We start from the raw sequence: 104,276 nt of genomic DNA, 5'->3' as shown, positions 1-104,276 counted from the left end.
CTGGTTTGAATCCTGGTCACAGCAGCAACATGAATACTGACTAGTATTTGTTGTTCAACTGGACAGTTTGTCTGGTGAAGCTCTCTCAGACACTCCTTTCTTCATCCTCCCTTCAGGCTCAGCAGCATCACAGTCAATGTGTCTGACTAGGATCAGAACCCTCAACCTGGAGGGCTGTGGTGCAATGAGAACACATCTGACAACGGATCAGAGGAGCGTTTGTTTGACTCCTGAAAACTCCATTTAAAGCTGAGAGGAACTTGTTCTTCATCACCAAACTCCCTCCCTGCACGTTGTCTCTCCAAAAAGCATTCAAATCCAAGTGTGAACCTTTGACTAAAAGCTCCAGTAGGTGATGCAGGCTCCACCTCTCTCTTGGTTCTGGAACCTCACCAGTTGAAGCTTTCTCAGCACCTGGATCTCATGTTCCTGACATCTCTGAGCTTGTTTCCTATCCACCTGTCTCATGTTGATGAGGTCATCCAGCCTGATGATCTCTATGGTTCTCCTTTGAGTGGTTCCCTCTGGGAGAGTTCTCTCTCTTTAACTTGTGTGTGTGTTTGCTCGTATCATGTTTCTCCTTGACAGCACTTTAGTGTTCTTACCACTGGTGTCTTATCTGTGATTCACCATTGATGTTATGTTTTTGTCCAAGATGAAGGTGTGTTTGTTGTCATTTCTCAATCATGTGATCGCTCATGTGACTGTGGTCACTTGTGTTTAAGATGGCGCTGTTCTTTTCTTTCTCAGTCTGATGAAGCCTATCATTGTGAAACATTCAAAATTCAGCTTCCTGTTCTTTTCACAATCCTGCTCTCCTAAATCAAGGACTGTTCAGTCAATGGTAGAGCAGAGTGGTGCAGTGGTCAGCACTGTCGCCTCACAGCAAGAAGGTTCCAGGTTTGAGCCCCGCCTGCAGCACGGGATCTTTCTGTGTGAGTCTCCATGTTCTCCCTGTTCCTGTGTGGGTTCTCTCTGGTACTCCAGCTTCCTCCCACAGTCCAAAGACATCAAGAGGGGACGAGGCTGATTGATACTCTAAATTGACTGTAGGTGTGAGTGTGAATGGTTGTTTGTCTCTATGTGTTGGTCCTGAGATGGACTGGTGACCTGTCCAGGATGAACCCCGCCCCTCGACCAATGTCAGCTGGGATAGGCTCCACCCCCCACAAACCTTATCAGATAATCAGTATAGAAATGGAAATTTAGCTTCTATGTTGAATCAGAAAAACCTTTTGAAGTCTACTTTTGCTTCAGTCAGAAAGTGGACTGTTGTTAACTCTCACAATGGTTGGTGATTGTGGAGGAAGAAAAACATCCTCATGAACCTCTTTTTAACAGACACACATTTCTAAAGAAGCAGGTTCATTTTTTTCTTTTAGCAGAGGAGGGTTTTGATCCATCAACCTCTGGGTTCTGGGCCCAGCACACTTCCTCTGCTCCACTCTGCTCTACCATTGACTGAACAGTCCTTGATTTAGGAGAGCAGGATTGTGAAAAGAACAGGAAGCTGAATTTCAAATGTTTCACAATGATAGGCTCCAAACACACACACACACACACACACAACCCTAAACAGGATAAGTGGAAGAAAATGGATGGATGTTTCCCAGTGTGGCTCTGAAGCAGGAGGTCTTGTAGAAACAGGGAGTGACCTGACACCAGCTACCTCATGGAACAATGGTTCATTCATTCATCGGTGCCAGGAGGCCTAAAAACACACAAAACACCAATTCAATCCAGGACCTTGGAGCCTAAACTGAAACTCCATAACACACAGTGGCTCTGCTGTAGCTCCCACAGCTGAGTGTGACGCTGAGCGCTCCAGTCTGCTCTGAGGAGGCAGCAGACATCTGCACCACTCAGAGGTTTGATTGACGGCTTTGACAAAATCCCAACAAACTCAAATCCTGTTGAATCAGGAAATGCTAGTTGAACTCTCATCCACGTCACATGACAAAGAAAATCTCCTCATTCATTCAGACCAGAACAGACAAACATAGAAACATTGTTTCAGCTTCTGATCAAACAATAACATGTTCTTGATTGTTTGCCATGTTCTATTAATCAGACTGAATCATCTCTGGATGTTCTAGGAGGTGTGTCTGTGTCTGATGAAGCCTCTTTGGTCTGGGAGGGTTAAGATGGTGGGGGCTGTTTCAGTTCTAGTGCTGAAGGCTTTCACCATGACAACCAGACTCTCCTGTCCTTCTTCCTCCCTCATGTGTGCAGTGTGGACCTCACACACTGAATTTAGCCTGAAAACTCCTCATGAAAAGCAGGTGACTCAGAGTCTCTGTGGCGCTCGTCTGTTAACAGAGAGGCTGGTGGTTGGAGCCACCCAGGGACGATGAACAGGCTTTACTGGTGCTTAGGACTCTGTTGATCAGCTGCTGAGTTGCTACTTGATCTCAACATTGGTCTGTTTCATCCTGAGTAGTTTGATCATAGCAGAGTCGTTGCTTCAATGATCTGAATGTGGATGGACAGTTAGACCCTCCACAGCAGACGCATGTGTCAGATCTCTGGATGAGACGCTTCTCAGTCTTCAATTTTAGTAGCAGTGTGGCGGAGGCCGGTTGGCTGTGGTTAAAGTGGTGGGGGCTCTGGAATGAAGGGGGTCACTGTTTTGTTCTTGGATGCTCCAGCTCAGGTTAGCGAGGTGGTGGAGAAACGAGTGAGAGCTCTGCCAGTTGGAGCCTCTTGGGTCACAGGAGGCTTCACTCCTGGAGGTGGAAATGATGAGGAGTTTGTATCAGCCCCTCCCCTCTGTAGGGCTGGTGGCGCAATGGACAACGTGTCTGACTTCGGATCAGAAGATTCCAGGTTCAACTCCTGGCCAGCTCAGTTCAAACTTCATAAATAAAAGCTTTCACACCTGAAGTGTGAACCATTGATGAAAGTCACTGAAATCCTCCCAGGTTTCCTCCTTGTCTGCTGTAAACATGAACACATGGATGATCCTGCTACCTCTCACATGTTAAGCTGGCACTTGACAGTGACAGCAGGAACACCAAAAATCCCAGTGTCATCAACATTTCCTGTCAAATAAAAGATAGAAGCTGTTGAATTTCTGTATCAGAACAAGGAGAAAGGAGCCCCAATGAAAGAGTGATGATTCTTCATTCTGATGTTCTTCACTCCTACACAAGAGAGTGAAAGTGTGGGCTGGCTTGGAGCAACTGCCTGCTTCAGAATGGGACGAGACTCAGGACTTTCCAGTGAGTGCTGCAAACTTGCACCAGCGCCCACTGCCAGCACGTCTTCATGACGGAGCTGAGAAGAACACAAGAGCACTGGAGAATTACTGTGTTCTCTTTTGGTGTCCCAGTGTTAATTTGAGGATCTAAACCTGATATTTAGAAAATCAGACGGCACAAAAAAGAAAATGCCACCAAATCATTTCAATTTTCTTTTATACAAATGAATGTGTTGACTCTTTTTGTATAAGCCCTGCCACTGAGGTCACCAACGTGAGCTGGATTTGGGAATCTTGAACTGAACCTGGTATCACAGCGACCCCTACTGCTGCAAAATGGAACAGCAACATTGAACCCAAGTACAGGATTTGAGGGAGACTGATGGTCGCTGTTTGGGTTTTTGAAAAACAAGGAGGGCGTTGGTTCAAGCTGGATTCTCAGAGACGATTTCCCCAACCTCTACATTGGCATCTACACTGTCATCCAGTCACATGATTGGATGACGCAGCCAGTGATGTCACTTGGCAGGACTGTCATTGCCGTCACATTCTAGAAAAGAATCCAGACTCCACATACAAGACTACAAGATAGTTGATGTTTTCTTGACTTGATGCTCTGACTGTCAGGGTGGATGACAGCTTCTTCCTGCTGCTGCATCTGAGTGGCTATGATTTGAGGTTTTACCTCCCGAGGTTGTTTGGTTCCAGGTGAAACTTTAAAATTCCAGTCCCCAACCTTGACTGTTCTGAAACTCTTCTCCTGAATCACTCCTGAGTTCTTGTTAAGAGCTGGAAATGAGCTGCAGCAAGAAAAAAATACCAGTGCCCAACCAGATCAACTTAATGGCTGTTTTTGTAGTGATTTGGTTCTAAACAAATAAAAATGACTTGACTTGATTTGGTGCCTCATGAGGAGAAAATCTGGGCACAAATGTTGGACAAGAGTGTTTGTGGAGGGGTGATTTTGTTGTTGTTGCAGTGTTGTAAGTCACTGTGACTGCAGCTGAATGATTGAACTTTCTCAAAATGTCACAAGAGGAAGTCTGCATGTAAACACACTCAGGTGTGCCCAGCTATTCTTAGTAGATCATTCCATGGACTTCTATTCTATGTACAGCCTAACCTTAATCTTAACCAACTCAATCTTAATATTTATTTGAAACTAAACTCAATCCAGACCTTTGTTAAAAAAGCACTGTGGGAAAATGATCCTGCTTTCAGGGAGGTCTTTGGTGAGTTTGCTAACAATGCAGAGAACCATGATGGTACCAAGCACAAGGCTGCTGCCCTCTGCATCACAGCTACACTTTGGAGTCTGTTTGAACTGAATGTGAAGGCTTTGACATCACTGTACCAGTACGACAACAAGTGACCATGAAACAAAGAAAACCTTCACTGATGAGTCCATGGATCTCATTGATCTGTGCCATTTCCTGATCTTCAGGTTCTGTCTTTGATTTCTTTCTTTGATCTCTAAATTCTGTGCTTTGGTTTCCTTGGTCAGTCTTCGAATTCTGGTTAATAATAAAAATGAACTCCCAGCATATTTCTGCAGACCATAGATAGGGATTTCACCAACTGCATCATAGCAACCCTCGTTGCTGTCTGCTGTTGTGCCATTGAAAAGTAAAACAGCCTGGCAGTCAACAAACTGGGCTCAACAGGAAAATGTCAACTAAAGATGTATTAAAGACCAGGAGGAAATGTAACCGACTTACAAAGATGGTGTAACGTTCTGCTCTGGAGACAAAAGCCAGGACCCGGTAGGTAGAGACAGGAGTAACAAAGTTTATTCAGAAAGTGCAAAACAAATAGTCACGTGGGACAAGTATCAAAACAAGACCGGAGGACTTCGCCTGGAAAAAAGGTTAACATAAAGCGCCTCACAAAAATGTGAAGGAAAAAGACAAAACCGAAAATACCTCTGAGGGATAACAAGGTTAAGCAAAGAACTAAAGCAAAACTACTACCGGCAAGCACACAGCGAGTGGTAGGCACTGGTAGGAGGACTGGAGCCGAAAGCACAAGGAGATACGTGTAGTCAGGAGAAGGAATCATCCAGCACTGAGCCACTGGCAGCGCCAATAGATATAGGCTGGCCGAATGAGCCAAATGCAATCAGGTGTGAACTCTGTGTCACCTGGCCCCGCCTCCTACCAGCCTCAGGACTGCAAGAAAACAAACACAAGATCAATAAACATACGACTAAGAAAACGAAAACCTGGAACACAACAGTTGGAGGGGAATTGAGACCCACATGTTTGCCATCCTTGATGAACTGTCCACTGGTGCAGGGGATGAGGTCATGGCGATGATCTGGGAGCCAGTCCTGGATGTTAAATGCCCTGATGATGGACAGTGGAGTGGCAAAATGTTCGGTCCACTGACTGAACTCTGTGCCACAAATGAGGAACAACAGTCAGCAAGGAGTAGAAACGAAGAGGAGAAATGGAGAGAACAGAAAGAATGAGAGATCATGGAGGAAAGAGGCTGATATTTGCAAGTGCTCTGACTACAACACAGCAATCTAGAGAAACCATGACCTGGATTACTGAGGACCTCCACTGGCAGTTCATTTCTGTTGATCATAGGGCCATGCTGGGTGAAGCAGGAATGAATCCTGGGACTGAGGTTGTGGAGCAATGGTCACCTTTCCTGCTGAAACTGTCAATTCTTCTGCTTGGTTCTCTCCACAAAACCATTCCCTTAACGTAGCTCAAACCCCAGTTTCAGCTGTGAGAGCCCAGAATCTGTCACACACTGGACCATCAGGAACAGCTTTGTGCTTTCAAACAACAGAGACGACACACAAGGACTCAGGGAACGCAGGAATCTCTGGCCTCAGTTGACATGTTGAATTTCAGCAACATTTCATGATGCTGAGTTTAGCAAACCAATGAGAAGACGAAGGAGGCCGTCAACTCCTTCAAGCTCAACATCTACACTGCTTTACCCAGGAGGTCAGGAGGTCAAAGCAGAACCTGCACCCTCCACCTCTGATGTTTACTCCACAGAGATGAGGGGTCGGTTTGTGGAGGGTGATTTTTTTTTGTTGCAGTGTTGTAAGTCACTGTAACTGCAGCTGAATGATTGAACTTTCTCCAAATCTCCTCAAGATGGTTTCCAAATGATAAAACTGACTTGACTCAAATATGAATGTGCGATGACCAGTTTCTTTGCTGATTCTAGGCAGATACAGAAACAAATGATCTCTACACTCTAGGTTGGATTGTGAGCTGAAAGGAATTCAAAGTTGTTTCAAGTATGAAGGGAAATTAAAGTGGACACATTTGAAAATAAATCCTGACCAATGGAGTTCCTTTGGGACTCCTCCATTCAATAATGATGGGTTCTGTCCAAACACCTGAGCACAAATCTACAAAGACGGTTATATCAGACATTAAGAGGACAAAGATTGATGTCTGAATGTGTTACGAGCGGCTCAGACGTGCAGCAAAACCTAGTAGCAGCAAATCACCATTTATTAAAGTCAATCATCAACCATGTGAGGTGTGGAAGTCAGTGTCAGCAGTGGAGGTGAGTGTGTGGATGTGCTGGTCAATGTGTGCTGCATGTTGTTAGTGTGAAACAAGGACAAACTAAAGGACAACAACAGCACGCTGGCTGAGCGCAAAAGGGAGACAGATGTCTGGGAAAGTGGGGTTAAACAGGCCTAACTGGGAACACTGGCCTGGTGCTCCCAGTCAGCCTCATGACCAGGCTGCTTCAGACCTGCAAAGACACAAACACACCCACCAACAGGACCCTGCACACAGAACTCTGCATAGGACCCAGGCTGGGGCCTTCACCAGTGTTGCCATAGAAACGACCAGCGTAGTCCAATATTGGGAATATGAACTGTGTTCCAATACTTTTCCAGACTTCTTGTGGAAAAAGTTAACGGAATGACAAACGTGATTTAGATGGAGTTCCATCTTCTTCTATCATCATCAAGGAGTTCTGGCTCCAATCCAGGTGGAGGTTCTCCTCCATGTCTTCTGGAGGTCAATGATTGAAGGTCAGAACCTGTGTTTTTGAATGTAGAATTTATATCCAGCAGAGCTTCCCAGTGTTTCAAAGAGTTTCATTCATTCAGGTCCTGTGTTAGGGGCTCACTTCAATATGTTAAAACATCATCAGCGTCCAGCGCCACCTTGTGTTCGTCTCCATTTATGTGGACACCTTTGATATTTGTGGTCTCTGAACCACTGTAGGAGGGGCTCCATATAAAGAGCTGGAAGCAGCAGGGAGGGGTGTCATATCTCATAGTTGGTCTTTTATTTTGATATCACATTTGTGTCCTGCGCTTCCTATTTTAGTTTGATGTTGAACCTCTCCTCTCATTTTCAGGTTACTTCACTTCCCCTTGTCTTCTGTCGGCCTGAGTCTCTCTGTGTGTCTGACATGCCGTACTAAACAGTCCACACTCAAAAAGCACACTTAAGTTCAGCACAATTATGAGTAAATCTCAATAGGTTGCATGAATTTCTATGTACTACTCAGACTGCACATGGCACTTCCTGCTTCTTCCTGCTGATTTGTTACCATGGAGTCCATTCCTGTCACAGCAGCAGCAGCAGCAGCACCGCTCCACACCCACTGGTCAAGAAAATGGCATTTCTGCTGCCTGTATCGTTTTCTTGTAGCTGTTCAACTTCTCACAATAACGAGAAACAGAAGAAGACTTAATAGACGTCAGGACTCTGACAGGGAACGACCTCAGCAGAGACTCCTCTACTGAGAGGAAAGGAGAGCTGAGAGGACACTTTTTGACATCATTCAACATCCTGAGGGACGATCGTTTACAAAGTTCTATTTATATACAACACATAAAATCACAGTGTGAAGCAGGCTAATGAACAATAAATCAAATATAAAAATGCTTTATGTTAGGTTCTAGAATATCTTGTGAATATCTGGAGCTTCATTCCAGCAGCAGACCTCCTCAGGTGATGGAATTTATATTTGACATGTTTCCCATTAAATGAGACTCATTGTCAGTCCATTGAAATCTACTTGTGTTCCTGGTGAGTTTCTTTAACAACATGAGCTGACAGAATCTACGTTCAGGGAGGAACCACCATATCCAGGTGTCTGGACCTTTGAGCAGGCAGAGCCGTCCACAGTAGCAGACGAAGCATTAGCATTGAGAAGAAACTGATCCCTGAGCCTACTTTTGGTCTGGTCAAGTGGGAACAAAATAATATGACATCATGGTCAGACTGACGCCTGCTCAACACTGACCAAACACCGCCCTATTGCATTGTGGGAAATTTCTGCTCGGCTTGTGTCCATCAATACATATGAAAAATTTGTCCAGAATAAGTATGGATAGTGTAAACTATTTAGTACAAACTGTTTCTTCATACTGAGGAGGGTGGAGGTACAGAATTTCAGACACAGCCTTTGTTTGTTTTGTTTATTCATTGATGTTTCTTACATTTCACAATCAAAGCCCCACAGCTGCAGAAAAAGAGAGGACAAGCAGTGATGGTTAAGATCAACGCTCAACGTGGGGCCTGAACCCACAACCCTGAGAGCAAGAGTCTCATGCTCTACTGACTGAGCTCGTCAGGCTACAGCTGAGTAGGTTCAATAGCAGGAAGTGATCAGAGTGACAGACGTTTGGTGCACACGTGTTTCACCCTAACCCGAAGGGTCGCGGGGGCTGGAGCCTGTCCCAGCAGCTTTAGGGCGCAAGGCGGGGTTCAGGTCACCGGTCCATCACAGGGCCAAAACATATAGACAGACAACCATTAACACACACAGTCAATTTAGAGTATCAATCAGCCTCAATCCTCATTTGCATGTCTTTGGACTGTGGGAGGAAGCTGGAGAACCAGAGAGAACCCACACAGGAACAGGGAGAACATGGAGACTCCACACAGAAAAATCCCGTGCCCAAGCCGGGGCTGGAACCCAGAAACTTCTTGCTGTGAGGCCACAGTGCTGACCACTGTGCCACCACCAAATATGCGTTCATCTTTGACAAAAACATAACATCAATGGTGAATCACAGATAAGACACCAGTGGTAAAAACACTAAAGTGCTGTCAAGGAGAAACATGATACGAGCAAACACACACACAAGTTAAAGAGAGAGAACTCTCCCAGAGGGAACCACCCAAAGGAGAACCATAGAGATCATCAGTCGGGGTGGTTAATCTGTCTGATTTCCCGATGCAATTTGATTACGATTATCGGGGTCCTGATTCGATTTCCAACCGATTTTCAATTATTGGCGATTAGCGATTTTCGATTAGCGATTATTGATTTTCCATTTGACCACAGTAAGCCAAAACACACCACAAAATTATTGCATGATTAAGAAAAAAACAGTCAGTTTTTGAATTACTTAAATTCTATTTTATTGAGTGACAACTCATCATGACAACGACTGAATATCAGGCTTATTTCCTTTCGAGGTAGAACTTATTGCACCTTGCTGTAGAACACAGTGACAGAACACAACACACTAACTTGTTAGTGATCAAGTTGTACTGAACATTCATGGTTCTGGAATGACCAGATTCTTGTGAAGGAAGACCAGCTGGCCCACATGTTGTGGTGTGAGTGTGCTGCGTTGTGCTGAGACAATGTCCCCCGCTGTGGAGAACACTGTCTCCGCAGCAACACTTGTACCTGGGATACACAAGTATCGTTTGGCCAGCTTGGCTAGGAGAGGATAGGTATGATCGTTGGTGCTCCACCATTGAAGAGGGTCATCAGTGAGAGGAAGAGGAGGAGCCTCCAGTTACATGCAAACCTCTTCCTCAGCCCTGGTTTGTGCAGACTTGGGCATCACTTTAGTGACCACACTAAAGGTTTGGCCAAGCAGCGCAGTCAGAGATGATTGTTTTGAAGTGGAGGGGCTGTCCTTCTTCAGCTTCGGGGCTTTGTCCCCAAACTCCTCAGCCGTGTCATCCTCCCCCCCCAGCAACTTCAGCCTCTTGCCTCACCACCTGACACAGGGAAATGGTAAAAAGAGAAAGTATTTACATTTCAATATTATTAACATACAACAGCATCACTGTAATTCAATTGCCTACATTTTAATTTTACATTCAAAGCCAGCATTTTATACTGAAACAAAACTTTCCTAATGAAGGCATTCATTTTTTTTGGCCACTGTTTCAAAAGAAAGAATTATCATTCAGACAATTCATCAAAACAGTAGAATTAGTCATATCAAAGGAGAAACTACCTCAAAGGATGCAGCCTCTGTAGTCATTCTGCTGTATGTCTCCATTTTTTCATCTGTTGTAAGAAGTGGAAGATATGTTAGCATAGACAGAGAATATTTTCAAATATTTTTTAAATGCAGGTAAATTAAATTAGTTAGCATGCTTCTAGTACAGTGAAAATGTTGCCCCGTGTATCATGACCTTTAGTCAAACGTTTTTTTGTAATTAATGTTTAGCGTTTTGCTTACCAAGTAGTGCCTGCTTTTGCTCCAGAGCATGGCTGGCTTTGGTGCTCCGGTGAAAGAAGGTACTTATCCGCCGTACTCGACCCGACAGTCGGGCAACAGTGGGTAGTTTCAGGGCCCGTTGTGAGGCGAGGTTCAATGTATGAGCGTAACACCGCACATGTAGAAAATTGCCGAGCTCCGCAGCCAGGTTCATGGTCGAGGCATTGTCAGTGACAAGGACCAGGTCGTCTGCTTCTATCCCCCACTCCCCCGCCGCAGCTTTGAGAAACTCACACATATTTGCGCCTGAGTGGCTATCATCCACAGCTTTAGTCAAAAGCACATGCGAAGTCAGCTTCCACTCAGTGCTGACATAATGAGCGGTCACAGTCACATATGAGGCTGTGGCTCCAGATGTCCAGCTATCGCATGTGATGGCTACTCTGGTGGCAGACTTGAGGGACTCTTTCACCAACAACTTTGTCTCTTCATAAAATCTTGGGATAGACTTACTTGTGAAGAAGCTCCGCGACGGTATAACGCACCTATTGGCTCCATGCTAGGACCATGTAGCGAAAGCCCTACGTTTTCAACGACACTATATGGCCTCATATCTTTCGCTATGAAGTAAGATATTGACGTCGTTATTTTGTTAGCTCGCTCCGAGCCTGGGGGCAGTTTAGCGATCTCGTGAAGTGAACGTTGAGTCGGTGAAACTACTGGCCCCAAGCGCCCGTCCTTTGCCCACGCAGCTTTATCCGGGTGGAAGCGAGAGATGTGTGCCCTCAGATTGCTAGTATTGCCACAGTATTTCAGCTTCCTGTGGCAATGTTCCGTCCAGACTTTTGGAGCTGCTGCCATGAAATCCAAAATGACTCCGCACACTCGCTTTGAGAGCAGATGGAGCTGGGTGAATGGACATGCTACCCGCTGCTGATGTTTCTGTTTCCTTTTCCTCCTCGATCTTTGGGCCTGCTACCACCTGTACTGTCTCCACCTACCACTCGCTCTGTTGGCAGCTGCACCAAATTGCAAAAATGAGCGCGCTCGCGTGATGTTCCGTTGGACCATTTTTACATAATAAAAAATATATATTAATAATCGATTTTTTGAAATTTAATAATCGAGTCATACTTGTCCATAACATATTCGCGATTAATCGATTATAGATTTTTTCAACACCCCTACAATTGACCATCAAATCCTGCCACAGAGACTTGAACAATTCAACACTTCTTTTAGGTCATGTTATTAAAAAACATAAATTTCCATGGTTACACAGATGATACTCAGGTTATTCATCAGCTGTGTGACTTCCTACATAACAATCGTTTATTTGAGGGTTTCAGTCTGGTTTTAGAGTCCATCACAGCACAGAGACAGCACTGGTAGAAACTACTGGCTATATAAATATATATTATAGATAAATACAGGCCTCCTCATCAGTGGCTAAGAAATACATTCAGTCAGTAATGTCAGCAGCATATCAGTCCTCTGAAGCTGTAACGTGAGCCCACGACTACCGACTAGAGGAGAGGTGAAATTACGCCTCTGATCTGAGGTTTATCCCTCAAAAAGAAACGCGATATATGAAAAGTTTTGGATCCACAATGATTCTATCAACAAACACGTTTAATTTGACATTCTGGAGTTTTACTTCATAACCTGGAATGTGCTGTGGAGTGAGTAAGATGGTATTTAAATGGCAGGCTAATGGGATCCTACCCACTCGCGCTAGCACTAGCATTGCAGATAGAGTCAGCAGAAGGACCAGACAAAATGGGTTGAAAACTGCCTCCAGTTGCTGGTAGCACCCTGGGTGAGCTGGGAATAAGGCCAAATGTCCAAAAAAGTGAACCTCCCCTTTGAAGACTGCAGCTGGTCCAGAATGCCGCTGCACATGCATGGACAGGAACTATGAGGAGAGACCACATCACCAATCCAGAACAGAGTTTAAAATCCTTCTCCTCACTTTTAAAGCTCTTAAAGGAAAATTCCAGTCTAAAAGGAACCTAAGGTGTGTTCTTATATTTTTATGATTATTTTGAACGATTCCAAATGTAACCTGGTTGTGGCGCATCCTACTCATTAGCTCCCAACACAGGTTGTGGGGGCAGCAGATAAACAGACAAATCATAACAATAACATAAACTCAAAAAAGAAGAACGCCTCGTGGTGATACAAGTAGAGCCTCTGCATGTAAACAAAAGCACTGAGAACTTTACAAGTGTACAGAAAGTTTATTACATGATGCATGGATACTCTTGATAAGCTTCAGAGACAGGGCGGGACGAATGGTTTCTCCCCATTGTGTTCTCATGTGTCTGTTGAGATTTCCCTTTTCTGAATAATTTTTGCTGCAAATTGAGCAGGAGAACTATTTCTCCCCAGTGTGCGTTCTCATGTGAGATACTAGATTACCCTTTTGTGAACACCTTTTTCCACAAACTGAGCAGGAGAACCATTTCTCACCAGTGTGCAAGGTGCAAGACAAGTGTCTTTCAAGTTGTTCCTTCTCTGAGAATCCTTTACCACAAACTGAGCATGGGAGTGGTTTCTCCCCAGTGTGCTCGCTCATGTGTGTTTTCAGTTGTCCTTTGACTGAGAATGTTTTGTGACAAACTGGACAAGGGAATGGTTTCTCCCCAGTGTGCATTCTCATATGACTTTTCAGATATCCTTTAACTGAGAATGCTTTCCCACAAACTGAGCAGGGGAATGGTTTTTCCCCAGTGTGTGTTCTAATGTGTACTTGCAGATGTTCTCTAACTGAGAAACTCTTGCCACAAACTGAGCAGGGGAATGGTTTCTCTCCAGTATGTGTTCTCATGTGTCTTTTCAGTTGTCCCTTCTCTGAGAATCTTCTGCCACAAACTGAGCAAGGGAACGGTTTCTCCCCCGTGTGCGTTCTCATGTGTGTTTTCAGATGTCCCTTTACTGAGAATCTTTTGCCACAAACTGAGCAGGGGAATGGTTTTTCCCCTGTGTGAGTTCTCATGTGTAATTTCAGATGTCCCTTTACAGAGAATCTTTTGCTACAAATTGAGCAGGGGAATGGTTTCTCCCCAGTATGTGTCCTCATGTGTGTTTTCAGATGTCCCTTTACTGAGAACCTTCTGCCACAAACTGAGCAAGGGAACGGTTTCTCCCCACTGTGAGTTCTCATGTGTGTATCAAAACTACTTCTGTTACTAAAACCTGTACTGCATGTTGAGCACCTAAAGGGATGCTCATCCTCACTGACTTCTGTCTCTTCAGAAGGACCGAACGTCACATTCCTGACGATTTCTAATTCTCTTTCAGTCTTTACTTTTTGCGTTTTTGCTCTATCAGGTCTGACACAAACATCCTCACTGATTTCAGTCTCAGCTTCAGAAGAGTCTGACATCTGGTCGTCAGTCTCAGGTTGTACAAGTGTATCCGGATCTACGTTGCTGGCTGGTTCTGGTTCTGGTCCTCCACTCTCTTCTTCATCAGCTTCTGTTTTCAGATGATGAATTTGGCTGCTGGTCAGAGACTCTGCTTTCAAGTTCTCCTCAGTTTGACTCCGGTGAAGCTGTGGGAACTGAGGTTTCTCTTCTTCCTCTTCACTCTTCACAGGGACCAGAGTGAAGGGGAACGTGGTGATATCAGCCTCCTCCTGCCCTTGAAGCTGCCCTCCCTCCTCACTGGTCCAGAGCTCCTCTGACTCCTCTTTAATGTGTGGGGGCTCTTGGTCCTGCAGCTCAGTGGGAACCTCTTCTTTAATCACCAGCAGCTGCTCCACATCTGCAGGACACAAACAGCAACATCAGAAATCTCTTCATTTGACTCTGAAACAGTGGAGCAACAGACAGAAACAGAAATAAACTAAATGAAAAGAGACATCCTGCTACTGAGAACCAGTCAGCAAACTGGGAATAGAAACGCTGGCTTCAGATGCTTGCATCAACGCTGTGTCACCAAGGTCAAAGGTCATAGGTCCCCTCTGCTGAATATTTTTGTCCATTCATCATCATATCTGCTAGTTGATTAATTAGTTAATTTCTATGATCCTGCAGGAGAATTAGAGTTAAGTCACTCTAACCAGAGGTGAGTGCTGGATCACTGAGACCTGTACTGATGCTAAACATGTCAGCCCACCCAGGAAAAAACAGGAGACATCTGGAAAAGAGCCAAGTACACACACACACACACACACACACACAGCCTGTTGTGTGCTGCATGTGCATGTAACTCTTTGTTGTTAGCAGGGCTGCTGTGTCTCTATCCACTGACTCCTCTTCTCCACCTTTTTCTACCACAACAATCCTGAAAGTGGTAGTCTGGGTTTTAGCTAAGCAAAGTTATACAGGACGCCCCAGAAACCCGACGGTGCCATCGAATGTTGGTCAGGAAGCAGCCAAGATGGCGCCCAGCGTGTTCAGAGCCAGGTGAGGTGTAACGGCTCCATCAACACCGAATAGCCATCAACTGTTAAACACTTCTACGTTGTTACACTCCGGCTCAGACGGTCGGAACACAGTGACCCGGATTGTGTACACAGCTCGACCACAGACACTTGTTGGCTAGCAATACCGTGAGCGCCGCCTCCCGGTTCTCCTGATCAGTGTGCTGGACTCACCTGCTCTGTAGAGCCTGACTCGGGGATTCAGCACGGCATCGAGCAGCAACCTCTGTCGGCGGTTCTCCCGCTCGAACTCCGCCACGGTTTCCTCCAGCAGAGCCACGATCTGCTCCGCGGCCGCCGCCAGCCGCTCGGTCAGCAGCGCTCTCAGCACCGGGACTCCAGCCGCTGAGTCTCCTTCTCCCAGCTGCAGCAAGAAGTCTTCAGCGGCGGCGAGGATCCGCTCCTGGACCGACACCCGCAGCAGCTGCGCAGCGCACATGTTGAGGTTCTACTGGCGCCAGTCAGCCTTCAGGAAACAGAGACCGAGGCCAGGGGTTCACGGACTTCTCCTTCTTTCCTCGTTGTTTAGAGGCGTCCCACTGCTGCTGCTGCTGCTGCTGCTGCTTATTCTCTCAGATCCCGCCTGCATCAGCCGCATTGGCTGTTGGTCTCTTAAGCCCCTCCCACAAGCTGTTCTGCTGCCGGAATCCCTGTTGGCCTTCTCCAGCTCGAAGAGGGCAGGAGTTGCTACAGAGGACAGAAGTGTTTATAATATAATAAACAATCACATTCATTTCAATGATAGTGGTTGTTCGCTTTATTTTACAAAAGACTCAACAAAAGCTGAACTGGTCAAACAAAATATAAGAGTGAAAAGTCAGAGGGAGGCCAAGAGGCTGCATGACAAACAGGTAGAGGGACATCAGAGATCAGGAGACACAGGGACCTGAAAAAAAAACGAACTCAGAGAACCAAACTAGAACACAAACTCAACCAATGACCAACAAGAAACAGCTGGAAGAACACCGGGCCAGGAAGGAGCCGACTGGACCACAGACACTAGGGACAGGGCTGTGGTAGACCAGGACTACTGAACTGACCTGACTCAGGGCAACCACTCAAGAAAGGAGGCAGACAGACCAAGACAGGATGTGGGAGTGCTTTCAAAATAAAGCAGGAAGTGACAATAGCATGGAAAACAAGTGGAAATACAGAACAGAATACAAACACAGCAGCTCAAGAGACGGTCCAAACAGAGTCTCTAGTCTAGAGTCCAGAACTAAAAGTGGAGCTGGTTCAGACGGGACACACACTTGAATTAGTGCTCACATTAAGCTGGAGTTTGTTGTTGTGGTCGTTGGTGGATGTTGTTATGGTTCACTATCTTCTTATTCTTGCTGCTATTGGAATTATTGTTTGTTGTGCATTGAAGCCTCTCCATCTCCTGTCTTTCTCTCTTTCCTTGTTCATCTGCTTCAGTCTGTCTTTTTCTTCTTTGTCCACATCTGTCTGTCAGTCCATCTCTCTTTCTCTCTCTGAATGGAAGGAGTGAGTGTGTCTTTTTTCCTACCTATTCATGCTGTAAATAGGGTGGTGTGTGTATAGTGGTTAGTGTGTTAAAGTTTTTTGAGAGGTTTCTGTGCGTGTGTGTGTGTGTGTGTGTGTGTGTGTGTGTGTGTGTGTGTGTGTGTGTGTGTGCGCGCGCGCTGTGGTGTGACACACGCTGTTATGGAAGCATGGTTTTAGAATCTGGCCTGGTTCTCCTTGTTGTTGGAGAGGTTGTGGGTCAGCAGCATTAAATCTGCTGCCAGGATGAATGGAGCTTTTCCTTGGTGCTGTTGATTAAGTTAATAAAGTGATTGAAGCAGGCATTGTGGGTAATGACACATTTGTGTCGTCATCGCCGCTCACCACAGCAGCAAAATGAGTGATGATTTCCAACATCCCCCATTTATTAGTGATGAGTTTCTGATCAGGGAGCTGTTGGGACTTGGAAAAATAGTTTCACCCATCAGGAAACTGCCAGCTGGTGTGAAGTCGCACTGTTGAAGCACGTGGTTTCACACAGACTCAGAGCACAGTCGTATGAGTCGTTGGCCTCAGTTTTGGGTCGTTACCCCTCCCAGCCCTCTTGGGGGGTCGTTCAGGTCAATGCACCACCTGGGGAGGATCTAAGGACAGCATTGTAGGTGGTGAGAGGAGGTGGCTGAGGCCCCCTCCTCTGTTCAAAGATGGTCGTTCTAGTTTGGCATGAATGGCTTATTTCACCCCTCTTTCAAACCATCTGTCCTCCCTGGCTAGAACGCCTCCATGTGATCTTCTAAGGTGGTGGACTGCTGAGTCCTGGCCTGTGGTTGTGGCTCTCATGTGCTCCCCAGGGCAGTGCTCTGTCTGTTCGTGTGTGTGTGTGTTTGTTTGTGTGTGTGTGTGTGTGTGTGTGTGTGTGTGTGTGTGTGTGTGTGTGTGTGTGTGTGTGTGTGTGTGTTGGCGGTGGCGGCACATGTATAAACCAAGGAGGCAGGTAGAGTATCGATACTATTGGAAAGTTATTTAGTACCGTTTTTACTTTCAAAAAAGAACAGGAATGTGAGTGTTGAACGTTTCATAATTTGGCTCTGAAGCCTCAGCAGGTAAAGATCAATCACTGATGTCAGAGGATGATTTGAAGAATTCATTGTTGCTGAACTGTTTATGCTTCAATTTCTGGATGTTCACTGGTGGAATGTTTGTGGGTCAGAGGTGAAAGTAGTACCAGTGCCCCTGTTGTGTGCGATGGGGCACCAGCATGGAGGAAGTTGTCATACATTTCCAGCAAAACAGCATGAAACTTCAAGTATAGAATTAAAATTATTTAATTCAATGTTTAACTCCCAGGCCTCTGTAATAAAACACCAGGAACAACTGACTGCCTCACCACTGACTTCACCCTGATAACCAGGAGGTAACGTGGTAGTCAGAGCAGTGATGATCAGGTCTGCGGACTCAGAGGAGGACCCTTCTTTTGGTCCTGGGTTTGAAGACATCAGCAGCCTTGTTGGAGTCAACTAGGATGTTCCTCTGAATGGACAGCAGCATTAAATCAGAGAGTCTGTCTGCTCCATGTCTCCTCCTGAGCTGGTCCTGGATCAGCTTCAGTTTGGAGAGTCACCGCTACACTGAAGCAGTGTTGCATATACTGGGAGGAGCCTGTGGCTCGCGATACACTGTGCCCATATTGTTGGCTTGAAGGCAGCTCAGCGTCACTGCACATTGTTGAGTGATAAAAGCAGCCAACACCTCCAGCACATGTTGAACAGGAAGTAACATAATGCTATCAAACTTATTCTGAAGGGTGCGCTCAGCCAGCGTGCTGTTGTTGTCCTTTAGTTTGTCCTTGTTTCACACTAACAACATGCAGCACACATTGACCAGCACACCCACACACTCACCTCCACTGCTGACACTGACTTCCACACCTCACATGGTTGATGATTGACTTTAATAAATGGTGATTTGCTGCTACTAGGTTTTGCTGCACGTCTGAGCCGCTCGTAACACATTCAGACATCAATCTTTGTCCTCTTAATGTCTGATATAATCATCTTTGTAGATTTGTGCTCAGGTGTTTGGACAGAACCCATCATTATTAAATGTAGGAGTCCCAAAGGAACTCCATTGGTCAGGATTTATTTTCAAATGTGTCCACTTTAATTTCCCTTCATACTTGAAACAACTTTTAATTCCTTTCAGCTCACAATCCAACCTAGAGTGTAGAGATCATTTGTTTCTGTATCTGCCTAGAATCAGCAAAGAAACTGGTCATCGCACATTCATATTTGAGTCAAGTCAGTTTTATCATTTGGAAACCATCTTGAGGAGATTTGGAGAAAGTTCAATCATTCAGCTGCAGTTACAGTGACTTACAACACTGCAACAAAAATCACCCTCCACAAACACTCTTGTCCAACTTTTGAGACCAAATTTTCTCCTCATGAGGCACCAAATCAAGTCAAGTCATTTTTACTTGTTGAGAACCAAATCACTCCAAAAGTTCTCTCATGACTCTTTACAAGTAGAGCAGGTCCAGCACCAAACTCCTTCAATGAATCTACACCCAACAATTCTCCACCAGCAAGCACATCCTGCAACAGTGGTGATGAAAACCTTCCTTTTAACAGGCAGGAACGTCGAGCAGATCCAGGATCAGTGAGACGGCCTTCTGCTTTGTATTTAAAGCTCCATCAGATTGGAACAACCTTTCTTCCTCACTTCGGTCTCTCCCTTCCTTTCACATCTTCAAATCATCAAGCATTTTCAAACATCTGCTCTTGTTTCTGATGCACCTCACCTTTTCTCTCCAGGATTCACTCTCTACTTGCTCTTTTTTTTTCTCTGTACTGTAAATATGTGGATATTTGTGTATGAATATGCATTGTGTACTTTAATGGTGCATGTAAGCAGTATTTATTTAGCTGGGTGTTGAAATGTATGTGTATGTGAACATAGGCCCACTCCTATTTTGCAGTGGGATCTCTGATCATACTTTGTAGAATACTGGATGGTGAGTGATGGGGGGGCTTTGGGGAACATTGTTGACAGCATTCACCGCTGCAGCCCAGAGTGACTGCCAGTCAGGACAGGTGTTATTGAGGATGGAAGAGGTGTCTCCTTCACTGTGAGTGTTGTTCAAGTCCCTGGTTTCATTAGAGTTTTGAACTGAGCAGGTTTTCATTCACATATCCAGTAGCAGAATGTAACTTCGTCACACCAGTGGACAAACATCAGCATTCATCACCCAGCAGCTCCTCTGATCAACAGAACAAGTTAAAGTATTCTGGAGAACGAGGGCATCGATCCCTCTTCCTCTCACATGCTAAGCTAGCGCTCTACCATTTGAGCTAACTCCCCTGTTAATGAGCACAGCAGATAATGCAGGTTGACCTTCATGCATGGTTGAATGAGCGTCACCAGGTGAAGCTTCTCTGGTTCAACAAAACCTTGGGACCAAGACAGGAATTGGACCCTGTGCAGGTCTAGACCCGTGTTTAAGTTGGTGGAGAAAATTGTTTAAACCAGGGACTGAATGAAAAGACTTGCCCAGACTCCAGCTCGCTCTTCTGAACCGACCCCTCATCTCTGTGGAGTAAACATCAGAGGTGGAGGGTGCAGGTTCTGCTTTGACCTCCTGACCTCCTGGGTAAAGCAGTGTAGATGTTGAGCTTGAAGGAGTTGACGGCCTCCTTCATCTTCTCATTGGTTTGCTAAACTCAGCATCATGAAATGTTGCTGAAATTCAACATGTCAGCTGAGGCCAGAGATTCCTGCGTTCCCTGAGTCCTTGTGTGTCGTCTCTGTTGTTTGAAAGCACAAAGCTGTTCCTGATGGTCCAGTGTGTGACAGATTCTGGGCTCTCACAGCTGAAACTGGGGTTTGAGCTCCGTTAAGGGAATGGTTTTGTGGAGAGAACCAAGCAGAAGAATTGACAGTTTCAGCAGGAAAGGTGACCATTGCTCCACAACCTCAGTCCCAGGATTCATTCCTGCTTCACCCAGCATGGCCCTATGATCAACAGAAATGAACTGCCAGTGGAGGTCCTCAGTAATCCAGGTCATGGTTTCTCTAGATTGCTGTGTTGTAGTCAGAGCACTTGCAAATATCAGCCTCTTTCCTCCATGATCTCTCATTCTTTCTGTTCTCTCCATTTCTCCTCTTCGTTTCTACTCCTTGCTGACTGTTGTTCCTCATTTGTGGCACAGAGTTCAGTCAGTGGACCGAACATTTTGCCACTCCACTGTCCATCATCAGGGCATTTAACATCCAGGACTGGCTCCCAGATCATCGCCATGACCTCATCCCCTGCACCAGTGGACAGTTCATCAAGGATGGAAAACATGTGGGTCTCAATTCCCCTCCATCTTTGTAGGTTGGTTACATTTCCTCCTGGTCTTTAATACATCTTCAGTTGACATTTTCTGTTGAGCCCAGTTTGTTGACTGCCAGGCTGTTTTACTTTTCAATGGCACAACAGCAGACAGCAACGAGGGTTGCTATGATGCAGTTGCTAAAATCCCTATCTATGGTCTGCCGAAATATGCTGGGAGTTCATTTTTATTATTAACCAGAATTCAAAGACTGACCAAGGAAACCAAAGCACAGAATTTAGAGATCAAAGAAAGAAATCAAAGACAGAACCTGAAGATCAGGAAATGGCACAGATCAATGAGATCCATGGACTCATCAGTGAAGGTTTTCTTTGTTTCACGGTCACTTGTTGTCGTACTGGTACGATGATGTCAAAGCCTTCACATTCAGTTCAAACAGACTCCAAAGTGTAGCGTGTGATGCAGAGGGCAGCAGCCTTGTGCTTGGTACCATCATGGTTCTCTGCATTGTTAGCAAACTCACCAAAGACCTCCCTGAAAGCAGGATCATTTTTCCACAGTGCTTTTTTAACTAAGTACCAATTTGTCCTTCTTTAAAAAACAACAAAAAAAGATGAGATCAGACTGAGATGGACGAGATGATATGGATGTGATTTATGGCTTTCAAACACCAAATATTCAATTTTTCTTTTGAGGTTTTGAGAGGTTCTGGGTCATGAATGAAAATTTAAGTTGGACCAAAACGACATGCAGGGTCACTGTGTGTGTTTACACGTGTGTGTATTTCTAGTTATATGGTGTTGGAAACCATTTCCATCATCAACACTGATCAGGAGTCCTCGTCCTCATGGGGACCAAAGACCGGCCCTGATGCAGCACAATGCAGTTTGTCAGTTCTTTCAGAGTGAAGGTCTGGATTGAGTTTAGTTTCAAATAAAGATTAAGATTCAGTTGGTTAAGATTAAAATTAAGATTAAGGTTAGGCTGTACAGAGAATAGAAGTCCGTGGAATGATCTACTAAGAATAGCTGGGCACACCTGAGTGTGTTTACATGCAGACTTCCTCTTGTGACATTTTGAGAAAGTTCAATCATTCAGCTGCAGTCAGTGACTTACAACACTGCAACAACAAAAAAATCACCCCTCCACAAACACTCTTGTCCAACATTTGTGCCCAGATTTTCTCCTCATGAGGCACCAAATCAAGTCAAGTCATTTTTATTTGTTTAGAACCAAATCACTACAAAAACAGTCATTAAGTTGATCTGGTTGGGCACTGGTATTTTTTCTTGCTGCAGCTCATTTCCAGCTCTTAACAAGAACTCAGGAGTGATTCAGGAGAAGAGTTTCAGAACAGTCAAGGTTGGGGACTGGAATTTTAAAGTTTCACCTGGAACCAAACAACCTCGGGGGGTAAAACCTCAAATCATAGCCACTCAGATGCAGCAGCAGGAAGAAGCTGTCATCCACCCTGACAGTCAGAGCATCAAGTCAAGAAAACATCAACCATCTTGTAGTCTTGTATGTGGAGTCTGGATTCTCTTCTAGAATGTGACGGCAATGACAGTCCTGCCAAGTGACATCACTGGCTGCGTCATCCAATCATGTGACTGGATGACAGTGTAGATGCCAATGTAGAGGTTGGGGAAATAGTCTCTGAGAATCCAGCTTGAACCCACGCCCTCCTTGTTTTTCAAAAACCCAAACAGCGACCATTAGTCTCCCTCAAATCCTGTACTTGGGTTCAATGTTGCTGTTCCATTTTGCAGCAGTAGGGGTCGCTGTGATACCAGGTTCAGTTCAAGATTCCCAAATCCAGCTCATGTTGGTGACCTCAGTGGCAGGGCTCATACAAAAAGAGTCAACACATTCATTTGTATAAAAGAAAATTAAAATTATTTGGTGGCATTTTCTTTTTTGTGCCGTCTGATTTTCTAAATATCAGGTTTAGATCCTCAAATTAACACTGGGACACCAAAAGAGAACACAGTAATTCTCCAGTGCTCTTGTGTTGTTGTGTTCTTCTCAGCTCCGTCATGAAGACGTGCTGGCAGTGGGCACTGGTGGAAGTTTGCAGCACTCACTGGAAAGTCCTGAGTCTCGTCCCATTCTGAAGCAGGCAGTTGCTCCAAGCCAGCCCACACTTTCACTCTCTTGTGTAGGAGTGAAGAACAAAATCAGAATAAAGAATCATCACTCTTTCATTGGGGCTCCTTTCTCCTTGTTCTGATACAGAAATTCAACAGCTTCTATCTTTTATTTGACAGGAAATGTTGATGACACTGGGATTTTTGGTGTTTCTGCTGTCACTGTCAAGTGCCAGCTTAACATGTGAGAGGTAGCAGGATCATCCATGTGTTCATGTTTACAGCAGACAAGGAGGAAACCTGGGAGGATTTCAGTGACTTTCATCAACGGTTCACACTTCAGGTGTGAAAGCTTTTGTTTATGAAGTTCGAACTGAGCTGGCCAGGAGTTGAACCTAGAATCTTCTGATCCGAAGTCAGACGCGTTGTCCATTGCGCCACCAGCCCTACAGAGGGGAGGGGCTGATACAAACTCCTCATCATTTCCACCTCCAGGAGTGAAGCCTCCTGTGACCCAAGAGGCTCCAACTGGCAGAGCTCTCACTCGTTTCTCCACCACCTCGCTAACCTGAGCTGGAGCATCCAAGAACAGAACAGTGACCCCCTTCATTCCAGAGCCCCCACCACTTTAACCACAGCCAACCGGCCTCCGCCACACTGCTACTAAAATTGAAGACTGAAGCGTCTCATCCAGAGATCTGACACATGCGTCTGCTGTGGAGGGTCTAACTGTCCATCCACATTCAGATCATTGATGCAACGACTCTGCTATGATCAAACTACTCAGGATGAAACAGACCAATGTTGAGATCAAGTAGCAACTCAGCAGCTGATCAACAGAGTCCTAAGCACCAGTAAAGCCTGTTCATCGTCCCTGGGTGGCTCCAACCACCAGCCTCTCTGTTAACAGACGAGCGCCACAGAGACTCTGAGTCACCTGCTTTTCATGAGGAGTTTTCAGGCTAAATTCAGTGTGTGAGGTCCACACTGCACACATGAGGGAGGAAGAAGGACAGAGGAGAGTCTGACTGTCATGGTGAAAGCAACTACAATTAAACAAATGAACAAACACAAAGAAAATACTTTGGTCAGATATTGCGCAGTTTAGGTGTTGCTGGGCTTTCCGCACATGCCAGCTGCCTGCTGACACGTCGAGTGCTGTCAAACGTCTCTGAAGAAGGTGAATGCTCATCACCGAATTTGCACAAGGTCTGATGAAAGAAGTTAAAAACTTTGACTTAATGAGAAGACGTGATACATGTTTTTGAATAAATAACATACACTTCAATCGGACACTTAAAATTTATTTTCCCAAGCCACGCAGAGCCGCAACATAAGGATGAAAGAGCCGCATGCAGCTCCGGAGCCGCGGTTGTCGACCCCTGGGTTGGAGGATCAAAGTAGTAGAGAAGCAGTGACACAAAGGGAAACTTCCTCATTCCCTGAACGCAGCTTCATCAAACAGAGCAGTTGCTAACTGTTCACCTGCAGTAGTGAAGTCTTCAGGACAAGAAGTTGATCAAACATGGGAAGTTTGACTCAGATCAACAAGGCAGGGAGGAGTTATCAGAGAATACATTCTATACATACATTACTTGGCTTTCAACCTGCGTTTCCCACTCTTTTTTTTCTCCAAGGCTTCAGTGCGATATTTTGACAAAAGGTTTCTCCCCACTGTGCGCTCTTATGTGTCGTTTCAGATGTCCTTTTACCGAGAATCTTTTAGCACAAACTGAGCAGGGGAATGGTTTCTCCCCAGTGTGTGTTCTCATGTGATTTTTCAGATTTCCTTTGTCTGACAATCTTTTGCCACAAATTGAGCAGGGGAATGGTTTCTCCCCAGTGTGTGTTCTCATGTGATTTTTCAGATTTCCTTTGTCTGACAATCTTTTGCCACAAATTGAGCAGGGGAATGGTTTCTCCCCAGTGTGCTTTCTCATGTGTCTTTTCAGATGTCCCTGTTGTGAGAATATTTTGCCACAAACTAAGCAGGGGAATGGTTTCTCCCCAGTGTGTGTTCTCATGTGATTTTTCAGATTTCCTTTGTCTGACAATCTTTTGCCACAAACAGAGCAGGGGAATGGTTTCTCTCCAGTATGCGTTCTCATGTGTCTGTTCAGACAACCCTTTTCTGAAAATCTTGTGCCACAAACTGAGCAGGGGAATGGTTTCTCTCCAGTGTGTGATCTCATGTGTCTTTTTAGATGTCCCTTTTCTGAAAATCTTGTGCCACAAACTGAGCAGGGAAACGGTTTCTCTCCAGTATGTGTTCTCATGTGTGTTTTCAAATATCCCTTTGAGAATCTTCTACCACAAATTGAGCATGGGAATGTTTTCTCCCCAGTGTGTGTTCTCATGTGTTTATCCAAAAGCCTTCTATTACTAAAACCTTTACTGCATGTTGAGCACCTAAAGGGATGCTCATCCTCACTGACTTCTGTCTGAGATTCAGACGGACCAAAGGTCACGTTCCTGACCATTTCTGATCCACTTTCAGTCTGTACTTTTTGCTCTTTTGAGCTGCAATGAGTTGCTTCCTGTCCTAGGCTCAAATTCTGAAGCAGATTCCTCTTTGTGCCAAAGTGTTCCTTGTGCTCAGAGGTGGCCGTGTTATCAGGTGTGACCCAATCATCCTCACTGACTTCAGTATCAGGTTCAGAAGAGGCTGACATCTGGTCGTCCGTCTCAGGTTGTACAAGTGTATCTGGATCAACATTGCTGGTTGGTTCTGGTTCTGGTCCTCCACTCTCTTCTTCAACAGCTTCTGTTTTCAGATGATGAATTGGGCTGCTGGTCAGAGACTCTTCTTTCAAGTTCTCCTCAGTTAGACTATGGTGAAGCTGTGGGAACTGAGGTTTCTCTTCTTCCTCTTCACTCTTCACAGGGACCAGAGTGAAGGGGAACGTGGTGATATCAGCCTCCTCCTGCCCTTGAAGCTGCCCTCCCTCCTCACTGGTCCAGAGCTCCTCTGACTCCTCTTTAATGTGTGGGGGCTCTTGGTCCTGCAGCTCAGTGGGAACCTCTTCTTTAATCACCAGCAGCTGTTCCACATCTGCAGGACACAAACAGCAACATCAGAAATCTCTTCATTTGACTCTGAAACAGTGGAGCAACACACAGAAACAGAAAGAAACTAAATGAAAAAAGACATCCTGCTACTGAGAACCAGTCAGCAAACTGGGAATAGAAACGCTGGCTTCAGATGCTTGCATCAACGTTGTGTCACCAAGGTCAAAGGTCATAGGTCCCCTCTGCTGAATGTTTTTGTCCATTCATCATCATATCTGCTAGTTGATTAATTAGTTAATTTCTATGATCCTGCAGGAGAATGAGAGTTAAGTCACTCTAACCAGAGGTGAGTGCTGGATCACTGAGACCTGTACTGATGCTAAACATGTCAGCCCACCCAGGAAAAAACAGGAGACATCTGGGAAAGAGCCAAGTACACACACACACACACACACACACACACACACACACACACACACACACACACACACACACACACACACACACACACTGTTGTGTGCTACATGTGCACAGAACTCTAAAGTAATGTATCACCTATGAAGTGTTACCATGTTACTTAGTTTTGGTGTTTCTCTTCTGCAAAAATACCCAAAAGCAGTAGCAATCCAGTGAACAGGTTGGAGGGCCTGAGCAAGATGGTGGTGGCAGGGATGCATCCTGGAAACCTGATGGCGCCATCTAATGTTGATCAGGAAGCAGCCAAGATGGCACCCTGCATGTCCCGAGCCTGGTGAGGTTTAACGGCTTGAAAAACACCAAATCACCATCAACCATTAAACACTTCTATGTTGTTACATTCCTGCTCAGTTGGAACACAATGACCCGGATTATGGACACAACAAGACCAGAGACATTTACTGGCTAGCATGAGCATGAGTGCCTTCTCCCAGTTTCCTGGTCAGTGTGTGGGGTCCAGGGATGTCCTGGCGACTGGGAAAAGTGGGACAATTCTTGAATGGCTGGTCCAGCCAAGGCCAGCTGGGCAGCGAACAAAAATATTTTTTTAATAGGCCTGTATAATTTCCATTATAGGCAGCACGGTGGTGCAGTGGTTCACCCTGTCACCTCACAGCAACAAGGTCCTGGGTTTGAGCCCCGGCTCAGGCACAGGATCTTTCTGTGTTGAGTCTGCATGTTCTCCTGGCCCTGCTGCCTCTCCACTTCCTGGACTGAATTCGGGGCCCAGCAGGTCCCTGCGGGGACTCACCTGCTCTGTAGAGCCTGACTCGGGGCTTCAGCACGGCATCGAGCAGCAACCTCTGCCGGCGGTTCTCCCGCTCGAACTCCGCCACGGTTTCCTCCAGCAGAGCCACGATCTGCTCCGCGGCCGCCGCCAGCCGCTCGGTCAGCAGCGCTCTCAGCCCCGGGACTCCAGCCGCTGAGTCTCCTTCTCCCAGCTGCAGCAGGAAGTCTTCAGCGGCGGCGAGGATCCGCTCCTGGACCGACACCCGCAGCAGCTGCGTGGCGCACATGTTGAGGCTCTACTGGCGCCAGTCAGCCTTCAGGAAACAGAGACCGAGGCCGGAGGTTCACGGACTTCTCCTTCTTTCCTCGTTGTTTGAAAATGTCCCGCTTTCTTCTTTTTCTTCTTCTTCGCCTTCCTCTTCTTCTTCTTCGGTTACCATCCAGCTTATTGGCGCATTACCGCCACCTTCTGTTCCGGAGTGTGGACCACACAGTAACTTCCAGTCTTCCTGTCCTAACCAGATCTACTACAATATTCTACCATCATGTCTATCATTAAACTCCTTATCCCACTCCTGTGTCCCCTACTGCCACCCTGTTCTTCAACCCCCCCCCCCCCCATCAATTCAGTTCTCTCATGACCACCAGTCTCCCTCCAGAAAGCTCTCAGCACCCTAACCTGGGCTCTCCCCCAGACTCAGGAATCTTTTTGGTGTAAACTCCTGCACCCCTGAGTCCCTCAGCTTCTTCCTCCTGACTCTCTGCTTCTCATCCCTCCTCCACCTCAGAAATCCCTGCTCCACCGACTCCTCCTCCTGACATCCCTCACACAAGCCTGTCTGGTGCTTCCCTATCAGTTTCAGTGGTTTATTTTGTGCTCTGACAAGTCAAGACTAAGGAGATGTTTGTGGACACGAGGAAGGAGAGGAGACCTCAGGGGCCACTGTTCATCCAGGAGCTTGAAGTTGAGAGGGTGAGCAGCTTCAAGTACCTGGGCGTCCACATCAGCGAGGACCTCACCTGGACACTAAACTCCACACAGCAGGTGAAGAAGGCACAACAGCGGCTGGACTTCCTGAGGAGGCTGAGGAAATCTGGCATGTCGCCTAAGAGCCTCATTAACTTCTCCAGCTGCATCGTTGAGAGCATCTGAGCAGCTGCATCACAGTGTGGTACGGCAGTGCTGCTGCTATGGACCACAAACGCCTGCAGAGAGTGGTGGAGACTGCTGAGGAGACCACCAGGACTCCACTGCCCCCCCTGCAGAGAGTGGTGGAGACTGCTGAGGAGACCACCAGGACTCCACTGCCCCCCCTGCAGAGAGTGGTGGAGACTGCTGAGGAGACCACCAGGACTCCACTGCCCCCCCTGCAGAGAGTGGTGGAGACTGCTGAGGAGACCACCAGGACTCCACTGCCCCCCCTGCAGAGAGTGGTGGAGATTGCTGAGCAGACCACCAGGACTCCACTGCCCCCCCTGCAGAGAGTGGTGGAGACTGCTGAGGAGACCACCAGGACTCCACTGCCCCCCCTGCAGAGCATCGACCACCGCAGTCCACAGCAGAGCTGCCTCCATCTTGAAGGACCCCACCCACCCCAACACGTCTGTTCACACTTCTACCCTCAGGCTGGAGGGACAGAAGTGTGAAATGTAGAACCACAGGACTAAAGAACTCTTTCCCTCTGCAATCAGACTCCTGAACTCCTAACAAAACTACCTCAGGACCCTACTTGACCTTTGCCTGCATCAACAATTCTTGTTTTTGCAATACTCAAATATTTTGCACAGCACTGTTTAATTGCACTGTTTCCTCACTTCTCTACTGTCACTGTTTATTGTAAATTTAAATTTATTTTTATATTCCTGATGTTAGGAATTCTGTGGGCAGCAAAGTAAGAATTTCATTGTACAGGGAAACATGTTTCTATACTGTACACATGACAACAAACACTTTGAATCTTGAATCTTTGAATCTTGAGTTTGTGTTTGATCTTAGAATTCTTTCTTTGATCTCACCTTGATTTCTCAATGCATTTCTTTGTGGACACAAATTGTCTTTGATGTCTCAATGAGACAAAGACATAGAAGCTCAAGCTGCTGTTGAGGCTCTGATCCTCGGTCATCAAATCAGTGTCAGTTCAGGTTGCCTGCAGGGATTTTTAAAGTCCAGCAGGTGTCAGTATTCAGTATCGCAGTATCAACAGTGCGTCATTGTGTCGACACGCTTCTTGACGCCTCATCGATCATCACTGCGTCCAGGAGTGTTTACGATTCTTTTCAGTGCCGCTGGATTTCTTTTTGGGCAACTGAAAATAGCGACTCCCTCGTTTGTTGTAATTAAACGTCGCGGTGAAGCCGTGTGATTGGCGAGCGCCGGCGTCTTCTTCTGCTTTATTTTAGTTAAGCGACCTGCTGCTGCCCTCTACTGGCAAGACCCCCCGGAGGAAGAACTCAATTGGAAAAAACAATTCTGCTTCTTTTTCATCCACAACAGAGGATCATTTAAGATTAAATAAAAGAACCTGAGAAAAAGGTTCCTCTTCTCTCAGCACGATCTTCATCTGATTTAAATGCAGCATTTCTCCACATCCTGTCCGAATTCTTAGTACAAAAATTCAGTCGGTGACATTTTGTTGAGGACGTGCAGAGCGAGAGGAGAAAATAACTGGGAGACTCTCCCTCAGTGAGAGATAATTAGGATCTGTTTAAAACTCTCAACATGTGTGGTTGTTGAACGACTCTCACGACCAGAACACTCGGACCAAGAGACATGAATCTTCCCACTTTGTAATACGTGACACCACATCAGTGCACACCAACACAGTGATGCACACAATCCAGACCTGTTCTTTTCAGTCCAGGAGTTTGACAGTTTTCTATTTTCCCAGATTAAAAAAACCAAAACACAAACATTGTTTTAATTTGATTTTTTTTATTTGTAATTCAATGAACACAAAACATTTCATCAAGATCATCAATTTTCAGTGAAAAAAAAAACAATTGGAAAAAAAACATTTAGACACATTAAAACAGAGGTTACAAGAAAGAAAATTCAGAACAAAAAACAAAAGTTAACAGGAAAAAGAAGGCACATGAAAACAAAGGCTGCAATAACAAAAAAAGCAGACATTTTTAATTCTTATGTATATATTTGACACACACACACACACACACACACCTGCAGACAAGAGTCAGGACCCCCTTGACGACCCCAAAGGGCAGGGAAGCAACCCTTTCATCCACTGGGGTGAACCCCAATGTACAGGCTGAGTCTGGGGGCTATCAGAAAGCCCACCCCGACCCTCTCACCCTGAGCAAAGGAGAGTCCAACGCCTCTCAAGGACTTGGGTTCAGGAGCCGGAGCACTGTGTGGAGGTGAGGCCGACTATGTCTAGCCAGGAACGCTCCACCTCCTCCACCACCTCCAGCTCCTTACCCACCAGAGAGGTGACATTCCAGGTCCCAAAAGCCAGCTTCCATCACCAGGGATCAGACCACCAAGGCCCCCACCTTGGTCTGCTGCCTGATCCACACTGCACCAGACCCTTCTGGGTCCTCCTGCAGGTGGTGGGCCCATGGGGGGACTAGACCATGTATGCAGCTCGGGTTGGGCACAGCCCCACCCCATAGGCAAGGGCATGGCCACCAGGAGCTCGCCCATGGGCCACTACCCCAGGGCGGGGCCCTGGTAACCCCCAGGGCGGGGCCCTGGTAACCCCCAGGGCCAGGTACTCAGTCTCTTGGCCCTCTTCCTGTGGGTCTTATGAACCATTCTTTGTCAGGCCCTTCACCAAGAACCAGTCTGCCTTGGGAGACCCTTCCAGGGGCAAAATGCCCCCGACAGCACAGCTCCTAGGGTCATGAGGGCACTCAAACTCCTCCACCACGGTAAGGTGACGGTTCCAGGAGGAGTAGATATAAATCTATACATATAGATATATATCTATATGTATAGATATCCATATAGATAGAGAACTGTATCTGTATCTATATAGATAGACCAAAAATAAACACATTAAAATCTACAATCACAATTTAAAATAAATAAAAGTCTAAAGAAAAAACATTGTTAAAACAGAGGTGAACATCACAATTTTCAAATAAAAGAAACAAAACCCAAAGATAAAAAAAGCATGAAAAACAGGATACAATTAATGAAATAAAAACAAATAAAATCGATAAAAGCTCCCACCAACCATCTCCCTCCACCGCTCTGAGATTTATTCTGATTTCTCTCAGGTGTCCAGTGTCGTCTCTCTCTATTCATCAGGTAGATATCTTTGTACCCGTAGATCATCATCAGGTACACACACATCTCCATCATGTTCCTCAGGTATTTAGCTGGTGATCAGGTATTTGTCTAGAAAGATAATCAGCAGGTGAAGATCTAGAAAGAGACATTCAACAAGTTTACATCTGGATGTCGATATTTTTGGGACATTGGTCAACATGGTTTTTGTCCAAGTCAGCAGATATCCCATGATGCTTTTGACTGAGTGTCTCTGCCTGGAGGATTTGGCGTCACCTTTGAGACTTTAAATAAAGCTTTTAGATCCGTACCTGATGGTGGTCCACATTTCTATATAGATATTTCCCTGATGAACACATCAAAGTGTGGATGGATTTAAACTGATTCAGACTGATGAAAACCTATGGGACGGTTATTTAGCCCAAGAGTCTCTAAACAGACACAAACCTAACGCATGTCTGCAAATATCGACATGTGGAACATGAACATCGAAGCACATGTGGATTTATACCAGGTGAAGGGCCGAGGTTGGAAGAAAACCTGAGAGCAGCCAGACAGACAGTGGACGGGAGCTTTTTTCGAGGTATCAAAGTTATTTTCTCTCAAACAAACTCCCTTTCAAAAAAAAAAAACAAACAAACATCTGGATCCATTAAAACTGAGAATAAAGTTACAATTTTTGATTAAAAAAACAACAACAACAAAAAAAGGACAAAAACCATTTAAAACAAAATCAATTAGAATTTTTTTTTTTAAATTCGTAAAGCATTTAAAAAGATGAAAAGAGGCTCCAGTCGTTCTCATGGTTCACCTCAGTGGTTCAGCCTCTCAGGCTAAACTGTCCTCGGCTCCTTCCAGCAGCCTGTGCAGCCCCTGGGGCCCCGGTGAGGACTTGGGGGGCCATCATCTTCAACTTATCCCAGCCAGGTGAAGAAGAGACGCACGGATTCCAAGGCTCGCTGCTCTGCACCGTCACTTCCCCGCCACTTGAGGAAGACCTCGGTGTAAATGACATCTTCTTCAAAGAGGACGTCAAAGACCGTCAGGAGCAGCACTGCGGGGACGCAACAACACGGCAGCTTTTATCATGGACTGATTTAGGGGCTTTGGAGCCAAAGCACAAGACTCATCCCACCCTCCAGGGAGGTCAGGAGGTCAACGCTCACTTTTGGGGTGATGCATCTCTGCCATCAGCTGCTGGAGGGCCAAGAGGGCCTGAAGTTGTTTGGGTCCATCGGTCAGAAACCTCCTGAGAAGCCTGACTCTCTTAGTCAGCCGTCCTGCATCCAGACAGTTGCTGTGCTCGCCTGAAACAAGCAGATAAACCGGTGGAAAACTTCTATGAGAATTCAATTCCATGTCAGCAGGGTCACGACCCAGAACCGAATATGAGGACAGTCAAAAAACCAAACAAAACAGATGAGTCCCACGCACCGACGACGGCAGACCTGCACACAGTCGTCATCAAAGCTCTGAGGAACTCCACAGAAGCGGTCTGGCTTTCATCCAGGTTGGCCTGAAAGAGAGAAGAGGACAATCCAGGTTCACCATGATTGACCAACAGACCGATGTGGTCCCATCACCCCACAACCCGAAAACACACACCTGCACCCAGTCCCAGATCTGCTTGTTGCTGGCCTCGTCCCTCAGCAGCCTGTCCAGATGCTGCCTCATCTCTCTGGTGGTGAGGCTCTGAAAGACCATTAAAAATCAGTTTCAAAACGCTCTTCGGCAACTCGCCGATCCAACAAACCAAGTCACCAACAGAAGTAATCGGAGCATGAACCCCAGACAGCCTGCTGACCTGCGTCCTGACACACTTGGTCAGGTCCCTGGATGAAGCAGCAGGGGACAGGTGGCCACGTCCACGATTGACTGGAGGGAAAGAAAGACAATAAGGGGATGAAGTTCAGTTCCCATCATGTGAGATAGAGGCTTTAGCTGAAAGTTCCTACCTGTGACGTCGGCGCTACGACGCCCGTCCCTCCAGTTGGACTCTCGGCGGGAGGGTCGCCAGCGGCCCCACGTGTCCCCTCGGCTCCTTGAACGGTCCCCAGCAGCAGGCTAGCAAAACAACATGCGATTTCAAGTTCAGTCACCAAGACTTCAGCCAGGACGGGCGGTGAAAATGACTGGGACTTTACCGTTGGGATGCTGCGGGCGGCGTCCTCTCTCTTTTGGGGCTCCTGCCTCTCATCACGAGGTGGGCTGCGCCACCGATCTCCATTTTTGGAAGGGTGCCCCATGGCTCCTCCCCGTCTGCCTCCACCCTGCTGCTGCTGGATCTTGGAGCAGTCCCTCAAGGTCTCTCTCTCTGGACCAGTTCTCTTCAGCCCCTGGACCTCTTGAGGGGGAGTCAAGTTCACCTGCAGCACAGAGGAGGAGCAGGTTATGAACCATGTCATATCTGTCCCAGCAGCCATGTTTGTTTTTCCTTTAACTTGTCCCCCGTTAATAATTACTGCTAAACGGGTCAGCATCAACCTTTCTAGGGTGCACAACACCTCACTTAAATTATTAGAACAAACAAGAGCTGATCTACTGAGAGACGATCCCTTGATAATGATTCTTCTGGTTGTTTGGAGCTTCAGGAAACTAAGCCTTCATCAATCTCAACTTTTACCACCCAATTAAATTAACAGGATTCTCAAGACCCACAGCATCAATGCAGATGTTCACTTTCCTCAATGTTCTGCTGCTAATCTTCACAATTTACTCTCCAGGTCAAAGGACAGGAAAAACAAAAAGCAAAGAGATTCAAACATTCAGTGGTGTATTTTGTTATAAGCTATTTAACAGGTGGCGTTTATTCCAGAGTTAGCTTAGCGCAGGTTAGCATAATTGTTCACATAGGTTAGATTAGCGCAGGTTAACAATTGTTCACATAGGTTAGATTAGCGCAGGTTAACATAATTGTTCACATAGGTTAGATTAGCGCAGGTTAGCATAATTGTTCACATAGGGTAGATTAGCGCATTTTAGCATAATTGTTCACATAGGTTAGATTAGCGCATTTTAGCATAATTGTTCACATAGGTTAGATTAGCGCAGGTTAACATAATTGTTCACATAGGTTAGATTAGCGCAGGTTAACATAATTGTTCACATAGGTTAGATTAGCGCATTTTAGCATAATTGTTCACATAGGTTAGATTAGTGCAGGTTAACATAATTGTTCACATAGGTTAGATTAGCGCATTTTAGCATAATTGTTCACATAGGTTAGATTAGCGCATTTTAGCATAATTGTTCACATAGGTTAGATTAGCGCAGGTTAACAATTGTTCACATAGGTTAGATTAGCGCAGGTTAACAATTGTTCACATAGGTTAGATTTGCGCAGGTTAACAATTGTTCACATAGGTTAGATTAGCGCAGGTTAACACAATTGTTCACATAGGTTAGATTAGCGCAGGTTAGCATAATTGTTCACATAGGTTAGATTAGCGCAGGTTAACATAATTGTTCACATAGGTTAGATTAGCGCAGGTTAACATAATTGTTCACATAGGTTAGATTAGCGCAGGTTAACATAATTGTTCACATAGGTTAGATTAGTGCAGGTTAACATAATTGTTCACATAGGTTAGATTAGCGCAGGTTAACATAATTGTTCACATAGGTTAGATTAGCGCAGGTTAACAATTGTTCACATAGGTTAGATTAGCGCAGGTTAACAATTGTTCACATAGGTTAGATTAGCGCAGGTTAACATAATTGTTCACATAGGTTAGATTAGCGCAGGTTAACACAATTGTTCACATAGGTTAGATTAGCGCAGGTTAGCATAATTGTTCACATAGGTTAGATTAGCGCAGGTTAACATAATTGTTCACATAGGTTAGATTAGCGCAGGTTAACATAATTGTTCACATAGGTTAGATTAGCGCAGGTTAACATAATTGTTCACATAGGTTAGATTAGCGCAGGTTAACACAATTGTTCACATAGGTTAGATTAGCGCAGGTTAGCATAATTGTTCACATAGGTTAGATTAGCGCAGGTTAACATAATTGTTCACATAGGTTAGATTAGCGCAGGTTAACGTAATTGTTCACATAGGTTAGATTAGCGCAGGTTAACAATTGTTCACATAGGTTAGATTAGCGCAGGTTAACATAATTGTTCACATAGGTTAGATTAGCGCAGGTTAGCGTAATTGTTCACATAGGTTAGATTAGCGCATTTTAGCATAATTGTTCACATAGGTTAGATTAGCGCAGGTTAACATAATTGTTCACATAGGTTAGATTAGTGCAGGTTAACATAATTGTTCACATAGGTTAGATTAGTGCAGGTTAACATAATTGTTCACATAGGTTAGATTAGCGCAGGTTAACATAATTGTTCACATAGGTTAGATTAGCGCAGGTTAACAATTGTTCACATAGGTTAGATTTGCGCAGGTTAACAATTGTTCACATAGGTTAGATTAGCGCAGGTTAACAATTGTTCACATAGGTTAGATTAGCGCAGGTTAACATAATTGTTCACATAGGTTAGATTAGCGCAGGTTAACACAATTGTTCACATAGGTTAGATTAGCGCAGGTTAGCATAATTGTTCACATAGGTTAGATTAGCGCAGGTTAACATAATTGTTCACATAGGTTAGATTAGCGCAGGTTAACATAATTGTTCACATAGGTTAGATTAGCGCAGGTTAACATAATTGTTCACATAGGTTAGATTAGTGCAGGTTAACATAATTGTTCACATAGGTTAGATTAGCGCAGGTTAACATAATTGTTCACATAGGTTAGATTAGCGCAGGTTAACAATTGTTCACATAGGTTAGATTAGCGCAGGTTAACAATTGTTCACATAGGTTAGATTAGCGCAGGTTAACATAATTGTTCACATAGGTTAGATTAGCGCAGGTTAACACAATTGTTCACATAGGTTAGATTAGCGCAGGTTAGCATAATTGTTCACATAGGTTAGATTAGCGCAGGTTAACATAATTGTTCACATAGGTTAGATTAGCGCAGGTTAACACAATTGTTCACATAGGTTAGATTAGCGCAGGTTAGCATAATTGTTCACATAGGTTAGATTAGCGCAGGTTAACACAATTGTTCACATAGGTTAGATTAGCGCAGGTTAGCATAATTGTTCACATAGGTTAGATTAGCGCAGGTTAACATAATTGTTCACATAGGTTAGATTAGCGCAGGTTAACAATTGTTCACATAGGTTAGATTAGCGCAGGTTAACATAATTGTTCACATAGGTTAGATTAGTGCAGGTTAACATAATTGTTCACATAGGTTAGATTAGCGCAGGTTAACATAATTGTTCACATAGGTTAGATTAGCGCAGGTTAACAATTGTTCACATAGGTTAGATTAGCGCAGGTTAACAATTGTTCACATAGGTTAGATTAGCGCAGGTTAACATAATTGTTCACATAGGTTAGATTAGCGCAGGTTAACACAATTGTTCACATAGGTTAGATTAGCGCAGGTTAGCATAATTGTTCACATAGGTTAGATTAGCGCAGGTTAACATAATTGTTCACATAGGTTAGATTAGCGCAGGTTAACACAATTGTTCACATAGGTTAGATTAGCGCAGGTTAGCATAATTGTTCACATAGGTTAGATTAGCGCAGGTTAACACAATTGTTCACATAGGTTAGATTAGCGCAGGTTAGCATAATTGTTCACATAGGTTAGATTAGCGCAGGTTAACATAATTGTTCACATAGGTTAGATTAGCGCAGGTTAACAATTGTTCACATAGGTTAGATTAGCGCAGGTTAACATAATTGTTCACATAGGTTAGATTAGCGCAGGTTATCATAACTTTAACTGACTAATAATCGTATATTTCCCCCCGAAACAATGCAGCGTTTTCCTCCACCTTCATTTCATTGACAATTCTTGAACTAGAACTTGCTAGCAGTGCCATGGCTAAAGGTTGTTTGAATTGTTGCGTTCACCTTCAAAGGTACAAGCGCCTACATTTGCGGTCGACTCACCTGGACGCACTCTCCCGCCTTGTATCGGAACAGGGACACATTCTGGTTGGTCTTCAGACGGAAATCAGTGCAGGAAAAAGCCATTAATGATCCAAAATTCAGTGCAAAACGGTGCTGAGTACAGAGTTTGGTTGTCACTGCCGCCAGCAACGGCCGACTGAGGAACGCTGCGTCACTTCCAGGTCTTATACTCTCGATTTCGAACGCAGACGCATCAAAGGAACGATGAGAATTTAAACATTTGAATGATACCCGCGGAGTGGGCGGGGCTTAACATCAAGAGGCTCAGATTCTGAACAGCACCATCTGCTGGACGACTTTAAAAAGTGCAACTGAAAAGTCTGGACTCAACTCAATGTGTGGGAGATTTGAGGGCGTCCGCAAGTCAAATGTTTACTTTTATATCCTCGTTTTATTGTTTGATTATACTGATTCTACACACTGAATTTAATAGAAATGAATACAAATACATTTGAATAGACCGCACAGCACGACAGTCCTGTCCTTTTGATACCATCATCAGAGACCGGCTCATTCAGGGTTGATGTGGGTTTTCCACACCTTCAGGAACATTTTTTAATCACCAAACATTCACTGAAACGTCTGTTTATACAAGAGAATAAACCTAGAAACCTGTCTCTTGCTGCCCTCTACTGGCGAGATACCCCAGGAGAGGAAAACATCAGAAATATTTTCTCAGATTTTGTTTGCTTTGACATGATTGAGATTTATTGAACATCAATCAAAATTACTGGTTTCAACCGGATCGCTATTCAAAATCCACCCTTTTCTTCTCCCTCTGATGGCACTGATTTTTTCCCCCAATTTATTTCGATCTTGACATGAAATTTAGAGCCAAAAGAAAACTTGTCTGACTTAAAATAAAATCCTCTTTTGAGTCCAGAACCTGTAGCGTTGCGCCTCTGTCTGGCTGGTGAAACTTGGATTACTTTTTTGAAAACAAAGAACTTGAAGAGAACAATGACAGCAAGGACCCAAACTCACAATATCATCCTAAAAGGATCAAACAGTGGATCTTTTCACTGGAACCTCAGAGTTCACCAGATTGACACAGACACTTGAAAACAAGTTCAGATTCATCAAGTATTCCAGCACCAGTGTTTCATGTTTCTCTATGGTTGTCTGATGTTTGGCCTCTGACTCACTCTGAGAAAACATGCTGTCCTCCTCTGATGCAGCTGAACAGAGGCGCTATGACACTGTTCCATGGTCATCATGGAGGGACTCAGTTCAAGAGTTAGACAACCACTGGCCTGAAGGATAGAGAAGTGAACTGGTGACCAAAGGGTTGTTGGTTCAATCCTCAGGACTGGTTGGAGGGAGCAGCCACCCTGACTAACACCACTGAGATGCCCTTGAGCAAGGCTCTAAGAGTTGGTACTGACCAGCTTGTTTTATGATTGTGCTCAGCTGCTGAGTTGCTACTTGATCTCAACATTGGTCTGTTTCATCCTGAGTAGTTTGATCATAGCAGAGTCGTTGCATCAATGATCTGAACATGGATGGACAGTTAGACCCTCCACAGCAGGGGCATGTGACAGACGCTTCAGTCATTTAATGAAGTCATCATGTGACATGCAGCGTGGAGGAGTGGCTAATCGGGAAGGTTATTATATTTCCAAGGATGGGAAACTATTTTTATTTTTGTTTAATATACTGCAATAGCAATTGACCATCTATGACAATTATTCATCTCCAAACTAAATCCCGCTGTTTCCTGTCAGTTGACAGAGACGATCTTTCATTGTAACGGGAATGTGAAAGACTTCAGGTATTTGAAACTCTACAAATTATTTTTTTCCTGTTTTTTTTCCCCAACAGTCTCAATCCAAGTACTAACCAGGACCAATCAGGCTTTTGAGCCTATGGAAAGGCCTCATGCTGGTTCGGTAGGGCAGTAAGGGATAATTAGTTCTTTCAAATAGGATGTAGCTTTATCATTGAGAGCCTTATAAGTTAGCAGAAGGACTTTGAAGTCGATTCTAGATCCTACAGGAAGCCAGTGGTGAGAAGCTAAAGTGGGAGAGATGTGTTCTCTCTTCTTAACTCCCGTCAAAACCCTGGCTGCAGCGTTCTGGACCAGCTGGAGACTCTTTAGAGAGTATTTAGGACATCCTGACAGGAGAGAGTTGCAGTAGTCCAGCCTAGAAGTGATAAATGCATGCACCAGTTTCTCAGCATCACTCTGGGAAAGGATGTTCCTAATCTTAGCGATACTTCGCAGATGGAAGAAGGCGGTCCTGGTCACATGCTTTATGTGGGAGCTGAAGGAAAGGTCCTGGTCAAAAATGACCCCAAGGTTCCTTGCAGTTGTACTCGGGGTCAAGGTGATGCCATCTAGAGTAGTGATGTGGTTAGAGAGTGTGTCCCTGAGGTGTTTAGGTCCAAACACAATGACCTCAGTTTTATCTGAATTGAGCATTAAGAAGTTAGAAGACATCCAGGAATTAAAATTTTTCAGGTAGTGTTGCAGATTAGTAAGATGGCTTGTGTTGTCTGGCTCCATTGACAAGTAAAGTTCTGTGTCATCAGCATAACAGTGAAAGTTGATCGAGTGCTTCCGGATTATGTCACCGAATGGAAGCATGGAAAGAGTGAAAAAAATTGGTCCTAAAGCTGAACCCTGTGGAACACCTTATGTAACTCTGCTATACTCCAAGTGGTCAATATTAACAATATTATTAATATCTCTCAAGGAAGTTGACAAAACGCTCTCATTTGCTTGCGTCTTCTGCAGTTAGAAAAGAAAGCAATAAGCATCTAAACAGATGCTGCACGACAATTCCTCTGAAAATATGAATATTAATAATTCAAGAATTTCACAGGATTTTATGTGTCAAACGCAAACAAATAATGAACACACTCGCTGCATTTGCGACCATTGTCCATGAGGGCAAAGCCTTCTTTGCAGGCGCACTTGTATGATCCAGGGGAGCTGATGCATATATGCTGGCAGTCATGGTCCCCTGTGGCACACGGGTCCAAGGCTTCAGCCAGTGAGGAGCGAATGACAACGTCAGTTTGAAAATGGGAAAATCTACCATGGATTTTAATGACAAACTGCTGCAAGAATCAGCTGACCTATAAAAATGTTGTGGAGGAGGAGGGAATCAGGTGGATCTTTCAAACAAACAAGTGGAACTGTTTCGAAGCACACTTTACTTATAAAATACGAGTTATACATTTAACTGAATACGAGTTGTTCCTTGTCCCTTGCATTTTTTGTGGTACTGTGGTCATAAAATTGAGGACAATTGCTTTTCTTTCTGGGAGAAAAGATCTGCCAGAGCTTTTGAAGTTTTAGGTCAGCATAGTTAATTTAACAATTCATTATACATGATTTTTTTTTTAACTTTTTACATTTTTTTATGTTTTCACCATCTGTTTATCATTATTATTATTTTTTCATTTGTAACCAAAGCAGAAATGCTGGAACATGAGAGTTCATCCATGTATTTGGTACATGATTCAACTCACCTGATACAGTTCTTTCTGTCCCTCCCTGAAACAGAATTGCACACTCAAATCACCCACTTTTTCACCAAGATATTTTTAAAGTTTAAATCTATTAAATTTGTGAACCACATACTATGTGCATTTACATTATTTGACGCATTAATCCTCTAAAAATTGATGGCAATTGAGCCAAAAAAATGTATTACCAAACTTGGAAAGCAACTTTATATGTTTTGGTTCCTTAAAACTTGGCATCTGGTCATCATGCAGATCAGTAATGTATTACATCATAAGTGTTGCACTCATGAATCTTACCAAAGGAACAACACTCAAAGACACAAGTAGGATGAGGAGAACTGGAGCCATGATGGTGCTCTTTGTCAGTGCAGATGCCAAGTCTGAAAAGAAGAACAATGGTTAATGTCAGAACATAAAAATTATTTTAAAAAAAGGAGCTCAGTCTTATAGGAGAATGAGAGTTGTCACTCTAACCAGAAGTGAGTGCTAGAAGACTGTGACCTGTACTGATGCTAAACCTGTTAGCCCACGGAACAAAAACAAGAGACACCTGGGAAAAGAGCCAAGTACATCTCGCTCTCTCTCTCTCTCTCTCTCTCTCTCTCTCTCTCTCTCTCTCTCACACACACACACACACACACACACACGGTAAAGAGACACCCACAGACAGCCAAGGTCCAAGATAAGGGTCATTTTTTAATTTGGTGCCTTTTGTGTCCCCAGTACAAATCATGCTGTATTTTGTTTAAATTTGGACAAATACTGATTCCATTTGGTTTTCCATGTATGGCCAATTGTTTTTTATTATGAATATAATGATATGGGCATCAAAGTTGTTGTTATTTTTACATTTTAAAAGGTTTGGTTAAAGAGGTATGTTGGAATAGGCCATGTCCCCAGTGCTGTTCATTCAAATTTGATCTTTAAAAACAAATAGCAGGCATACATTTCCACATATTTCCTTATTATTTCATGTCCCTGGTCAAAATCCATTTAATCAAAAGCTGTTCTGATCAAAATTGCTAAATTCTGTATTAAAGTAAGAAGGTTTTATGTTCATCCCTTGTGGTCACTGTCCACCCTGAGAGCTGTGTTAGTGTCCCTTTAAGGAAAAACATATTTCTCAGTGACATCACTCTCATAAACTGACGTCCCATCAGTGGCAGGAAATTCAAATGTGGAAAGCTGGTTGATTTCTCTTCCTATCAGGTTTTGCTGTTTTTATTCATTGAGCTTGATGTGTTTGAACATAACATAAGTTTGCTGCCTCAGACAGACAAACAGGCTGGAATCAAAGAGAGAAACTAGAACAGGGGATAAGCTGCGTTATCACATCTGTTTCTGTTAGGCTGCTTCTTACTGTGAGCAGAGCTGATGAGGAGGAATCAACTCCAGATGTCCCCTGAAAACCTCCTCTTCCGTGCTGGTTCACCTCTAGAAACGAAGCTGGACTGGACGCGCGAAACAGAGGGAGGAAACCACGGCGTTTCACTGCTTTGGATGTTTAGAATCTCACGACAAGCCGGAGAAACAGTTCCTGAAGAAGTCACGTGGTCACTGCCGGCTCGCGAGCCTTCAACGACACAATGTACGTCATCAATACGCGGTAAAAAACAAATCCTGGGTTCCGTCCGAATTGCCAAGCAGCAACCTACGATCAATCGCTTCACGGCACAATTCAGACACTCTCGAAGATTGATCGAAGCGAAGTAAAATCTGGTCAACTGGACGTAAGTTTATCTTGAAGACGTTTCACCTCTCATCCGAGAGGCTTCTTCAGTTCTAGTGAAGAGTGTGGAAACTCCAGCTTATAAACCTATGTGGGAGTGGTCAGTGCTATTGTGGTGGAAACGACCCTCCCGAGACTCACCTGGCCTCTCCAAACGACAGTCGTTGTGAGGTGTCAGGGAGTTTCAGGGGTGGTCGTTAGGGAGTTTCACCGACCACTCAGATGCTAATGGGCTGTGCTGGCATCAGCCGTTCCACATGGGTCTTTCAGCTGAACTCTTTGGGGAAGCTTTGAAAGGACTTGGTTGTAAATAGGTGAAAGGAAATGTCGCAGTCCACCTCCTCTGTTCAAAGATGGTTTCTCTATCCTGACGTGGATGGCTTCTTTAACTCCTCTTTCAAACCATCTGTCCTCTCTGTCGAGAATTTGGACATGATCGTCCTGGAAGGAGTGGCTTTCCTCCTTGAGGTGGAGGAAAACCGCTGAGTCCTGTCCTCCAGAGTTGGCTCTTCTATGTTGGGCCATGCGCTTGTTGAGGGGCTGTTTGGTTTCCCCTATGTAGAGATCCATGCAGGCCTCACTGCATCTGACAGCGTATACCAGATTGCTTTTCTGGCTGTGAGGGGTGGGATCTTTGGGGTGAACCAGTCTTTGTCTCAGAGTGTTGTCTGGTTTAAAAGACACAGGGATGCGGTGCTTATTATAGATTCTCCTTAATTTCTCAGAAACCCCTGCCACATAGGGGATCACTATGTTTTTTCTCCTGCCTTCTTCATCTTCCCTCCTCCTGGAGCTCTCCTCCTTTCTGGACCTGGAAGAGGATTTTACAAAGGTCCAGTCTGGGAAGCCACAAGTTTTAAGTGCTCTTTTCAGATGCTGCTGTTCTTTTTTCCGGCCTTGGACGCTGGTGGGGATGGTCTCCGCTCGGTGTTGCAGCGTCCTGATGACACCTAACTTGTGCTCCAGAGGATGGTGAGAGTCAAAAAGCAAGTATTGGTCAGTGTGGGTGGGTTTCCTGTACACATCCACCCTCAGGCTCCTGTCCTCTTGAATGTAGACGTCGCAGTCCAAAAAGGGCAGATGGTTGTCTTTCACATCCTCTCTGGTGAACTTGATGTTGACGTCTACCGAGTTGATGTGTGCTGTAAACGGTTGTACCTCCTGAATCTTGATCTTCACCCAGGTGTCATCAACGTATCGGAACCAGTGGGTGGGGGAGGGTCCACTGAAGGAAGTCAGGGCCCTCTGTTCCACCTCTTCCATGTATAGGTTGGCCACGATAGGAGATACGGGAGAACCCATGGCACAGCCGTGTTTTTGCCTGAAAAACTTCCCTCTGTACTGGAAGTAGGTTGTGTTCAGGCAAAGGTCCAGAAGTTGGCAGATTTGGTCCGGATTGAGGTTGGTCCTGTTGCTGAGGGTGTTGTCCAGCTGTAGGCGTTTCTTCACTGTTTCCACAGCCTCCACGGTAGGGACGCAGGTGAACAAGGAGGTCACATCGTAGGACACCATGGTCTCATCTGGGTCCAGCTTGAGTTCTCTAACCTTGTTCACGAAGTCCATGGAATTCTGGACGTGGTGGGGGGTTTTCCCTACCAAGGGGGCTAAGATGGTGGCGACGTGTTTGGCGATGTTGTACGTCACGGAGTTTATGCTGCTGACAATGGGTCGGAGCGGGGCACCTTCCTTGTGGATTTTGGGGAGGCCGTAAATCCGTGGAACTGCGTCTCCGGGGTACAGGCGGTGATACTCCAAGCGGTTGATGATTTCCCCCTTTTGCAGCTTCTGTAGGTGTTCCACCACTTTCTTCTTATAGCTGCTGGTGGGGTCGCGTTTTAAGGTCTCATATGTGTGAATGTCACTGAGAAGAGAACTGATCTTGTTCTGGTAGTCAGTTGTGTCAAGGACCACCGTGCATCTTCCTTTGTCAGCCGGAAGGATGGTGATGTTCTCATCTTTGCTCAGTGCATTCAAGGCCTTCCTTTCCTGGACCGAGAGGTTGGCAGAGGGGACCTTCGCTTCGGAGAGGGCCGCTGTGACCTTGAGTCGTAGTTCATCTGCTTCTGTGGTGGAGAGGTTGTTCTTCTTGATGGCGGATTCTGTGGCAGTGATGAGGTCCACAGTCGGGAGATGTTTCGGGGTGACAGCAAAGTTCATTCCTTTGGCAAGGACGCGTTTCTCAGGACTGGTGAGCTCCCTGTTGGATAAGTTCCTTATCCACCTGTCCTGTGATTCCGCTGGGGTTGGGACTTCTGCTTCTCGTTCCCGGTCGAGGCGAGACTGGAGGCGAGCGAATTTCCTTTTTTTGCCTCTCCTTGCTCTTCTGATGTTGAGATAGTTGGGCAGTCCCAACGAAGGAGGTGACTTTGTCCAAGATGGCGGGTGGCAAAAAAGGCGTTAACTCTTGATTAAGGTGATCTAGCTTGCTCTTTAGTCCCTTGATGGTGAAATGGACCTGTCTCACTCTCTCGTTGAGAAGCTGATTTTGGGCCCGTTCCAAAATCTTGCTGGCCCTGTGGCCCCTCTCCCCCTCTCGAAGATTGGTGGTGAAGCACGACCTCTGCTGGCAGAGCACAGATACCGCAATTAGGTAGACAGCACCAATGAAAGCCCCACCTGCTGGCCTGACTGTCGTACTGCACTCCACCTTTCACTCACCCTCTATTACTAAGCACATTAACGCACCTTTAGTCATCAACAACGACAATAAATGTTGGTGCTGCATAAGAATGGGAGACTGTTGGTGGCGCAAACTTGGCTTGCGGGTCCACAAGTTTTTAGGGGACGAAGAAGAAGTCCGCGGTGCATTGTGGGCCATAGGTTGCTCCGCAGGATGCACCTGAACCCACCTACAATGTGGGCGTGTTTAGGCTGGAATTAAAGTTGTGAAGTTGGTCGCTACTCGCGCCAGTTGTGGTTTCGGACAGCCTACGACCTGAGACCTACGATCGGACCTACTTGGCAATTCGGACGCAGCACTGGACGACTCGACACATCTCTACTGCTGTAACCAGGTTAGCGAGTTCAGCGAACGTTCGCGAGTCTGGAGGCGCACAGAGTCAACAGCTTGGACTCAACTTGTTTTGAAGAAGAAGCAGAAGAAGAAATCTTTTCGTTCCCTGAAGGCTGACTGGCGCCAGTAAAGCCTCAACATGTGCGCCACGCAGCTGCTGCGGGTGTCGGTCCAGGAGCGGATCCTCGCCGCCGCTGAAGACTTCCTGCTGCAGCTGGGAGAAGGAGACTCAGCGGCTGGAGTCCCGGGGCTGAGAGCGCTGCTGACCGAGCGGCTGGCGGCGGCCGCGGAGCAGATCGTGGCTCTACTGGAGGAAACCGTGGCGGAGTTCGAGCGGGAGAACCGCCGACAGAGGTTGCTGCTCGATGCCGTGCTGAAGCACCGAGCCAGGCTCTACAGAGCAGGTGAGTCCAGCACACTGACCAGGAGAACCGGGAGGCAGTCCTCATGCTAATGCGAGCCAACAAGTGTCTCTGTTCTAGTCGTGTCCGTAATCCGGGTCCTGTGTTCCGACATTCTGTCTAAACAGGAGTGTAACAACGTAGTGTTTAAGAGTTGAAGGCTATTCGGTGTTGTTGGAGGCGTTAAGCCTCACCAGGCTCGGGACACGCTTGGCGCCTTCTTAGCTGCTTCCTGACCAACATGTAGATGGCGCCGTCGGGTTTCCGGAATGCGTCTCTGCCGCCATCTTGCTCAGGCCCTCCAGCCTGTTCACTGGATGTTTTCAACTTTCTTGTATTTTTATGGTAGAAAAACATCAAAACAAAGTAACATGGATTAAGATGAGCCCCTCCACGCCTGGCCCTGACCCCATTCAGGCCCCGGTTTAAAATCCTGTCAGGACAGGGTGGAGCTCAATTCTCTTGGGAGTGCAGGACACAAGAGGGGAGGAAGCCAACATAAAAGCTTAAGTAAATTTTCCCTCACCAGGCCTCTTTAAATTGTAGTTGAATACCCGTCCGACTGGCAGATGTGATTATGAATGGACAAAAACATACTGTGGTGGGGACCCATGACCTTTGACATGGGTGACACAGCGTTGATTGCGTTGAGGTTAGAGATGATAAACCTCACCATGGGTGAATGAATGGACAAAAGCATTCAGCAGAGGGGACCTATGACCTTTGACCTTGGTGACACAACGTTGATCCAAGCATCTGAAGCCAGCGTTTTTATTCCCAGTTTGCTGACTGGTTCTCAGTAGCAGGATGTCTCTTTTCATTTAGTTTATTTCTGTTTCTGTCTGTTGCTCCACTATTTCAGAGTCAAATGAAGAGATTTCTGATGTTGCTGTTTGTGTCCTGCAGATGTGGAGCAGCTTCTGGTGATTAAAGAAGAGGTTCCCACTGAGCTGCAGGACCAAGAGCCCCCACACATTAAAGAGGAGTCAGAGGAGCTCTGGACCAGTGAGGAGGGAGGGCAGCTTCAAGGGCAGGAGGAGGCTGATATCACCACGTTCCCCTTCACTCTGGTCCCTGTGAAGAGTGAAGAGGAAGAAGAGAAACCTCAGTTCCCACAGCTTCACCGGACTCAAACTGAGGAGAACTTGAAAGCAGAGTCTCTGACCAGCAGCCAAATTCATCATCTGAAAACAGAAGCTGTTGAAGAAGAGAGTGGAGGACCAGAACCAGTCAGCAACGTAGATCCAGATCCACTTCTACAACATGAGACTGATGACCAGATGTCAGACTCTTCTGAAGCTGAGACTGAAGTCAGTGAGGATGTTTGTGTCAGACCTGATAAAACGGCCACCTCTGAGTACAAGGAACGTTTTTGCTCAAGGAGGAATCTGCTTCAGAAATTGAACGCAGGAGAGGAAGCAACTCATTGTAGCTCAAAAGAGCAAAAAGTAAAGCCTAAAAATGAATCAGAGATCGCCTTGAATGTGACCTTTGGTCCTTCAGAATCTCAGACAGAAGTCAGTGAGGATGAGCATCCCTTTAGGTGCTCAACATGCAGTAAAGGTTTTAGTTACAGAAGAAGTTTAGATATACACATGAGAACGCACACAGGGGAGAAACCGTTCCCATGCTCCGTTTGTGGCACAAGATTTCCAGAAAAAAGACATCTGAAAAGACACATGAGAACACATACTGGAGAGAGACCATTCCCCTGTTCATTGTGTGGCACAAGATTTTCAGAAAAAGGATATCTTAAAAACCACATGAGAACGCACACTGGGGAGAAACCATTCCCCTGCTCCATTTGTGGCAAAAGCTTTTCAGTTAAAGGATGTTTGAAAACACACATGAGCACACACACTGGGGAGAAACCAGTCCCCTGCCCTGTTTGTGGCAAAAGATTCTCAGAAAAGGGTCAAGTGACAAGACACATGAGAACGCACACTGGAGAGAAACCATTCTCCTGCTCAGTTTGTGGCAAAACTTGGTCAGAAAAGGGAAATCTGAAAAAACACATGAGAACACACACTGGGGTGAAACCATTTGTTGCGACATAACTCTGTCTTTTAATAAACTTTCTGTACACTTTTAAAGTTCTCAGTGCTTTTGTTTACATGTAGAGGCTCTGCTTGTATCACCACTGATGTGTTTTACTGTTTGGAGTGTATGTTACTGTTATTATTTGTCTGTATATCTGATGCTGAGGGAGTGGTTAAGGCAGTGGTTGGGCTTATTTGCACTCTGAGAGAAGCCAATTGAGTCTTAACAATGAAATAAATGAGGAGCAAAGGCTTTTCTTTTCAGCATCTCCATTCCCACAACATTGAAGTCAGCTAAGATAATTCTTTTATCTCGATAACGGGCTGTTAATTGGTTGACCAAATGTGTACAAATCATTCAGCCATGTTTGGAGGCACAGTGAAAGTAAATGTGGGGGTAAAACTCAACTCCTTCACAGAGGCATTGAATCTGGGCGAGTCAGTTACAAATCTGACTCATTGATGAGAGTGTATTTAGCACTTGATGCAATGTTGGATGAAAACATAACTTTAGAACTACTGATAACTCCATATTCCTCCACCAGCTCCTCAGGGTCCTCACTGAGAGACAAAGCAGGTGCTCGGAGGCTGCGAGCTGTCCTTGTTTCCATGGAATCGCTCCACAAACACAACTTGTGTGTGTGTGTTTGCTCGTATCATGTTTCTCCTTGACAGCAGCAGGAAGAAACCCAGGCTCAAATTTAAACCACTACACGAATGACCCCCCAGTTCCTGCTGTACTGGCCCAACAAAATCTGGAAAAATGTTTCTGTAATGTCCAAATCTCAATTAATAATTTGGAATGTTAAAAGGAGAATATCACTACAAGTCATTTAATGATGTGCTTTTAGTCCTGGGTTCAAGCCTCATGAAATGAACCCTAGATTTAAGTCCTGGATTCAAAGGAGAAACAACTTTCTATTCACGTGTGGAAAATGGAAATTTAAAAGATTTGAAAGCCTGAGAAGAGAATAGGACTTTGAAAAGTCTGACTTTTTTGAATCCTCTTAGGTGAGCAATTATTTTTGAACACGACATCAGAAATGAAACAGACTTTAATGATCCAAGGCTGAAAATATTTTTGGCTTCCCATCAAGAAACCAGAAGAACCTCATATTGTCTGTTTTCCATCTGACCTGATTCTTGGTTGTCAGCTCACTGGCTCATTCGCTTTCTTGATGGAACAACAAAAGCAAAAATTGAAGACTTTAAATATCCAGGCCTCTGGCGTGATTCTCAGCTGTCATTGAAACTTCACATGAACTCAGTGTCCCAGCAAATATCTGGTTGGCTGAAATTACTTTTGTTGTTCTGTTGACTTTTTCCACAAGAAGTCTGGAAAAGTATTAGAACACAGTTCATATTCCCAATATTGGACTACGCTGGTCGTTTCTATGGCAACACTGGTGAAGGCCCCAGCCTGAGATTTGGAGAAAGTTCAATCATTCAGCTGCAGTTACAGTGACTTACAACACTGCAACAAAAATCACCCTCCACAAACACTCTTGTCCAACTTTTGTGCCCAAATTTTCTCCTCATGAGGCACCAAATCAAGTCAAGTCATTTTTATTTGTTTGAACCAAATGACGACAAAAGTTCTCTCATGACTCTTTACTAGTAGAGCAGGTCCAGCACCAAACTCCTTCAATGAATCTACACCCAACAATTCTCCACCAGCAAGCACATCCTGCAACAGTGGTGATGAAAACCTTCCTTTTAACAGGCAGGAACGTCGAGCAGATCCTGGATCAGTGCGGACGGCCCTCTGCTCTGACCGGTTGTATTTAAAGCTCCATCAGATTGGAACAACCTTTCTTCCTCACTTCGGTCTCTCCATTCCTTTCTCATCTTCAAATCATCAAGCATTTTCAAACATCTGCTCTTGTTTCTAATGCACCTTACCTTTACTCTCCAGGATTCACTGTCTTTGAGAGGGGGGGCTTTGGGGGAACATTGTTGACAGCATTCACATATCCAGTAGCAGGATATAACTTTATCACACCAGTGGACAAACATCAGCATTCATCACCCAGCAGCTCCTCTGATCAACAGAACAAGTTAAAGTATTCTGGAGAATGAGGGCATCGATCCCTCTTCCTCGCCCCCTGCTAAGCTAGCGCTCTACCATTTGAGCTAACTCCCCTGTTAATGAGCACAGCAGATAATGTAGCTTGACCTTCATGCATGGTTGAATGAGCGTCACCAGTTGAAGCTACTCTGGTTCAAAAAAAACCTTGGGACCAAGACAGGAATTGGACCCTGTGCAGGTCTAGACCCGTGTTTAAGTTGGTGGAGACAATTGTTTAAACCAGGGACTGAATGAAAAGACTTGCCCAGACTCCAGATCGCTCTTCTGAACCGACCCCTCATCTCTGTGGAGTTAACATCAGAGGTGGAGGGTGCAGGTTCTGCTTTGACCTCCTGACCTCCTGGGTAAAGCAGTGTAGATGTTGAGCTTGAAGGAGTTGACGGCCTCCTTCATCTTCTCATTGGTTTGCTAAACTCAGCATCATGAAATGTTGCTGAAATTCAACATGTCAGCTGAGGCCAGAGATTCCTGCGTTCCCTGAGTCCTTGTGTGTCATCTCTGTTGTTTGAAAGCACAAAGCTGTTCCTGATGGTCCAGTGTGTGACAGATTCTGGGCTCTCACAGCTGAAACTGGGGTTTGAGCTCCGTTAAGGGAATGGTTTTGTGGAGAGAACCAAGCAGAAGAATTGACAGTTTCAGCAGGAAAGGTGACCATTGCTCCACAATATCAATCCCAGGATTCATTCCTGCTTCACCCAGCATGGCCCTATGATCAACAGAAATGAACTGCCAGTGGAGGTTCTGTGCATTGATCTCCTGCTTCTGTCTTTGATCTCTGAATTCTGTGCATTGATCTCCTGCTTCAGTCTTTGATCTCTGAATTCTGTGCATTGATCTCCTGCTTCAGTCTTTGATCTCTGAATTCTGTGCATTGATCTCCTGCTTCAGTCTTTGATCTCTGCCTGATTCTAAACTAATCAAAGGATCACATCAGCATATTTGTCCAGTCTCCAGATGGTGATTTCACCAAGTGCACTACAGCAGTCCTTGTCGCTGTCTGCTGTTGTGTCACAGCAAAGTCAGGAAACAGCCTGACAGTCCTCAGGAGGAAATTCAACAACCTCCAAAGATGGAGGTGAATCTAGACCTGCTCCTGTTTGCTGTCCTTGATGAACTTGGGCGGTACTCTGGTGCTGGGATGAGGTCATGGAGATGATCTGGGAGCAGTCCTGATGTCAAATGGACAAAATGGGTCAACATGAAATAAAATTAGAAACCTATTATTTTGTGTATGGTGGACATTTTTTCATCACTAATGACTGTTTTAACTGAACCTACTGGATCCTGTGGTGCCTGATGAGGAGACAACTTGAGTACAAAGTTGAAGAAGAGGCTTTTTGGAGTTGTTTTTTTTTTGCAGTGTTGTAAATCAAAATAACTGCAACGAAATGATAGAATTTTCTCCAAATGTCCTGACGAAGACGGATTCAAACCAAATCAGCTGTCATAAGGAAAAGTCTGCATGTAAACACACACACACACAAACAGGTTTGCACAGCTATTTTAGTTAGGACATTGCATTAATTTATTTTATGTACAGCTTCACCTTCATCCTAATCCTCACCAAAGGATGTCTAATCCCTAATCTGAACCTAAACTGTAAAATACAAATTACTTTGTCTTTGGTCCCTGTGAGGATGAGGAGTCCTGATCACTTTCTGTAGAGAAATGGTCTCCAATAGAATAAAAACAGATAAGACAAGAAATGCATGAAACACACACACACACACACACACACACACACACACACACACACACACACACACACACACACACACAGTCACACAGACCAACTGACATTCCCAGGGTCTAAACCAAACCAATTCATTCTTAACCCTAACCTCCACCTAAATTCTAGATGAGACTGGTTGAACATGGAACCGTCCCACTTGGAACATTTCCACCTGCTTCACCACCACTGGAGTATCTGGTCAACACCAGAATGGTGGAGACAAGACAACATGCTACCTCTCTCTCTCTCCCTCATCATCAGCTGCTCCAGCCCTTGAAAGAGAGCCTTGAACACATGAACCAAAAGTGAGAGCAGGTGTTGTCTCCTCTACAACAGCAGTTTAACGTTGTTGGCAGGATTCGAACCTGCGCGGGGAGACCCCAATGGATTTCTAGTCCATCGCCTTAACCACTCGGCCACAACAACTACACACACACACACATTAGTAGAGGACTTACAGCAGAGTAAATTCTGTCCATATCAAGATTCTTATTCTGCTATGATTCTTAATCTCCATCTCATTTTTACTGTCGTATGTTTACTATTTTGTTGTCTTGGTTCATGTTTTGGTTGTCAAAGTTCATTCTGAATGTTTGTGGAAAGTTGGCCTGCCTTTACTTGTACTAATACTTTCTTTTGTAACAAATAAAAAAAGCTCAAGCTAAACTTCAGTCAGGACAACCAGTCTTTCTCATTCTTAGGCCTCTATTTTATGTCCATGACCTTCCTGTCTCTCCCCTTTTGTGATGGAGACATCAGTTGATGACATCAGCAACGGTCCTCCAACCCAACTGCCTCTGTGAGCTGTCATCTGTCTCAGGGGACCCTGCTGACTCCTGCTGGTCAGAGAGGATCTGGGCTGGATTGTAAAGCTTCTTAGAGGGAGATTTTCACTCTGGACTGGACTGAGAACGGAGCAGCGCTCAGCTTCCTGGAGCCTGACTTGCCTCTGTGATCTAAGGTTGTGTGGGCTGACATCACAGTAAGACGACTGAGATCATAGAGCCTTTGAGAGGACAGGCTGAGTTCCTTTTTTCTCTAAAATTAAGAAGAATAATTTAAAAAAAAGTTTTTTCCTGTATTTGCGTTTGATGGATCAGTTCAACATCAGCTCTAACAGAGGGGGTGTAGCTCAGTGGAAGAGTGCATGCTTTGCATGTATGAGGCCCTGGGTTCAATCCCTGGCATCTCCAGTTCCTTTGCAGCCTTCATCTTATCAGCTACATTGATCCCTAAATGTGACAACAGTTGATAACAAACTATCTGAAGAGAAACCAGCATGTTGTCTTTCACAGTATTTGTAGCTGGATCAGTGTGACTGTGAGCCTTCATAGCCAGCATGAAGGACTTGTTTTTATCTTTGGTGGGGAAATCCCACACACAGCTGCTCTCTGTTCCTAATGTGTGTGTCTTTTTGAAATTTTGAAGTTTTTCCCTGGTAAAAAAAATAAACAAAAACAAAATAAAAACATGATTTGACTTTTGATGTCTGAATTTTTTGGAAATTGAAAGTCCAACAAGCATGAGGGTGTTTTTGCTTTGAAACTGTGAAGCACATCACCAATAATTCTTGGTTAATTTACAAATGTTTCCTACAAAAAGATTAAAAAACGAAATAAATGCTAAATCCCCTCATAGTCATCATTGTTTTCATATATTTTCTGTCTGTTATGCCCTTTAGATGGTTCTTTTCCTTTGTATTCATGAGGAGAGCTGCTGACAGATAAAGGTATGGAACATGGAGTATGACAGAAATACAGCATTTGTTATGAAAGGGGGGGGCTGCACGGTGGTGCAGTGGTTCGCACTGTGGCCTCACAGCAGGAAGGTTCCAGGTTCCAGTCTCGGCTCGGGCACAGGACCTTTCTGTGTGGAGTCTCCATGTTCTCTCTGTTCCTGTGTGGGTGTCTTTGTTTTGTGTTGGAGGTTGGCCTGTGCTGGGTGGAGCAGGAGCTGCTTCATCCTGCACAGCTGCAACCAATCCACTGATCAGACATCTCCAGACTCACCTGCTTAAAACTCATTTCAGCTCTCCTGTCTTCACCTGATTGTCTGTGAACCTCAACAACTCATGGTTACCATGGTCGCAGCTCCTCGTAGTTTTTGGTCACTGCAAACCCACTCCACCCAGCTAGTCTTGTTTCACCACCCTCAGGTTTGTAGGTTGTTGAATTTCCTCTTTGTCATCAGGGACTGTTTGTTGAGACGCTTCTGTTGTGCCCAGAGTGTTGACTGTCAGGCTGTCTTGGTTTTTTTGTTTTGTTTTTAAATCTAGTTTGTCAGTAATCATGTTCAGCATGCTGATACTATTTTTCTAAGAGCTGTTGTCTCTCATAATGGATTAAAGTCCTCATCTCAAACAAGATTAGGGTCACAATTCACCTGCCTATAAAATGGTTTAACAGCACCAGAGAAAATATAAATTAGTTCTTTTGACTTGGTGTTCACAAAAATGACACATTAAAAAAAACATTGTAACTTTTGCAGTTGTATCAACAAGACCTGTGAAATCAAAGGTGAGTCAGATGACCTGTGAGGGGACGCATTAACAACTTCTGTCCAGAAAATGGCACCAGAGACAAAATACTGCCTTCAGCTCCACGCTGTCAAAGGAAGCTGCATCACGAATAACAGCGCTTGCACAATATTAAGATTACAGCTGCTTCAAAGAGAAGTTTGAATCTGGAACACTGACACTCAGGGAGCTGGCCTGCCACTGCTACTGTCGGACCAGGGGAGCCCAGGAGATTGAACTGCTGGACTCTTTCTGGGAACAGACTGAAACCACAGGCGTCCTCATTGACTGCTGTTGGATGGAGGAGATCTGGAGGATGCATCATCCCCTGGCCTGCATGCAGAGGAAGTGAGCCTTTACACCAGTGGTGGGGGGAGTGGTCAGACTCTTCATCTTCCACTCCACCAGTGCCATTTCATCCCAGGTGAGACAAGTCATTCACTGTGTTCAGCTTGTGTGCTCTTTGTCTCTGTCCATCTAACTACTTCTTTCCTCCTCCACATCCAGGCTTACCTGCTGGAGAGACTGGTGAGGTGGAATGATACTGGGCTAGGGCCTCAGTGCAGCCAGCAGGAGACACTGGGCTGCTACAGTACCAAGATGAGCACGGCTTCAACCAGCTCACTCAGGAGTTCCTGAGAAACCAGCCAGAGCACAGGGTCTCATATCCCCATGCTTGTAGTCGCTCAATCACTGAATGGGGAGCGAGAGATCTGGGAAGGTCCTCACTGTGCTGTAAGTTTCCTTCTCCATTGCCGGCACAAACATACGACTTTCATTTCACGCTACGGGAAAGGCTTTGCTCATCACATCATTTTGAATGCTTATGTGACTCAACGATTGTCACCTTTCCTCATAGCCCAGGGGAGCAAAATAATTCTGTTCACTATTGACGACTATCAGCTTAAATTGATCGACTCATTCTCCTTCATCCCCATCCTGCTCCAGGAATTCCCTGAAGCATCAGGGTGTAAAACAGAGCTTAAAAAAGGCTACTTTCCGCAGTTCAGATGTCTCAAGAAACGGATATAAAGGTCCCATCCCTCACCTGCAATAAATGGGGCAGATGAGAAACAGACAGGATTTTTTTAACTGGTATCACTCAGTAAAAGATAGTTCAACTATGACCGTGAGTTGGTAGCTTATTGTGAAAATGATGTCCAAATCTTAGCTGAGGGCACAATCAACTTCTGCAGTGAATTTGTAAAGACAACCGGCTGTGACCCGTTCGATAGCCTGACAATTGCATCGGCAGTACTAGCAGTTTTCGGAAGCCGATTCCTAAAACCCCAAACCGAGCACAAGGCTTTCTCACATGCCTCTATACAGTGGCTGGAGTTTGAAGCCTTCTCACACATGCCGACGTAGATGGACAGAAAATTGTCTTTGAATTCCTCGGCTGCTATTTCACGGGTGTCCTGTGTGTTTCAACCCCCACGAAGAATCTCCTCTGTCAGGCGTGTGTTTTAGCGAGCTGCACTCTGACACCATGAAAAGGACAGCGCGCTTAAAAACAGATTGTAAGGTGCGAACCGTAGTGGTCAAGTGGGAACATGATAGGAATTTTTTGAAAAGGGGGGGGGGGGGGAAACAAAAACGGATCCAGCCATTAAGTCTCCTTGAGGTATCAAGAACCACTCCCGTTCGACCCTAGAGCTGCCTTATAGGGTGGGCGTACATCTGCTATCCGTCTGCGTCACATCGTCGCCCCAGAGGAGCGTATTAATTATGTTTTCACCTCCTAGTATCCTTTTTGTAAATGTACTGCCAATGAGAAATGACAAAGGGACGTTGATTTTTACACTGTCATTCAAGTGCACTCATGAACAATCAGGCTACTGCTTGCACACAGTGTCGAAGAGAGGGCGCTTCAGGGGGTCTGGTAACGGTCGAGCTGATTGAAGCATTGAGAAAAGGAAATATTCTGGCTGAAGTTTATGAGGTGTGGCACTTTGAAGAGAAATCAGACGAGCTGTTTCAAGAATATATCTACACTTTCCTTAAACAGAAGCAAGAGGCGTCAGGCTACCCTTCAGGAGTCGAAGACCCTGCAAACGCGCTTACATCAAAGATTATAAAGACAAGCAGGGGGTTGAGCTTGACCCTCAGACAATCGTCTACAATCTGGCAAAAAAAACAGATGGCTAAATTCTCTCTGAGAGCTGGTTCAATCTTTGTGCTCGTTTTCCCCAACCAGTCTGACGAGCACCCCTGGAACATTTTTTGTTTTTTTATTTTCTCTTTTCAAGCATGTGTGACGTTTCACTTCATAAATGATGTTGCACTCGTTCAATGGCAGTGTAGTTCTAAGTGCGTCCTACCCCAGGCAACTCAAATATTTTTCTAGCCGCGTTCACAACGTCTTACGCACATCTCGAACTCTACAAGCAATTAGATTTGCTCCAAGAACGTGTTCTGTACTGCGATAACGATTCTGTGGTGTACAGCTCCAGCCCCAGTGATCGATATAAGCCTCCTCTCAGTAATTACCTGGGGGATCTGACATCACAATTAGACCAGTGATTATATTTGTAACTGGTCAGCTGCTGGTCCGAAATCATACGCCTCTTACACAGCAAGGTGACGTTACATGCTAAAGAAATTGCGCGGAATTTTGAGAACACGCGTGAAATGAACTTAGACCCTCTCACAGACCTGGTAGAGGGACATCTCAAAGACCCTGACAACCATCGCTAAATCCCTGCAGAATACGCGCTAGTAAATTACAGGCGCCCCTACAAATCCCCCCAATGACCCCCCTCCAGCCTGGTTCACGTAATAATTCACGCATCTTTGTGAAGTCATTTCATGTTATTTTATTGAATTCAGGTGAAAGACTATGCTGTTGTTGTAGCTATCAAGCAGATCCTGAAGTACATCTGTATCCCCGTGAGTGGTTTGTGCGGTGAAAAAATGACACATTCTTGATTTCAGCGTTCTATTAAAGCGTTCCACTACCGAAGCCTTCACTTCACTTCCTGTTGCTAACTGTTGAATGTTGTTTCTTCATCAGTCTTTGAAAGACACGTTTAAAAATATTCTTTTCCTGCATCCGTCTGAAGTTGCAACAGCTTTCAGTTTTAGAGGAGAGCGATACACCTGTTGCAACTTCAGACGCCGTCTTGTTTTTCAATGCTCGTGCATAAGCTTTCTTTGAAAATACATCTATTACTGTAAGCAGAAATTTAAACTGATCATTGTCTTTAGACAGAGCAGTCGTATCACATAGATCCGCTTGAAACTGATACAAAGGACGGGGTGTGAACACACGATTCCTAGCATGCGTTTTTCTTGCTGTTTTGTGAAGGGTCAGTGCCTCCTGGGCTGAGAGCCGTTCTCGCACTCGATCGCTGCTAACGGTCTGCTCTTCTACAGCCTGGTGAAGTCTTTCTACACCCCCATATGATCCAGCTCTTGCAGGGTCGTAATATAAACGTTTCAGTACACGTTCCGTCTCCCTTGAAAGTATGTCTGCTAGTAAACAGATAAGATCAGGGTACAATGTTTTTGAGTTTGAGTAATAAAGCATCTTTAGTGATCAGAATACATGTTAAGTGATTACGTATTTATATTAAAACAAGAAGACATCCATTTTCTCAATAATGGAAGCATACAGTTCATTTAGTAGCTGATCAACATCAATCCTATGTCCATTCTGAAGTTTAAATGCTGCTACATCAACTACATCGGTATGCAAGACCTACAAACGAGTAGAGTTTAAGCCATCGGTAGAAATGTGTTTGATAATTTCACGTAATGTTACTTCAAATTCATCCCTATCATTGAGCCGATATACACGAGATTCTTCCAATGCTCCAAAGGACTCTCATCTCTCACCACAGCCGAAACTCTTTCAAAACGGTCCAAGTCCTCTTTACTGACACCCGCGGGGACTACAACAGAAAAGGAGGAATATCCCCTTTGGCATTTTCACAAATTTAGCGTTAGTTCTGTCAGGCCGTGCTAGTCAAGCGCAATTGGCTTCCCGTCCATCAATCAAACTGATCAGCTGATCACAGCTGCTCAGCGTCAGCTGATCAAATCCCTTGCTTCTGATTGGCCCCTCTCAACTTAAATGTCACCCGGCCTCAACTCCCGCTCTGCTAGCTTCTGGCTGCTGCTCTGCCCACTGTCATCGCTGCTATCTGCTGCTGCTGCTATCTGCTGCTATCTGCTATCTGCTGCTACAGTGACTGCTCGCAACTTGCTACCCTCCACCTCCCCAGCTCCACCTTGTCATGTATACATGGCATAGTTCGTTCCATGTCATGTGCTGCTCTGTTCGCGGGGGTATGTTTGTTCTTCCAGTCTTAAACTGGGAGAACCTTCCCTCACGCTGCTGGTCCCCTGTTTCATGGTGCTCATGAAAAATGATCAGGGAACTCCTCTGAACAGAGCCATACTGCCAATTTGTACTATAATAAACAAATCAAGCTCATGATCATCTCTTGTGTTTCTTGACGTGAATGGACCTGACAGAAATAGAATAAAAGTTTCACAAATACATTAGTGTATTTCTCTAGTGCAAAGTTATTGTCTTCCCCAAAAGGTCTAAAATGTTTTCACATCAAAAAGTGTCCAAAAAAACAGACAATCAGTGCATAAACAGTCGCCCTACATGTTACTTTGATATGCCCTTAACTTTCCCCTTAAGTGCCGAATCGGAAGCTAACTTCAGCTAAACGTCCACCTCACAGCGACAATGTGTGCAATACGCATGCAAATCGTCTTTGCTACTTTAGCTAGCACGTGGGAAAAGGGGGCGGCTTGTTTACATTTTACACCAATGAGAAGTCAGATCATTGAGTGACATCATTTTTAGCCAATCATTTTTAACCACTCACACACCATTGGGCAATATGCTGCGTTGCGTTCATATGCAACTCCAAAAAAGATGACAAAGAAGCGTCCCGACTAACAAGGCATCTCAGTTCCGGACTGCCCTGCCTAAATCTGGACGTATGGCCACCTTACGCCTCCACACGCCTGTCCAGTCTCCTGCTGGCTCAACTTTACCTGGCCCTACTCTGTCGTGGAGACAGTGTAAATGGTAACATTATGAAGCGCCTCCGACAGGCCTAATGGAAACTGCATTGGACATACTCAGTAACCTCTGTGAGAAGTGAAATAGTTGTTGAAAACATCACTTTGATTTGATAAGAGTGATACAGTTCATGAGTGCCTGTCAAAATTCTATCAGTCATAGATGGGGTTCTGTGCCAGAGGGGCAACGACAGCCACCAACTGTGCAGTGGGCCCTTGTGTAGGCCAGCATGACTTCAGATGACTACCCGAGTGTAAGGTTTTCTTTATTATCATATATATATATATATATATATATATATATATATATATCCACAATTGTCAATACATTTGAATACTATTCTGTTCCATAAATACCTATTCTGTTCCTTAATCTCTTTATTATTATCCCGGGACCTGAGTTCAATTTTCGTACCACCAGCATGGAAATGTGAGTGGTACGAAAATGAAGATCCTTTAATCCTTGAATCCTTGGTGTTTGATGATGGTAACAATGTTCACCATATAGTTGTGATTTCAATAAAATCCTCATGTTCCTCCTTTTATTTCACTTCTGGGATAGCTCACTTGACACTATCAAGTTCCGTTGTTGTGGTGACATCACCAACTTGAAATTTGAGGAGTTTTGTTGAATTTTTAAATTAAAATTCCAATATGTAAAACATGAGGGCATTGAGTGTGTATCTTGTCAAGTGTTTGTTCTTTGAACATTTGTCCTTGTGTTAAAAATCTAAGTGCCTCACACTGATAAAGAACTATGGAACAATAGGGTCGGCCATGTTCTCTCTCTCTCTCTCTCTCTCTCTCTCTCCTCTCTCTCTCCTCTCTCCTCTCTCCTCTCTCTCCTCTCTCTCTCTCTCCCTCATGAGGGTATCTGAAGCCATAGAGATACATTGAGGGGAAGTGGGGGGAGGGGCAGCGAGTCGTGGCTGCCTGTCGGGAAGTGCGACAGCAGAGATTACCCATCATTCCTTGCAGCAGTCCGATTACGTTTGAAAGACTCAAAGAGAGAATTTTTAACCACTTAAAGATAAATTATAATAACCAAACACCTCAAATCTCTATGAGCTATATCTCTAATGTCTATATATTCATTTCAGTAGATTTTGCAGTTAGTGAGAACGTCACCTTGACTTAAATTGGTAGTGAAGGTGTGGCGTATATATGTGGTTGTGGGACATCGGTATAAATGTGTTACTACGGTCGCACATATATCAAAATTGGAACGATACAGAGAAGATTAGCATGGCCCCTGGCGCAAGGATGACACGCACAATCGTGAAGCGTTCCTCCTTTTGCCCTTTGTCTGAGGCGCCATCTTGTGCTTAAATGAAAGCACAATACTTCTCTGTAGAGTACAGTCGTCTTCTCTGATTTCTAAAGCTCATTTTGTTTGTATTTAATACCAGGTTGTTGTTTTTTACGATTTGTAAAAATATTGCATCTTACAAACAATACATCTTTCCTACATCAAGGCCTCATCTCATTCAGTCCAGAGTTGTTTGCTTTGCTTGAGGCGCCATCTTGTGGTAAAATAAAAGCACAACAATCCTGCAAAAAACAACAATACAAACAAAATACTCCAAATTCAATAATTATGATTTGAATCACAATGCATCAAAGCTAAATGACAAACCAGCTCTTAGAAATTTTTAACAGCATCCTGAATATAATTGCTGACTAAGACTAGATATGTAGGTCTAGGGTTTTTTGTATTGGATCTTGTACTTCTTTTAACTTTGTTCTGACGTTTTTACTTCCTGCTGTTCTAACTTTGCAAAAGCCAATCGGAGGCTTCCCTCTGACCATGAATAATTTTATTGGTCTGCAAGATTTAAAAAGGGCGGCGCGGTGGTGCAGTGGTTAGCACTGTCACCTCACAGCAAGAACGTCCCGGCCCGCACACGTGTGGAATTTGCACGTTCTCATGACATTGAGGTAAACGTTGTGCTGCCACTTGCACACAGGCGTGGACCCACCATTAAGGCAAAGTAGGTGACTGCCTTAGCCCCCCAAGTAGCAGGGGGCCCCAAACCGTTGCGACCGCACCAACAGATTCACGTTGCTGGCTCGAGGCTATGAAGCGGAGCTATCAAAGTGGGTCGGAGTAACGGAAAAAAAAGAGAAGACACAAAAAATAATACATCGCGACACCAACAAATGTGTCACAATTTTTTACGTTCTCGGTGACAAAACAGCATGAAAAAATGTCAACGAGCAGCCGCAGCCTAAGGAGCCAGAGCTTATTACAGCAGAGTGGGCAGACCCGGAGCCGAGTTCCAGCGGGCTGGCTCAACAAGTTGCCGCCGAACCAAGTGTCGTGAGCCCAGTGGTGGAGGAGCAAAGCGGTGATGCTCAAAATGAAAATTTGGTGAGTCCGCGGCCAGACAGCCCTCCATCTCACCCAAGTATGAATGAATTAGGACCGGATGATGACCCAGCACTGTGGCCAAAAAATATCAGTGACAGCGAGCGATGCGCGATAATTATGAGAGGACCTGTTCAAGTCAAAACTGAGTTCCCTAAAAATGCAGACAGTCGGAGGTGCACATGTAGTAACTAGTACATATTCATGAAGAATGGAGAGAAGATCCATAGGTCCTGGCTTGTTTACAGCAAAGGTCTTAGTTCTGTGCTTCTGTTGCCGGTTGTTTGGAGAAGGGAGCATGCCTACACAGCTGAGTTCCAGTGGTTTTAATAAATGGAAAAATCTCCAGGCTCACCTCAAGGCACATGAAAGGTCCCCTGAACACATTCAATGCATGGAAGGCTGGCACACACAGAGAAATCATCTAAAGTCTGGCACAGCAATTGACCATGCAGGACAGCATCTCATTAATGCTGGAATTGTTAGGTGGAAGGAAATTCTGCACAGATTACTTGCTATCGTCAACTACCTACCTGAACGAACCTTGCATTTCGAGGCCGCAGAGAAAAATTATAGAAGCATGGCAATGGCAATTTCTTGGGTCAAGTGGAGCTTATGGCCAAATTTGAGCCAATGATGAAGGAACGCCTGAGGAGGATTGAGGAGGAAGAGCTGGCTGAGACATACCTAAGTAGGACTATACAGAACAAATGAATTGGCCTTGTGGAAAAGTGCACCACTAAAGACATGGTGGACAGAGTGAGGAGGGCCAAGCACTACGCAGTCATTAGGACTGCACTCCTGATGTCAGCCACAATGAGCAGCTGTCAGTAGTTCTAAGAATTGTCAACTGTGAGCTGACAAAGGAAGTGTCCATTCATGAGCACTTTGTGGGATTCCTTGTTGCTGAGGACACCACTGGCAGAATTAAGACTTTTTGGAGAGTGGTTGTAAATGTACTCCCCCAAACAATATTGCAATGTGAAAGGTGAGGATAGATTAGACTAGAAAAAAGAGTAACTAGACACTGCTTAGTAACAAGGTGCCTAACTTTCCTTATTATACCAGTAGATTTGTATGTTTTCTTACTCACACAAAAAATCTGTTCTCTCCAAGTCAAACTCTCTTCAATAATTATTCCTAGGAGTCTTGTGGATGATACTTGGGGCATCTCTGTAGACTCAATTGTAATTTTAGATAAACCGTTATTGTATGATTTTTTTCCCACTGAAAATAATAAAGTTAGATTTTTTTACATTCAGAGATAATTTTTTCATTTTGAACCATGTGACAAAGGCAATTAAGCCATCATTCACATCCCTTATTAAAGAATTCAAGTTTGAGTTTGAGAAAACCAGTGTTGTGTCATCTGCAAACATGATTGGGGAAAAGATGTTTGAGATGTTACACAAATCATTTATAGAGATAAGGAATAATAGAGGACCAAGGATGGATCCTTGTGGAACTCTGAGGTTTGGAGCCAGACACAAGCTGGTTAAAGACTCTTTGAAACGTTTCAGGAACAAATCACTCACAAACAGCATCAGATGGTTGCTGATCACTGGGAAACCTGAGTGAGCGACCATGACCTCATCCACTCTGAGCTGATAAGCTGATGGTATCCAGACACGTTGATCTCAAAGCATTTCAGAGACGGGTGGATTTTGTTAAATCAATCTGGACTCATTGGACTGCTGATTATCACTGAGGTGAATGAACCTTCATCCCAGCTGGAATCTCTTGCTTCATTTTCTCAGCTATCATGTGGAAACAGGACTCGTGGGTCCAGTTGTCCTGAAGGAATGGGAAGTTGAGAACACCCACATGAGCAGGACCGTAGGACATCTGCAGTCTCATTAGAGCTCGTCTTGATTGGTGCCCCAACTCCTGGTAGAGTACAGATGAATGTGAACAATATGGCAGTCATCACCAATAACCTGGAGTATTACTACTAATAACACCTACATATTATATTCTGAATAAGGAGCTGTAGTTTTGAGTATCTCTCCCAACAAATTTATACTTTCAAAATCTTTTAAAGGCGTATTCTGCCCAAGTAGAACACATTATTTGTTTATCTGGCTGAAATAAAAATGGATGAAAATGTGAAGAATTTCCCTCCTAAATCTGATTTCTTCAACTGAAATAACTCTGTAACATTTGATAGATTCATTCCCTCCCAGTAATGTCTTATTTCCAGCTCTGCTCTCCCTCAACTACTGTTTGGTGTCATATTTATTTTGCTGACTACTTCATTGACAGGTGGTAAAAATGTCTTGTCTTTCCTGAAATTAACTGAGTGCTGCTCAGTAAAGTTGACATGACTTGAGATTCTATTCCTGCTTGGTCCATTTCAACATTCTTATCCTTCCTATCATTGGAGATAAAGTATCAGTCAGGGCTGTACTTGATTAGTACTGCATATAGTACACATCAGTCACTGACACTACACAGTGGAATGAATAGACACAGAAGCTCAAGCTGCTGTTGAGGAGGCCCTGATCCTATAGTGGTCAGTCCTCTGTGTTGTGGCTGCAGCAGCCCTGGTTTGAATCCTGGTCACAGCAGCAACATGAATACTGACTAGTATTTGTTGTTCAACTGGACAGTTTGTCTGGTGAAGCTCTCTACGTTGATCTGGTTGGGCACTGGTATTTTTTCTTGCTGCAGCTCATTTCCAGCTCTTAACAAGAACTCAGGAGTGATTCAGGAGAAGAGTTTCAGAACAGCCAAGGTTGGGGACTGGAATTTTAAAGTTTCACCTGGAACCAAACAACCTCGGGAGGTAAAACCTCAAATCATAGCCACTCAGATGCAGCAGCAGGAAGAAGCTGTCATCCACCCTGACAGTCAGAGCATCAAGTCAAGAAAACATCAACTATCTTGTAGTCTTGTATGTGGAGTCTGGATTCTTTTCTAGAATGTGACGGCAATGACAGTCCTGCCAAGTGACATCACTGGCTGCGTCATCCAATCATGTGACTGGATGACAGTGTAGATGCCAATGTAGAGGTTGGGGAAATAGTCTCTGAGAATCCAGCTTGAACCAACGCCCTCCTTGTTTTTCAAAAACCCAAACAGCGACCATCAGTCGCCCTCAAATCCTGTACTTGGGTTCAATGTTGCTGTTCCATTTTGCAGCAGTAGGGGTCGCTGTGATACCAGGTTCAGTTCAAGATTCCCAAATCCAGCTCATGTTGGTGACCTCAGTGGCAGGGCTTATACAAAAAGAGTCAACACGTTCATTTGTATAAAAGAAAAATGAAATGATTTGGTGGCATTTTCTTTTTTGTGCCGTCTGATTTTCTAAATATCAGGTTTAGATCCTCAAATTAACACTGGGACACCAAAAGAGAACACAGTAATTCTCCAGTGCTCTTGTGTTGTTGTGTTCTTCTCAGCTCCGTCATGAAGACGTGCTGGCAGTGGGCGCTGGTGCAAGTTTGCAGCACTCACTGGAAAGCCCTGAGGCTCGTCCCATTCTGAAGCAGGCAGTTGCTCCAAGCCAGCCCACACTTTCACTCTATTGTGTAGGAGTGAAGAACAAAATCAGAATAAAGAATCATCACTCTTTCATTGGGGCTCCTTTCTCCTTGTTCTGATACAGAAATCAGCGCCCTTCTTCCTTCTTCTTCCACCAGCGCCCACTGCCAGCACGTCTTCATGACGGAGCTGAGAAGAACACAACAACACAAGAGCACTGGAGAGGAGCACAACACTTCTTTGCTTCCTTGCCACTCTCATATCTGTCTGTCCATCTGGAGCTGCGGGGAGGAGCTTTACATGTTTTTTCTTTTTTTTAAAAGGGAATGACGTGACTTACTCTGTATATTAGTATATGAACTACTAAAAATGTTCATCCCCAGTTTAAAGCTAGAATTGAATTGTAAACACAAAAATCTTGCCCTCTTCAATCCTGTCACTAAGTGTTGTAAACTGTTTCAAACAAATTCTCCTGTTCAACAGTTCAAGTGTTTCTAATGAAGCTGAATGTTCTCCTCTACTTTCCTCAATTGTGTTTCTTTCATGTCCTCCTGAGATCAAAGACAGAATTCTAGGTACAAATAAAGACACGATCAAAGCCCCCTGATGACATCATCATCAATTCTGACTTTGATCGGAGGCTCTCGCTTTAATCTTGGCTTTGATCTGACGAATGTTTTCTGACAGGTTGCTGTTTCCACTCCAGAGCAACTTCACAAGTAGAACAGGTCCAGTACTAAACTCCTGAAATGAATTTACACCCAACAATTCTTCATGAGTAAGCACATCCTAGCTTAGGCCCAACTTTTCTTGGCGCTCTCCCAGATGCTTCGGAGCTGCTGGGGGAGTGCTAGTTGGGCCTAAGCTAGGAGCTAAGCTAAGGTGGTCTGCACCAGCTAATGAGGGCTGGCTAGCTCTCGCAGCTTTTGGTGCAGAGCCGCTGCAGATCCAATTCAACATCACTAAGCCTCACCTCCAAGGCTACAAAAAAACTACTTTGAACACACTTATCAGTATCACTAAAGGAGGCAGAGGAGGAACAAAACATGTGGCACCCTGAGCAGGACAGAGGAGAACAAGAGGGAGAAGCCATCGTTAGCTTAGAGTGGAGAATTTACAAGGCAGAAAGACTGTTGCTACAAGAATGATGGTCTTTTAAACTTTGGCCAAATAAAGCAATTAGGTATTTATTTTTGGTGGTTAATTAGTCAACGAAATAAGGAATTAGCAGGGAGGATCACACTTTAGCTAGCACAATGAAGCAAGGCTCTACGTTCAGCAACACACAGAAAAAGGAGTTGAGGTCACAGGCTTCCTGCAACCAAGGTCAAAAATCCAGGACGGACGAAGGGGAGGACAACAAAGACAATGACACAAGAAACAGAGATAATAACCATAAACTCCATAACAACCATAACAAATATAACCATACAGAACATATCTAACAAATATAACAAGAAAAGCATTAAAAAAACGTCACCTCTGGTCAAATACCCTGATTTGCATTTGTGTCTCTCAGCATTTTCATTTTCATGTTAAAGCCTCCAGAATGAGGGGAGGGGTCATGGGCAGTTTTCTGTGTTGTCTGCAAACTGCCGTGAATTACAGGAAACCTGAACTTCCACTGTCAATGTAACCAACTGATGAATTTATTTGATTTATACATAGATAACTCGTAGTTATTGCCCACACACACACATTCTCACATTTTGTGAAACAACTCAGGAGTCATCAGGTGTTTTACTCAGAGGGATTCATTCATGATAAATGAGCATGGAGGAGACCCAGTAATCATCAACACAAGCGTCACATGAGCAGGTCACCACCCACTTTTATTGATTGGTTCTTGTAAGAATCACTCCTAACGCCATCAGGATGTCATGTTTTGTCCTGCCCTGTCTCAACTGTTGGAGCACAACTACAGCCTGAACTCTGCCACTACCTTATCCCTCCCTAACAACCTCATACAGACCCACTACCTGGACTAGCCTGACCCCCCTGACCCTCATCAGTCACTCCTAGTGCCTCACACTGGAGGGAATAGGAGCATCTGTGAGCTCTGACTGTTGGGATGCACATCCATGTGATGGAAGAGCTGTTTTAAACAGGGAATCATTTGACCTCTTGACCTGTGTGGGCAGGTACAGAGGGACGACTCCATCATGAACACTAATATTACTCAACAAATGGGTCTTTAGCTTCTTTCTAAAGGTGTCCACAGCGTCCTCATGTCCAGTGGGAGAGCGTTCCAGAGTCTAGGAGCTGCAACCTGGAAGGTTCACTCTCCTTCACTGAGGCTGAATACCTGTGGTCAGTGAGGATAAGGGACCCACAGGTGTCACTAAAGTGCTTTAAACTGCAAAGCACACAGCTGATCAAGCTGGGATCAACTGCTTTGGTGATCAAGGTATCATCATATATAACAAACAAAGAAAACAAAGTTGAGGAAAAGCACACAAAGAAAAAACTATGAACATAAAGAGAGCATCTTCTACACCAGATGTCACACGGCTCAGTAGACCTCTGGTTTGACCCGTAGCAGGTCCAGTCTCCAGGGTGCCCCCATCATTCTGCTTTTTAGTTGCAGGACATGCAGCAGAACCCCGTCGCTCCTCTGCAGAAGGAGATATGAGAGTGTCTGCTTGCTCTTCTCTGGCTGGACGTAGGGGAGAGTCTGTTTGCTCTTCAGAAGTTTGCTGGACCTTCACTTGAAGGTCATGATTTTCCTCTTTCAAACAGCTTTTTAAATCATGAAGATTTCCCAGGATTTCCCTCTGAGCACTGTTCCTTTTCTTCTTTTGTGTTCTCACTGCACATAGAAGACTCTGGACTTCACCGTTCAGACTGTCAGTCTTTGTGGGGTCCTGGTCCTTCCTTGATTCTAGGTGGGCCAACTCAGCAGTGAAGGTCTCTGTCTCCTGAGATGCAGTAGAAACTGGTCTCCTCAAACATCCATTTCCTGCCTCTGTCTCCTCACTCTGGGATCTCAGCTGTTCAAGAGTCGTCTTCTTCTCAGTGAGTTCCTCTCTCATTTTGTTCATCTCTGCCTGGATGGAGTTGAGCTCACACTTGAGGTCACACTTCTCCTTGCAAACAATCTTCACCTCAAGCTGAAGATTGTGGACTTGTGTGTTCAGGTCTCTGATCTGAGTCTGGTTCTCCTCCTTCTCTTGTCCAAGAGTAGAAACCTGTCCCCACAAATTCTGATTTTCTGTCCATGTCTTGTCACACAGAGACTGAAGCTGATCAAGTGCACTTTTCTTCTCTGTCAGGTCTTCCTCAAGACATTTCATCTCCACCTGTTCACTCTCCCTCAGAGACTGAACCTGGGTCAGCTCTTTTCTGAGCTCATTGTTCTCTCCATCAACCTTCCTCCCCTCACGCTGAAGACTGTGGACTGTTGTGTTCAGATCTTCTATCTGAGTCTGGTTCTTGTCCTGGACCGTTTTGAGGTTGGCCACCACAGCAGTGAGGTTCTGTAGCTCCTGGATTGCTCTTTTATTCTCACATTCAAGAGTAGAAACTTGTTCCCTCAAATTCTGGTTTTCTGCCTGTGTTTTGTCACACAGAGACTGAAGCTGCTCAAGTGCAGCTTTCTTCTCAGTCAGGTCCTCCTGCTCTGTCAGCCTAAGAGATGGAGGAGCAGGATCACATTGACCAGGATCATTCAGTGGATAAATACAGCTCCTACTGAGATCCACCAGATCTCTGAATGCTCCAACGATACAATCCAATGGAGTCATAGCCTTCTGTCCTGTGTTGATCTGAAGATCTTGAGCCAGACTAAATCTCCTGGAACTGTCAAGTGTTTAAAGACCAAAACTGTCCCATAAATGTGGAGTCTGGGTTCTTTTCTAGAATTTGATGGCAATGACAGTCCTGCAGTGACATCACTGACATGACTGGATAACTTCAGTCATGTGACTGGATGACTTCAGCCACATGACTGGGTCATCCAATCATGTGACTGGATGACAGTGTAGATGCCAATGTAGAGGTTGGGGAAATAGTCTCTGAGAATCCAACCTGAACCCACGCCCTCCTTGTTTTTCAAAAACCCAAACATGGACCATCAGTCTCCCTAAAATCCTGTACTTGGGTTCAATGTTACTGTTCCATTTTTCAGCCGTAGGGGTCGCTGTGATATCAGGTTCAGCTAAGGATTCCCAACTCCAGCTCAGGTTGGTGACCTCAGTGGCAGGGTGAAATTGCGCTTCAGTGGATCTTGTGGATCAACTCATGTCTGTCCTCACTGCTCCACAGGTCTGTCAAATGTTCTGTAAAATAGTTTGACCCACAGCAGAGATGCTAGATTAGGAGTTGATGGGAGTTGTTGCAGATACCAGGGTCCAAAGTCAAGGCTTGAACCTGGTTTGTGCAGTTCTTTGTCAAGCTAGCAGAGATTCCTTTCACTGCCAAGCTAAAGTGACTTCTGTCAACAAAAGGTAAACATACAAAAGGATATTTCTACTGTCAGTTCAAGATTTTGATCAAACTCCTTTTTCATAGCTTCAACCTTCCTCTTGTGTTAGCTTTCTGTTCCCATCTCTGATGTTAACAGGTTGGTTTGGACCCACGTCTTCAATCAGCTGGAAAATAAACTAAAAACAATTTTCTATCATCCAAGTTGTTTCCCATCTCTTGGTTTCCTTGTTAGGCTTCCTTATCCATGAAAATATTGGTTTGAATATTTTTATTGTGGGCCTCTGGACCTTTTTTTTGGTCAGTAAACCCTCGATTTCAATTAAAAAAATGGTAAAATGAACCTCAAGAAAATCCTATAAATAAACAAAAGGTTGTTGTGTTTCCTGACCGTTACTGAGGGTGTTAGAACACATCTCTGACATGTATTGGTTTATTTATTGTTTCATTTTAATATTATTAACTATTGTAACATCTATGGTGTTGTGGGTCAGTTTTGACCCTCATAAATTTACTTCAGGAAAAAGGAAGATTTTGATCAAACTCCTTTTTCATAGCTTCAACCTTCCTCTTGTGTCAGCTTTCTGTTCCCATCTCTGATGTCATCTATGGTGTTATGGGTCAGTTTTGACTCTCATAAATTTACTTCAAGAAAAAGGCAAAAAAGTATTTTTTCAGCAGTAGAACTTTAATAAAGACACAAAATGAAAAGCAGAACAAGCCAGAACCCAAAATATAGATTTGCAAGGTCAAACAAACAACAACCAGTCAAGCAAATCAAACCAACAGAAACCAGTTACTGGTTCCAAACCAGTAAAAACAAAAACAGAGTAAAAGTCTCTGTGTGCAAGAACATGCATGTGTGTGTGTTTGTTTCTGTGTATGTTTAGAAGCATGTGTGACACTTCTGTGTTCTTTGCAGAGATGTTCCTGCAGTTGAAGCACAATCCATTTGTCCTGACTGCTTGGGCAGACGTGACACCTCTTTCTTCTGGAATCAGGTGGCCTGAGTGGGGTTGTGGCTGTGGCTGTTCTGGTAGGTGTTGAGGCAGGGCTGCTAAGGAGGATGCTGGCGTGGATGCTCTCTGTGTTGCTGATGGCATGGATGGAGTGCTGGGTGAGCTCTGCAGCTGTCTGAGCAAGGCTGCAGCGTCTGGGTCTCGGGGCATCCGTTCCCTTCCCTCAATGTGTGGCTTGACCAGGGAATTTCCCAGCTCCTCCAGAAACATTCTCCTCTTGCTCTTCTTGGTTGAGCTCCACTCTTGGTGGATGTGGGTCCACAACACAAATGCATTCTATGCAGACTCATCAAGGATGCTGCAAAACACAGCCATTGGCCATCTCCTGGTCATCTGCTGGCAAGTGAAGGTGGCAGTCAGCTTGTCCAGGTTGTCCACTCCTCCTTTGTTTTTGTTATAGTCGAGGATAATTGTAGGCTTTTTGTCACTTCCTGATGACACAGTTGCATCTTTATGAAGAGTAGACATAAGTATCACACTCGTTTATTTATTTATTTTTGACAACATGAGCCAACAGTGGTGGTGTCTGTAAAGAGGTGGAGCTCTGTCCTTCACCTGCAAGATTTCAGCAGGCAGCTCAGATTTATTTTTCTTCTCTGTGCCACCATGATAAGTTTCCTCCTGAGAAGTTCTTGTCCAAGGTCATAGCTGATAAAATCATTGTCACAAGTGATATTGTGACCCTGCAGTCCAGTCCTCATATCCAGGACCACTGGACCTGCCGTCTTTGTTTGTTGTGTTGTTGTGCAGGTCGATGGGAAAACAAGGCAAAATGAGAATCCCTGAAGCTCCCATGACTGGGAGAGGAGCTGCTGTCAGGGTGTTGCTGACAGTGCTCTTAGGACTTCAGGTTTGGCTCTAATTGTTGCTTTATCATCTTATTTTGAGAACTGGGATGAAACTGACCCTTACTATTTTATAATTTACTGAAATTTTTTTTTTTAATTTTATTTTGTTGAACTCGAGGTGGGCTGCACGGTGGTGCAGTGGTCAGCACTGTGGCCTCACAGCAAGAAGGTTCCGGGTTTCGAGTCCCGGCTCGGGCACGGGATCTTTCTGTGTGGAGTTTGCATGTTCTCCCCGTGCCTGCGTGGGTTCTCTCAGGGTTCTCCGGCTTCCTCCCACAGTCCAAAAACATGCAATTGGGGACGAGGCTGATTGATACTCTAAATTGACCGTAGGTGTGACTGTGAGTGTGAATGGTTGTTCGTCTCTCTATGTTGGCCCTGCGATGGACTGGCGACCTGTCCAGGGTGAACCCCGCCTCTCGCCCGTTGACGCTGGGATAGGCTCCAGCCCCCCCACGACCCTTAATGTGTAGGAATAAGTGGAAGATGACGATGGATGGATGGATGGATGAACTCGAGGTTCCTGACAAAGTCAAAAAGCCTTGATGCAGTCAACAAATTCATGTGGTTCTTTGATGCATTTAAAACCTAAAAACAGGTCACACAGGAGGAAGGTTAAATCATGTGAACATCATTATCACAGCTGTTGACCTTGTTTGAACTATGTGATGGTGCTAAATATTGCCAGCTTGCTAACATTAACTAGCTAACATTGCCAGCTAACTAATATTGCTCTCTAACTTCAGGCCTAAATTTGGGATTTATTGTTAAAATTGTTCACCTCATCTTTGTAAGCACAAGGTTTTGTCTTGATGATGTCATCGTTATTGCCTTTTTGATTTTAAAATCTAAATGCATCCAAGAATAAAAATGTAAAACTTCCCCTCCATGGAAATATCATATTTAACATATTGCAGTATATTTTTCCAGTATACTCCACTATATTTAGTTTCCTAAGAGAGACTTTCATGTCTGTCTTTGCTCTCTAAACTCTGACTCTCCTGTTCTTGGTGCTGACTGAATTCTACCACCTGACAGACTGAAGGCTCATATTGGTGATGGATCCATAAATGTAGGAAGGTCTTGTTTCAATGGCAGGAACCAATCAGACCAGCCTCCTCCTGGTAAAACAGCTCTACTCATCAAGCCCCTGACCCCAGACTCTTCTTGGTGAACTGATCAGAGATCAGATTAGTAGAGAAGCAGTGACACAAAGGGAAACGTCCTCATTCCCTGAACGCAGCTTCATCAAACAGAGCAGTTGCTAACTGTTCACCTGCAGTAGTGAAGTCTTCAGGACAGGAAGTTGATCAAACATGGGAAGTTTGACTCTGATCAACCAGGCAGGGAGGAGTTATCAGAGTGATTGTTGTGATGAATCATCAAACTCTCCATCACGCCGTGGTCTCAGCGTTTGACCTGAAGTCCCAGGCTTCAAGGGTTCTCACCAAACTCAGGGTGGGTCTGACCACATCTTAAGGAAGTAATTCCACCAGTATTAAACTCAACGCCATGTCTCACTACTACAGAGACCCCTTATTCTGAGGTGAGTCATTTGGAGGTTGATCTCATAGTAGATAAAACTGCAGGTTCACTACCACCAACTCCAGACTCCACTGCTCCTTTAAAAAGATAGTTCAACAACAGAGAACAGCTTTGTGGTGTGATTCCATCACCAGGCAACTAAAGCAAGAGGCAGAATCGTCTTCAAATGGATAAGAAGGTCCTCAGTAAAGACAGAGACGCCTATTATTCATCACTAACAGAGGAAAATAAAAAGAGTCCAGGTTTCTTTTCAGCACCGAGCTAAACTGACAGAGTCCTGACTCTGTAGACCCTGGATTCCTTCAGCTCTCAGTAGAGACGACTTTAGGAGTTTCTTTGATGACAAAATATGAACTATTAGGATCAAATTAATCAGCTCCTGCCCTCAACAGATGCTAATTTACCTGTAAACTCAGTAAACATAGAAACTGCTGTAAAACCGGATATTTATTTGAACCTCTTTCATCAATATGAAAATACTGAATTCAATTCAATGATTACCTCATCAAAACCTTCAACGTGTCTGTTAGATTCAAGACCTTGTAGGCTGCTGAATGAAGTCTTTCCCTCAGTGAGCAGCTCTCTATTAAATCTGATTAATCTGTCTTTATTAACAGGATATGAACCACAGTCCTTCCTTTACAGAGACTTGAACTCTCAATTGGCATTAAGCAAACAACATTAAACTGGTTTAAATCTTATTCGTCAGATCAATTACAGTTTGTACTCATCAATGATAAATCTTTGACGCAAACAAAAGTTAAACACGGTGTTCCCCAAGGTTCAGTGCTGCTTGGGCCAATACTCTTCACTTTATTTAAGCTTCCTTTAGGTCATGTTATTCAAAACCACTCCATAAATTTCCATGTTTACAGAGATGATACCCAATTTATTCATCAATAAAGCTGGATGAAGGCCAACAATTAACCAAACTACAAGCATGCATTCCAGACATAAAGGCCTGGATGACTTATAACTTGTTACTGTTCAACTCTGATAAGACAGAAGTTCCTGTGCTTGGCCCTAAACCCATAAAGACACATTATCTAGTGATATCACTGCTCTATTGTAACTCTTTATTATCAGGCTGTACTAACAAGTGGTTTAAGACTCTGCAGCTGGTCCACAATGCCGCTGCGCGTGTATTGAGAGGAACTAAGAAGCAAGACCATATCACCCAAGTCTTAGCTTCACTGCACTGGCCTCCAGTAAAATTCACAGTAGTGTTTAAAATCCTCCTCCCTTTAAAGCTCTTAAAGGACAATTCCAATGCAAAAAAACCAAATGTGTGTTCTTGTTTTATTAACTGTTTTGAAGAATTGCAGGGATATATTATAACAGCACCCAAAAGTAACCCAGTTTGGAAATTAGCACCCAACACAGGTTAAACTGAAAAGTCACGCGGAATCTTGTGTCTTTCATGATGTTTTTTCTTGTGTTGCAGCAGGTATCTGGAGGATGGGGAGCTGTGAATTCCCCCTCGTTGGAAGCACCTGGGCCCTTTTTTGATTTATTGTTTTTTTTTTTAGTTAAATACATTCATTATTTGGCTTTCAACCTGCGTTTCCCACTCTTTTGTCTCAGCTTCAGTGTCATGTTTGAACAAATTCTTTCTCCCCAGTGTGAGTTTTCATGTGTCTTTTCAGACGTCCCTGTTCTGAGAATATTTTGCCACAAACTGAGCAGGGAAACAGTTTCTCTCCAGTGTGAGTTTTCATGTGTTTTTTCAGATGTCCCTGTTCTGAGAATATTTTGCCACAAACTGAGCAGGTGAACGGTTTCTCGCCAGTGTGCGTTCTCATGTGTTTTTTTAGATTTCCCTTGTCGGACCATCTTTTGCCACAAATTGAACAGGGGAATGGTTTCTCCCCAGTGTGAGTTCTCGTGTGTCTTTTCAGATGTCCCTGTTCTAAGAATCTTTTGCCACAAACTGAGCAGGGGAAATGTTTCACTCCAGTGTGTGTTCTCATGTGTTTATCCAAACTCCTTCTGTTACTAAAACCTTTATTGCATGTTGAGCACATAAAGGGATGCCCCTCCTCACTGCCTTTTGTCTGAAATTCAGAAGGACCAAAGGTCACGTTCCTGACCATTTCTGATCCCCTTTCAGTCTTTATTTTTTGCTCTTTTGAGCTGCAATGAGTCACTTCCTGTCCTGGGCTTGATTTCTGAAGCAAATTCTTACCTGAGCAAAAGTGTTCCTTGTGCCCAGAGGTGGCCGTGTTATCAGGTGTGACACAATCATCCTCACTGACTTCAGTCTCATCTTCAGAAGAGTCTGACATCTGGTCGTCAGTCTCAGGTTGTACAAGTGGATCTGGATCAATGTTGCAGGCTGGTTCTGGTTCTGGTCCTCCACTCTCTTCTTCAACAGCTTCTGTTTTCAGATGATGAATTGGGCTGCTGGTCAGAGACTCTTCTTTCAAGTTCTCCTCAGTTAGACTCCGGTGAAGCTGTGGGAACTGAGGTTTCTCTTCTTCCTCTTCACTCTTCACAGGGACCAGAGTGAAGGGGAACGTGGTGATAGCAGCCTCCTCCTGCCCTTGAAGCTGCCCTCCCTCCTCACTGGTCCAGAGCTCCTCTGACTCCTCTTTAATGTGTGGGGGCTCTGGCTCCTGCAGCTCAGTGGGAACCTCTTCTTTCATCACCAGCAGCTGTTCCACATCTGCAGGACACAAACAGCAACATCAGAAATCTCTTCATTTGACTCTGAAACAGTGGAGCAACAGACAGAAACAGAAATAAACTAAATGAAAAGAGACATCCTGCTACTGAGAACCAGTCAGCAAACTGGGAATAGAAACGCTGGCTTCAGATGCTTGCATCAACGCTGTGTCACCAAGGTCAAAGGTCATTGTTCTCCTACGCTGAATATTTTTGTCCATTCATCATCATATCTGCTAGTTGATTAATTAGTTAATTTCTATGATCCTGCAGGAGAATGAGAGTTAAGTCACTCTAACCAGAGTTGAGTGCTGGATCACTGAGACCTGTACTGATGCTAAACATGTCAGCCCACCCAGGAAAAAACAGGAGACATCTGGGAAAAGAGCACAGACAGACAGACAGACAGAGAGACAGACAGACACACACACACCCTGTTGTGTGTGCTTGGTTTAACAGCTCTAACAACACCAAATCACCATCAACCATTAAACACTTCTATGTTGTTACATTCCTGCTCAGGTGGAACACAATGACCCGAATTATGGACACAACAAGACCTGAGACATTCACTGGCTAGCATTAGCATGAGTGCCGCCTCGCAGTTTCCTGGTCAGTGTGTGGGGTCCAGGGACGTCCTGGCCACTGGGAAAGTGGGACAATTCTCAAATGGCTGGTCCAGCCCAGGCCAGCCAGGCAGCGAACAAAAATATTTTTTTAATAGGCCTGCATAATTTACATTATAGGCAGCACGGTGGTGCAGTGGTTCACCCTGTCACCTCACAGCAACAAGGTTCTGGGTTTGAGCCCTGGCTCAGGTACAGGATCTTTCTGTGTTGAGTCTGCATGTTCTCACTGTGCCTGCGTGGGTTCCCTCCAGGTTTTCTGGCTTTGCATTTGTATTCTACATGTAGCTGAGTCAATGCCTATGATATCATTTCTTACTCTTAATTTGGTAAACTTTTTAAAACCTATAACACTGTAATATTGTAATAGTAACAGTGTGATAGCCTTTAGTTTGGAAGTGGAAACTCTTCTGCATTGTTCTATACTGTTGATGAATGGTTGATGGTCCTCAAGGTTCCTGTTCCTGGTTGTAGCACTGGGGGTCTGAACCAGTGAGACACTCAAAGAACTGCATGAGTGACGTCAGTTCAAGCCAGCAAAACGACTCCAGCTACGGTCCTGCTGAGTGTTGTGATGCTCCGTGTTTAGCTGTCAAGCTAGCAGCTCAAGACTCACTGATCTGGACTGAAACTGCATTGAAATGAAACAACAAAGCTTCATTTGTGTCTGCAGGAGGTTTGCCTTTGTATTTTGTCCCCTAAAGCGACTGAAACATTGGTTAATTCTGATGGGACTCATTTGCATATCATGTGACTTGCTGCAGGAGACAGAGAGACTGCTGACACGTGTGTGTGTCTGTGTGTGTGTGTGTGTGTGTGTATCTTCTCAGGATGTGCAGCACACACGCGTGCACACACACCCCTCCAACACCACAGCCCTCCATCAACATCCAATCACTGATTGGATGCAAACGACCCAGGACGTAGCCTGTCAGGTTCCAGCAGGGACACAGACTTTTGCAGCGTTCGGTTGCACTCAGATTTTGACGTTTCTCTTTCTCTCCCTTAAGAAAATAACAGATGACCCACAAACTGAATATGGACAAGATTCACTGCAGGAGCTGAAAAATCCACTGGAAAAGGCACCAAGGAGATGATAGGTTCCACCTCTCCTCCTCTCTTTCCCTCCTGAGTCTGTGCCCTGTAATTGATGCGTCTCAGCATCTTGTGAGAGTTCCTTCTCTACTTTGTCATGGATCCCAACCCCCTATCATCACACCATGATCCATAAAGGAAAGAGGAATTTGGTGATCTTGGCCCATGAGAAGTCCAGAACAAAAGACTTGGATATGGAGGTTTGTTAGAGTTTTGCAAAGGGAAACAGGAGGCTGTTGTTGAGGAGTGGATTGATGAGAAAGGAGAGTGGAGCTGTTCAGGTGCAAACACAGAGTTCAGGGGCTCCCAAACAAACGAGCTTGAAACGAGACGCAAAGACAAAAAAGAGATTTAATACAATAACGACCCTTTTTAGTTTGTAAATATCGGCTATATTGAGAGGTCTTATTTGATTCTTACTTTACTTTGAAAATGTATCTAAGAATTAGACCATCCACTTAAGATCAGTTTTATGTTGTTGGTTGTCAAGATCTGGATGGGTGTTCTGTTTTATGTATTTATTTATTTTCTATTGATCAGTTTTGTTTTTCAAGACTTGGTGAAGGGATTTTTCTTTAATTACTTGGCCGACCCTTTTAGTTTTGTTAATATTGGCAACAGTGACAAGCGTTCTTGTTGGGTTTGAATATATTTGATTCAGGCCATCCACTGAAGGTAAATGTCAAGATTTAGTTGTTGACATCTGATGAGAAATGGTTTTTCTTTTCTTTTTTCATTTTGCCCCGAGGGACTGCCACCTCCTCCTGGTCAGGGGTTTGCAGGCCTCAGGGACCCTCAGAGTTCCACCACCAGAAGCTTAAGCCCTGTTCAAACTACGCTACTTTTTTGTTCGCGACACGCCCTGCTGTTCACACCATCCAACGCTCGATTGGGCAGCTATTCACACGACAAGATTTGTTGGCAGACGGGAGTGTTCAGAGGACACGATTTTCCCCGTCAGGAGGCGTGGCCAACTGTGCAGCTGGCCAGGAAACTCTTGGACGCAGCGAACGCCGCTTTCATTGTAAACATGGATGCGGAGCAGAACGCAGCCCTCAGGTCGTTTGAGCGCTGCTGTGTCATGAAAAATCCTGTGTCCAAGGATATGGTGAACCCTTCATAGAATCCATGCCCCTCATCATTTTTTTGTTGTTGTTCGTTATGCGTCACTCCCCCACTGCCAGAGGTCCCATGTCTGCTTTCATTGGCTGCAGCTCCGTTTACGTCACTGCAACAACTCCTGGATATCTAGCAGTGCTGGGTGTCCTTTTTTTGGCCCATTATCGCATGCGACCTCCCAGTCTGTTGTCTTGGATCTGTTCACACTTCATTACTTTTGTCGCAGTGGTCGTCAGTGCCTCAGCTCGATTTGGGGGAGGGAAGTCGCGGACACTTAAAATCTTGGAGTGTGAACTGGGCTCTAGCCTTCATGTGGGACCAAGTTGGACCGAGTAAAGGTCTGAAAAAGTGTAATCCAATAACATGACAAAAACAATTATCCAGAGAAACCCCCCCCCCCCCAACACCATCACACCCTTTCCCACCTCCGTCCCCCCTTCACATTTCAGTCTGCCCCCTTATCAATGCCTGTCGAGAACCGGCCCTGCTGCCTCTCCACTTCCTGGACTGAATTCGGGGCCCAGCAGGTCCCTGCGGGGACTCACCTGCTCTGTAGAGCCTGACTCGGGGCTTCAGCACGGCATCGAGCAGCAACCTCTGCCGGCGGTTCTCCCGCTCGAACTCCGCCACGGTTTCCTCCAGCAGAGCCACGATCTGCTCCGCGGCCGCCGCCAGCCGCTCGGTGAGCAGCGCTCTCAGCCCCGGGACTCCAGCCGCTGAGTCTCCTTCTCCCAGCTGCAGCAGGAAGTCTTCAGCGGCGGCGAGGATCCGCTCCTGGACCGACACCCGCAGCAGCTGCGTGGCGCACATGTTGAGGCTCTACTGGCGCAAATCAACCTTCAGGAAACAAAGACGGAGGCCGGGGGTTCACGGACTTCTCCTTCTTTCCTCGTTGTTTGAAAATGTCCCGCTTTCTTCTTTTTCTTCTTCTTCTTCTCCTTCTTCTTCTTCTTCTTCTTCTTCTTCGGTTACCATCCAGCTTATTGGCGCATTACCGCCACCTTCTGTTCCGGAGTGTGGACCACACAGTAACTTCCAGTCTTCCTGTCCTAACCAGATCTACTACAATATTCTACCATCATGTCTATCATTAAACTCCTTATCCCACTCCTGTGTCCCCTACTGCCACCCTGTTCTTCAACCCCCCCCCCCCCCCCCATCAATTCAGTTCTCTCATGACCACCAGTCTCCCTCCAGAAAGCTCTCAGCACCCTAACCTGGGCTCTCCCCCAGACTCAGGAATCTTTTTGGTGTAAACTCCTGCACCCCTGAGTCCTTCAGCTTCTTCCTCCTGACTCTCTGCTTCTCATCCCTCCTCCACCTCAGAAATTCCATCTCCACCGACTCCTCCTCCTGACATCCCTCACACAAGCCTGTCTGGTGCTTCCCTATCAGTTTCAGTGGTTTATTTTGTGCTCTGACAAGTCAAGACTAAGGAGATGTTTGTGGACACGAGGAAGGAGAGGAGACCTCAGGGGCCACTGTTCATCCAGGAGCTTGAAGTTGAGAGGGTGAGCAGCTTCAAGTACCTGGGCGTCCACATCAGCGAGGACCTCACCTGGACACTAAACTCCACACAGCAGGTGAAGAAGGCACAACAGCGGCTGGACTTCCTGAGGAGGCTGAGGAAATCTGGCATGTCGCCTAAGAGCCTCATTAACTTCTCCAGCTGCATCGTTGAGAGCATCTGAGCAGCTGCATCACAGTGTGGTACGGCAGTGCTGCTGCTATGGACCACAAACGCCTGCAGAGAGTGGTGGAGACTGCTGAGGAGACCACCAGGACTCCACTGCCCCCCCTGCAGAGAGTGGTGGAGACTGCTGAGGAGACCACCAGGACTCCACTGCCCCCCCTGCAGAGAGTGGTGGAGACTGCTGAGGAGACCACCAGGACTCCACTGCCCCCCCTGCAGAGCATTGACCACCGCAGTCCACAGCAGAGCTGCCTGTTAACATTTCCATGTTTCCCACATTTTGTGTTATAAACTGTTTTCTTGTCTGTAACAACATCTACTGCACGTCTGTCCCTCCTGGTGAGGGATCCCTCCTCTGTTGCTCACCCTGAGGTTTCTCAGATTTTTCCCTGTTAAAAGGGTTTTCTTTGGAGTTTCTCCTCAGTCGATGTGAGGGTCTAAGGACAGAGGATGTTGTTATGATGCCATGTGAAGCCCTTTGAGACAAACTGGTGGTGAAAACGGGCTCTACAAACAAAATTGCCTTGCCTTGCCTCCATCTTGAAGGACCCCACCCACCCCAACACGTCTGTTCACACTTCTACCCTCAGGCTGGAGGGACAGAAGTGTGAAATGTAGAACCACAGGACTAAAGAACTCTTTCCCTCTGCAATCAGACTCCTGAACTCCTAACAAAACTACCTCAGGACCCTACTTGACCTCTGCCTGCATCAACAATTCTTGTTTTTGCAATACTCAAATATTTTGCACAGCACTGTTTAATTGCACTGTTTCCTCACTTCTCTACTGTCACTGTTTATTGTAAATTTAAATTTATTTTTATATTCCTGATGTTAGGCATTCTGTGCGCAGCAAAGTAAGAATTTCATTGTACAGGGAAACATGTTTCTATACTGTACACATGACAACAAACACTTTGAATCTTGAATCTTTGAATCTTGAGTTTGGTGTTTGATCTTAGAATTCTTTCTTTGATCTCACCTTGATTTCTCAATGCATTTCTTTGTGGACACAAATTGTCTTTGATGTCTCAATGAGACAAAGACACAGAAGCTCAAGCTGCTGTTGAGGAGGCCCTGATCCTATAGTGGTCAGTCCTCTGTGTTGTGGCTGCAGCAGCCCTGGTTTGAATCCTGGTCACAGCAGCAACATGAATACTGACTAGTATTTGTTGTTCAACTGGACAGTTTGTCTGGTGAAGCTCTCTCAGACACTCCTTTCTTCATCCTCCCTTCAGGCTCAGCAGCATCACAGTCAATGTGTCTGACTAGGATCAGAACCCTCAACCTGGAGGGCTGTGGTGCAATGAGAACACATCTGACAACGGATCAGAGGAGCGTTTGTTTGACTCCTGAAAACTCCATTTAAAGCTGAGAGGAACTTGTTCTTCATCACCAAACTCCCTCCCTGCACGTTGTCTCTCCAAAAAGCATTCAAATCCAAGTGTGAACCTTTGACTAAAAGCTCCAGTAGGTGATGCAGGCTCCACCTCTCTCTTGGTTCTGGAACCTCACCAGTTGAAGCTTTCTCAGCACCTGGATCTCATGTTCCTGACATCTCTGAGCTTGTTTCCTATCCACCTGTCTCATGTTGATGAGGTCATCCAGCCTGATGATCTCTATGGTTCTCCTTTGAGTGGTTCCCTCTGGGAGAGTTCTCTCTCTTGAACTTGTGTGTGTGTTTGCTCGTATCATGTTTCTCCTTGACAGCACTTTAGTGTTTTTACCACTGGTGTCTTATCTGTGATTCACCATTGATGTTATGTTTTTGTCAAAGGTGAAGGTGTGTTTGTTGTCATTTCTCAATCATGTGATCGCTCATGTGACTGTGGTCACTTGTGTTTAAGATGGCGCTGTTCTTTTCTTTCTCAGTCTGATGAAGAGCTCGTGTGCAGCAAACGTCTCTCCCTCTGATCACTTCATGCTGTAGAACATGGAGGACCCACAATTCCTCCATTCATGAATATTGCAGTGTATCACTGACACTGAAATCTAACAAAGAACCAACCTCCCCTCTCACTGCTGTCCAGTTTCCTTCATCAACACTGATTTGAAAATGATCACCAAAGCCTTCAGCACTAGAACTGAAACAGCCCCCACCATCTTAACCCTCCCAGACCAAAGAGGCTTCATCAGACACAGACACACCTCCTAGAACATCCAGAGATGATTCAGTCTGATTAATAGAACATGGCAAACAATCAAGAACATGTTATTGTTTGATCAGAAGCTGAAACAATGTTTCTATGTTTGTCTGTTCTGGTCTGAATGAATGAGGAGATTTTCTTTGTCATGTGACGTGGATGAGAGTTCAACTAGAATTTCCTGATTCAACAGGATTTGAGTTTGTTGGGATTTTGTCAAAGCCATCAATCAAACCTCTGAGTGGTGCAGATGTCTGCTGCCTCCTCAGAGCAGACTGGAGCGCTCAGCGTCACACTCAGCTGTGGGAGCTACAGCAGAGCCACTGTGTGTTATGGAGTTTCAGTTTAGGCTCCAAGGTCCTGGATTGAATTGGTGTTTTGTGGATTTTTAGGCCTCCTGGCACCGATGAATGAATGAACCATTGTTCCATGAGGTAGCTGGTGTCAGGTCACTCCCTGTTTCTACAAGACCTCCTGCTTCAGAGCCACACTGGGAAACATCCATCCATTTTCTTCCACTTATCCTGTTTAGGGTTGTTTGTGTGTGTGTGTGTGTGTGTGTGTGTGTGTGTGTGTGTGTGTGTGTGTGTGTGTGTGTGTGTGTGTGTGTGTCAAGTCAAGTCAATTTTATTTATATAGTGCCAAATCACTCCAAAAGTTCTCTCATGACTCTTTACGAGTAGAGCAGGTCCAGCACCAAACTCCTTCAATGAATCTACACCCAACAATTCTCCACCAACAAGCACATCCTGCAACAGTGGTGATGAAAACCTTCCTTTGAACAGGCAGGAACATCGAGCAGATCCAGGATCAGTGCGGACGGCCTTCTGCGTTGGGGGGAAAGAGAGCAGGAGAGCAGGGCAGAGACAAAGACGGATAATGCTCTCCTAAATCAAGGACTGTTCAGTCAATGGTAGAGCAGAGTGGCGCAGCGGAAGCGTGCTGGGCCCAGAACCCAGAGGTCGATAGATCAAAACCCTCCTCTGCTAAAAGAAAAAAATGAGCCTGCTTCTTTAGAAATGTGTGTCTGTTAAAAAGAGGTTCATGAGGATGTTTTTCTTCCTCCACAATCACCAACCATTGTGAGAGTTAACAACAGTCGACTTTCTGACTGAAGCAAAAGTAGACTTCAAAAGGTTTTTCTGATTCAACATAGAAGCTAAATTTCCATTTCTATACTGATTATCTGATAAGGTTTGTGGGGGGTGGAGCCTATCCCAGCTGACATTGGTCGAGGGGCGGGGTTCATCCTGGACAGGTCACCAGTCCATCACAGGGCCAACACATAGAGACAGACAACCATTCACACTCACAGTCACACCTACAGTCAATTTAGAGTATCAATCAGCCTCGTCCCCTCTTGATGTCTTTGGACTGTGGGAGGAAGCTGGAGTACCAGAGAGAACCCACCCAGGAACAGGGAGAACATGCAGACTCACACAGAAAGATCCCGTGCTGGAGCCGAGGCTGGAACCCCGGAACCTTCTTGCTGTGAGGCAACAGTGTGAACCACTGCACCACTGTGCTGGATTTTCTGTAAAATCAAGTACATCTGAACTGGCACTTGACAGTGACAGCAGGAACACCAAAAATCCCAGTGTGTCATCAACATTTCCTGTCAAATCAATGATAGAAGCTGTTGAATTTCTGTATCAGAACAAGGAGAAAGGAGCCCCAATGAAAGAGTGGTGATTCTTTATTCTGATGTTGTTCTTCACTCCTACACAAGAGAGTGAAAGTGTGGGCTGGCTTGGAGCAACTGCCTGCTTCAGAATGGGACGAGACTCAGGACTTTCCAGTGAGTGCTGCAAACTTGCACCAGCGCCCACTGCCAGCACGTCTTCATGACGGAGCTGAGAAGAACACAACAACACAAGAGCACTGGAGAGGAGCACAACACTTCTTTGCTTCCTTGCCACTCTCATATCTGTCTGTCCATCTGGAGCTGGGGGGAGGAGCTTCACATGTTTTTTCTTTTTTTTAAAAAAGGGAATGACATGACTTACTCTGTATATTAGTATATGAACTACTAAAAATGTTCATCCCCAGTTTAAAGCTAGAATTGAATTGTAAACACAAAAATCTTCCCTCTTCAATCCTGTCACTAAGAGTTGTAAACTGTTTCAAACAAATTCTCCTGTTAAACAGTTCAAGTGTTTCTAATGAAGCTGAATGTTCTCCTCTACTTTCCTCAATTGTGTTTCTTTCATGTCCTCCTGAGATCAAAGACAGAATTCTAGGTACAAATAAAGACACTATCAAAGCCTCCTGATGACATCATCATCAATACTGACTTTGATCTGGAGGGTCTTGCTTTAATCTTGGCTTTGATCTGACTCATGTTTTCTGACAGGTTGCTGTTTCCACTCAAGAGCAACCAGCGGTTGATCCTGTCAGACCAGTCTGATGAAGGAAGCTTTTCACTGTCAGTGGAATCACTGGGAAAAGAAACTCCTCCTGTCAGACGTCCTCTAATATTTTACAAATCAACTGCTGCTCACCCTGGGAGGTAAAGATGTTCTTGCACTTCCTTACCTGATGTGTGTTGCTGTGTTGTTGTGTAACAAAGTGTACCACTCTCTGCTCCCTTAATTGCACCCCACAGGAAGAAATAGTTTTCTGAATATGAAGATTTTTCGTCTTCTTTTTTGGTTTCCAACTCAAATCAGTTGTCACAAGGGAAAGTCTACACGTAAACACACACACACACACACACACACACACACACACACACACACACACACACACACACACACTCCCAGTGACTAACCCATATTTGTCATTACTTAAACCACCACTGGAGTATTGAAAGAGATTCCACATGTTGGTCAACCAGAGAAGCTTCAAGTGGTGACGCTCATTCAACCATGCATGAAGGTCAAGATTCATTATCTGCTGTGCTCATTAGCAGGGGAATTAGCTCAAAATGGTAGCGCGCTAGCTTAGCATGTGAGAGGTACAGGGATCCATGCCCTCAGTCTCCAGAATACTTTAACTTGTTCTGTTGATCAGAGGAGCTGCTGGGTGATGAATGCTGATGTTTGTCCACTGGTGTGATAAAGTGTCACCCTGTTACTGACATGTGAATGAACACCTGCTCTGTTCAAAGCTGGAATGAAACCAGGGACTTAAACAACACTCACAGTGAAGGAGACACCTCTTCCATCCTCAATAACACCTGTCCTGACTGGCAATCACTCTGGGCTGCAGCGGTGAATGCTGTCAAAAATGTTCCCCAAAGCCCCCCCATCACTCACCATCCAGTATTCTACAAAGTATGATCAGAGATCCCACTGCAAAATAGGAGTGGGCCTGTGTTCACATACACATACATTTCAACACCCAGCTAAATAAATACTGCTTACATGCACCATTAAAGTACACAATGCATATTCATACACAAATATCCACATATTTACAGTACAGAGAAAAAAAAGAGCAAGTAGAGAGTGAATCCTGGAGAGAAAAGGTGAGGTGCATCAGAAACAAGAGCAGATGTTTGAAAATGCTTGATGATTTGAAGATGTGAAAGGAAGGGAGAGACCGAAGTGAGGAAGAAAGGTTGTTCCAATCTGATGGAGCTTTAAATACAACCGGTCAGAGCAGAGGGCCGTCCGCACTGATCCTGGATCTGCTCGACGTTCCTGCCTGTTCAAAGGAAGGTTTTCATCACCACTGTTGCAGGATGTGCTTGCTGGTGGAGAATTGTTGGGTGTAGATTCATTGAAGGAGTTTGGTGCTGGACCTGCTCTACTTGTAAAGAGTCATGAGAGAACTTTTGGAGTGATTTGGTTCTCAACAAGTAAAAATGACTTGACTTGATTTGGTGCCTCATGAGGAGAAAATTTGGACACAAAAGTTGGACAAGAGTGTTTGTGGAGGGTGATTTTTTTTTGTTGCAGTGTTGTAAGTCACTGTAACTGCAGCTGAATGATTGAACTTTCTCCAAATCTCCTCAAGATGGTTTCCAAATGATAAAACTGACTTGACTCAAATATGAATGTGCGATGACCAGTTTCTTTGCTGATTCTAGGCAGATACAGAAACAAATGATCTCTACACTCTAGGTTGGATTGTGAGCTGAAAGGAATTAAAAGTTGTTTCAAGTATGAAGGGAAATTAAAGTGGACACATTTGAAAATAAATCCTGACCAATGGAGTTCCTTTGGGACTCCTACATTCAATAATGATGGGCTCTGTCCAAACACCTGAGCACAAATCTACAAAGACAATTATATCAGACATTAAGAGGACAAAGATTGATGTCTGAATGTGTTACGAGCGGCTCAGACGTGCAGCAAAACCTAGTAGCAGCAAATCACCATTTATTAAAGTCAATCATCAACCATGTGAGGTGTGGAAGTCAGTGTCAGCAGTGGAGGTGAGTGTGTGGATGTGCTGGTCAATGTGTGCTGCATGTTGTTAGTGTGAAACAAGGACAAACTAAAGGACAACAACAGCACGCTGGCTGAGCGCAAAAGGGAGACAGATGTCTGGGAAGGTGGGGTTAAACAGGCCTAACTGGGAACACTGGCCTGGTGCTCCCAGTCAGCCTCATGACCAGGCTTCTTCAGACCTGCAAAGACACAAACACACCCACCAACAGGACCCTGCACACAGAACTCTGCATAGGACCCAGGCTGGGGCCTTCACCAGTGTTCCCATAGAAACGACCAGCGTAGTCCAATATTGGGAATATGAACTGTGTTCCAATACTTTTCCAGACTTCTTGTGGAAAAAGTCAACAGAACAACAAAAGTAATTTCAGCCAACCAGATATTTGCTGGGACACTGAGTTCATGTGAAGTTTCAATGACAGCTGAGAATCACGCCAGAGGCCTGGATATTTAAAGTCTTCAACTTTTGCTTTTGTTGTTCCATCAAGAAAGCGAATGAGCCAGTGAGCTGACAACCAAGAATCAGGTCAGATGGAAAACAACAGACAATATGAGGTTCTTCTGGTTTCTTGATGGGAAGCCAAAAATATTTTCAGCCTTGGATCATTAAAGTCTGTTTCATTTCTGATGTCGTGTTCAAAAATAATTGCTCACCTAAGAGGATTCTAAAAAGTCAGACTTTTCAAAGTCCTATTCTCTTCTCAGGCTTTCAAATCTTTTAAATTTCCATTTTCCACAAGTGAATAGAAAGTTGTTTCTCCTTTGAATCCAGGACTTAAATCTAGGGTTCATTTCATGAGGCTTGAACCCAGGACTAAAAGCACATCATTAAATGACTTGTAGTGATATTCTCCTGTTAACATTCCAAATTATTCATTGAGATTTGGACATTACAGAAACATTTTTCCAGATTTTGTTGGGCCAGTACAGCAGGAACTGGGGGGTCATTCATGTAGTGGTTTAAATTTGAGCCTGGGTTTCTTCCCCTGCAAGATAAATCTGGAAAGCATTTTGTTCAATTCAGAAAAGGTTTGAAGGGAATTTCTCCAGTTGGTCCTGAAAATAGAAAGAGATCTTGTGGTAGGACATTTAGTTTTCCTCCATCAATCCTGTGACTCAGACTCAGACAGGAAATGGAGTTCCATCTTCTTCTATCATCTTCAAGGAGTTCTGGCTCCAATCCAGGTGGAGGTTCTCCTCCATGTCTTCTGGAGGTCAATGATTGAAGGTCAGAACCTGTGTTTTTGAATGTAGAATTTATATCCAGCAGAGCTTCCCAGTGTTTCAAAGAGTTTCATTCATTCAGGTCCTGTGTTAGGGGCTCACTTCAATATGTTAAAACATCATCAGCGTCCAGCGCCACCTTGTGTTCGTCTCCATTTATGTGGACACCTTTGATATTTGTGGTCTCTGAACCACTGTAGGAGGGGCTAAAGGGCTGTATAAAGAGCTGGAAGCAGCAGGGAGGGGTGTCATGTCTCATAGTTGGTCTTTTATTTTGATATCACATTTGTGTCCTGCGCTTCCTGTTTTAGTTTGATGTTGAACCTCTCCTCTCATTTTCAGGTTACTTCACTTCCCCTCATCTTCTGTCTGCTTGAGTCTCTGTGTGTGTCTGAAATGCCGAAATTAACTGCATTAATTCAGATGCACAACTCAGACTACACACAGCAGTTCCTGCTTCCTGCTGCTGAGTTGTTGCCATGGTGACCATTCCTGTCACCACAGCAGCAGCACCGCTCTGTGTGCCCGTCCAAAAAAAAAGCCTTTCTCCTGAACTGTATCGTTTTCTTGTAGCTGTTCAACTTCTCACAATAACGAGAAACAGAAGAAGACTTCATAGACGTCAGGACTCTGACAGGGAACGACCTCAGCAGAGACTCCTCTACTGAGAGGAAAGGAGAGCTGAGAGGACACTTTTTGACATCATTCAACATCCTGAGGGACGATCGTTTACAAAGTTCTATTTATATACAACACATAAAATCACAGTGTGAAGCAGGCTAATGAACAATAAATCAAATATAAAAATGCTTTATGTTAAGATCTAGAATATCTTGTGAATATCTGGAGCTTCATTCCAGCAGCAGACCTCCTCAGGTGATGGAATTTATATTTGACATGTTTCCCATTAAATGAGACTCATTGTCAGTCCATTGAAATCTACTTGTGTTCCTGGTGAGTTTCTTTAACAACATGAGCTGACAGAATCTACGTTCAGGGAGGAACCACCATATCCAGGTGTCAGGACCTTTGAGCAGGCAGAGCCGTCCACAGTAGCAGACAAAGCATTAGCATTGAGAAGAAACTGATCCCTGAGCCTACTTTTGGTCTGGTCAAGTGGGAACAAAATAATATGACATCATGGTCAGACTGACGCCTGCTCAGCACTCACCAAACACCGCCCTATTGTATTGTGGGAAATTTCTGCATGGCTTGTGTCCATCAATACACACAAGAAATTTGTCTCATGCTGCCGTGACCAGGATTCAAACCAGGGTTGCTGCAGCCACAACACAGAGGACTGACCACTATAGGATCAGGGCCTCCTCAACAGCAGCTTGAGATTCTATGTCTTTGTCTCAGGTGACATTAAAGAAAGGATTCTAAGATCAAACACAAAACTCTGAGATCAAAGGTTGAAGTTCCCCAAGGTTCAGTTTTAGCTCAGACCCTCTTCAAGGTGGAACCAGTAGAGGAGCTCAGTAGAGACAACTGGACAGCAGCAGGACAGAACAGAGGTTCTCCACAATGGCAGGAGACAGGAAACAGGTTTGGACCATCTGGGCTTCTGTCCACTTTGATGTTTTTTCAAACATTGAAGGAAATTGTAAAACTCAACATTGTGGGAAACGTTGGTTTGCCAGTGTGTTTACATCATGATTTATATTTGAGTGTGTTTGCTCATCTGTTCCAGAAGCTTCTTCTAGAGTTGAGCCTGGATGAGTGGAGGGACCTTTTTGACCGTCAGGACTGGTTTTTGATGGCCTGATGATGCATCGGGGTCATCATGGTCCTCCACCATCTGCAGGGGTTCCAGGACTGTTGTGGTGTTTGTGGGAACTGCAGGGAGAAGCCCTCAGACCTGGAGAGGAAGTCCTGGACACCAGCAGACCTCTCAACACCTGCAGCATTTTTCCAGCTCCACCAAACCCACCATTCACTGCCTCCTCATCATCTGGGCATCAAAAGCAGCTCAGACCTGCTGCAGCTCAGAGACCTCAGCTATTTTTAGAATGTCTCAATTATTCTCCTTCACAGGATTTTCATTCACAAACAATAGAATTGTCAAATCCCACAACAGTCCAAAACCTGCTCACCTCTCTGGGGGTCAAGTGTGTCTGCACCGTCTGACCAAACTGCATCGGTGGCGCTCCCTCCATGACAGTCAAATGTGTGAGTGTGATTTCCTCAAATCGACTCTGGGCAGTGTTGATTAAAAGAAGAAAAAAAAAGTGGACAAAAAAATGGAGTCTTTGCCAGAAGTTCCTTCTGGCTCAGGCCCTAAAAAGTGCTGTCAAGTAACGTTAGAACCAGGCTCTGACCAAAGTCTGGTGCTTTTCAAGTTTCAGTCAGTGAGTAATGTTCTATTCATTTATGTAACTCCATCTCACATTGATACAGAGAGTTGTTTTTAATCTTTTAAATCATGTGACCATCATTATAACAGCTGCTGACCCTGTTTGAACTGTTTGATGGAGCTAAATATTGCAAGCTTGCTAACATTAACTAGCTAACGTTAACTAGCTAGCTAATATTTTCTAACATCAGGCCTTAAATTTGGGATTGATTGTTAAAATTGTTCACCTCACCTTTGTAAGCTCAAGGTTTTGTATTGATGATGTCATCGTAATTGCCTTTCTGATTCTTTGCATAAATAAAATTAAAATACAAACGTTAGCCAGCCTGCTCTTGCAGTTTGTACCCTCAGCTGCAGGTTTGACCACAGGTAGCTTAGCAAACTGCTAACCACTTAATGTTTAATTGTGTGAGTTTTTCCTTAGTAGCGGTAGAAGAAGACAGCACTTGACCCCAGGATCAGATGGTGGATGAACGCTCTGATGATGAAATCACTTGTAGGCACTGAAAAACATTTAAAGTCATCACATTTGATCGATGACATCACCACTGACCACCACAGACATGTTGATGGTTGAAGATTCTTGATGGAAGGCTGCATGTTAAGGAACACGCTAACTTTTAGGAGAAGTCTCTGATTGTCCATCATCCCCAGGGCCAGACTAGAAGATGGAGACCCTTCTCTAGGAGCTGAGACTCATGCTAGTTAGCTTAGCACAATGCATGATGTGTTTAACATAAAACAGTCACCCCCTCTTTTTTATTTTTAAGATATCACGTTCAGAGCTGGCGGCACGGAGGTTCCGGGTTCGAGTCCTGGCTCCAGCACAGGATCTTTCTGTGTGAGTCTCCATGTTCTCTCTGTTCCTGTGTGGGTTCTCTCTGGTACTCCAGCTTCCTCCCACAGTCCAAAGACATCAAGAGAGGACGAGGCTGATTGATACTCTAAATTGACCGTAGGCGTGACTGTGAGCGTGAATGGTTGTCTGTCTCTATGTGTTGGTCCTGTGATGGACTGGTGACCTGTCCAGGGTGAACCCCGCCTCTCACCTGAAGGCTGCTGGGATAGGCTCCACCCCCCCCCCCCCACACACACACACACACACAAACCTTATCAGATAATCAGTATAGAAATGGAAATTCAGCTTCTATGTTGAATCATAAAAACCTTTTGAAGTCTACTTTTGCTTCAGTCAGCAAGTGGACTGTTGTTAACTCTCACAATGATTGGTGATTGTGGAGGAGGGCCCATTTCCTTTCCACCTGTTTTTAATTGATACACATTTTGAGACAATTAATTGCTCTTCTTTTAGCATATCGAAGCGAAGTAAAATCTGGTCAACTGGACGTAAGTTTTATCTACGATGACCTGGATGAATGAGAACCTACACAGACTTCTTTTAGCAGAGGAGGGTTTTGATCCATCGACCTCTGGGTTCTGGGCCCAGCACTCTTCCTCTGCTCCACTCTGCTCTACCATTGACTGAACAGTCCTTGATTTAGGAGAGCAGGATTGTGAAAAGAACAGGAAGCTGAATTTTTAATGTTTCCCAATTTGGCTCTGAAGCAGGAGGTCTTGTAGAAACAGGAAGTGACCCTAGCGAGCATCGAGGGTTAAAACTGCAACATGTGTGTCCCCTCTGCTCCGTTCCTCAGGTTCTTTTGTTTTCCTACTAGTCGGCTCTGACGGACTGCTGCTGATTCCTGGGGCTCAGGAGGAGGAGAATTACCTGCTGCCATCTCTGAGACCCTGGTTTGCTGATCTCAGGCAAACTCTCACTCAGGTTCTGTTCATGAGTTCACTTCAGCAGAACAATGAGTTCTTTGTCTGAACAGAACTCAGTTCCTATTGATTGTGTGTTGCATTTAAAAGCTCAAAGTTAAAACCTGAACTCAGAGAGTTTATTATTGTGTGGTGGTTAATGGAAGTGTCATTTTTTTTCAGTGTTTCAACACAGAAAAATCGTGAATAAATCTGGACTGATAGTGAACTGCTATCAGGACTCTGACTGAATTCTGCTTTCTGGTTCCAGTTGCACATTTTCTTCTTGTGGTTTCTCATTTTCAGCAGCGTCTTGCTTTGTCTTTTATTCTAATCAGACAGGTCGGCTTTCCAGCTGCAGTGCAACCGTCTGTCTCCTGATCTCTTCCTGCTTGGACTTTTCATCACAACAAAAAGTCCAGTGTCTAAAAAAACTCCCACAGAGTTCATTTCAACACTTTTTCAGGGTTTCTAGAGCTCCACACTCCCCAGAGTTGAACTGACACTTTTAAAAGAGCGAAACATTGAGCACTAAGCTGGAGTTCCTTCTTGAACTCATCCAGCAGAGTTAAAGCAACACTGAGGGATCAGACCTGTAGCACTGCTCTGAATCCCCTTTGTTTACGAGCTGAGTGGTCATTTCACTCCCTCAGGTGTCAGGCTGTCTGCACTGAAAGATGTTACAGTAGAAAAATGTATGACAAGAAACAAAATCATTTATAAAGAATATTGATTGACCTTTTCAGCCTTGCAGTCACACGGTTGAACTACAGGTTGTAAATAAAGGGTTCATGTATAAATCTGCATCTGAAACACTGAATGAGCTTTGCATGTCAAACGCTTCATGAAATCCAGGCTCAGACATTCTTCTCCTCCTCCTTCCTTCAGTTCTCAGTCCTCTGAACGCTCGATGGAGTCATCAAACTTCTCTGTGTGGAGCTGTTGGTCAGTAAGAAAACCTCCCCCTCAACCAAAAGTCCATCACTGATTTGACCAAAGCCTGGCAGGTCTTCCTCCATTTTCCTGCCAGTAACAAGTCCAGCTCTGGACTCCACACTTCAACTTTGACCCAACGAGTGGAGACAACTTCTTCAGATGAGATCATTTCAAGCATTTCATTGATGACAACATTCTCATCTCTGAAATTCAAAGATTTTATTGGCTGTGTTCATTTTGTTGGTTTCCCAGTGATCAGCAACCATCTGATGCTGTTTGTGAGTGATTTGTTCCTGAAACGTTTCAAAGAGTCTTTAACCAGCTTGTGTCTGGCTCCAAACCTCAGAGGTCACATGGAGAACAAGGAGCCCAATCTCCTTCTACAAGATGGTGATGATCATGAAGCGATGCTCAGGTAGCAGGTTTTGATCTGATACAAGTGCCTCTAGAAGTCCTGAACCACTGCTCTCAGAGGACAAACTAGTCTGAGGACTCAACTGGTGGTCCAGAGCAGAGCTGGAGATGAAGCTGCAGCTGCTCCACTGGAGGAACACACAGAACATGAAGGTGGAGCAGTTTGCTGAACATTGCCATGAACGCTATGAAGGTGCTTCTGAAAACCTGCACACGTTAGGAACCGATGCCTCCAGCCTTGCTGGCAACAGAACAATCAGAACTTGGGTCCAGGACAGGAACCAGGTTCAACTCTGTGACTGCTGGATGGAGTTTCTGACACATGAAACAGCTCAGCCTGGTTGTGCCTCCCAGGGTGAGAGTGCTGCTGGCTGCTTCAGGAGTCTGGCTCTCAAGTCTCTCCCTCTGGGGACTCCTTCATTTTCCCCGCGTCAATTTTCTAATCTGTTGTCTGAAGAAATGAGTAAAAATTCACTAACGCAGCATCACGAGACAAATGACACACAGAATGGGCTTTGAAAAGTGGGTCAAACGCAGCGAGGGAGTGGTCTTCCTGAGATGGGAGGAGCTTCTTATCCACGGAGACGTAGAAGCAGTTGATCCTGCTCTTCTGACGCCAGAAGGAAGAGAGTGAGGTGAGCTGCCTCATGCTGTCATGGCAACATGGAAACATTCCACTCTATCAGCGGTGCCCCCATCAGATGCACTTGTCTTAACGGAGATAGAAGTGAAGACAAAATAATAAAATAAAACAATAAAGTCTGCACGAATGGAGAGATTAAATGATCACATGACATCAGCTGAATGTACGATGTCATGCTGCTTCTGTTGTGAGTTCACTGCCCTGAGAGAGAACAAACGACTGATGAGATGGAGACTGACACACATTAAACGTGAAATGATGTCACATTAGGCTGGAAGATATTTGAGTATTTTAGAAGTCACAATTTCCAGAAATAAAAAAGGGCTGTAGAGCTGTTTTACCAGGAGGGGGCTGGTCTGATTGGTTCCTGCCATTGAAACAAGACCTTCCTACATTTATGGATCCATCACCAATATGAGCCTTCAGTCTGTCAGGTGGTAGAATTCAGTCAGCACCAAGAACAGGAGAGTCAGAGTTTAGAGAGCAAAGACAGACATGAAAGTCTCTCTTAGGAAACTAAATATAGTGGAGTATACTGGAAAAATATACTGAGAAGAAGCTAGCTAACGTCTGGAGCGATACGAACGGAGGATAAGCAGACCATGGCGACGGGAGGAAAAATCCAATGGCCCACATTCGACGGGCGGGCAGAAGAATACGAACTATGGGGGGAGAGAATGTTGTGTTGTGTGCACAGAGCGGGTCTGAAAGAAACCATCTTAGGGGAACCGGCTGGACCCCTGACAGCAGAGCAAGCCCAGGACGACAAGTTAAACGCCGATGCGTATTGCGCGCTGGCACCGCTCCTCGACATCACTAGTCTCGGACTGATTTTCAGAGACACTGAAGAGAAAGGCCGTGAGAGTCTGAAAGTTCAGCAGGAGCATTACATCGGTAAGGGCAGACCACGCATTGTTTCCCTGTACACTTCTCTGACAGCGCTTAAGAAAGCGGATTCTGAGACTGACTGAATATATTATCAGAGCGGAACATCTGATGACAGCTCTGAGAAATGCAGGTGAAGCTCCAAGCGAGGGGCTGATGATTGCTATGATCATGCGGGGGCTGCCAGAGAAATACAAGCCGTTCTCTCTGATGGTGACACACGGCTCGGCGGACATGAAACTGGGGGGATTTAAGGCGAAATTGCGGAACTTTGAGGCTGCGGAGGACACTGACACAGCCATCGATGAGGCAGAAGAGCGGGTGTTGAAGGCCCGGGCTAGGCCAAAGAGGGAGGCGACGAGCGTGCCGAACACGGAGTTGGCGGTTCGGTGGAAGAGGGCATCGAAAATTCCAATGCCAGGAGAAAACGGTGTGGTTCCTGCAGAAGTTCGGAGCATGCAGACCAGGCGTGCAACAGGAGGCGCGGACAGAGTGCTCGGTACGCGTGGGCGGAAAATGGCGCGCACGACAGCAGCGACGACCACGAGGGTCATCGAGATGACGCCCGGAGAGCGACGGGGAAGGATGACTTCGCGTTCAGAGCAACGACGGAGGCTAGCAGGCGATCGGCGCAACAGGATCGACGAGAAGGACTGATTGTGGACACTGGTGCTAGCTCGCACATAGTCAATGACAGGACACGGTTCAGGAACTTCGATAGCAAATTCAAGCCGGAGAGACACAGCATGGAGCTGGCAGACGGGAAGAGGACCTTCGGGTTGGCTCACGGTCGGGGAGATGCAGAGGTATGCCTCGTTGACAGCGAGGGGCGCCGATGCACAGTGACGTTGAGAAATGCCCTCTACATCCCCTCCTTCCCACAGGAACTGTTCTCTGTAAAATGTGCGACTGCTAATGGTGCGGAAGTGTTCTTTAAAGAGGGTAAGAATGTTCTGATTTCCCCTGGAGGAACAAGATTCAACATCCATGTTACTGACCATTTACTGATCGGGCCTGCTGACCCGATACCGGTGAGCGTGTTACGTCATTTCCTGCCTGTAATATTGTCGCTGTGTTGTTCACTCTCTCAATCCTCCCTCAGGTGCACTGCTAACTTAATCGCTTTAAGCACCACTGTATACTAGGTTTTGGTGTAATACAGAGGTTTCTGTCACTTAACTCTTTAGCAGGACTTTGCTCTGAAATTCCTCGTTCTATTTGTTGTATTTGCCACAGGTCCGCTAGCTCACCTTAGCATACTTGCTATGGCCGCTCTCTCTCTTTCCGCCTCTCCCCCCACCTCTCCCTCCCTCTCCTGCTCCATGTGCCAGATGTTTAGCTACTCCTCTGCCTCCTTTAGTGATAATGGTACGTGTAATAAGTGTAGTTTGTTTGTAGTCCTGGAGGCGAGGCTTAGTGAGTTAGAGACTCGGCTCCGCACCATGGAGGCTAGCGCTAGTCCTTTACCTTCAGGAGCTGCTCAGTCCACCTTAGCGGGTGCGGAGCCACCTAGCCTAGCCACCGCTAGCAGCTCCCGAGCAGCCGGGAACTAGCCAGTCCCGCTGGGTGACATCACGAGGGAAACCTAGACGCAGTAAGCCCGTGTTTGCCCACCAACCCCTTCATGTTTCCAACCGCTTTTCCCCACTCAGTGACACACCCGCTGAGAGTGAAACTCTTCATGTCGGCTCTGTTGCTCGCAGCCCCGCTGTGAAGCCGACATTCGTCATTGGCAGTTCTGTTCTCCGCAACGTGAAGGTGGAGACTCCAGCGAGCATAAAGTGCATCCCAGGGGCCAGAGCGGGCGACGTTGAGGCAAATCTAAAGCTGCTGGCAAAACGTAAGGTTAAATACAGTAAGATTGTGATACATGTCGGCGCTAATGACACCCGGCTTCGCCAGTCGGAATTAACTAAAGTTAACATGGCTTCGGTGTGCAACTACGCTAAAACAATGTCGGACTACGTAATTTTCTCTGGCCCGCTGCCCAATTTAGCGAGTGACGGCATGTTTAGCCGCATGCGTTCATTCCATCGCTGGATGTCCAGGTGGTGCTGAGGTAACAACGTGGCTTACATAGACAATTGGAGCTCCTTCTGGGGAAAGCCTGGTCTGATTCGGAGAGATGGCGTCCATCCTACTTTGGATGGTGCATCTCTCTTATCTAGGAACAGAGGCCAGTTTATTAGCAATACTAATCCCTGACAAGCACCCAGAGTTCAGACCAGCAGGCAGAGCTGCAGTTTAACACGCCCCTCTGCTGGTTCCTTCGTGTTGTCACCCACCCAGCCTATAGAAACTGTGTCTGCCCCGAGGCTGTATAAGCCTGCACCCAAATCTGGAGGAGTAACTTATAGCAACTTAGTTAAAATTAAAACCACTGCTCCAGCAAATCAACCCAGTAAAACCATTAAATGTGGTTTGCTTAATATTCAATCTCTTGCATCCAAGTCTCTCCTCGTGAACGATTTAATTACTAATTATCAGATTGGTGTACTAGCACTCACTGAAACCTGGGTGCAGCAAGATGAGTGTGTTAGTTTAAATGAATCTTCCCCTCCTGGTTACATTAACTACCATGTACCTCGCACCACTGGCAGAGGAGGAGGAGGAGCTGCAATCTATCAGTCAAATTTGGTGCTTAACCCTCGACCTAACAGTTCATTTAACGCATTTGAGAGCCTGACTGTCAGCTTCTCCCACCCAGACTGGAAAGCAGAGAAACCACTCTTACTTGCTGTGGTGTACCGTCCTCCTGCACCTTATTCTGAGTTCTTAGAAGAATTCCCTGACTTTCTGTCTAACTTGGCATTGAACTCAGACAAAGTCATTCTAGTGGGTGACTTTAACATCCATGTGGACGTCAATGATGATCGTCTGGCCACTGCGTTTAAGTCGCTTCTTGATTCTGTTGGCTTCTGTCAGAGGGTAAACAAACCCACTCACACTTTTAATCACATCCTTGATTTAGTGCTCACTTATGGAATAGAAGCTGACCGCATCATAGTTCTTCCTCAGAACCCCGTCTTGTCTGATCACTCCTTAATTACATTTGAATTTACTTTAACAAATTATATCCTACCTGGGAAAAAGTCCCGCTTCAGTAGATGTCTATCTGACACTGCTGTTTCTAGATTTAAGGAGCTTATTCCAGCAGAGCTTGCTGCCACATCTTGTAGTGATATGTTGGGCAGTTATGCTGATTCCACCCCCAAGCAGGTAGACTATCTTGTGGACAGCACTGCAGCAGCACTCCTTGGGACACTTGATGCCATAGCTCCCCTGAAGAAGAAGGTTATCAACCAGAAAAGAATAGTTCCCTGGTACAGCCTAGAGCTGCGTGCCTTAAAACAGAAGACCAGACAACTGGAAAGGAAGACACATTCCAGCCAGCACGAGGAAGTCCACCAAGCCTGGAAGGAGAGTTTATTAATATATCAAAAAGAACTCCGTAATGCCAGAAGCGCTTACTACTCGTCCCTGATAGAAAAGAATAAGAACAACCCCAGGTTCCTCTTCAGCACCGTGGGCAGGCTCACCAAGAACCATAGTGCTGTTGAGCCATGCATCCCCCCAACTCTCAGCAGTAACGACTTCCTTTCTTTCTTTACTGAAAAGATTGTGAATATTAGAACGAAGATTGCCAGTAATGGAGGACAGACTACAGTCCCCATAGAAGCACCTCCCAGACTTGGTGCTCACTTGGACAGCTTCTCCCCCATTGACCTGTCAGAATTAACTTCTGCAGTCACTTCCTCCAAGTCAGCCACTTGTCTGCTGGATCCCATCCCAACAAGCCTCCTTAAGGATGCCTTCCCTCTAGTCAACACTTCTATATTAAATCAAATTAATCTTTCCTTAGTCACAGGTTATGTGCCACAGGCCTTTAAGGTGGCTGTCATCAACCCTTTACTTAAAAACCCTTCTCTTGAACCAGATGTATTAGCCAACTATAGGCCGATATCCAACCTCCCCTACATCTCCAAGATCCTTGAGAAGGTTGTCCTGGAGCAGCTACATGAACATCTGCACAGCAACGAGCTCTTTGAAGCCTTCCAGTCTGGATTCAGGGAACACCATAGCACTGAAACAGCACTGGTCAGAGTCTCTACTGATCTTCTCATAGCTTCAGACAGAGGTCTTGTCTCTGTGCTTGTCCTTTTGGACCTCAGTGCTGCATTTGACACCATCGACCACAGCATCCTGCTACAGAGACTAGACCATGACATTGGGATTAAAGGAACTGCCCTAAAATGGTTTAAGTCCTACTTATCTGACAGGTTTCAGTTTGTTAATGTTAATAATGACCATTCTGAGTATAGCAGAGTTACATATGGTGTACCACAGGGTTCAGTTTTAGGACCGATTCTCTTCACTCTTTACATGCTCCCATTAGGTGACATAATCCGGAAGCACTCGATCAACTTCCACTGTGATGAGGACGACACACAACTTTACTTGTCGATGGAGCCAGACGACACAAGCCAGTTTACTCATCTGCAAGACTGCCTGAAAGACATTAAATCCTGGATGTCTTCTAACTTCTTAATGCTCAATTCAGATAAAACTGAGGTCATCATGTTTGGACCTAAACACCACAGGGACACACTCTTGAATCGGACCTCTACTCTAGATGGCATCACCCTAACTTCGAGTACAACTGCAAGGAACCTTGGGGTCATTTTTGACCAGGACCTTTCCTTCAGCTCCCACATAAAGCATGTGACTAGGACCGCCTTCTTCCATCTGCGAAGTATCGTTAAGATTAGGAATATCCTTTCCCAGAGTGATGCTGAAAAACTGGTGCATGCATTTATCACTTCTCAGCTGGACTACTGCAACTCTCTCCTGTCAGGATGTCCCAAATACTCTCTAAAGAGTCTCCAGCTGGTCCAGAACGCTGCAGCGAGGGTTTTGACGGGAGTTAAGAAGAGAGAACACATCTCTCCCATTTTAGCTTCTCTCCACTGGCTTCCTGTAGGATCTAGAATCGACTTCAAAGTCCTTCTGCTAACTTATAAGGCTCTCAATGATAAAGCTACATCCTATTTGAAAGAGCTCATTAGTCCCTACTGTCAGACCAGAGCACTCCGCTCCCAGAATGCAGGTCTTTTAGTGATTCCCAGTATCAATAAAACCAGACTGGGAGGTAGAGCCTTTAGTTACCGGGCTCCTCTACTGTGGAACCAGCATCTCTCCATGGGTCAGAGAGGCAGACACTTTAACTACGTTTAAGTCCAGGCTTAAGACCTTCCTCTATGACAGAGCCTTCAGTTAGGACTGGTTCAGGTAGCTCTGAACCATTGATAGCTATGCTGCTACAGGCTTAGACTGCTGGGGGACACATCAGGTTACATGGAGCCCTTCCCTCCTCTTCTCTCCTCTCCTCTCCTCTCCTCTCCTCCTCTCTCCTCCTCTCCTCCCTGCACATTTTTGGAACTGTCATTACCACTACTTGTTGCACTTTGTAGTTTGGCCTTGGTGTCTCGCAGTCTCTCTGTGTTTCCACAGATCCACCAGAGCCCCAACCTCCGCCTGCATCGCCCCCCCCCCCCCTTATTCCCTACTGTTACACCGGCCTGCGCTCCCCTTCCATGAACCAGTCTGCCATCCAGTCCCCCATCAAGCTGGCTTGCTCTCCCTGCCTCCCCTTCCATGAACCAGTCTACCATCCAGTCCCCCATCAAGCTGGCTTGCTCTCCCTGCCTCCCCTACCAGAAGCTTCCTTCTTCAACTGTTATTAACATTTCCATGTTTCCTACATTCTGCATTGTAAACTGTTTTCTTGTCTGTAGCAACATCTACTGCACGTCTGTCCGTCCTGGGTGAGGGATCCCTCCTCTGTTGCTCACCCTGAGGTTTCTCAGATTTTTCCCTGTTAAAAGGGTTTTCTATGGAGTTTCTCCTCAGTCGATGTGAGGGTCTAAGGGCAGAGGATGTTGTTATGATGCCATGAAGCCTGGAGACAAACTGGTGGTGAAAACGGGCTCTACAAAGAAAATTGCCTTGCCTTGCCTGACAAAATGTATTACTTAGAAACAGAGCATAATGAGTATGATGTGTGCAATGTTAGCCACGATATCCAGACATGGCATGAGATCATGGGTCACTGCAACTATGAAGATATATTGAAACTGCAGGATGTTACAGTAGGCGTGCACATTAAAGGTACTCAGCGTAGGCCTGAAAAGGAATGTGATGTCTGTATACAGGGAAAGCTAACACAAACGAGAAACAGAGAACCAGTTGAGAAAGTGAAAGCACCTCTTGAGATGGTTAACACAGACCTTGCAGGTCCAGTTCCAAACGAGTCTATTGCAGGTTTTGAATACATGCAGTCCTTCACAGATGTGTGTACCGGAGCAGCATTTGTCTACTTTCTAAAGGCAAGAAGTGATGCACTCCAAGCTACTGAGAAGTTTTTAGCGGATGTAGCGCCGTATGGCAGGGTAAAATGCATCCGTTCCGACAATGGGACAGAGTACACCAACCGTGAGTTCCAGGAACTACTGAGAAAGAACAGGATCAAGCACGAGACATCCTGTCCCTATTCCCCGCACCAGAACGGGATAGCTGAGAGGGAAGGACGTACACTGTTTGAGATGGCTAGGTGTACGCTTATCGACAGTAACTTACCAAAGAGCTTGTGGCACCATGCTGACCAAGAAGCAGCCTTCACAAGGAGCAGGTGCTTTCGTAAGCACACGGGGACTACTCCCTACACAGCAATGACAGGCAAAAAGAGGGACTTATCTAAAATACACAAGTTTGGAGCGGTGTGCTACGTCTTGTTAAGTTCGTCACCCAGACAACGTGTGACAGTGGTACGCAGACACTGGAGGGTGAATTAGACCGTAGAGCGGGGGATGAGGAGAGAAACACACCTAGTCTTAGCAGGGAGGCAGGTGAGCAGACTGACGGCATTCAGCTAATAGAGGGTGGTGGCGAGGAGCATCCTAGGGTGACATCACACGCCTCAGACAGTGGGAGCAGTGGGAGATACCCCACCCGGGAGCGTAAGCCGCCGGGCTATCTCAGAGATTACATCCAGGAGGAAGGGAGTGAGGAAGAAGACAGTTGTCTAACTACAGTAGATTACTGCTATAGAGCAGTGAGTGGTGTGGCAGTTACATTTAGAGAAGCTGTGACATCACCAGAGGCAGGAAAGTGGCAGGAGGCAATGAACGAGGAGATGAAGTCCTTAGAGGACAATCAGACATTCACTTTGACCAGGCTACCAGAGGGCAGGAAGACAGTGGGAGGAAAATGGGTGTACTCCATCAAAGAGGATAGTGAGGGACGGGAGCAATACAAGGCTCGGTTGGTGGCAAAGGGTTATAGTCAGCGGGCGGGGATAGATTATGCTGAGACATTCTCAGCTACAGCTAATCTAACCAGTGTACGAGTAGTGATGCAGAAAGCAGCTGAAGACAACTTGATCCTCCACCAGATGGATGCGAAGACAGCCTATCTGCACGCGCCAATATACATGGAGCAACCTGAGGGTTATCATAGGGGAGGAGAAAAACTAGTTCGTAAACTAGAGAAGTCCATTTATGGCCTAAAACAGTCTGGGCGTAACTGGAATGAGATGCTACACACCAGTCTGATAGGAGACAGCTTTACACAAAACCCAGCAGACCATTGTGTCTACACAAAGGAGTCTAAGAAGACAGGGAAGGTGATAATCGTAGTGTGGGTGGATGATATTATCATCGCAGCGAGTAACACACAGAGCCTAGAACAAGTGAAGAACATGCTTTCCACCAGGTTTAAAATGAAGGACCTGGGCAGACTAAAGCATTTCCTTGGCGTAGACTTCCACCAGACTGAGGGGTGTGTAAAAATGTCACAAAAGAGATATGTGGAAAAGATACTGAGTCGCTATGACATGCAAGAGTGTAGGACTAGGGAGACACCATGTGAACAAAAACTAGACTGCAATGAACAGGCACCTAAAATGACAGACGTGAGAACGTCCAGAGAGGCAGTGGGGAGCCTCATTTACCTGAGCATGCGTACCCGTCCCGACACATGTTCTGTGGTAAGCAGGTTATCCCAGCATTTTGCTGACCCCACAGATGAGCACTGGGTTACTGTTAAGCATGTGTTACGCTATTTGAGAGGTACAGCAGACAAGGAGCTCTGCTTCAGAAAAAGCAGTGAGGGTCTAGGTCTTCAGGCCCGTAGTGATGCGGACTGGGCGGCCGGCACCACAGACAGACGCAGTACCACAGGGTATCGTGTGAGCATGTGTGAAGGTAGCCCACTAGTCTCATGGGAGACTAAGAAACAGCCCACAGTGGCGCTGTCAACGTGTGAAGCCGAATACATGGCGCTAGCCTCAACAATACAGGAGTGCATTTATCGAGAGCAACTACTAAAAGGCATGGGTACCTATGAGTACTTGGAAACAGTTGCGTATGAGGACAACCAAGGTACTATTGCGCCTGTAAAGAATCCTGTGTGTAGGCAGAGGTGTAAACACGTGGACATTAAGTACCACTTTATCAGGTCCATTATCAAAGATGAAAGAATGACGCTCCTTTACTGTCCCACAGAGGACATGGTCGCAGATGCTTTGACCAAGCCTGTCTCCAAGTTGAGCTTAAAGAAATTTGCAGGGGTCATGTTTGGTGCGGAATTGTTTTTTTTTTTTTTTTTTTTTATGTTCGTTGTGAAACTAACTGCCCGTTTTTGTTCACTTATTTTATGAGGGTTAAACAGTTAACAGTGCATTCGTAAGTGGGAGTGTTGAGTATCGTGGTATGATTGACTGTAACTGTGCTACTGCTCATGTCACTGTCACTGATGTGTGACGTCACTGTTCTGCATGTAGGGGGCACGCACGTGCCAAGTTCTCTCTCTCTCTCTCTCTCTCTCTCCCCTTCTGCCTCGAGCTGGATGATCACGGGTGACGGCTCCGTTCAAATAAATGTGCCACAAGAGGCTGCAAGGATATTTCTTTTATTAGCAAGCGTTGCTTATTAGGTAAACATGCAAAGTTTAACAGTGGCTCTGAAAGTGGGCGGAGACAGCGAGAAACTCAAGGTTCATTGACAAAAACCTGGTCCCGACCAGGTGAGTTTCATAGCGTCTGTTACTGCGGTAACTGACCGAGAGTTTAAGTTACCGCTGTCTGTGAAACAGGCTAGAGTGAACCCTCTTTCTCTGGTTTGAGTGACCTCCCTTTGTGAAACGGAAAA

The 104,276-nt window shown here is 45.1% G+C and overlaps 4 protein-coding genes, 2 long non-coding RNA genes and 4 other non-coding genes across 12 annotated transcripts; 3 read left to right on the top strand and 7 right to left on the bottom strand.

Moving 5' to 3' along the window:
- Positions 1-2,774: 2,774 nt before the first annotated feature.
- Positions 2,775-2,847, top strand: trnar-ucg (transfer RNA arginine (anticodon UCG)). Its single transcript has one exon. It is a non-coding gene; the product is annotated as a tRNA-Arg (tRNA).
- Positions 2,848-9,596: 6,749 nt separating this feature from the next.
- Positions 9,597-11,552, bottom strand: LOC147238493 (uncharacterized). The gene is made up of 3 exons (XR_015111782.1): positions 10,632-11,552; positions 10,404-10,456; positions 9,597-10,161 (listed from the first exon to the last, which is right to left on the bottom strand). It is a non-coding gene; the product is annotated as an uncharacterized LOC147238493 (long non-coding RNA).
- A 1,025-nt stretch (positions 11,553-12,577) lies between these two features.
- Positions 12,578-15,635, bottom strand: LOC147238492 (uncharacterized). Its single transcript, XM_086197232.1, has 2 exons — positions 15,214-15,635; positions 12,578-14,378 (listed from the first exon to the last, which is right to left on the bottom strand). The coding sequence occupies exons 1-2, from the start codon at positions 15,476-15,478 to the stop codon at positions 12,988-12,990; spliced, it is 1,656 nt and encodes a 551-aa protein (XP_086053358.1). The 5' UTR covers positions 15,479-15,635; the 3' UTR covers positions 12,578-12,987.
- A 7,666-nt stretch (positions 15,636-23,301) lies between these two features.
- On the bottom strand, positions 23,302-23,374 carry trnar-ucg (transfer RNA arginine (anticodon UCG)). Its single transcript has one exon. It is a non-coding gene; the product is annotated as a tRNA-Arg (tRNA).
- Positions 23,375-24,322: 948 nt separating this feature from the next.
- On the bottom strand, positions 24,323-27,568 carry LOC147238490 (uncharacterized). The gene is made up of 2 exons (XM_086197228.1): positions 27,165-27,568; positions 24,323-25,979 (listed from the first exon to the last, which is right to left on the bottom strand). The coding sequence occupies exons 1-2, from the start codon at positions 27,427-27,429 to the stop codon at positions 24,568-24,570; spliced, it is 1,677 nt and encodes a 558-aa protein (XP_086053354.1). The 5' UTR covers positions 27,430-27,568; the 3' UTR covers positions 24,323-24,567.
- A 2,248-nt stretch (positions 27,569-29,816) lies between these two features.
- Positions 29,817-37,527, bottom strand: LOC147238489 (uncharacterized). Of its 3 annotated transcripts, none has more exons than XR_015111779.1 (9): positions 37,374-37,527; positions 33,536-33,757; positions 33,347-33,455; positions 33,196-33,266; positions 32,997-33,083; positions 32,826-32,907; positions 32,558-32,698; positions 32,203-32,445; positions 29,817-31,529 (listed from the first exon to the last, which is right to left on the bottom strand). XR_015111779.1 is itself a non-coding variant. In XM_086197237.1 (8 exons), exons 1-8 carry the CDS (start codon positions 37,455-37,457, stop codon positions 32,306-32,308), a joined length of 936 nt encoding a protein of 311 aa, XP_086053363.1. In that variant the 5' UTR covers positions 37,458-37,527; the 3' UTR covers positions 29,817-32,305. The 3 variants fall into 3 exon arrangements, 1 of the variants encoding a protein (XP_086053363.1); XR_015111780.1 differs by having other exon boundaries at positions 29,817-31,502; XM_086197237.1 differs by having other exon boundaries at positions 29,817-32,445.
- A 2,105-nt stretch (positions 37,528-39,632) lies between these two features.
- On the bottom strand, positions 39,633-41,203 carry LOC147238488 (uncharacterized). Its single transcript, XR_015111785.1, has 3 exons — positions 41,166-41,203; positions 40,872-40,896; positions 39,633-40,381 (listed from the first exon to the last, which is right to left on the bottom strand). It is a non-coding gene; the product is annotated as an uncharacterized LOC147238488 (long non-coding RNA).
- Positions 41,204-45,537: 4,334 nt separating this feature from the next.
- Positions 45,538-48,146, top strand: LOC147238487 (uncharacterized). Its single transcript, XM_086197235.1, has 2 exons — positions 45,538-46,014; positions 46,918-48,146. Exons 1-2 carry the CDS (start codon positions 45,750-45,752, stop codon positions 48,066-48,068), a joined length of 1,416 nt encoding a protein of 471 aa, XP_086053361.1. The 5' UTR covers positions 45,538-45,749; the 3' UTR covers positions 48,069-48,146.
- Positions 48,147-52,215: 4,069 nt separating this feature from the next.
- trnas-aga (transfer RNA serine (anticodon AGA)) lies at positions 52,216-52,297 on the bottom strand. The gene has a single exon. It is a non-coding gene; the product is annotated as a tRNA-Ser (tRNA).
- Positions 52,298-60,620: 8,323 nt separating this feature from the next.
- Positions 60,621-60,727, top strand: LOC147238485 (U6 spliceosomal RNA). Its single transcript, XR_015111933.1, has one exon. It is a non-coding gene; the product is annotated as a U6 spliceosomal RNA (small nuclear RNA).
- The last annotated feature ends 43,549 nt before the right edge of the window (positions 60,728-104,276 follow it).

The sequence above is a fragment of the Aulostomus chinensis genome, chromosome 24, assembly GCF_037954235.1.
Source record: "Aulostomus chinensis isolate RoL2024-O1b breed Wild chromosome 24, RoL_Achi_v1.0, whole genome shotgun sequence".
Lineage (NCBI taxonomy): Eukaryota > Metazoa > Chordata > Actinopteri > Syngnathiformes > Aulostomidae > Aulostomus > Aulostomus chinensis.
This window is presented reverse-complemented; position numbering and strand designations above follow the sequence as displayed.

Coding starts and splice junctions, on each gene's coding strand:
- LOC147238492 (XM_086197232.1), bottom strand. CDS start 15,478: ATGTGCGCTGCGCAGCTGCTGCGGGTGTCGGTCCAGGAGCGGATCCTC. Junction 14,379..15,213: donor AGTCAGGCTCTACAGAGCAG/GTGAGTCCAGCA, acceptor TGTGTCCTGCAG/ATGTGGAGCAGCTGCTGGTG.
- LOC147238490 (XM_086197228.1), bottom strand. CDS start 27,429: ATGTGCGCCACGCAGCTGCTGCGGGTGTCGGTCCAGGAGCGGATCCTC. Junction 25,980..27,164: donor AGTCAGGCTCTACAGAGCAG/GTGAGTCCCCGC, acceptor TGTGTCCTGCAG/ATGTGGAACAGCTGCTGGTG.
- LOC147238489 (XM_086197237.1), bottom strand. CDS start 37,457: ATGGCTTTTTCCTGCACTGATTTCCGTCTGAAGACCAACCAGAATGTG. Junction 33,758..37,373: donor AGGCGGGAGAGTGCGTCCAG/GTGAGTCGACCG, acceptor TCTGTGCTGCAG/GTGAACTTGACTCCCCCTCA. Junction 33,267..33,346: donor TCGTAGCGCCGACGTCACAG/GTAGGAACTTTC, acceptor CTTTCCCTCCAG/TCAATCGTGGACGTGGCCAC.
- LOC147238487 (XM_086197235.1), top strand. CDS start 45,750: ATGTGCGCCACGCAGCTGCTGCGGGTGTCGGTCCAGGAGCGGATCCTC. Junction 46,015..46,917: donor AGCCAGGCTCTACAGAGCAG/GTGAGTCCAGCA, acceptor TGTGTCCTGCAG/ATGTGGAGCAGCTTCTGGTG.